The 117612-nt window shown below is 53.0% G+C and overlaps 3 protein-coding genes across 8 annotated transcripts; 1 reads left to right on the forward strand and 2 right to left on the reverse strand.

Moving 5' to 3' along the window:
- The first annotated feature begins 22481 nt into the window (after positions 1-22481).
- LOC137143724 (CYFIP-related Rac1 interactor A-like) lies at positions 22482-59187 on the forward strand. 3 transcript variants are annotated; one of them, XM_067533668.1, is made up of 13 exons: positions 22482-22705; positions 44899-44971; positions 46352-46587; positions 49563-49642; positions 50916-51037; positions 51132-51237; positions 52076-52212; positions 52733-52810; positions 53436-53552; positions 54001-54080; positions 54600-54726; positions 55976-56046; positions 59099-59187. In XM_067533668.1, exons 4-13 carry the CDS (start codon positions 49570-49572, stop codon positions 59160-59162), a joined length of 975 nt encoding a protein of 324 aa, XP_067389769.1. In that variant the 5' UTR covers positions 22482-22705; positions 44899-44971; positions 46352-46587; positions 49563-49569; the 3' UTR covers positions 59163-59187. The 3 variants fall into 3 exon arrangements, with proteins under 3 accessions (XP_067389769.1, XP_067389771.1, XP_067389770.1); XM_067533670.1 differs by lacking the exons at positions 22482-22705; positions 44899-44971; positions 49563-49642 and adding an exon at positions 46805-46885 and having other exon boundaries at positions 46363-46587; XM_067533669.1 differs by lacking the exons at positions 22482-22705; positions 44899-44971; positions 46352-46587 and adding an exon at positions 46806-46833.
- Positions 59188-77624: 18437 nt separating this feature from the next.
- On the reverse strand, positions 77625-99818 carry TRIT1 (tRNA isopentenyltransferase 1). 3 transcript variants are annotated; one of them, XM_067533704.1, is made up of 11 exons: positions 99587-99818; positions 87698-87861; positions 86808-86904; positions 86045-86193; positions 84160-84302; positions 83116-83227; positions 82588-82700; positions 81885-81962; positions 79487-79596; positions 78815-78932; positions 77625-78229 (listed from the first exon to the last, which is right to left on the reverse strand). In XM_067533704.1, exons 1-11 carry the CDS (start codon positions 99746-99748, stop codon positions 78081-78083), a joined length of 1395 nt encoding a protein of 464 aa, XP_067389805.1. In that variant the 5' UTR covers positions 99749-99818; the 3' UTR covers positions 77625-78080. The 3 variants fall into 3 exon arrangements, with proteins under 3 accessions (XP_067389805.1, XP_067389806.1, XP_067389807.1); XM_067533705.1 differs by having other exon boundaries at positions 87698-87840; positions 99587-99816; XM_067533706.1 differs by lacking the exon at positions 99587-99818 and adding an exon at positions 99202-99343 and having other exon boundaries at positions 87698-87840.
- Positions 99819-100287: 469 nt separating this feature from the next.
- Positions 100288-111049, reverse strand: MYCL (MYCL proto-oncogene, bHLH transcription factor). Of its 2 annotated transcripts, none has more exons than XM_067533736.1 (3): positions 110933-111049; positions 109526-110052; positions 100288-106168 (listed from the first exon to the last, which is right to left on the reverse strand). In XM_067533736.1, the coding sequence occupies exons 2-3, from the start codon at positions 110031-110033 to the stop codon at positions 105606-105608; spliced, it is 1071 nt and encodes a 356-aa protein (XP_067389837.1). In that variant the 5' UTR covers positions 110034-110052; positions 110933-111049; the 3' UTR covers positions 100288-105605. The 2 variants fall into 2 exon arrangements, with proteins under 2 accessions (XP_067389837.1, XP_067389836.1); XM_067533735.1 differs by lacking the exon at positions 110933-111049 and adding an exon at positions 110376-110462.
- Positions 111050-117612: the final 6563 nt, after the last annotated feature.

A 117612-nucleotide genomic window follows, 5' to 3' on the forward strand; every position in this document is an offset into this window, starting at 1 on the left:
CGCAGTGGGTCGGCTGGGTGGCTTGGCCTGGCGGGGTGCTGGGAAGGGGGGTAGATTGATCCCGGGTGGCAAAGGTTAAGATGTGGTCTCCTGTGCTCTGCCCTCTCCCACCTAAGATGGGAGGTGTGTGGGTGCCAGGGTATTAGCGACCAGGTGGGTGGGGGACTTGGACCAGCTTCTGTGGGTGAGAGAGACAAGGGCTGGAGCTCACACAGGGCTCGTCTGCAGGAGCCGTTCCTGCCAGCTGCACCACAGCTGGTTGTCACTGCAGCCTCCATGTGCCACTGAGAGCTGCCCCAAAGCGCTGCAGGGGGGGCGGAGCAGAAATCTCCAGAGCGACGCCCTAGCTCTGCCGAAAGCAGCCCCCGGGGGTCCCCGACACTCTGTCCATCCTGCTGTCCCTCTCCCTCTCCAGGCCTCGTTGGGGCTGCACACCATCTCTCATCCCCTCCTGGCCCCGCATGCCAGGCAGCCTCCTGCTCTCTGCTTGGGCCTGCGCTGACCATCCCTCCCCCTGCCTTGCAGATACACGACATTGCAGAATGCAAGGAGGGGCTAACACGGATCCACCTGGGGCCCTAGTTAGGGGGAGTTCCTTATATCAAGTCACTGAGCCTTCCTAGTAGCAAGTCCAATGACTATGAACTCCATTGATCAGTCCTGGGCGTGGCCCTCCCTACACGCCCAAAAGCCTGTCCCATCATGCACTGGGCTGGATTCTCTGTGGTGTTGCCCCAGAGTCCTGGCCAGGGGTGTAGTGGGGAAGGCATAACTCCCGCTCCTTTGCTGTTGCAGCCCTCATCCACCCTGCCCGTCTCCTTTCACCCTTTCTCTATTGCAGAGCCAGCGCTAGGCATAAGAAGACCAAGCAATTGCTTAGGGCCCGAGCAGCTTAAGGGGACCCCCTATTCGCTTTTTATTCTAAGAACTTGCCTGTTTTAGTGGGGGGGGAACAAAAATATTCTGGCTTCAGATCCCCAGTGAGCTAGCACCAGCTCTGCCCTATTGCTGGCCTTTAGTGAGTTAGGGCAGATTTAGCATGTGATCCTGACAAGCACCCAGCATCCTGGAGGTCAGAGAGAGTTGTGGGTGCTCAGTGCTTATGAGTCACGTTGGAGCTGTTCAGAGCTGGGGCCCTGTCATATTTCACTGACCTGTAAAGCATCACCCATAAATCTGGGTAGATAGTAATAAATACAGCATCCTTTGGATGCAGAGAGATGAATCCTGAGCCACCCTGATGTCTCATGGAACAAGGAGGGGCAGTGCAGGGACATTCACGCTGTCCCAGGGGAGTGAGGTTTGGATAAGATCATTGGGGCTTGCGCCAGGGACCCTTTCTGCTTGGGGTGTGATGGAGACAGCAGGGAAGTCTGGGCGTATTGGATCTCAGTCACCGGGGAAGTCTAAGCTGCATGTTACAGTCTCCTTAAAGCCGGGCTGGGGAGAAGGCTGGGATTCCAGTTCTGAAGGCGACAGCTCCGGGCCATGACGTATTCTCACGGCGGCTTCTCGCTGCAGCCCTACCAGCCCCGCATTCAGCCGAGGTGGGAATTTCTGCCTGGCCAGGGCTGCTCTTTAACATTTCAAGGTGGATTGGCCAAGATCTCCTTGTTTGGAGCCCATTCCAGCAGAGTCCAGGCAGGGGTCTAGGAGTTCAAGGTCGACAGTGATGAGCAGGACGGGGAGTGAGGGGGAACCAACCCTGAACTGAGATGCTGCTGCTGGAAGTGGAGGCTAATAGGGCAGGAGGTAGCCCAGCATTTCCTCAGCAGGGTGAGGCTCATGGCCAGGTCTTGACGGACACACCTGCCACATGCCCTGCCCCTTTCATGCCCCGCAGGCTTGCGGCGAAGGGAGTGGGCCGGAGGCTGCCAACCACCCGCTTGGTGCAGCAGGTTCCGCTTGGGCCTTCCCAACACGTCCTGGGATACAGCAGCTTCCCACTCGCAGGCCGGGCCCGGCACTCGAAGGGTTAAGGGGAGCGCGGCGGCTTTGTGGGGAAGATCAGGGCTGCAGCTTAAAAAAAAATAATAACAGAGCGAGAGACAAACTGATTTCGGAAACAAATGTGAAGGGTTGCCATGGCAACTGCCAGCAACAGGAGGATCCGTCTCCCGGTCTTCTTCCTTCTCCGCTGCGGCTGTGCGTTCCCACGGCTGCCGAGCCATAGCAGGGCCCTTCGGCAGCTGTCAAGGGAGATCAGCCCCACCTGCCAGGAGAGAAGAAAGGCTCCAGCCAGCTGGGGGTCGGTGGTCCAAGCCCATGGAGATCATTCCTCTCTGCTTGGCCCGTCACGCAGAAATGGGCCCTCCACGGCTAGGGTGGCCACCTCCAAAGTACAAAAAAACGGGGCATCCGGGATGATCCTGGCCCCATAAAACAGGCCAGCTGGCAGCGTGCACTGAGCGCCCTTGCAGATCTCCCAGGACAGCTACCTTAAAAAACGGACGCGCCTGGGGGAACCTGAACTGGCAGCAGCCCAGGACACCGATACATGGGGAGAGAACACTGCAGGCCTCTGGCTGGAGAAGACAGCTGGGAGGATTCATGATCGGGGGAGGCTTCTTCCCCCAGAAATGAGGCAGACAGTGTCTCGGGCTAGGGACTAGAGAGGTATCCAGAGGCTGAAAAAAAATGGGGGAGCTGGCTGGCGTTGTTCAGTGCTCCTGAGAGCAATGAGAGCACTCACTGTTTGGATGGGGCCTCACTGCCATCTGGAGAAATCAGGGCTATACCCACTGCTCTGGACAAATGGGGTCCTGGGACCCTGGAGGACTCAGTCACGGAGGTCTCTGCATTATAGAGAATTGAGGATGTGACGCATACTTTGAGCAGTTTCCTGTGAGTGTACAGAGCTGAGTTGCTGTGGGCCACATGCTAAGGGGAGGGGGTGTAATACACGCCCCCGAGGTTGCTCTTCATCTAAGAAGCCAAGATCCCAGCAAGAAATGCCAGCAAGCATGGTCAGCATGGCTGAATTCAGGCCATCATACATGATGCAACGCAACTTTATTTTGCACGACATTTTTCCTAGGGCGTCCCATGATGCTTTGCAGCAGGAGGTCACACGAGACACTGGGTGGGTGCCACTTTCTCTTGGGACATTGCTTAGTCTCCCACACTAGTCACCAACGCTGCTCTGAAGGGGCCTTGGAATCCTTAAGAAAAGGGTTTAAAGTACTTAGGTCTTTAATGTGTTCATCCTCCCAGCACCCTCGTGAGGCAGGTGCTGTTATCACCATTTACAGAGGGGAAACCAAGGCACAGAGCAACTAAGTAACTTGCCCAAGGGCACACAGGAAATCTGTGGCAGAGCAGAGAATTGAGCGCAGGTCTCCAACTAGTGCCCTCACCACTGGGACATCCTGCCTCTGTCTCCATTTAATCCTGAGGGAGGAGATGTCCTGAAGAGGAGAGTGGGTAAAGACTTTTTTGTATGCAAGCCTCCCACTGAAAAATGGCAATCAGCTCTGAACGCTCCAATTGCAGAGTTGGAGACCTGCCCCCGCCCCACCAGGGAACGGCCCCTGCCAGAGGCTTGGGGCACAGGACTGGTTAATGCAGGTGGGATGCCTGGAGCCTTTTAAATGCCTTCTGTTTAACCACCTTTAGAATTCAGACTAGTCCCGGCTGCTGCTCTGGAGAGGTGACACTTCTGGGGCAAGAGGTCCGTTAGCTGCAGTCTTTCCCTGTGCATTTCATCTGGGTATTTAAGGAAGGAAGCGATTTTAATTGAAGAGAATATAAAGACCCTACAGAGGCTTGTCCACACCCAGCCAAGGAAGTAAAATGGTTTACAACGGAGGATACAGCTACTGAAAGCAGTTTATTCTGGGCCTGTCACAGCAATGCAGCATCCCAGCTGTCTCACACAAGGGCTGGAAAAACCAGAAGCCAAAACCCAACAGGAAAAGATCTGTCTTCTTCTCCAGAAACACATCACGCAGGAACTGCTGTCTGGCCTGAGGTCAGACAGCCCTGCCTCATCTCTCCCTGCTGCCCACCAGCTAGTGGCTCATCTACCCTAGGGCCCTCCCCCCCCACCAGCTACAGGCTCATGTACCCCCCAGGATTTCCCCCCTGCCCTCTAGAAGGTCGTGTCCCCCAGGATCGCCCCTGCCAGCTAGAGACTCACATCCCAAAAGGAATCCACATCTTCATCCCTTCAGTACAGTGTATCCTGTCCACATGGCCCCCGCTGCCCTGGTGAGACATCTCCCTGGAGACCAGGTGGGAGTTCAGGCCCCAGGGTCAGTGGGGTCCTACCCAAAGCCCCCTCCCCCGGCTCTGCACGACTGCGCCCTCGTTCCAGGCAGAGGGGAGAAAGATCAGGCTCCATGTTCAGGCTTGGACGTGTCCCTGCCATTCTCCCACAGAGCTGCTCAGCCTTCCCACTGTGAGCTCTCCCCAAAGGAAAGGGAGACGCGGGCACTCTGCCGCTCTGCCATTTACAGCCCACTTAAAAAGTGAGGGTACGTCAATTAAAAAGACAGCAAATTTTTTTTCCCTCTTCCTCTAAGGATTCTTCAAGGGCTTGAAAAATTAATGAGAGATTAATTGAAACCTTGTAACAGCTGAACCCTGGGGAGAATGGGAACCCCCTCCCACGACAGCCAAGGCAGGCTCCTCCTCCAACAGCTCTGGCAATTAGCTGCACAGCCTGGGCCAGCACTGGGGGCTTCATGTGTCTGGGGTGGCAGCCGCCTGGGCATCAGTCCTTCCCCAGTGGGATTGGGTAGGGATCCAGGAGCAGAGAAAACACAGCAGGGCCTCCCCCCCACTACCCGAAAGCGGTGCTTCGGCCACAGTCTTTGCTTCCCAGCAAGTACTGTAGCTTCTGGGTGCTCAGGTCCTGCCAGGGCTGGAAACCAAAGAGCCAGAGACTCTGGCTAACCCTTCCACTGTCTGTGCAGCAGCCCCTGGAAAGCAGGTGATTAAGGTGATATAGAACTCACTTCTTTTAGCCTAGGTGGGACTCGAATAAAGGTCAGTCCCATCTGCTAGCTGTTTGGCTGCTTTTGTGAGAATTGCTGACAAGCTCTGCCCAGTGTCTGCATAGCAAAACCCATTGCAGCTGGCACTGCCTGCCTCTGTGGAGAAGCCAAGGGCCATAGAGACCGAATTCTCTTACGCCCTGAGAGTGGATTGGTGCAGGTCAGGGGAAATCACGACAGGACAGCGCAGGGATGCCTGCCCAGAGTGTAACGTGCCTGTTGCGTAATTAGTGTAAACAGAGACATCCAGTTCCTCTGTGCCTCAGTTTCCTCATCTGTGTGTATTGTAGCAATGCGGCATGGATCCAGCTGAACAAAACATTTGTTCGACCCAGCGTGAGATATTTCATTTTGGTTTCGAGGGGGTTGGGTTTTTTTTGTTTTGTTTTTAAAACCTTTTTAAAAAGAACAAAACTGATCTAAAATTGAAACCAAAAAGTCATTTTGAGTCAAAATGTTTCATTTTGAAAAATGTCAAAACAAATCATTGGGATTATGTGGGACTTTTTTGTTTTGTTTTTGACAGAAAACAAATTTGGTGAATTCAGCACTGATTTGTGAACTGTTTTGGTCAACCTGATGTTGCTAGTATAAACACAGGTTACACCAGCAAAGAAATGCTTTTGTGGATATAGCTTATACTGACCGGTTCAGTGAGCAAAAGAAGTTATAGTAGCAAGAGCATTTTCATGTCAGTATAACTGCATCTATACTAGAGCTTTTGGCAGTACAGATATATTGTAAAAAAACCCCACATCCCTAACCACATTGCTAGACCAGCAAAAATGTGCCGTGTAGACCTGGTCTTGGTACTACTGAAAAATCGATTATATTAATAAAAGTATAAATTGCCTTCTATTTGAATTTTTCTAAAAAATGGAAATATTTCTGTTTACCTTAGGGTTACTAATTCATAAATTGGTAAAGCTGTATTTTGAGCCAGAATTCAACTGCCTCTACAGATCACTGCATTACTCCAGTTTTACACCAAGGCAACTCGATTGACTTCTGGGGCACCGACCTGGGTTAAAGCTGGAGTGACACAGTAGTGAATCAAGCTCTAATTTTTTTTCCAGATGTCAGTTTTAATAATCTCTGATGATATTTGCAACACAAAGGAATTATATATATATATATATGGGTCCAGATCTTTTGCTGGTCCAAATATGTTCAGCTCCAATGGCTTAAATGGAGCTCAGTTCACTTACAGCAGGTGAGGATCGGGCCCACGATTTCTAATCCAGAGTCCCTTTAAGTCTCTGCAGTTGTGAAAACATCCTATGAATTCCTCTTTTTTTTTTTTTCCACTCAGACTGGTGCCTAACTTGTCTGTTTATGACAGGCCAGCCATCTCCATAACAACCGATTCCTCAGACCCAAAAGGCTCACTAACTTTTAACCAGGAATGAAGCCCTGACAAGGTGAGATTTGTTTTTTAAAAAAGAGTTTCGAAAACAGGTGGGTCTCCTGCGTTTTGTTTTCGAACATTAAGCTAGGTAGTTGTATCTAGGGGTGTAATGCACTGTACATTACCAGCAGAGGGCACAGTAGGGCATATTTCATATTTAAATACTCAAGAGACACATTCCAGAGGGGTAGCCGTGTTAGTCTGTATATAACAAAAACAACGAGAGTTCTGTTGCACTTTAAAGACTAACAAATGTCATTTCTGCAGGCATAAGCTTTCGTGGGGTGCAGCCCACTTCGTCAGATGCAAGAAATAGAAATCAGATCGGAGGTATATATACACATCCAAGGGTAAGGAACGACAATGGGGCGGGTAGGTGTTAGCAAAGTCCATTCAGTTAGAGTAGATGAGGCCTATTCACAACCATTGATTAGGAGGTGAGAATGTGTGAACAGTGCAATTACTTCTTGTAATGAGAGAACCATTCCAAGTCCCTGTTCAGACCCAGTCTGATTGTGTCAAGTTTGCAGATCAGTTCCAGCTTTGCAGTTTCTAGCTGAAGTCTGTTTTTGAAGTTTTTTTGTAGAACTATGGCAACTTTCAAGTCAGCTACAGAGTGTCCTGGGAGATTGAAGTGCTCTCCGACTGGTTTATGGATGTTACCATTTTTTATGGCTGATTTGTGTCCATTTATTCTTTTGCGCAGTGACAGTCCGGTTTGGCCAATGTACGTGGCAGAGGGGCATTGCTGGCACATGATGGCATATATTACATTAGTAGATGTGCAGTGAATAAGCTCCTTATGGTGTGGCTGATGTGGTTAGGACCAGTGATGGTGTCACTAGAGTCGATGTGTGGGCAGAGTTGGCAACGGGGTTTGTTGCAGGGACAGGTTCCTGGGTTATAGTGTTCTTGTTGTATGGTGTACGGTTGCTGGTGAGTATTTGCTTCAGGTTGGGGGGCTGTCTGTAAGCAAGGGCAGGCCTGCCTCCCACGGCTTGAGAAAGTGAGGGATCATCTGGTAGGATAGGTTGTAGATCCTTAATGATGTGTTGGAGAGATTTTAGCTGAGGGCTGTAGGTGATGGCCAGTTGTGTTCTGTTGTTTTCTTTGTTGAGTCTGTCCTGTAGTAGGTGACTTCTGGGTACCCGTCTGGCTCTGTCAATTTGTTTCTTCACCTCTCCAGGTGGGTATTGTAGTTTTAAGAATGTTTTATGGAGATCCTGTAGGTGTTTATCTCTGTCTGAGGGATTGGAGCAAATTCGGTTGTATCTTAGGGTTTGGCTGTAGACAATGGATCGTATAATATGTCCAGGGTGGAAGCTGGAGGCATGAAGGTATGTATTGCGGTCAGTTGGTTTTCGGTATAGGGTGGTATTAATGTGACCATCCTTTATTTGTATTGAAGTATCCAGGAAGTGGATTTCTTGTGTGGACTGGTCCAGGCTGAGGTTGATGGTGGGGTGGAAATTATTGAAATCCTGGTGGAATTCTTCGAGGGATTCTTTCCCATGTGTCCAGATGATGAAAATGTCATCAATGTAGCGTAGGTAAAGGAGAGGTGCTTGGGGACGAGTTTTAAGGAAGCGGTGTTTTAGGTCAGCCATAAAAATGTTGGCATACTGTGGGGCCACACAGGTGCCCATAGCTGTGCCACTGATTTTAAGGTATAGATTGCCTCCAAATCTGAAGTAGTTGTGGGTCAGGACAAAGTCACAAAATTCAGCTACCAGGTGTGCCATATCATCATCAGGGAAAATGTTCCTGCTGGCTTGTAGTCCATCTTTGTGTGAAATGTTGGTGTAGAGCTTCTACATCCACAGTGGCTAGGATGGTGTTTTCTGGGAGATCACCGATGGATTGTAGATTTCTCAGGAAGTCAGTGGTATCATGAAGATAGCTAGGAGTGCTGGTGGCATAGGGCCTGAGGAGAGAGTCTGACATAGCCTGATAATCCTGCTGTGAGAGTGCCAATGCCTGAGATGATGGGGCGTCCAGGATTCCCAGGTTTGTGGATCTTGAGTAGCAGATAGAATAACCCTGGTCGAGGCTCAGGGGGTGCCCCACCATCCCCACACACATGATACAATTCTGCAGTGACCTGGAATCCTACTTTCACCATCTCCGACTCAAGAAATATTTCCACCACACCACTGAACAACACACTAACCCACAGATACATTCCTACCAACGCTACAAGAAGAAGAATTCTGCATGGACTCCTCCTGACGGTCGAAACAACAGACTAGACTTTTACACAGAGTGTTTCTGCTGACGTGCACAAGCTGAGATTGTAGACAAGCAACATCGCTTGCCCCATAACCTCAGCCGTGCAGAACGCAAGGCCATCCGCAGCCTCAATAACAATTCTGACGTTATAATCAAAGAGGCAGACAAAGGAGGTGCCATAGTCATCATGAATAGGTCGGATTACGAACAGGAGGCTGCCAGACAACTCTCCAACACCACGTTCTACAAGCCGCTACCGTCCGATCCCAACAGTTACTGCAGGAGTGCCTGTTGCATTTTTTAATGTGAAGTCACTGCTACTGAAAGGTGCTAGACTGACAGCCCTGGACACTGAAGTCCTCAAGTTTATCCACAGAACAAGCACGGCAGTGTAAGCTTCTCCTTTCATCCTGGCCTTGTACCTCTGTCCCGACCTGCTGGGACCACCCTCTCCTCTCTAGGTCTGAGAGTTTCCATCAGAATCCACGTCCCATTTTTCTGTGGGCTCTTTGATGACAAAGGGGCCAGCTGTGGTTAGGGATGCGGGCAGAAAGGCCCTGATTTTCAAAAGTGCTGCGTTCCCACAGCCCAACTAGAAGTCAATGGGAGCTGCAGGTGCCTAGCCCCTCTGATATTCAGGCTTCCAGTCACTGGCAACTGGGCTTGCACCCACCAAGCTCATTGCACAGAACCTACATCCGTGCAACACTGGTGAACCGTGCAATACCTTGCTGGAGCACAAAAAAGCCGCAGGATGTTATGTGGGAGTGGCACCGTCAACAAGCCTCACGCAGCCCCAAGGGAATCAATCAATATTCAAAACCAGCAGGGCGGGGGGAGTTCTCAGCTCAGCAGCAGCTGTGGAACCAAGAGGCTGCAAGGAACAAGGAGCGTGGACGTTTCAAGGCCCGCAGCATTAGATCAGATTGGAGGATACCAAGGCCCCAGCATCTGTGTGGCACAGGAAGGGGAATTGTCCACGTGTTTGTACCGCCCCGGGAGGTGGCGTCCATCGTCTGGGGGTGCTGCCATTCCCGTGTCAGACAGCTTTGTGACAGCCGCGCTGGAGAAGCAGGGGCCATGCCTCAGGGTAGCAGGGGACGCACAGTCTGTCGCAGCGGAGTCCAAGCCGCGCTAAAGTGGCATGGTTTAGAAAGGCTCGGGACAGCAGGGCTGGGCCAGCGTTAAAGCTGCTGGACTGAGCGGCGCAACGGCAGGGCCCAGGCAGCCCCAGTGCAGCCCCAGCAGCAGCGAAGGCTCAGCAGCAGGATCGCGCAGCATCTCAGAGCAGCGTCTGCGGAGAGTCAGAGCAGCCGCAGAGGCCAGCAGGCTTTGTGCAGTGCTGGAGCAGCCCGGGAAGCGCGGCGGGGGCAGAAGCCAGCCAGCACTAGCCGAACCTCCAGGCCTGAATTATGCAGAATCCCTTCCTGACACGTCAGGGGTTTGTCGCCAGGGCAGTTTGCAGCGGGGAGCTGCTGGCTCGGCTCAGTTTCTCTGGCAGTCCAGGTGCCGGCTGTAGCTGGGCCCTTCGGCTCTCTGAACTGGCTGTCCTCCTGAGGGAGTCCCACAGCAGCAGTCCGTCCTCGTTCCCCTATAGAAATGGTTTCAGAGGCAGACGAGACCCTGTGGCCTCGGATTTATATCTGCTTGTTTGGCCAAACTGCCAAATGCAAAGGCGGCAGCTGCCCCTGGTGGCCACCTGCGGCGTAGCCGAGATCCCTGTCGCACTGTGGCAGCAGAAGGGGACGGAGGGACAGACAGCTCCGGATGTCACAGGCCCCGGCAGATCAAGACCGAGGGGCCCTGGGGTAACTGAGAAGATCCTGCCCATCATGACTAGAGATCAGCTCTCCGTGCAGGAGGCCAAAGGTTGGTTCAGATATCTCCCTCCGCATCTCATTCTCCGCTACACACCGGATCCCTGCACCCAACGTGCACGCCCTTTCCTTTAGATGTCTCTATGGGAGCAGAAATCCTTTGAAAATCTGGCCCTAAAGGCAGCACCAGAGGCTCCCAGCTCTGCCAAGCCCTCGTCAGCTTTTCGGTCCCTGTTCCATCCTGCAGCTGGACACCGCAGATCCAGTTCCTTTCTGAGAAGCAGAGGATGGAAACCCACAGAGGGAGAGCACCAAAGCCTATATCCAGGCATAATGAGCCTGACCAAGGCTGCCTATGGGCCAGTGTCTTTAGGGTTCCCATTCAGTGAATTCTCTGATTAGGGAGTGAGACCAGCTGGGCTCTCACCTGGGTCTGAAATACAGTGACTGCAAGGCCTGGTCGCAGAAGGGAACCTCGGTCCTCAGTGCAGCTGGACATGAGGAAATCATTGTACAGGAAGCCCTGAGACAGAAAGAAGCCAGAGAGAGGATCTGATTTACTGCATGGCCCAGCATCCTTGGCATCAGAGAAGCCTCTGCTGTCCAGGAGACACTCAAACATGGGGAAATTGAGAGACCGGAGAAAGGGCAGTAGAGAAGAGGGAGCGAAAAGAGAGAGTCTAGGGTACCGGGATCAGAAGGCAAAAAGATCAGGTAAAAGCGGATGAAGCTGGGGAGCTGTGTGTGTCTTGATTCTGAACAGCATATATATGCCCATGTTCATAGCTATACATAGGTTGTGTGGGTACATGTGTGAACTCACATCTGGTATGTGCCATATGGATTTGGTGTGTGGGAACCAATAGATCCTGATGGGACGTAGCCCTGAGTACATCGCCGCAGAGGGTGTGTAAGCAGCTCCGAGGGAAAACGCTCTTTATCCCCGTCCCTGGCCTCTCTGGTTGGGCCTCTCTGAGCCCTGATCGCACATCATGCCCCAGTTCTTAGAATGACCCCAGCCTCCGGCCTGCCATGGGGCCAGGAGAGGGTTAATAAGCTATTGTAGAAGGCCCACACTCTCTGTTTGCTTGAGGCAGGTACCGGAGAGGAGAAATCTGCGCCTGCTGGTGGAAGCAGAACAGGTGAGAACTGGGTCTTGTGGGCGGGGAGCAGCAGGATGACTGGCCCCGAGTTGGGGTGAGTGAAATCCAGACCTACTGCATTACCTCTAAGTGACTCGCCAAACACAGAGAAGCTGTGCGGAGAGTAAAAGACATGTACATTCATAGAGTCCTGGGGTACGTCTACACGGCGGAAAAGCCCTGCAGGAGCGAGTCTCAGAGTCCAAGTCAATTGACACACTGACAAAATGTTGAATAGCATCGGGCTTAGTTACTAGTAACAATCCCTGCAAAAGCCCACCCAAAACACCCTCATTCAATGATGATTCCTCATTTCAACTATGTTTTGAGATCTGTCAATGACCCAGTTCTTTATCCGTTTAATGTGTGCTCTCTTGATAGTGTGTAGTGCTAATCTTAACATCGGACTGTCCTGAGGCACGACGTCAAACACCTTACAGACGGCTGTGTATGTGACACCTGCACAGTTACCTTTATCAACTGAATCTGTAATCACATCAAGTCACAGGACTGGCCCGTCACTAGTACTGAGAGATCAGGGGCCTGAGCCAGCTCCTCCCCTACGATCCAACACCCCCACTCCAAACTGTTCAGGCCCAGCTCTGGAGATTGGGGATCAAGCCCTTTTATTCCTACAAGGTGTCCTTCACCCTAGTATCTAGTCACACACTTTGCTACAGGGTGTCCGCTTAATTCCACGCATTGCTCCGCTCTCTTTTTTTAAGAGCTTCCCCCAAGGTTCGGCGGCATGGCCACTCAGTCCTGGGCACTGATTCAGGTTCCCCAGGGAGCTGAATCTCACAATCATAGCATCCTCCTTTGGTTTTGCATTCGGTGCCTCACGAAGCCATTTACGGGGCTGGAAAAATAGAAGGCCTGGTCGTTCCACTCACCGGGGAAAGATTTCACAGTAATTGGATCCTATAAATAGCTCCCTGAGGCACTGAAAAAAAACACCATGAAATATTTAAACTCCAGTTCTGACAAACACAAGGTGCGCCGTACACAGCCCTATTGACAATTTTCTCCCTCTCATTACATCACCCTAACATCATGGGGCGTCTTTCATTCCCAAAGGCTTTCAGAGCATTTCTGGAGGAACCACTTTTATCCACCGTGGAAAGCAGCCACTTCTGGGGTGGAACATGGTGCCGTTTCGCAGCAGCAGCACATGGCAGTCAAGGACAAGAAAGTAACAAAAGGGTGCCCCTGTTTTTAAATGCGTGTGAGTTTAGCACTGGTGAAAACAAGGGGATAATGGCGCTGGGTAGAGACAGACACAAATCAGGCAGGTATTGTGTAAGCTTTTGCCCCTCAATCCTGATCTGCAACACCCCTGCTGCTGTGGTCCTAGGTCCCTGCCAAGCAAAGGCTGGGTCCAGTTCTGTGACTAACACAATTCCCCTGAAAGTTTGTCCTTGAGGCTAGATGCCTGTCCCTGGGGGGCGCCAGGATAAGCCCCTCTCTTGGCAAAGATTCAGCAAGATGCAGCGTAACCTAACCTGACTCCAAGGAAGTCCCAGCCTCCTCGCAACGCTTCCTCTGAGCTGCTCTTTAGATCTCATTTGTGCCGAATCATGGCCCCGGGGAAATGTGCTGTTTCAGCAGCTTCGCAGCCATCTGGGCGTCCCCTGACTGCGGCGCTGGAAGGGACACTGGCGGCTCCAGTCTGCTTTTTGGAAAGGTGTATTGGGAGGACCTCATCCAGCACCTGTGTGAGAGGGTCTCTGCTTGGCCCTGTCCCATCTGCAAGCTGTTCCCTCCCATCTCAGGGGAGGGGCGGACGGGAGGGGCAGGAGCTTGAGCATTTTCCCATGTGCAGGTTGGCAACATGACTATTCACACACACCACCGACAATGTGTTGTCTCAGGCTATTGGACCACTTAGCATTACTTCTGCATCCCTGCCTGCCTCGGCCTGGCTCTGTCTGTACCGCCGCCTTCCCCTCGCCCTGCACCCCTGCCCTCACCCCCCTTCCTTTCCACTCACCTTCTGTTCCACTTCTCCATCAGCCCTATCGCTTCTTCCCTGCAATCCCTTTGCATCCCCCTTCTGCAGTCGCTCTCTGTCGGCTACTCCTCTGCAGCTTCTGTTTGACGCAGCTGGGGGAGCGGGATGTGCTGAGAGGACAGCTATTGTCACAGGAGGCATTGAGCACCAGTCCCCTGGGAAGTTACCTGGGACAGTCCTCGTTGCTGGGGCGGGGTAGAGAATAAACAGATGCAGAGTGAATGCCTGCTAGGCAGCGGAGCTTTGGCACCAACGCCCATGTAGGTACACTCCTACACACAAACACCCAAGTATGTGCAATGCCATGCACACACAAACGCATGCGTGCACATCTAAGCACACACACCACCATGCATACACACATTGCAGCCAGGCACACACCCGACCCCACAAACAGCACACAACCTCACCCCTCCACACGCACATATTTTGGCGCATTCTCAAACATCTGCAACTAGTGCATTCCTATTTGGCATCTCAGAAACCCACCCTGCATGTCCACACACACTCAGGCGTGTGTACAAGATACTCTTTGCAAGCACACAAACTCATGCTCATCCGAGCCGGTACACAGAGCTTCCTGGACACCTCCAGCTTCCCACCAGCCACTCCCCAAGACTGGCTTTTTGACTGACTGTTTCAAAGGAATGCAGCTGTCAGGAACAAAACTGTTTCTTGAAAAGAAAATCAAGCTGAGAATGGGGGACAGAGACACACTCAGTGGATGAAACAACGAGAATCTTAACTCCCCTGTAATCCAAAAGGCAGAGCAGCGAGGGAGACAAGACAGGCAGCTTCATAACTGACTCCTAGGGGCCCCAACTCAAGGTGGTGGTGGGGTGCTATCAAGGGATAAAGCACAAGGGAGAAAATTGATACAGGGAAGAAAAATCCAAATCACTTTGGTGCATCAAATTGGGATTCTTGGAGGATGTTGAGGGGCCAATTCTCCACGGGCACAAATCAGCACAGCTCCATTGAAGTTGATTTCCAGCAGCTGAGACGCTGGCCCTGTTCCTCTCACACATGCAATCTAAAGGGTCAGGTGGCTGGCGGCAAACCTTTATTTGTGTGTATCATTAATGTGGGGAGGCTTCGTCATCAGAACATTGATGTCTTGTTCCCCCCTTGATGCACTCGATGCCCTGAAAGTTTATTCCTTTTCATTGCTCTATCCCCTGGATCACAGTTTCCTTTTCAATGGTCTCACTGTATTCCCATCTGGTCCAGCCAATGTATTCCTTTAACAGGTTTTTTTTCCCTCTTCCAAGTATTTGTTTTAAGTGAGCACCCCTGCACCTCTGTCCCAGAACAAAGGCCAGTGGTAAGGCAAGTGTTGCTATCCCAGGATGCCGCCCAGGTTAGACAGGAGTGCTGATACCCCAGCATGGGGTCGTTCACTGGGTAAATGCCCTGCCAGGATCTGACCTGATTTCTTTGGAGCCGGATTCCTGACAGGCTGCATACATAGCACACAAACACAGCTTTTACACTGCTTCGCTCAGTGCAGTTATGACCATATATGGGAGAGACAGTGAGAGATGAGCTGTTCTCAGCTGCAACATCAGAGGTGGGGGGTGGTCCCTGGTGGACAGTTTTCTGTGTCACTGTGCAGTTTTGCTATGCACAAGCAGCTAGTTCACACGCAAGAGGCAATCTCCTTCCGTGTGTCCTCCCGGGGCCTGGCTTAGCACCCTGTGTAACCTGGGTCTATCCCACCACAGAGCCACTTTGCATTAGATGGGGAGTTAATACCACACAATTAGTAATGACCGGGGACTCTGCTATAGCAGGTTTGTAAGTTGACTATTTAACCCTCCTCCCCTCTGGCGGGTGCCGACCCTTTGGGGCAGCTGTACAAGGGTAAAGTGCCGGGGAGGAGACACCAGGGCAGGGTTACTCCCTGCACAATGGAATTCCGAGCTCTTCCTTGGCAAAGCACAGTGGATTCTACACATCTAACAGCCCCAGATGTTTTGTTAGAAAACGTGCACAGACAAACACTGGACCGAGAAGGCAGTCAGCACCGGGTGGCTAGGAAAACTGCAGCCGAGTTGATCAGATGCAGCAAGAACAAGACGAGTAGAAGAATCAGCCAAGCCCCGATCTATTCCAAACAACCACACTGGATCAAATGTAAATGTTCTTCTCCCCTCAGGTTCTCCTCCAAGCCCAGTGACATGGACCACCGGCAGAACGGGACTGGGTCTGATTTGCACGGGTGTCACGATGAGCCAGTCAGTCTCAAAGGAAGCTAGAGGTTAAGCTTGGAAGCAAGTTGCCCAGGGTAGACATGATGGGCCAAATTCACTCCTGACACAACAAGGATTTATTATTTATATTACGGTACCGTGTAGGGGCCACAACCAAGACTGGGGCCCTTTTGTTGCCCAGACACATGGTGAGAGCTGGTCTCAGACAGCAAAGCTTACATGTCTTAACAGACAAGACAAAGGGGCACAGGGAGGGGACGTGACTAGCCCAAGAGCAGGCTAGGGGCAAAACCAGGAATAGGACCCAGGTCACAGGAGTCCTAATACAGCGAGCTAACCATTGGAGAACGCTGCCAGTAGGCTCAGTACCACTGATGTGAATTGGAGCTGGAGTTTTGGAGCTAAGCAAGGCACTGACAGTCAGGGAAGGGTGGCGCATTAAATACCAGTGACGCTACAGACTTTCACCACACCTTCCACGGGCCTCCACTCAAGATCAGGCACCGCATGCTCGGTCCTGAACTCTCCGATGAGTTCAGGACCCAGCCGCTCTAACAAAGACAGGGATGATAGCAGTATGTCTTGTGGGTCACTCCTCGGGGACCGCTTGGTCTGTGGGCTGCACTGGGACTCCTGGCAGAGAGTGAACAAACCTTATTCTCGTTCAGAAACCAAGAGCACGGAGACCTTGAAGGGTATGTCTACACTGCAAAGAAAAACCCAAACCAAACCTGCAGCGACGGGGCTCTGAGCCCAAGTCAGCTGACTCGCACTACGGGGCTAAAAATAGCCATGTAGGCGTTCCTCCTTGGACTCGGAAACCTGGAGGCAGGGAGGGGGATAGGGGGTCGGTGAGTCAGAACCCAAGCTCCAGCCCAAGCGGGGACATCTACACGGCTATTTTCAGCCCTGTACCGCGAGCCCTGCAAGCCCGAGTCAGTCAACCCAGGCTCTGAGACTCTCTGCTGCGGGTTATGAGGGTTGTTTTTCTGCAGTGTAGATGTAACCTAAGACTCTACGTGAGAGTGAGTCTAAGACGTAGAGAGTGACTCCAGAGACTCTTAGAGACTCTAAGACTAAGTGATTTTCGGTGCACATGTTCAAATGAAACATCTGGGACTATTGGATGCACCACGAATGTAGGATCTGCTGCTGCTTGCTAAGAGAGAGACCTACATTCTGTTGGCCAAGGAGTAACTCTTCCCTAATGACTCTTTCCCAGGGTCAGCACTCTCCAGAGGGGATGAAAGTCATGCAATGAACCTCCAAGCCTGGTCTCGCTGAGTTCCTCTTCATTAATGACCACGTTCTGAGAATAACCCAGCCGTCTCTACCCGAGGAGACATTGCCATCTCCCTAGTCTTAAATCCACCATATGGAATAAAAACCCGCCTGGGAAATCAAGGCAGCCTGCCCCCAAAAGTCACAGCTGGAGGGGTCGGATCTCAGTCAGTAATAAGGTGAGAGTTTCACTTCAAACTCTTCAGTCAGAAGAGGCAATTCTGCCAGGCCCAAGGAGAGGATAAACACAGCCATTGTCTGGGCAAGACTGGCCAAAACTCTGACCTACAGGCTTGGACAATGGTCCAAGTTCAATGGCCTACTCTACTGTTTTGTCCATTTCCCCTGCTGTTCCATGAGCCATTCATTTCCCCATGTAACGGCCTGACCCCTGGGAGCCTGAGAAGCTTGCATGTCCTCACATCAGGGATTGGCCAAGTCTGAGTTCATGGATGAATATGGTTTTGCTTTTCCTGTGCTCAGATGCTCTACCTGTGTGATTTTTATGATAAGAGTCATGGTGTTGGCTGGGAGGGTGAGGGCTTGTCTTCTTCTCAAGGACACGAACTCGGTCCTGAGCCCAGGCAGGAAAGCACATCTTCACGTGCACTCTGAGGCCACCTAGGGAAAGGAGGAGATGGAAAGGAAAAGAGGTGAAAGAGTATTACTGAGAGGAGGAAGGGAGGGACTGAATTAGATGAGCGAACCTCAATCATTTCAGAGTTCAGTTCACCGCCCAGAAGTTTGGATGATCACTGAACCTTAGCCCAGTATCTGAACCGCCTGGCTGGGCTGGAAACCTTATGAGAAAAAGGCAGATTTTCAGCATCTCTTCTCCCAGTTGCAAAGGCTCTGGTGTCCAAGTACTATGAGAACATGAGTTCCTCCTGGGTTCTAGAAATGGGGGAGGCTCTTTTTCCTTTAAAGCCCAGGGCTTCTCTTGAACCAGTTTCTGAATCTGAATCCTTCCCTGTGCCATCAGGAAGGGCATCACTTAGGGCACGAACAAGGCTCCACCATCCTTGTCTATCCTGGGCAGCTCTTTGCACATCCTCTACGTTAAGTCCCATAAATCTGCCCTCTTTGAGTACCGTTGAACAGAGGGATTGTTTTGGTCAGCCCCTTGTGCTTGTTCCTGCAGCTGTCCACGGCACGCCTGACAGGGCAGATGCTCTTAGCTTCATTCTTAGCACTTCTCTTCTGAACCAGTTTGCTGATCAGTACAATGAATGACAGATGGGGCAACTTCGGAGAGAGATTTTACAGCAACGAAGCCCTGCTGGCGAGTCCTTAGTCTCCTGGGCCTCAGCACTGAGCACCTCAATCACTGATGGATTTTATCCTCACGACGCCCCTATGAGCGGGGGAAGTGCTGCCCCCACTTTACAAGGGGAACTGCAAGCAGCAAGAGATCGGCTCACCTCGAGAGTCTATGGCTGTGCAGAAGAATTGAACCCATGTCTCCCATAGCCCCGCCATGGGGGTCTCATCACCACGCCACTCCCAGCAGAAGAGTGGGAGGTTTCACCATCCCTGTGGTCTCTGTCAGCTTCCAGCAGTGTTTAGTCTTCTCCTGATACAGGGCTCCTGGGTGGAATATTTTGCACAAAATAAATAAAATCAAACCCACAACTTGGTTCATTCTATTAAAATTTGTGACAAACATATGGGGCAGGGCGGGGCTGGGGCCTCTTTGCCATCAGACCTCACAACCAACTCAGCTAATTGGCCACCTCGGAGGGTGTTTGTTTCCACAGCGTGGGCCGTAGCTGGTGAGAAGCATTCTTGGGGTGGAAGGGAATGCAGCCCCTTCCCATGGGCTCATGGCTAACCCGGGCCTAGGAAACGCTCCCCCCCAAGAAACAGCTCCGCTTGGGTTCGGCTCAGAAGGATGTCGGTCACCTTTGGTTCCCAGACACGGCTGAACTCATCGTCCCTGAACCTTGGCGGGTGGGAGCCAATCCCTTATTGTTCAGACACCCTCAACCATATTCTCGGTAGCCTTAAGGAGACTCACCTAGTAACGTGTACAGCTCTGCTTCTCCCACCCCTCCATAGCAGCTCGTGTCATTTCACATAAGACTTACGCGACACAACCAGGCTGTAACACACCTTCTGATAAAAGCACAGGAGCTCTTTCCAGCATGAGCCAGGCGCAGACGGAATTGTTAGGTCAGAAGGCCATTAATTAACCACCTGCCCATGTCCACCGGCCCGCTGCTGATCCCAGGCAAGTCAGAGGCAAAACTTCGCCGAGGTCAGCGGAAGTTGGAACAGGCCCCACGTCTTTATAGCAAAGTGAAGCCCATCAGAACGTATGCTATTCCTCTGGCTAGCACCTGAGCCTCCACCTCCCTGCTTATATGAACCGTACAGCTGTACAGATTCCCCCAGCTGCACACTTATTACAATACATTCTGCATAGCCACACATCCCCTCCTTACACTGTGCATACATCACAAACTCCAGCTCTCCATATAGTCCGTCCAGCTAAATATAGTGCTAAGATAGCCTTATGTTCTCTTAGCCAAATGCCATGTGCTGTGTAGTCACACATCCCCAGTTACCCCTTTCCCTCTATGCTGTGTAGCGATGCAAAGCACCCCTGCTCCTAACCACATCTACCACATCCTTATAACAGTCTTTTCGAGGCTCTAGGAAGCTGAATGGCCCCTGGTCAGACCCTCCTGAAGCAGTGTCCTGTGAGGTACATTCCCCCTGGTTTGTCCCGGTCTCATGGGACTCTCCCACTCCCCCTAGTTATGATGAACAGCAATTTGTTTTGTGTCTCCAACCACCCTGATGGCTGGCACAGCGATGAATGAGGGGCCTGTCCAGAATGAGGAGACGATCTCCCTGTGATTGGCTGTCTCCATGGAAATACAAGGAGGTTTGAGCTGCCACTGGTGAATCTGTGAGCACCGCATAGGCCGGCCGGCCCCTCTCAGCAAATCTGGTGTCATTGGAAGAGGCTGGGCTGCGAGTGCTGACACATTTCCCCAGTGCCATGTGAGCACGATGTGGGGTGCACATGGCCCGTGCCTTGGGCACTCCTGTCCCTCACCCTGGCTCTCCTGCCCAGCATGGCCATCGTCTCATGCTCCCTGCCTAGGGAGAGCCTGGCTGGAAAAGCCTTGTTGCTTCTTTACAGAAGTAGATTTGTCAATTTGTCAGAAATCTGTCGTCCTGGCTTTTGCCCAGGAGCTGCCGTCTTGGATTCAGTCAGCCGCCCCGTCCCCTGATGTGAACCCCTCAGGGTGAAGCAGGGCCCAGGGTGTATTTCCTGACTCCTTTTGCCATCAGGGCTGGCGTGCTGCATGCATCGCCGGCTGGGTTCAGAGGAATGATCCTGACTTGTCAAAGCTGATCAATTCACCTGGGCCACATTCCAGAGCGGAGGAATCTGGAGCAAGGGATGGGCGCAGCTGAATCAGGCCCTGCAGCAGACAGGACATGCCCCTCCCCGCCCCCCACTTCCCTTTTTGGACAGTCCTGCCATAAGAGGGCATCATGAGGTCTGCAGATACTAGCCCATCTGAGTGAGGATGTGAGGGCTCAAACCCAGCCACTTTGCCAGGTCTCAGTGGCAGCCGTTGTGATCACAGCACGAACCTGGTGGCTGAGAGAGGAGTTGGTCTCTCTCAAGACGGTGGCGATGCGCAGCATTTAGCCGCAAGGACGTGCGGAAAGGAGGTGCGCTCAGGTAAGCCCCTTAAATGGCAAACATGCCACTTTTCTGGTGCTCTCACTGTCCTGGGGTCTTAGGTTTGCAAAATGACTGAGCCAAGCTGAACATCTGGGAACTTGGAACCCTTAGACTGCGTTAGGTCCATGGTATCACAGCACAACATCTGGAAACCCACGGAGCTGAGAAATGTCTGCATTACAGCCACTGAATTACAGCAAAGCATTTAAGAAGGGTGGGGGCTGCTGACACATGGCTGGGCTGTCTCCCTTAAAACAGCTGAACATACAAGATCCTTCACTGTGATCCGACAGCATCACCTTTGCTACATCACTGTGAGACCCCTAAGAACCGACAGCAACCAAACCCAATGCCGAGAAAGACAAAGAAGAGCAGTGGGGGAAGATGGATAGGGACTAGCTGATGGAGACAGAGAAGGGTGGAAATGGAGCGAAGGCAATTTTCTGGAGGATGAGTAGCAAGAAGCAGGCGTGTGGGTAGAAGAATGGTGCAGAGTCTGCAGGAGGTGGGTTTGTGTCTTATGAGCCAGGCTCGCGGCTGGGAGTCAAGATGCAGGTGTCAGATTGCTAGGAAAGGAACAGATTTCACAGAGCTTTGGGAAACCTGGGGAGATATTAGGACCTGATAGCAAGGGGGAAAGAAAGGGAGGTGCCTTCAAACCCAACTCGGAGACATCTGCCAGAGTGGACAAGTCCATAGCTGCAGCAGTGCAATAAGTCCAAAAAGAGACCACCTGCTTCAGCCATTAAGCCAGGCCACCCCCGTCAGTCCTTCTAACGACTTATCTAGGCCACTCCAGAATCCATGGGGACAATGCCTCGGCCACCTCCCTTGGGAATCAATGCGAGTGCCCGGCAGATCCCATCATTCAAACTTTTCCCTAACCATTGCTTCCTGCCCTCCCATCTTCCGAACGGAGCCTCCCTGTCCACACAGTCCAGTTTCTCAACCTGTTTCTTGGCCCACCTTGCCGGATGGAGAAAGCCGGCTGGTGCCAGTGTGACAGCCAGCTCTGCACCATTTCACAGCCAGCCACTGGGATGTGGAACAAACAGCAGCAGAGCAGCGTGGCTAAGAGGGAGCATGGGGACCAAGCGGCAGATCACCCACGCACAGCAGGGGCTAGCCGGGTAGTCTAGTGGAGAGAGGGATTAACATCTATATTACAACAGAGCCAAGAGGCGCCGGTGGAGATGAGAACCCCTTGGCACCAGGCACACACAGAGAGAGACAGTCCCTGCCCCGGTGTGCTTACAATCGAACTGAACAGAGCGGGCCGATGGCAAGAGGGGAAACAGGGCCATGGCGCTGACCCGCCTTTCCTAGCATTGCCCAGCGGGTCAGTGGCAGCACTGGGAGTAGAATGCCTGGTTCCCAGGCTAGTGCTCCGGCCACTGGAGCCACGGCCAGGCCAATGGACACCTGGGGCTGCCCAGAAAGAACTGGCCCCCTGCCAGGGTAGGAAAGAGCCTGCTTGGCAGCCCCCCCACAAGCAGGGTCAGCCGAGCGTTTAGAAACGGGTCTCCTGGCTCAGGCTGTCTCCTGGTCGGGGAGCAGGCAGCCCCACACCCCGCTCCTCCAGCGGGCGGACTAGAGAGCGGCGAGCAGAGGGTTAAACGGCCCTGGCTTCCCTGCACTTTCGACGTCACGGCTGCCTGGGGGGGTGGGGGGGGAGCAGCGGTCTATGGTGGTCTTTGTGATGCATTTGGTCCTGCTCGCGGCAGCTGCTGCACCGAGCCCGCCTGCATCCGCGAGACGCTCGCTCGCTGGCTCGCGCACACACCCAAGGGCTGGGGCGGCGCGGCGGAGCCTCTCACCGGCAGCGCCTCCGTGCTGCAAGCTCCGCACCGAGACCGGGAGCCAGGCTCGCCTCCTCGCGGCTGCCTTTCCCGGGGCGAGCGGTGAGTGGGCGCCCCGCGGGCGAGGGCAGGAGACAGGAGACCGGTGCAGCGGGGGAAGGAGGGAGGGAGGGGACCGGCTGGGTGCAGAGCCCGGGAGCAGCCGGCGCTGGCGGAGCCCGGGGATCCAGGCTCGGCCGGGGAGGGAGCTGGAGAAGCAGGACCGCTCCCCGCGCTCTGCGCCCGATCGGATCGGAGCCGGGACCGAGCCTCCCCACTTACTTTCCCCCCATCCTCGGGGGGGCTCTGCCCCTGCGCCCCCGAGCCAGGCTCGCTGCGCCCCAGCCCGGCCCCGGCTGCGGAGTTCGCGCTGCCCTGCGCCGGGGGGGAGCTGAAGGTGACTCCCTGCCAGGCGCGGAGGGGCTGGGGGGGCTTTGCAGGCAAGCTGCCCCCCCCCCTTCCCTGCATCTCCGAGCATCCCTCGCGGCCGGCACCTGGGCGCTGCGTCTCCCTCCTCGGCGCCCCTGCGGTGAATTCTCCCGCAGCAGCCGGCACTGAGCGGCTGACCGCCCTGGTGGGGGCCGCTTTCTCCCCCTGGCTCTGCCTGGGCCGGGCTCCGAGGCGGCCTTTGCCGCGGCGGCATGTCCCCAGCAGGGCCGGGCAGGAGGCTGCGGGAAGGTACCAGCCGCCCGGCTGCTAGGAGAGAGGTCCAGGCAGGGGAAGCCAGACCCAAGCGGGTGCTGCCGGCTGGGGGATGTGAGAGACCAGGCTGCAACATGCTCATCCCTGTTACCTGCCCTCCTGCAGGGGTAGCTGCTTCTGGCCTGGCTCAGAGGTCATAGCTCCCAGCATCCAGGGGCACGGCCCCCCCCACTAGAGTCCAGCATCCTTCTCCCCCAGGGGATGCAGAGGTTTGATGTGTAGCTTCCTCCACTTGATCAAAAGGGTTGCTTGCTGGTGAGGGTGACTTCCAGCTGTTGTCGTGATGCCAGTGCCTGGGCTCCTGCCCTGCCTGGGTAGCTGGGCAGTGGAGGCAGCTTCTGGGAGGGGTGCGAGAATTGCAGGTCAGGCCGTGAAATTAATTCCCGGGTCACCTTCCAGGGAGTGGTTATTAAACTCCTGCAACACAAGAGCTGGGAAGGAGGAGGCCTGCCTGGGGTCAGTCTAGGTCTGCCGTTGACAGGCTGTGCGGGGAGGGGGGACATAGGGGGGAAACTTCCACCTCTCCCCTGGGCTTGTAGATCCTCCTCTGCTCCTGTGCTGGGTCTGGTGGGAATGTACCTAGCTCTCCGCCTTGGCTGGCTTGGCTTGCTGGCATGACACAGAGGAGTCGGATTCAAATTCAATGATGTAGGCTTTCAGGCTCAATGCACCACAGCCCCTGATCAGCAGCAGCTGCAGAGCCACACAGACCAAAACTACATGCAAATAAGGCAGGCTCCCTAAAGGGCGAGAACCTCGCTGCATTTCAGTCCCAGCCCAGCGGAGAGGGGTTTCTCCAGGCAGAGGTGGCCCAGTGAGGGAGCAGAGCTGACTGCAGTGGGCAGCCGCCTCGGGACAGGGGCGGAGGATGTGCAGCCCAGCAATGAATGAACATGAAGATTGCCAGAAAAGGAGGGTCCCTCCACATCAGGGTCCTTGGGGGGAATGCAGGCTAAGCCCTGGACTCTTGCCCCCCCTCACCTGGGCAGAGGCTGGTCCTTCTAGGCGAGGCAGTGTCGGATGTAGCAGGGGGTGGTAGGGTAAAGGGGTCCCTGGAGAAGAAAATAGCAGCAGCAGCTCCTGGAACTCCAGTGAGTGTCAGCAACGGCTGCAGCTCGGCTCTGGAGACGTGGGGTGAACCCAATAGACTCCAGGCCCCTGTTGCTGGCAGGGATCCACTTGATTGCCTCCATTTCCTCTGGTAGATCTGGAGGGAGTGGGGCTGACCGGGGGCGGCCTGGCATGTTGCGATGTAGAGGGAAGGGGGTCATCTGAGTTCCAAGTGGCATATCTAGGAATTGCTTTCCAAGCTGATGGTCACCGGTTTACTCCCTCTCTGCAGGGGCATGCTGGCATGCGGCTCTGCTCGGGCTCGTCTGCTGAGCTTGCTCCTTTGCCCTCACAGAGTCACTCACGCGTCACTTGTACAGCTGGATTGCCCTGCCCCACCCCCTGGAGCTCACAGATGCACGGGTGGGGGGAGGGACTCGGGGAGGGTGGGGGGGCACCGCCAGCAGCTCCCAGGGTGCTCTTGTAAAACTGAAATACTTTACAGCACCTGCTCTGCTGTCACCTCTGCGCTCCCTCGGTCCTGGAGCATCGCTGGGGGGAAGGGATAGAACATCTCCAAACTCAGCTGGCTCCCCACTGCTTCACTCTGAAGGGGAATTATACTCCAAATGCCCCCAGCATCGGGATCTGACTCAGAACAGCGCCTTGGGGAACAGGAGCTAGGTCTCCTCCACTCGCCCCCACAGCTATAGCCTTCCCCAAGCTGGGCCGTTCCCCTCCTCCATGTTTTTATGCAGTTTCCATCAGACACATTCAGTGCACCGAAGGGAGCAGAATGAGAACGCGTCTCTCTGCCAAGCAGGTCTCTATGGGGCAGCATCTGTGCTGACTGCATCTAGCCTTGACTCCACTTGATGGAGCTAGCTCGGTCATGGACGCCTCCTGTCCCGGGCACACATTGGTTTTCAGGTAGGCCCATTAGGATACTGCCCTTGACCTGACCCCCCGTGCAGTCCATCCTTGGTCCTGGTCCATTCCAGGTTCAGTGGTTTGCGTCCCATCCTTGCATTGATCCGCCTCCTCACGGGAGACCCAACCGGGAGAACAAGGCCTGAGTGAACGTGGAGCCGACGCTCTGCCTTTCACGCTGGGGCGGCTCAGCTCCCAGTTAGGCATGGAAAGGCAGTGACCTGCAGTGCCCATTGCCACCCTTCACGTCCAGATGTCCAAAAGCAGCCGGCACCCACTGTGCCGCCAGCACGCTAAGCTCGTTTGAAAAGCTGGCCCTTGGAAGCTAACCATCCTGGCCAGGGAGGAGACACGTTAGCAGGCCAGCGCGGTGACGCTTCCCCTGGAAATTGCCATGCTGCAGCCTGGGCCTGGCAGCCTGGCGCCTTTCCCCCAGCACTCCGTTCACATGCACGAAGGACAGGATCTTCCTCTGCGCATGGGCGGGGCCCCTCAAGTCGATATGGCCTTTTGGAGGGTCCTGGTGAGTCCATACACTGCGATAGCAGAGTTCATCTAATTTATGCCGTTCTTGGACTGGGACATGCACTGGCCACTGCTTTGCATTGTAAGCTGCACCCAGACACCTTTGCGGTGCTGGGAACCTGCGAGCCAGTCTGCTTTATGCCCTATAACTGAGTCCACCTGCTCGGGCCTCCATTGATTGGCTCTCCACAAAGCCCTGTGAAGACAAGCAACCACATGGTTAGCGAAGTGCCTCTCCTCCCGCTCAACCGCCTCGGCTTCCCTTCAGGCACAAATTGGCATGAAATATTCATGTGTTTATTTAAAACGTTTCACCTCCGAGACAAAACACTCGCTTCCAGGGGCTTCCGCGGGAGGCTGGAGCATCGCAGGATGGACCCGTCGCACCATGTGAGCTTCAACCCTGCAAAACGAGCAGCGCCTCTTTCTTGCCGCAGGATCCAAGGGGGGATCGGGGGGAAGGGGGGGGGGACGACAGCTGCTGGTCAGAAACAGCTGGGGGGAGCTGTTCATGGTGCATTTGGAAACTCAGCCAGAACAGGAGACCATTCTCCCAGCAGCCCGTGGGGATCACTCGCCCCTTCGAGAACAACCCCACCTCCCACTGGGGAAGTGTGCTGTGATCTGCACGGAGTCATGCTGCTCTTTCTTCCCCCGCCCCTGGTTCTGTGACTTTCACAGCCCCACTGGCTCCCTCCCTCTTCCTTTCCCTCTGCCACTGTCCTTCTCTCGCACCACACCCTCCTCCTCCCAACCCCCCACTTGTTCTCCCCTCCCTGTCCCCCCCTTCAGTTCTCTCTCTTCCGCTGGGGAATCTGCAGTGAGCCCTCCCGAAGGAATACTCCTGGGTGCTTTCCTCCTACCAGCCCCGTACTGCGGCATCTCTGCAGTGCTCCTTCTTCACTCACACGGCACCCGAGAGGCGTCCGGTAGACCCATGTGCTCAGTGCCAAGGGGAACGAGGAGCCATGTGACCCGGCACAGGTAGCGCCTTCCTGCGGAGAGAAGGCCCATCGGAGGCTCTCCCTGCAGAGAGAGCAGAGCCGGGCCCTGGGTGGCACAGCCGGTCTCCCCAGCACCCCAGTCGGTAGGTTTTCAGTTCATCACGCTGGTGACCGGCCAGCAGGACAAACCGTGGCACACTTGTGAGATGCAGCTCGTCGACGATGAGAATCAGTTACAAAATAACGCGGTTCTGTAGCTGATTACGAATGCCCGGCGCTTGCGTTACTTACCTGTCACCTGAGGGCAAGGAAGGATGAATTACACCTTACAGCTGACTTGCGAGATGCACCCAGTAAATATCATCATCCCCATTTTACAGCTGAGGAAATGGAGATACAGAGAAATTAAGTGACTGGGCTGAGATCACCCAGCAAGACAGTGGCAGAGACAGGAAGACAGCCCAGGAGTCACGGCTCCCAACTCTGATGCCTAGAACAAGCGTTCCCCACACGTGACGAAACCTCAGCTGCATATATTTAAGCTTCTGCATCTCCCCGAAAGCAAATTCTGATTGGCCAAGCGAGGACTGTGAGTAACAGGCCATTGGTGGGAACCACTGAAATAAGATAAGTGGCGATTTGTGAGGCAGGGACGTGTGGAAAGATTTAGCCCAATGCACTTTTCCTTCTACAGTGTCCTCCACACACTGCGTACCTGGCTGAGCGAGTCCCTGCCATCCCTGTGTTAGATCCCTGAGCAGGGAGCGGCACCTAGTGGGTAGAGCACAGCAGACCTGTTCAGATGACAGCCACGTGCCACGGAGCCTGAGAACTCGCAATCATCAGGGTCTGCCCCGCCCTTCCCCCAGCAAGGGCAGTGTCTGCCTTACCTGGCACCCAGGCCAAAGAGAGGGCTGGCACCTCCTGCCCCTCCGTTGCTCAGGGCTCCCTCCCACACACCCAGCTTTGTGAACGCCCCGTCCCCTCCCTTAGTCGCTCCTTCTGCCTTGTTTCTGCTTAATAGTCTGCAGCTGGAGCCGCGACTCCCCTGCTATGCCCAGGACCTACCAAGCTGGCTGCTGCAGGGCTTCACGAGAAGGCAGCCAGCCAGGAGGAGACGGGGATGTATCAGAGACCCAAAGGCAGACAGCAGAAGAGAAGCAGACGGGACACACCCTTTGAAGGGAACAGGGGAAGGATGGAGGGAGAGCAAAGAGCCGCTTCAGACAGCCCTCTCAAGGCGCTTCCACCTGCTTAGCCTGTGCTATGGCGTCCCTGGGCCCTTGGCATCCGGAGCGGAAGCTGGAGCTCCAGTTCGGCTGATCTTTCCCCACGAACTTCACTCAAATCTGCAGATACTCGCGCCCGCGGCTGCGGCTGTATTGGTCACCATGGCTGCGGATCCGAATCTTGGATCCACACAGGGCTGTACAGCTCACAGCTTCTGAGGTCGGTCGTCTGAGCTTGCAACACGCCGCTGGAAAAGACACGGGTTTTTTTGGTTGCTTGAGGACCAAACATTGCAGTGAATCTCCCCTGCTCCCTCCCCATACCTCAGCTCCCTGCCTTCCTGGCTTTCATTCCTTCAGTTCCCACCTCAGACATTTTGGAGGTGACCTGAGAGAAGTCTCAGGAGAGACAATGAATCCACTAAATTAAAACCGCTCTGGTTGCAACAGATCCACCACTGCAGACCCCAGCAGAGCCAGGGGAGATTTTAAACAGGCTCTGGAGAGCGATTTCCCCTTTCGTTCCACAGCCCTGCAGGAATCGGGAGAGACGGAATGGGCCTAAATCATTCAAGGGAGAGTAATTGCTCCGTGGTCCAGAAGGGCCATTAGAGAGGAGATCATCCTTCTCCCTCACCGTCTCCTTCTCAAATGTTACTTATTCGTTGCGGATCATGCTGGTATTGCTGGAGCCTGGATTCCTGCAGCACCCTAGGCATAAGTAAGAACCCGTGAGAGGGACACAGCCAGCCAGAGACACATGGGCGCAGATCCTCAGCAGTATTTAGGATCCTACCTTCCGGCAGTTCGGAGCCTAAATCCCTTTGAGTCTAGGCCCCGGTTTCTGGTGGCCTTAGATCAAAGAACTGCAACCAAGAGCAAAGTGCAGAGCCCTCTGGAAGCTGAGGAGACGTTGTGGCTGCTTCTTCATCTCTTTGCACTGCCCAAGACTGCAAGAATCGCCCGCAGCACAGCCACAGAAACGAACCTGGTGAGAGAAATTTGAGGCCCCAGCCCTGGGGCCCAACCCCCTCCCATTTCACCTCAGTTACAGACGTTTGGGGGGGACCACTGAGCTTGAGGTCTCAGTCCAATTGTCCGCCCGTTCCTGTCCCTCTCATTGGCCCGGCACAGAATCAGAACCACCAGAGTGTTATCAAGCTGTTCCTGTTCGGGCTTCTTAGCACCCTTCAAATTATCGGCACCTGGACACACTCAAGCCCCTGGAGTGACAGGTGGGAAACCAGCGGAAAAAAGCAAGACTATGGAGGCCAGAGGACTAGAAAAACGTGCTGAAAAGAATTCAGAGATTTTAGCTTTTAAGGCCTCAAGGGACCACACTGGGCATCTAGTCTGAGCACCACTAAACACGAGACGTCAGCAGCCCAATGCAACGCAAACCAATAAATGCGTTCGTTTCAAGAACTCTCCTTGCTTCTCTTACAGGGAGATGTGTTCTGCAGACAGTTGTTTCCACGGCTGCTTGTTTGAACCTTTCACGGGCTTTGCTTCAGCCGTGTTGGCTCCTCTTTCTCAGGCAAACATCTGAGCACTTTTACTGGCAAAAAATGGTTCATGGGAAGTGCATTTCAAAGCCGCAGCACGTGCCCGAGTACCTGCAGATAGCACTTTTAAAGTTGTGCACGCACATATATGCTGCAGAACCAGTCACATGCTGATCCAATCAGAGGAAAGAGACCATCCCACGTGTCTTTTCTTACCCATCCCAGCGGAGCTGGAATTTGAACTGTTTTATGTTTGGTCCAGAAAGCAAACCCATTGGAAGAGGCGTTGCTGGAGTCAGCAGGAGGGAATCACCATCTGATGATGGAGAAAAGAGGCTAAATATGACTAATCAATTATTCCTTGCTAGTTATTTATTTTGCTCTGGTTTCTGTCCCATTGAAAGTGGGACCCGTTGGGGCTGGAAGAAGTAGAAACAGGCTGCTCTCAAAGTACCAGGCGTAGACGAGGCAAAATCTTGGTGGGCTCAGTTGCTCTCACAGTGACACGTAAAAACGGCCATGCTGGGTCTGACCAACGGTTCACCTAGCCCAGTGGCCAATGCCAGGTGCTTCAGAGGGAATGAACAGAACAGGTCATCACCAAGTGATCGAGTGGCAGCAGAACAAAGGCAGAGAATGAGGTGGCTTTGTAAGAACAGAGGTACCTCTGCCCCTTCCGACAGTCACGCAGGCACCGAACAACACCCCAGGCCCCAGAGCCCTGCAGAGAGATCCCAGATGGGGAATTCACTTTGGTGTCAGCAGGGCACTGAAATCTCCTGGCGAAGGTGGAGATGTGTTCTGGGCTTCTGGCTCATTTAATGAAGAGGTTTGGGGTTTGTACTTTTTTGGGGGGGCGTGGGAGGAAGAAATAATTCATATATATAAAAAGAAAACCCACTGCACCTCCAAAGCCATCCAGCAGGCTGTGTGCACACACCACGCACCCACTTGGCACCAAGCTGTTCAGCTCTCTGGTTTCGCTAATCCTGGATTTACCCTCAGGGCTTCTTCTATCACTTTATGGGATAAAATGTGCTTACTGTGCAGGAGCTGAGTCCTTGTCAGTTGCAGAGGGATTGAAGAAAAGAGCGGGCAATCGCCTCTCCCTCCATAGCTTGAAACGGAGAGCGTAGGGCCTGGCCCTGGGCTGGGACAGAAAGCACTGCATCAGCTGTTGCATTCCGGTTTAATGGGTGGCTGGTAGTTTACAGGCCCCGTGGAGGTATTGATTTATCCACACACAAAAACCGGGCCTCTTGGAGATTTAAGGTTCCCATTCATTTAGAACTTCTGGGTATCAGTCCCAGCTTCTAATCTGACAAAGTGACGGCTGTTCTTTTCCAGGTTGTTCTAACTGCTTGGCGAGCCACAGGCTGAAAAATACCCTGTCTGGGGTGAGGAGTTAGTTTGGCATGTTAACCTCAGGCAGAGGATCATGGAACTTAATTGCTGTGCAGGGATGGACCAAAAGCATCCTAAATGGAGGAACAGGCGGGGGCCTGGAGACTTTCCCTCTATGCTGCTAGTTCCAATCCAACCCAGCGCCACAGGAGTGAAAGTTAGCATCACCTGTTATTATTTGTACTTAGGGTGAGCAGCTGTCCTGATTTTATAGGGACAGTCCCGCTCTTCGGGAGCTTTTCCTTACATGGGTGTCTATTACCCCCCACCCTGTCCTGATTGTTCACACTGGTCACTATTTGCAATGTGGTGGGCCATCCCATGCTAGGTGCTCCACATGCAGATAACAGACTGTCAGTGCTCTGGGGTAAGGGCTGTCTTTAAGATGAGAGACAACAGGCGGATCCAACAAGCAGACAAAGGGTAGCACACCAGCCATTTGGTGACATCTGTCTCCCCCACTGATACCGTGTTCATCCCAGCAGCCTCTGGGCGTGCCGTGCAAACCAGCATTTGCATGCACGAACATCCTCCAGGTGGCCTAAATGCCGCCCTGCTCTAGGGGTAGTTGGAAATGGTATTTAGCGCATCTCTTGCGAAGGCTCAGTCGCAACAGCCAGGCTTGCACCGTCCCTGTGAGGGTGGAGAGAGCTGTGGCCATTGCTCACCACCGCCCAGGGAGTGCCGCAGCCTCAGACCCGCTCCACAAGGCCCCACCCCTCACTCTCGGGCCTAGGATCTGCAGCTTTAGCATGGTGTGAAATGAAACTGTCGAGGGAGGATGTGGTCTCGGCCTGAAAGATGTTACATTACATCGGGAGGGCCGATGATGTCACAGAGTGCCTTGGTGATGAAAGCCGGGATCTTGAATGTGACCCTCTGCATGAGGAGACAGCAACGGGAGCACGGGAACAATGAGCTCTTGGGTCCAGATTGTCAAAGGTATTTAGGTGCCTCACGCCCAGGAGAATTGGGCACCTAAATGCCTTTGAGGACCTGGGCCTCGGTGACCAGCAGGGCTGAGCGCTGGACCAGCTGGCGTTGTTTTAAGGTCACTGTGGCCAGCTCATCATCTGACAGTCAGCGTCGCTGCTTTCCCATTAACCCGGGCTACATCCCGGAGGCAGGAGGCTGGTCACATCTTTTGAGGCGTGATGGTCGATGCTATCAAATGCCACAGAGGGATCTGGTAACAGAAGAACAGCTACCCTCTGCACATCTGCTCTTCCATCCACCCACCCACCTCACCCACCTCTTTGCTCCACAATCACACCCCAAAACACCCTGAAAGTCAGGGACACACTGGCCATGGAGCCCTGGGTTTAGCCCAGTTTGAAGTTTTACAGTGGATGCCTGGCACTCACCCTGCAGCATGCAAGCTCAAAACACGGTACAGACATCAACTACTTAATCCTCACAGCACCTTGCGGGAGGGGTGTTACCTGCCCTCCCTGCAGATGGGGAAACTGAGGTTAAACGACTGACTTGTGGCAGGGCTGGGATTAGAATTCAGGGCTGCCAGCCTTTTTGTGCATAACCCACTCGAAGACACTGCTTTCGCTACGCCACTCACCCCTGTTGGCTTGGCAAGCTGCTAGGATCCATGGTAATAACTACAACAGGCTTTGGATCAGGTCTGACAGGAAGCTTCTCGGGTGAATTTGCTCATCCTCGCGTGGGCTGGCCAGAAGTCAGCTGCAGCCGGCGCTCTTCTGTCGGATGAGAGCACAGCAAACACTCACAGAGTGCTCCCAGGACATGGCATTACCATCACATGGCTGGGACGCAGGGTGGGAAGAATCAACCGACAAACCAGCAGAAAAAATGACCCGTTCAGCTGAAGATGTAAAATAATGGGAAGTCAGTGCTTGAACTGGGAGAAAACCAAAAGTCCTGCACACCCAGAGCTAACCCAGCAACCCCTGGGGCTACCGAGCCACCACTTGAGTTTGAAGTCTCATAAATCCCTGCTTGGAAAAGACTGGCCCTATCTCCGGGCTGCTATAGCTCTGTACTGGGGGGGTTGAAGAGCCAGAGCACCACGCCAAGTTGTGGGGGATGACCATAGATTGAGAGGCTGCTGCAGGGGTGTCATGAGTACGCACAACTGGGGGAATCTGCACATAGGAAAAATGGAGTTCCTGCATGTATTGCTTGGCAGAGAGATTCACAAACCCAAACCAGCCATGAGGACACGCTGCCTTGGTATTTGGGGATAGTCGGGTGTGTGGCAGGAGCTGGAGGGAGGTAGCTAGTTGGTTGGCATTTCAGAGCTCAGTAATTAAAGCAACTTCCTCGCTCACTCCCCGTCCCGCCCCGCTGATTTTTAAGTGCCCCAGAATTGGCAACTCAAGGAAATGCGAGGAAGGGAGAGAAGGGAAAAGAAAGGGGAAGAAAGGGTGGCTAGGCTGGAAGGAGCGACGGAGAACCCCCACCCACTCATCAGATAGTCACGTTTGTCTAACGCGCCCATCGCCCTGGTATCTGGTCTGCAGTCTCAAAGCTGAAGCGTGAATGCTGTGCTTGCAGGTGTAACTGGCACGACTGGCATGGTCTGGACGTATCTGGGCAGTTACCAGGGTTAGAAATGGTTAGTCGGTGGGGAGCGCGAAGTGCATCGTTTGTTTCCAACCAGCCGGTACATCCTGTGGACGGCAGGAAAGAGCGGCGTTCTTTTTCTAGCTTCCACTTGCAGCCCTGTTGAAATGGAGACCTCACAGTCACCTTCTCTTGCTCTTGTGGTTTGTTTACATGGTGTCCGCCATTCAGAAAGCAAAAGCAACAGGTCAGTCAAAGCCTTTCCCAAGATGAGACTACTGGCTGGTTTGAGGTTGAGTCATTAAGCACTTTTCTCAGCAAGTGACCTGATCAGAATCAGACAGGACAGGCCGTGACGGCTGCAAGCCAGTTTTTAGTCCTAACGGAGCAGGGTGTGGGGAGCAATTGGAGCCAAGCACCGTGGAGGGTTGCAAAGAAATTAAGTGCTCTGCAAGGGCTAAAAGTCTCCCATCAAAGTGTCTCTCTTCACATATTCCTCCTGGCAAGAAAAGACAGGGACAGAGAGCACCAGCCTTCTCAAACTCGGGTGCCATTTAGTTCCACATGGCCCCCTTTGCATGGAACGCATCCACAGACCTCCTGCCCTGGCCCCATTTAAATCCCTCTTAAAGACCCACTTCTGCTGTACTGCTTATGGTGAACCAAACTGACCTGTGTATAAATTGCCTGGCGTTGTTCCCCTTCCTCTACCCATGGTCTAACTTGTCTGTCCTCAGCTTGGGAGCGCCTCAAAGCAGGCACTGCCCCTCCTTTAATGTTTGAAAAGCACAAGCCATAGTGTGGACACCACCATAAACAACCAACGAGAGGCACCTAAATCTACATCCAAGGGCCTAAACCAATGGCCTTTTTTTCAGCCGCACAGGATATCTATCGGCAGTGCCCGGTGGAGGTGTTCCACACCTCTGGAAATCAAATTATCTAGGTGTCTAAACGCCGATGGAGGTGTCTCACTTAAGGGACCCAACTGTGAAAATGTTGGCCTGGATTTTTACTTCCCATCAGCTCTGCTTCTCCATTTAGTGAATTCATTTCTCCGGTTGTGTGTCTGTGTCCAGGCTATTGGGCTGCCTTCACATGTGGAAGAGGTCCCGGCCCGTTTGGGGAAAGGCAGTTTGTTTGGGTAACCGACTGTGGTTAAGTATTGGTGATACTAACTAACCCTAGAGTTGCTGGTCACGGTGATGGAAGCGTTGGCTGTAATGGTGGCAGTAGCTGGGCAGCGCTAGTGTCTCTGACGCAGGCAGTGTTAGCAAGGAGGATGCTAGTGGTTCGGATGCCAGGGAGGAAAGTTATGCTGGTTTCGGAGCAGTGGCAATCCTGCCCTTGGGGCAGCTGATGCCCTGGCCCCATTTCACAAACACCAAGAAGCAAAAATCAGAGTCAATTAGCTTTAACGTCATCCCGTGTAACGCTCACAGCTGTTCGTTTAACAGAATCGCTCTCCCAGATGGAGGAGGGCAGCTGGGCCAGACTGCCTACGGCCCAGTGCCCTCAATTGGGAATGCGGCCCCGATTAAGCCCAAAGCCCCGGCGGGTACAGTGCAGATGCCTGTGTCCCATTTAGGGGGCTCTGAAGCAGCAGGGATTCCTTCGGCCGGCCTGGCAGCCACAACAATGCACACAAGGGCACTTTCAGAACGGCTCTTCATTAACAAGTGTCCATGCAGAGCTGCCACTGTGCCGGCAATTATCCATTGATTTCATAGAATCATAGAATACAATATTAGAGTTGGAAGGGACCTCAGGAGGTCATCTAGTCCAACCCCCTGCTCAAAGCAGGACTAACTTCAGCTATATCATCCCAGCCTGTCACCATGGCCGCTGGTTAGGGCAGTCAAAAGCGCGTTGTGCAGTGAAACCGCCCACCCCGGGGAGCTGGTATGGGCAGAGATAGTAATGGGGTCGGTGGAACTTACGAGGCTGGAAGTGGTTGCAGTGATGCCGGCATTGCTGAGTTTTTGGCAGGCCCGTGCGAAGGCTGATGGCGCTGGTAGCACTGGTAACAGGAGTTTTGCAATAGAGATGGTGGCAATGGACATGGAGCTGGACTCCATGGGGCTCCTGGAAACCTGTTAATGACAGAACAGGAAAGAAGCCGTAAGCTGCTGAGAACAAAAACAAGACTAGAGTGATGACCTGGGCACACGCGGCTCCATTCACACGCAGCATCTCTACGCTAACCCCTCCCTGTGTAAGGCCATTCAGAGGGCAAATGACTAAGTGAAGTCAGCCTGCCTAAGATAACTGGGCATGGAGAGGGGCCAGACAAATGGATGGAAGGGCATTTCCTAGTCAGTTCTGGGCTCTCTCGTGCTTTGGAGCGGGATGCTACCAGGATGCTATCCTTCTGCCTGGGATGACAAGTGAAGATTGGTCCCAGAGGGGATTATTCTATGCTTTGCATTAGAGACGAGCACTGAGATGTAGCAGAGGTGACACCCTTGAATTACAGAATGGTACCCATGACCCTCTGGCACTGGGAAACATCCGTGTCACCTCGGATCTATTATAGCATAGTGTAACATGTGGGACCAGAGCCTCAGCTAGTGTAAACTGGTTTCTTGCCCGTGCAGCTACACTGATTTACACCAGTTGAGGATCTGGCCCTGGAAAGTTACTATGTCCCCATTACAACAGCATCTGGGAATATGCAAAGATGAGGGATGGCTGCATCAGATTTGTTATCTTACCACAGAGAGAGACAAGAACCTCCTGTACATGGCAGTGTCTAGGAGAATGAATAATTTGCCTCTTCTTAAAGATTTTGTCAAGACCTCATTTAATTCTCCAGTAACACAAAAATTCCCGGAAGGCACAAAAGTAATTTAGTCCAAATGAAACCAGGTTTTATTTTGCAAGGGCTGTTTGAAGAGGGAGTCAGACCCTGGTAGCCTTTCTTGTAAATAAGGCCAAACTCCTTTGCACGGTGTTCTATTACAATTACGGCATGGCCTCTCTCTCAGCAGAACATAATGTCACCTCTTATCCAGGAGGTTGGGAGGAAGAGGAGGGGTCAGGGCCCGGGGGTGAAGAAGGATCCACAGTAATAGCTTTTTTCAAGGAATAGCTTTTTAATGGAGCCTTTCTTGTCCCGGAAAACACTGCAGCCATCTGAGAGTTTTAATGAGGGTGGCTCTGGGTAGCAGCGGCCTTGCTTTCCATCAGAGGCTGGCATGATCCCTTCCCAGAATGTGTTTCTCTAACATGCAAGAGGGATAATTTGCCATGGCGAGCTAGGTACAAATTGCATAATCAACCCTAAGACCCTTTCCCTTTTGGATCTTCTGCTGCATTAATTAAACCAGGGCAGGAAGCCCATTAAATACAAAATCTAGCGTTAGATAACGGGAAAGTTGTGGCACAAACAGACAAACGCTAGAAATCCCTACCTCCTCCTCTGGCCCAGAGTGAAAGAATGAACGAGAAAGCAGAGCTGGGGAAGGTATGAGGGCGGGGAGTGGCTTGTCCTACCCTCAGCTACACCCATCGGAAGTAACACCGCTGACGGCAATGGATTCACCCCAGAGCCATTGAGAGCAGGATTTGTCTCAGAGGGCCAGGCGTCACTTTGGGCACACCTGGGGTCTTTTGCTGAACAACCCAGGTGCTGGCTTCCAAAGCAGTGCCTCCTGCCCCCAGCCTGGGGGTGATTTTTTGTCTTTACCTGCTGAGCGGTGCAATCTGCTCTGCTCCATGTATTGGCAGTGTGGCCCCACGTGATAAGCCTGGCCTGCAGGGGTGACGTATCAAGATCAGGGGTGGAAGCTAGGGGTGGCGGTAGGGGGCATGTGTTCCACCCAAGCAGGAAAACCACACAAACCCCGTGGTGGAACTTTAACAAAAGCCCCCACCAGCACATCACTGATCCATCCCCATCTGCATTAAGCCACTGGCAGGCTGGTGGTTCGGCAGAAGTATCGCCACTGACAAAGGACCCATGCTGCTCCTGTTAAAGTCAACGGTAGCTGCTGTGGGAGACACCTAGGAGAAGCTAGGGTTTCCTTGTGCTCCCTGTCTGTCTCCATCCGTTGTCTCTTGCCTTATACGTGAGCTGTAAGTTCTTGGGGGGCAGGGAATGTCTTTGTGTTCCATGTCTGTACAGCGCCTAGCACAAGGGGTCTTAATTCAAGACGAAGGCTCCTGAGTGCTACCGCAATATAAATTAATAACAATAATAATAATATGGTGACCTTACGCTGGTTGTTGCTTAGGCCGTATTCTGAAGCCAATTCCTATGTCAGATTCCTCGTTGGTTTCCTCATTACCCATTGCTATTTTTCAGGGGCCACGCTGGTACTAAGTGGTGGCCCCGCTTCTGGAAACATCTTTAAAACAGAAAAAAAAAAAACCAAAACAATTCCATTTACCAGCTGTGGCTTGAGCATCCGTCATAAATCCCTGGATGACAAGAGATTCCTGCATCTGGGCCTGGTGGGAACGGCGGGTGATGAAAAACTCACCTACAGGCTCATAAATCACGGAAAACTAATGACGGGAGAAGTGTTTGGGAACTTAGTTCCATGTCATTGAAAATAAACAATCTCACACAGTCAAGTTACAGAAGGTTTCCTAACAAATGATAAACCGAGGGGAAGGACGGTCCAGTGGTTAGGGCACTAGCTTAGGATCTGGGCTTAGGTCCTTGCTTTGCCACAGACTTCCTGCGTGACCTTGGCAAGTCACTTAGCCTCTCGAGGCCTCAGTTCCCCATTTATACAACGGAATACTGGTACTTCCTTACTTCACAGGGGAAGAGCTCAGATAATGTGGCATGGGGGAACATATAAGAACCTAAGGCTATGTCTACACTGCACACCGCCTGCAACAGCATGTAGCTACATGCCGCAGTGAAAATCAGGCTGCGTCACATGGCAGCGGGTAGCTACAGGAGTCAGTGAAAGACTGTGGCAGTGGGGAAACCCTCAGCAGTGGGGAGCTACCGGATCCTTTCCGCACTGCCGGAGTCCGTCCCTGTGGTGGGGAAAGGCTCTGGCAGCAGTGTAGATGGGGGGGGAGGCACTGTTTGGGTGTGTAGACAGCTGTGTAGTGTACACACGCCCAGGGGTAGGGTACTCACCTAAGCAGGGCCACGCACTGCTATTTATACCCATGCTGGGAGTGGGTAGTGCACGCAGTCGACACGCCACCGACCGCAATGCGCAGCGTCGCTGTACCTTAAGAAGGCTGTATCAATATCAGGGGAGTTACGCCAGCAACAAATGTGGCCCATTGCATTGATTAACGATTTCTTTGAATTGTTGTTTTGTAAAGAAATGAAAAAACCCCATAAAAATAAAACGCACCGGTCACGGATTGGTTTTTGGGTGGGGAGAGGAGATTTTGCACCTGGGTCAGTGGCACATTGCCGCACGCGGGAGAGGGAGTTTTGTGAAAGACTCGTGGCCTGTGACAGCGTGCTGGGGAATTCAGGCTTTCCTGGGACATAGAGCTGAGGAAATGAGCAAGCAAATATTAACTGCTGGGGGATCCTGGGAGCTAGTGGTGGACAAAGCTGTAGCTTGGGTCAAAGCTGATTGACCAGAGCCAGGGGAGCTTCTTGTGATGCGTGGAAAATAGCAAACAAACCCCAGTAGAATAACAGGTGAAATTCATCCCTGGCGTCCCGCCACTGGTTTCATCTCACCAAGCGGTCCAACTCACTGGGCAGGCCGAAAGGAGAGTGTCCTGCCTGGAAAAGCTTTTGAGTAGACACCTACACAATGCTTTGCGGGAAAGCAGCGTGGTCTGAGGGGCACAAGCACCTGGGTGGGAAGCAGGTGGTCCTGAGTGCGAATCCTAGCTCCGCAACTTATGTGCTGGATGTCCTTGGGCAAGTCACTTCATCTTCCAAGGTCAGTGCGGCCACCTGTAAAAGGTGGATCGGCCACCTGTCTCACAGAGGTGTTGTGAGGATTAGCAATGGAAAGGCTCAGTATTATGACACAACGCAGGGCTCCTTCCTTCCTTCCTTCCTGGGGAGGCTTCTGCTCAGATGTCAGCTGGAAGAGCTGAAGGAGAGGACTGTAAAAAGTATGGAATCCCTCCACGAAAGGCTGGCTGGCTTCCAAAAGCCACTGACTGCTGGTGATAAAAAAATATAATGATAGAGGCAAATAAGGTGAGCATTCAAGAAGCAGAGCATAGAGGCACATGCTACCCTCATCCACAGCAGGAAGGGCTCGACTGCCCTTAGGGATAACATCAGACAAATTGGAAAGCTGAGAGCAGGCAGTATGGTAGGATGTAGGGCCCAAGGGTGCTTAACTCCCATTGAAATCAATCAGAGCTAGGCACCTCAATCCCTTTGGCCTAGCACCCAGCCTCCGTGCTCAGCAGCTCTGGAGTGAGCCCTGGTTGTCTTTATTTTGGTATTAATGTGTCGTTGCAGCACTGTGTAGTCACAGACAAGGTGACTGGGTAAAAACGGTACCTTTCACAGCTGGGTGTCCTGCCAGTCAGATCTGCTGATTCCAATGACAAAAATATGCTTTTAGTGGTTTTTATTCCCCGTTAGGCCTGCAGAGCTGGCATAGCTAGAGGAGAGCGAGCTGGATGCTATTCTGGTTCATGCATCATCAAGAGAATTGTTAAAATAATCCCAGTGGCAGGATTAATATTACTGGTGATGATACACAAAACCGAAAGAACCCAGTTTGGCTTTCAGACGCCAGGGGAAGTTGGCAGGACTTGTGGCAGCTAAAAAAAGAAATGTCTTTTGCTGAGACAAACCCAGACTCCAAGATGCTTCTCTCACTGAGTCATTTTCAAAGTAGAACTGAATTCCTAGAGCACCCCATGGGCGGCAGTGACATTTGTAAAAGAGGAGTGAAGGTCAGGAAGCAATGGGATCAAATGCAGTGGAAGATGTGGATGACTGGTCTGAATCTGTGTGTACTGTTCACCTAACATTACTGAGCATTTATCTGATGCCTGCATTTTGAGATTTGCACCTGCAAGGTCCGGTCCTGAAAGATGCTAATGACGCGCAGCTCCACTGATGTCAACAGGCGTTACAACATGCCATAGCGGTTACGATCAGGACCTATATCAGAACTAGAGCAGGAAACATTTTTTATTGAAACATTTTTGGGGACAAAAAAATAGTTTTTCAACTCAAACATTTTTGCAGAAAATTTCATTTTGATGAAAGTTGTTCAGTTTTTCAAAAGAAAATCAGAAACTGAATGCTTTTTTTTTTTTTTAAATATATATAAACATGTTCAGTTTTCAAGAAAAAAATTGGTTTTCAGCAAAACGGTTTGGTTTCAGAAATTGAACATTTCTACTGAGAACTGATTTTTAAACATTAAAACAAAAACAGTTTTCAAGAGCTAACATTTTTCAATTCAAAATTTTGGAGTTTTATTTTAAAATTTTAAACATTTAAAATTAAAAATTTAAAAATTTAGAATTTAAAAAAAAAACTTTTAAAAAATGATTCCCACCAAAAAAAAGGCATTTTTTTTTAACCAGCTCTAAGGAAAAATGTCGCACTGAAGAACAGTAAGAGTGTGTACTGCAGTAACACAAAGGCTCCGCAGTCACGGACCGAGATGCTGTTGGGCTAGGCCGTATCTACACGTAGAACTTTTTCTTAAAATCGATTTGATAAGAAATAAAACAATTTGTTAGAAAGATAAATCTAGTTATTACATTCTGGTGGCGTCTAGCCCCATCCCTTTCTGTTAGGAAAGAAACCTCGGTTACTTCCATACGTGCCGTATTCTCCATCCTAATATTAACTCTGACATTTGAAAACTTTGCAAAAGGACAATTAACAGAGAGAGAAAAAGATAAAGTAAAAGCGGGAGGAAAGACGGGCGCGGCTGCCAGCTGCAGTTCAACATGCCATAAAGTCACACGGTTCATAATGGAGTTAGTGAATGTAAGTGTCTTGGACTTCTCCACAATGAAGAGACATAGGAATTACTAATGTTATTCGCCTTGTAGTAGCAACTAGAGGTTGTACACAAGCTGGAGATGCAGTCATGGGAGGTGCTGCACAAACATACTATGAGATGGGCCCTGCCCCCCCAAAATTTACAATCCAGGGAGACAAAGGGTGGGAGAAAGGAAATAATTCATCCCTCATTTTACAGCTGGGGAACTAAGACATCAAGAGGTAAAGAGAGGCTGTGGCAGGGCCAGGAACTGAGACCAGCGTATTCACCACAAGTCTGTCCCGCCATCCTTCTGCAAGTGGCGTCTGCCCTTCACTTCTTGATTGTGGGAGGAGATTTTTTTTCCCCACATGCCCAGGAGAGGGAATATGGTTACATTTTGAAGGGACGCTGCTGAAATCGATTGTCTCGGCTTTCAGGCTCACTTCGGTTTCTTCCTATGTGACACATAGTTCCTTAAACCAAAGGACCTGAACAGAGCCGGTTTGCTCAGTGTCACACTACGCGGTGGTTTGTGGCAAGTGGCAGACCAGACCTCTGGAGAGAGCTGATGGGTTTACTACAGCTGTTTCTTTATGCCTTAGCATCTCACTGACACTGTGCAATGAGTACTTCTGCCTCAAATTAGACAGTGTTGTTGAGGATCAGAGGCGTCTAAGCATCACTACCCAGCTTTGCTCAGTACCATGGGATGGCTATGCTGAGTATCTCTAGCTTAGTTCTGCTTTCTCTTTGTACTTTTTCCTCTGCGCCATCCAGCGTTTCTAAAGAATCTCCAAGACTTTGCTTCCTTGTGTGCTGTGCAAGAGGAATAGATAGCCCTATGGCAGAGTGGCTTCCCAGGACTGGAAAGTGTCCTTTAAGAAAAGAGCAGGGAGCATGCCTCATTTTCGAGGGGCAAACATAGTGAAATTCATACCCATATTGTGTAGAAACTTCCCTGGCAACTTGAAACAGCGCTGAAAATAAACACAAGAGAAAACAGAAATAAAAAGGTCTTTTAAATCCTTTACCCAAATTGAGTCGCGCTCTGCAATACAGTCATAGTTAGGTTTCAAACCTAAAAGTCTGTTCAGTTTGCCAAGGTTCATATGATCCTGGGCTGAGTTATGGTTTCAGGAGGGATTCATGCGAGAAGAATCAGAGTAGGAAAAAAAGTCAAGTCCTGCCCACAGTCTCCACTCTTGCCCAGTAGCGATGTAGCTGGAGGTTTCTGCCAAATGATCAGTGGTAAATAGGTCCATGTTGACATTCCAGTGTCAGGCTTCAGCATTCATCACCCATGGAGATGAACGGAGCCACTTCACACCTCTTCAAACTAGTGACTCACTCTGGCTGCAGACTCAGGAAGACAGCACTACATCGGGTCACATTCAGAAAAGGGTGTTTTTTTCTTTTTTTAAGTAACCATCCTGCCTTGCTGGTATGGTCATACCACCATATACCTGCTCTGTTCAAAACTCAGCCCTGCTATATGGTTTCTGTTTAAAGGGCTGGCTGTGACTGCATTTCACACTGAGTTTTTGGACAGATTCAAACGTAAAATACACAACTGTACTCCAGAGCTTTGAGCCCATGTGAACCAAAACCAAAGAAAGCTTTGCACCTCTCCTAGCTCACTGGCCCAAGCTTCAGGCTGCTTTCCCAGTGCACAGTTAGTTTGGGATGCCTGCTATTTAGACTGGAGACCGGAATGGTTTAGATGGGTGAAAGAGCATGCATGGTCCATTACTGACAACTGGCCCAGTACCAGGTACCAGCCACTTCCATTTGTCTATGTAGCCATTCTTAATGATAATTTATTAATTGCCTAAATACTGTGCTGAACTCCTGATGGTCTGTTAACAATACTTTAGAGAAATTAGCCAGATCCTCTGGAAGTAACTTTCCTCTTTGCGTGTAGAGTTAAAACCCTTCCTGATCACGGCTCCATTCTAGCATTTAGATAAGGGTGAGAGGCAAAAATATCCTTTGTCCTAGCTTACATGTAAGGCCATGTGTACACTAGCACTTTTGTCAGTCAGGGGTGTGAAAAAACACACCCTCGACCGAGGTAAGTTTCACCGACAAAAGCACCGGTGTGAATAGTGCTGTGTCAGCCGGGGACACACCATAGCTATCGCTGCTCGTTGGGGTTGGTTTAATGACGTCAACGGGCGAGAGCTTTCCCACTGGCGTAGTGGCTCCACGTGAGACCTTACAGCAGAACGGCTCTGCCACTGTAAGGTCTGTAGTGCCGACACAGCCTTTGTGCCGGACGGACACAGCAACGCCGCAAACTTTCAGAGGCGTCCAATGTTACGAGATGTCTAGCGCTCGCTGCGGTTCTCATTGACATACGGGCTTTAGCCAGTTTGCAGAAGGCAGTTCTCCCCCAATACCGAAGTCATAACTCATCTCTGCAGCACGACAGCGATGATAATCTGTGCCTGTAGCTCGACGGCTCACTAGGGTGGCGGTAACTGATGCCTTTTAATGTGCATCTGGCAATCGACCCGGCTGATAGGAAACCGCATCGTGCAGGGCGTTCAAATCCCATGCAGCCCTGTGTGAGAACAGGGCAAGTTTGGATCGCAGTGACGCATGTCACAGGGTGATTAGAAACTCCCTGTTGTCATCTTAAAATGCCACAAGCCTGGGCATTTACCCCTTGTTGGTCTTGACAGACAGAGGAGCACTAGATACGGGGTTGGGGGAGGATGTCTTAAAGAGAGATTGTAGCTGTTGCCATAGTGATCTGGAGAGCTTAGCACCAAGCGGGAAACCAGGCAGAGACGCAGAGTCTTTACTGCAACTTGAGCTGGCGCTGGCGCTCCGAATTCTGTTTCTCTACTGCCCGTCCCTCCCTGCCACAGAGATTGGCCAGCCTGCCTTGTGGGCTGGGAAGGCAGAGGGTACAAGGCAGCCGTTAATTAATGGAGGGTGTGATGGGGGTCGTCCCGAGGTGAGGCGGATGAATCTCGTCTCTGAGCTAGGCTGTGAAAGAGACAGACTCAGTCACTGATGCGCTGTCTTCAGATATAGATCCCGGGTTTAATTCCTGAGAAAACACTTGCCCTGGCCCAGAGGAGTTAACCTCTTAGCCGGAGGGTGACCTCTGAGTCACGTGGTTCTGATAGGAACGTCCTCCTCGGATAGGACCAGCGTGTTTGGAGATACATCCAGGAAGATGATCTGCACTGGAGGAGCCAGAGTACAAATGAATGAAGTGTCCAATGAGGCCATGATGTAGCTTGTAGGGAGGGATTTTAACTGGTGTTACCCTAATATCTTCCGCCCTGTGACTGGTGTCCCGGGGGCTTTGTGCTGGCCTTGTCTGAGCTCCCTGGGAGCTCTCCCTGGATGACTGGGCAAGGCCTGGGCTCAGGTAGTCAGGCCCTGGGTTCCAACACGGACACCTGGCCCCCCACTGTCAGCAGGTTTATAGGGGACCGCTTCGCTCATGAAGCGGGCCTACGTTTGGAAGCCTCCAGTGACGTTCTGTCCCTCTCCTTCACACTGCAGATTCCTGCCAGCTGATGAAGTGATTGATGAGCGTTACACAGCCGTAGCGGTCACTGAAGCATCCGAAACCAAGGTAAAGACCATCATCTCTTGTTGTTCAGAGCAAACCCGGCTGGGAGGCCAGGAATGGAGGTGGCCACGGCCTTAGACGGGAGGTTGAGACGTTTACTAACGGGAGCTCACGGGGAGTCTAGGCCCAGCCTCGCTCATGATGTAAAAGCACCAGTTTAAACCTAATTCCCCTAGCAGGCACTGGAGGGGCATGGGAACAGCATAAACCACTTCAGTGTCACTGTACTGAATGGGTGAAAAGGGGAAGCAGCCAGCTGCTCTAGCTCCTGGTAGCAGGAGTCACTGCGGGAAGTTACATCGGAGCACGACTTCCAGTCCTGACTCCTGCCAGAATCAGCCAGCAAGTTGATGGCATAGGAGCTCTGCTCCCCAGGGGAGTCATTCATACAGGCACCGAGGATAGCAACCCAGGTTCACGATCTGGTACCCGTTGATGCCGCTACTACCAATAGACTAGAGGGAGAGATTGCAAGGGCGCTAGTGTATCTTTCATTGCAATTGAGAGAGGATGAGGGATCCCGGCCAGTGGCTGCAGCAAATGGAGAACACGTTAGGAGAGCAGCAGAGAGAGTTTTCAGGGCACTGAGTTCCACGCAACACGAGGGATCTCCTGCTGTGTTTCTGAGCGGCCAAGTGAAACAGAGCTGGACCTATAACCGCGACCCCCAGCAGGGAGCGCTGGTGCCCCTTGACGGCAGGTCAGGCTGAGTGGAAACAACGTGGTCGTTCGTGAAAGTGGCGGTGACTCGTGGTGGGACAGACGAGGAACAAGACTGCCCAGTGGGTAGGGGCACTGGACCATTCTCGCTCTGCCATGATTTGCTGTGCCATGCTGGGCAAGTCACTTCCCCGCTCTGGTTCCCCGTCTGCCTCATGGGGACGATGAGACTTCGTGATGAGTGTGAACTGCCCAGAGCTTGCTAGGCGTTAGCACAGGCCTCTCGCGTAGCAGCACGGAAACCTAAGGGGCGCAGGACACGGATGCTCCTGGAGACCTGTTCCCATTTGTTTGTGGAGCTGTCACATGCAGCACCAGAGGGACCGGTTTGCCTGCAGCTTGATTTAAAGAAGTGCGAAGCCCTTGGTGCTACAAGGACAGGTGTTTTCCCATCCCAATGCCCCCAGTGGCAGACGGATGCTAGCTGGGCCCTAGAATTGCTCCTGCTCATGACCCCCGCCGGTCAGGGAGCAGATTCTCAGAGCAGCCAAGGGGGCGCCAAGAGAGCTCAGAAGCAAGAGGCAGAGAAGCCAGGGGGCCTCAGCCATTCTGCGGGGCTAGGAGGAAGTCCTGAGAGGCAGAATAGCTGGGGTGGAGGGGAAGGCGCGAGAGGCTGACACAGGAAATTCGAGGCACGGAACAAGCTCTCCGCTTCCCCTCCAGCCTCAAAAATAGAAAAAGAGAAGTGGTGAGGAGAGCAGTAGCGTTTCCGCGTCCTCAGACCCACGGCGGGAGAGGGACGGAGGCGGAGTGGACAGCTGCGCTGGGGACAGTAGCATGCCCAGCTTTCACCGTCTCTTCCCTGCTCTCGCATGCCAACGTCCATAGCCAGCTGGGGAGGCAGAGGGAGACTCACCTGCACTTGCAGAGCAGATACCAGCTGTATCTGGTGCAAGCAGGTAAGTCGGCGGAGGCTTTCTAGCGTCACTCTTTGGTAACAGGAGATGACTGGGCTGGGTGGGGGAGGCTCTCCAAGGGGCTTGCGCAGCCCGAGAAGTGCAGGAGGGGAAGGCGGGTGGCTGGCTCGGGGGCAGGCGGGAAGATGAGTGCCGTGCGCCTGGCGGGGCCGCTCTCCGTGCTTGTGCTGTTCCATTCTGTTCTGTTTCTCTCGCTCAGGTCTGCTGGCCATGGGCAACCTGATAAAGGTATTGGGCAAAGATTTAGAAAACTGTCCTCATTTTTTCCTGGATTTTGAAAGTAAGTCCCGCGCTCAGGGCAGGGGGATTTTCTGCGCCTGCTGGGAGGAGGAGCCGCTGCTCTCTAAAGACCAGAACAAATTCACACACGGCAACGGGTCTGACTGACAGGCCTCATTATGCTCCCTAGAGACCTCTCCACACGAGGGCAGCTGCAGTCCCCTGGCGCGGGACACGCTGGCATTGGCAGCTCCCATTGGTTAGGCTGGACAGATGGACACGGAGCAGGGGGGGCAGAGGGGAGACGGAGAGAGCATTAAAGAGACTCTCTCACGTGTGAAACAACCCCTGGATTTCCCGGCCGCCTGTCACATACCATCTCCATTGCCAGCAGGGCCCGTGGAGGGAAATCTTACGATCTCCCATTGACCCAACAGCTTCCGGCTCACCCTGCAGATGCCCATGGTGAGCTCGGGGGCTTGGCTGCTTTTAGCCTTAATGGGGGAGTTTCTTCCACCCTGGAGCTTTCCGCAGCACCCATCTCTCCCCCGCCGCGGCCTCAGCAGAGAGGCCCCAGCCCATTGGCTCGCCGGATTTATACAGCACCCAGGGCGGTTGGATCCAGGGGCTGATACAGATTTGCTGTGGAGCGAGGATTCCCAGCTACTTGGGCGATCCATTTATGGCAGCAATGGAGGGGAAGGGATGTCCCCCGGAGGCTATCTGGGGGAGAGAGGCCATTGCCATTACGCTAGACAGCAGGATCTCAGCCCCGAAAACGCTCTCCCCAGGCTGCTGCCTGGTCTGCTCATTGCACCCGTAACTCCATTTCTCTCCCCACGAGCCTGTAGGACTTAGGCTCCTAAGCCCCCTTTCTGCAGGCCGCTAAGCCCCCAGAGAGGCCGTCTGCCTGTGAAGGCCAGTCACGTGCTGCCGTGGAAGGAGGAAGGAAGGGTTTGTGCTGCCTCGCTGCACTGCGGGGAACATCCCACTGATTCAGGGAGCCAGGCCCCAGCCCCTGGAGCATGAGGATGGGCCAGAGAGCGGGAGAGTGAGAACTGAAACGGAGACTTGTCCATGCTGGGAAAGCCACCCCCAGGGCCAGCCGTGGGGCTAGAGGGCCCCGTGGTCAAAACGCCCACACCAGGGCTAGCTCCGCTGCGTTCGAAGGGGGCAGGGAAGGGAATCAGGGGCAGCGAGATGAGCTGGGGGGGAGCAGGGAAGAAGGACCCCAAAGGGGAGCAAGCGGAGAGACAAAGCAGAGAGCAAGCTTGAAGGGGGGGGCGGTGAGGGAAAGGCCTGAGGGAGCCAGGATGGGAGAGGGGGAGACGTGAGCCAGCAGCAGGCACAGGGCCCGTGGGGAGGACCGAAGTCTGGGGTCGTTCCCACGATAACCTGCCGGCCTTTGACTAACCCCGGCTGAGAGGCCGCACAGCAGCCTGCCCTGCGCTGAGCCCTCAATCAGCTTTCATGGCCTGAGTCAGCGAGGCACGAACCTCCCCCCTCCCCGCCCGACCCCCACTTGTCCCTCCTCAACCCCCCAGAGAAGCAGCTCCGAGCCAGCCCTGAGTAAAACCCCCGGGCTGTAAAAATAGGGCCAGAGCAGCACAGCTCACAGGCTACCTCCCAGCGTGGGCTGAGCTGCAAGCACTCTGCTCACCACACAGCCCCGCTCGGGCGAGGCCGGCGGAGATCAAAATAGCCCTCTGGCTGTGCAGCGCTGGGGAGGCTCTTGCAGTGCGGGGGCCGGAGCTGGGGCCAGGAGGGGCTGCAGGCAGAGAAGTTGACCCTTCTGCGAAGGTACCAAGGGGCCCATTTAATGACCTTTCCTGGCTGTCAGAAGAGCAATTCCCCCAGCAGGGCCCCAGGTATCTCCTGATTGCCAGGAAGACAGGAGGCTCCTTTACAAACAGGCTGTCAGTCTGTAGCAGAGCCTGGCCCTGACCCATGTTCTGTAACCAGGGCCGGACGTGACCAAAGCATCAGCCTGGGTAGGGACCAGGGTTAAGGTCTCATCAGATCCATGTTACATCTGGGGCCCCAGGGCCAGCTGTAATTGTGGTGTAGACAGACATTCCCCACTCCTGTGTGATTACCGCCCTGAGACTCACGGGGCAGGTGTTGGCTTTGGAGATGAAATGAGACACACCCAGCCCATGCTGCAGGACTCCAGGAAGCCCTGGGACCTGCTGAACAATTTGCCCCATTGCCCCCCGCACCCCTTTCCTGGAGAACAGCGGCTCTTCTCCCTCGCTTTGCTCGTTATTGTCGGTCACCACCCCCATCAGCCAACGCTCATCTTCATCCGGGGGCAGGAAGAGGCTGCAGCTCACGGGGCTGGGAGCAGCGGCCGTGCAGCCCTCGCGTGAGCCACGGTTGGATGCAGTCGCCATCAAGATCCGGGAAGAGTCTCTCATGAACCTCAGCTAGCTCCAGTTGAGCCGCGCTGCTCATTAACGTAGAATCACTACGTGCTACAAAGCTGGGGGCCATAATAGCCTTTTCCCCGCCTTGGGCCCTTGATTATGAAGAGCCAACCACTGGCACATCTTCCATATGGCCACAAAGATTCGGGAATCAAAGGGTTACGCAGCCGGCCCACACCCTTGGCGCTCCGCTGCCCGAGGCCCTCTTCCTGCTGCCCAGATGTTGCCCACAGTCTAGTTCTTCCACTGCTTCCTCCACGAACGCCACCTCACTACCCATCATACTTTTTCCTGTTGTCTCTTCTCTTGCAGGTGTCACATGGGGAACCTTCTTAAAGTGTTGACTTATAACGAGCTTGAACAAGGCCCTAATTTTTTCCTTGACTTTGAACGTGAGATGGGATTTTTCTTTTCTTTTCTTTTTTTTTTTTTTCCCTCCCACATTCATGTCATATTACGTTGTTGTCGTCTCAGTTAATCTCCCATGGCATCGTCCCCATTCCAGAAAGTGTAGCGATTGCCTCTCCACGCACCAGCCCCCTTGGGCTCCCGGAGGGTAATTCCCTCTAACGAAGCTGATCTTGTGAGAGGTTGAGGTGGGGGGAAGTTAAGAGACTGGTTTCCAAAGGGGTGGCAGAAAGGGCGGTCAGGTCATTCAGGGTGTTGGCCGAGGCATTTCAGAGCTGAGGGTGGATTTAGTTTCCCATGCCTCGTGCCGGTCCCACCCCTGCAAGGATATCCTTCACCTTCTAGTCATTGCCCTGTTGATTAGACCCCAAAGCCACCCACAGAAGCACAACCAGGGAATCAGGTCCCAGCCAGAAGCTTGAATTCTTAACGTTTAGTTGCTGCCTAAAACCCCTCGAGCCCATCCACTCTTCCAGAGAGACAATGTGCATTAGCAGGGAGCTGTTCTCCACTGCCAGCAAGGAAAGGGGAGAGCTCTGCGGGGGAAATGGGGCAGGAAGGGACCTGAAGGATCCATTCTGGAGCAGCGAGGTTGAGAGCAGAGCCAGGAGTCTGGCGCAGTCAGGAAAGAAAGGGTCCGATCTGCCCTCCTCATCCCAGTATTAGGCTGCTGTAGGCCCCTTGACTCCTGATTTGACATGGGCTCAGACCCAAGTCCACGGAGGGACCCGATCTGAGGAGAGGGGACTGAGCTGCAGGGCGGGGAAGGGAGGCTGAACAGTTCATTCCAAGCCAAGGCATCTCATTCCAGTTGGGTTGGTCTCTCCGCAGGAGACGTTTCTTCCCTTTGGTTTTTGGTTCTTTTGTTTTTATTTCTCGTGTTGTTTACTTTGCACACGTTTCTTTTCCGTTGGGAGCCTGCGTGTGTGACTAGGCTCAGAGGGAAGAGGGCGGACGGGCCTCCAGGAGGTTCAGATCTGGCTAGCGGACAGATGAGGCCCAGCAGTAGCCGGGGCCTGGCCCTGCTGGTGGGCCGGGCCCTCCAGCCCCGCCGTCTGGAAGATTTTCTAATTCCCTTTAGCACATCTTTTGTCGGCACACTTCTTCCACAGACTTGCGCCCCAGACAAGCCAGCACATTCCCCACCCACCCCACCCCCTGAACCCTAACACTGCTCAGGGACCGGCCGCCAAAGCTCCCTCGCTCTAGCTGGACGGCGCACGCTCTGACATGTTGCTTTTTTGGGGGTTTTTGCAGATGCGCAGCCCACAGAAGCCGAGACAGCCGTGTGGAACCAGGTCAACGCAGTGCTGGAGGAGGCCCAGACAATCCTGGTTGAACTGCAGTCCTACACGGGGGCTGGCCAGGAGATTAGAGAGGTACCGCTCTTCGGCTACTCCAGCCCTCAGCTTGCTGACGCAGGCAGGGGTTCAGGCACCGATGGTGAGCTTTTTCCATCTCGGTCCCTTGTAGGCCATCCAAAATCCCAACGACCTCCAGCTGCAGGAGAAGGCTTGGAACGCAGTGTGCCCGCTCGTGGCGAAGCTGAAGCGCTTCTATGAGTTCTCTCTTCGGCTGGGTGAGCCCACGCTCCACGCCCACCCCACTCTCCCTTCCCATCCCCCGCCCGCCCAGGTGACGGCCCACAACCGCGGCCTTCAGCCCACATCCAGCTCCTCCCAGCACCCAATTCTGTCACTGGGCCGCCCCCTCCTGCCCTTTATTCAGCACAACCAGAGCACTACCTCCGCAAGGTCTGCAGGACGGGGCCGCGGGCGTCAGAGGGGAAGATGATCGGGTGGTTTGAGGCGCCGGAGTAGGACTCAGCCTGGGGTTCAAGTCCTGATTCTGCCACGGACGTGTGTGTCCAAAGCAAGTCACCGTGCCGCTCTGTGCCTCAGTTTCCCCATCTGTAAAAATTGTTCTCATTCACAGGAGGTGGAGAGGCTAGATTCACCCATATTTGAAGAGCCTATTGGCTAAAAGGGGCTGGAAAGGTCACAACAGATCAGATTATCAGCTCCATTCCAGTGACACGAAGTGACTGGGTGGCTCTAACAGGCAGGCTCCCTTTCTTCACTTAGCCAGCCGGGGGCTGCTCACCTTTTGAAGGAGATGAAGTGGATTTACCCAGGAAATAACCCCGCCGTTCAACGAGAATGGAGAGATTTGCTTCCAACAGTTTGTGGGGAGGGGAAACACCAGTGATGCGTCTGCCTAGATCAGGAGAGGCAGAAAAACCCCTGCAAGCCTGAGTGTGGGAGATGGGGCGGTTCAGTGCAGTTAAATCTGCTGCAAGCTAAGCCGGACGGGCACCACCCTGGAGAGGGGACAGGAGGCTTTAAGCCTGGAACACTGATCATCGGTTTGTGGTCGCAGTTCTGCAATGCATCACTTTTCTCTCCTCCTCTTCCCAGAGAACGCTCTGCGCAGCTTGCTGGAAGCTCTGACCAGCCCGCCCTACGCCCCGACTCAGCACCTGGAGAGAGAACAAGCCCTAGCCAAGCAGTTTGCAGAAATCCTACACTTCACCCTCAGCTTCGACGAGTTCAAGGTAGGGCGGCTTTTCACAGCTGCCTGGGAGCCAGAACACCAGGGGCTTGGCCCCTCGGCCTTCCCAGCGAGGGCGGGTTGGCTGAGAGAGTCAATGCTGCGTGTCGCAGTAACAGCCCAACGCCGGCTGTGTAGGGAGCCAATAACCCCTGGCATGTTCCTCCTAGTAATGCACAGGTGCGACGTGGTGAATTAGCGCTGCTTTACTTGACATAAACCAAACGAACCGTTCGTTACACAAACCGGCAGTGGAACTAGCCTTCATTCGCTCCTCCGGCCCGTTCCTTGCACTAGATTCCCACCACTAGCCCCTGTGCTAGATGTTTAGATCCGTGCTAGATTTCCTGAACTAGATTTTTAGAGCTTTGTCCACTCCTCTTTTAAACATCTCTTGGGAAGCCAGCACCCAACCTAACAGACCCAGACCTAGGACCCACACCTGCAAAGCATTCTGCCCTATGGGAGAGTTACCAAGAGCTGTTGATTGGATCTCCGGTCTTCTCTCCCCATGTTTGCTGCAGATGACCAACCCTGCCATCCAGAATGATTTTAGCTACTACAGAAGAACCATCAGCCGAAATCGCATTAACAATTTACAGGTAAGAGGTTGGTCCCACGCCCCAAAGGGTTTGAGTTCCACTGACAGAGCTGTGTGGGAATGAAGTCTAGCACAGAAAGAGCATGGAGACCCCAAGTTAACCCTGGGTAAAAAGCTTTGCCGCGGGAGGGAGTGTGGTGGTGGGGGGGGGAACTCTGCATCAACTGCTAGAAAAGTGAGAGGATTGATTCTTGCAGGGCAACGATTGTCACACGATGCTCTACCACCAGATGGCTGGGAGAATTAAAAATCTCGAGACCCAAGCAGTGGAGGACACGGGCAGTAGGTGGGGGCCTCTCACAACAGCTGAGTTAATTCCCCCTCGCCTCCCTGCAGCTGAACAAACCTGAAGCCAATCTGGGTTTGAGACACCAAGTTCAGCCAACCCATCCCCAGAGCAAGGGCAGAAGAGAAGGGCCCATCTGCTTTCCTGGGGTACCACGTGTGCTTCAGAAAAGGGACACTCAGGGCATGGGTTCTGCTGGGCCGGGGGCGTGAGGTTAGTCTGCATCGGTTCAGCGCATTCCCACAGGGCAGATTCGGACGGGTTCAGGCATTTGCAGCATTTGCTCAGTGCTGTTGGGATTAACGTTACCAAGCCGCCGTTCGCATCTCATGTCCTGCAGTTAGATGCCGAGAGTGACGTTAACAACGAAATGGCCAACAGGATGTCTCTCTTCTACGCAGAGGCCACACCTATGCTTAAAACTCTAAGCAACGCCACAACCAAGTTTGTTTCAGAGGTGAGTGAGCCCCAAAGAGAGAGAAAAAGAGAAACCAACTACTGGGAGAAGGGAGGAGGAGGAGAGAAATATAGACAATAGCCTAGATGTACCTATTGCATAAACCAGCCAGGCTCCATTGAAGTTGGTGAAGCTGTGCCCAGCAGTAAATTCGGCCCAAAGATTCATCATGAAAGAAAACAGGAGGTGAGCTTTGGAAGGATTCCTCCATGAATTCAGCATGTTACCAACATCCCTGTTCATGGACGTCCTGCATCATAAGAAGCAAGCCTATATAAGCCCCAGGTACGGAGAGCTGTCAGTAGCAGACTAGGCAGGAGTTTATAGAAGGAGACCAGCTGGACAGGGGTGAGGGAAACAGAGCTACGGTGAAGTTATTCAGTACTCCAGAGAGGAGCACGTGGGATCGGGAGGCAAATCTAGTGTCTGTCTTGTTCTCTCACTCCAGAACAAGACCCTCCCGATTGAGGACACAACTGACTGTCTAAGCACCATGGCTTGTGTCTGCAGGGTGATGCTGGAGACCCCGTGAGTATTTCATCCTGGCCCGTGTGCAGAACCTGGGCTGGCAGATGGCTCCTAAAAATCAAATGCCAGCAGGAAGCCAAGGGATGGAAATTTAATCAGTGTATCCTGGGAAGGCTTGAGTGCCTGAGTCCTCAGGGCACTGCACCCATTGGGGCTGCACTCCCCGATTCTTCCACTTCCCCACCCTAGGATGGATTGGTGGTAACCCCTGGAGCATTCACTCCTGGGTAACGACACCCATGTCCATTAATACACTACGCACACCAGGAAGGAGCTGTATCCCACGCAACCTCCGGCTGCTTGAGAGATCCTTGCAGGTCCCCAAGCCCAGCTTTTAAACACATAGCCCTGGGGGTCCCCCATATAGAAGGGTCATTTACAGGGAGACGTTCTCCCACCTGTGACCTCTCCCCCTCCCCCTCAAGGACGCTCTTTTTCATCTCCCTTCACTCACCAGCAGCAATAAGGACACTAAGTCAGACCCTCTGCTTCTCACTTCGACCCCTCTCTTGACTTCAGGGAATACCGGAGCCGGTTCACCAACACCGAGACCCTTCTCTTCTGTATGAGAGTGATGGTGGGAGTCATTATCCTCTATGACCACGTCCACCCCGTGGGGGCTTTCGCAAAGACCTCCAAAATCGACGTGAGTGACACCTTCATCTCGCTAGAGGGCGCACTGCCCAGCAAAGGGGCGCCGGAAAAAATCACCAGGGGTTGAAGCGGGAAGGCTGAGATTGGGATTGTGGAGAAGCCCTAGTGGTTTAGGTTTGGCAATTAGCCGGAGCTGGCCTGGCTAACTCTTGGATCAGTGCAGACTCAGAAAGAAGACACTTAACCTCCACCGGAGTTCTGCTGCTGCTTCTGGGCTGGGACGAGCCCGTCACAAGGAGCCGAGCAAGAACCGCTCCCGCTGTCATATCTCCGAGCAATGAGGCCTCGGTCAGCGTGAGCGGCGCAAGGGGCGACCTCCTGCAGCGTAAAGCTTAGCACAGCTCACTTTTGGCTCTCCGGGCTGCCCAAAGGCCGTAAGTCCTGTCATAGCTAGATTCCCATCTGCAGCAACGTGCCCGAGACTCACCTCAGGACAGGGGACTCCATGCACCGCACAAGTCCACAGACGCAGCGGTCGTCGGCCTAGAACGCAGTGCTGGCAGGGGACAAATAGGGTAGGAAGGAGGCACTGGAGATAAATAGATGAATGGAGGAAGAAACTAAGGCTGTCTCAAGATTAAATATTTCCCACCTTTGCTACCGCTGGATGCAATGCCAGTGATGAGAGCACCAGTGAGAAATCTAGAGACGGGTAGTGGTTGGTGTTTTAACCCTTCTCCGAGGAGGTGTTAAAAGACCTTGTGGTTAATACACCAGGGGCCTTGTCTACACTGGAGTTTCCACCTTTGGAACCAGTAGCAGCAGCGGTGGGACGTTTTAAAAAGCCGAGGGGATGCCTGCACAGCAAACGACGCTGGGACTTTACCGCTTCAATCTAGCTGGCAGGGGGACCGAGGACGTGGCCGCACAGGCTTTGGCACGGGCTGGCCACCCTAGCCCACGCCTGCTGGGGATCCTGGGTCGGCATTCAGGTTCCTGGCCCAAGCTGGGGTCTGTGCCACCGCGTCTTCTCTGCTGTTGGTAGCTCCACTGAGGCTCGGGTGGTTACGCCTACTAGCGCTGCAGTCACCCCTTCGTCTGCTGTGTAGAGATCCCCAGAACTGGGTGGAGACAAAGCCAAATAGGAGAGGGACAGAGAAGCCAAGATACAGTTGGGAAATGCAAGAAGAGGCTCACATTCCTCCCCAAGGAGGAGTGGCTGCTTTCCCTGCTCCCACTTGTCACATGCTCTCACCATTTGAACTCTAACCAGCATGGCTCTTTCTTTTTAATCGTGGCAGATGAAAGGATGCATCAAAGTCTTGAAAGATCAGCCTTCAAACAGCACAGAGGGGCTCCTCAACGCACTGAGGTACGTACAGTTCTGGCCTCCAACGGCTGCCTTGGCATGTTCCAGCCTGGGAAGGGGAGGGGTTGAAACGAGGGATTTGGTCCCAGGAGCTGCCTTTCCTCCCTTTTACATGAAGCTTCTGCACTGCTGAAAGGTTCTTCTTCCCCCTCATAGCCAGCCCTGATAGCGGTCGAGGGCAGGAACTAGCTGGTCAGATCTGGCGCCAGTTCCCAGTGGAAGCACGTCCACATCACAGAAACTGCACCACTAATCACGAATGCTGAGCAGGTGGAAAAAACACACTGCTGGCCGGGATTTCAGCACCTGTGTCTGTGAGTGAGACACACGGTGAGATTTTCAAAGCCAGCTGGGGAATTTTAATGCGAGTCGTATGTCTCTGGGTACATCTACCCAGCAAACCAAGGTGTGATCGCAGGGCAGGCCGGCAGACCCGGCTAATCTCACTGGGGCAGGTAACAGTGATGAGCGACGACATGGTGCCGTGGGCTAGCTGACCCTAGGACAAGCCTGCTGGGGATGCTGAGTACGTCTTTAGGTTGCTGGCCAGCGCCACACTCTGTGCTGCTATGTCTTCACTGTTATTGTTACCTGCACTAGCTAGGTTAAAACCAGTGCAGATAGGCGACCCACACTGCAACCACACCTTCACTCTCAATCCCCTGGGCAGCTTTGATCAATCGTGAGCATGTGCACATGCGTATAATCTGGCAGAGAAAGGTCTAACACCAACCGAAGGCTGGAAGTTGACGCTAGACAAATTCAGACGGAAAATAAGGCGCACATTTTTCACAGTGAGGGTAATTAACCATTGGCAAAAGTTCCCCAGGGTCGTGGTGGATTCTCCATCATTGACAATTTTTAAATCAAGCTTGGATGTTTTTCTAAAAGATCAGCACTAGGAGTTATTTTGGAGGAGTCCCCTGGCCCGGGCTATACGGAGGTCAGACTACCTGATTACAATGGTCCTTTCTGGCCTTAGAATCTCTCTTTCTTTCTCACACTTTCTCTCTCTCTCACACACACACACAGACAAAATTTGTTCACTTCTTTGTGACTTGGTATAAAGCTCATTCCCTGCAAATGCTTTGGTCTCAGAACTGACCTTCCTGAGGAAGAAAGGCTGCCGAGAACACTCTTCTCTGAAACACTCGTACAGAACAGAGCTCAAAGCCTCCAGGAAATGAGCAGAGATCAGACAATGCATTCAGCAGCCAGACGGGCAATGACTAGAATGGCTTCAGTTCTCCTTTTATTTAATCTTTCTCTGGGCATTTCACTATGCAGGGACGGTGCCAGGCTCACAGACCTGGGGGGCTCAAATCCATTCCACTATGAGACTAGCCCCGTAGCAGACACACCCCTCCCCCCCCACCCCAAAGGGAGGGAGCGCCTCAGTCTTTATGGCTTGTTCATTCCTTGGCTCTTCTCCAGAAAGTGCCAACAGGGAGGCTGATTTTCATCAGCTGTGCTGGGTTTCCCTGTGATGGAGACAGCTGCCCTCTGAGAACTCTCAAACTCATTTCAGACAGGTCACCAAACAGTTGCCAGTTGGTAGCCCCGATTGACTGCTACTGAGCTAGGCTGGGTGTGAGCCAGTGACCTAGGGAGTCAAGGCGCCTCGTCCCTATAGACAGGAGGGTTGGTCTTGGTACTGGACCGGGCCTCATAAGACCCACGTTCAATTCCCCCCTCTATGCTGACAACCCGTGTCACCCCACACTAGTCACTCAGCTGTAAAATGAGGGTAATACTGCCCTCTCCCCCCCCATCTAGTCTATTTAGACTGAGCTCTACGAGGCAAAGACCATCTCTTACTATGTGTATGTGCAGCACCTAGCACAATGGGGCCCTGATCTCAGTTAAGGCCTCCAGGCAATGTAGTAATACACATAGTAAACGTGCTTTCAAGTCCCTGAGTCAGCCAGTGCAAAGACTGGGTTTCTGGTGCAGGCCCATTGCTCTCTCTGAGGCAGTGATCAAAAAAGCATGAGACTAAAACTCTCCATTTCAGATCCATCGGGCTTCCTTTTGAGGGTCAGCCGTAGCACACCCATGTATTCAGAGCCAGCCTCTGACAGAGGTTAAGCTGGTTTCAGCTATGCTTGGGATCCGCTACCAATACATAGATTCTTCGGAGTGCTGGTCTCTGGCGTGTTTGAATCTGTCTGGTAGAGGGAGGCTGCTGGCCTCCTGTCAGGGGAAAGGGTCAGGGTTCAGGCATGCTTGGAAACGAATCTCAGGAGCATCAGGCTTGTGGCTGGACTCTGTGTTATACAGTAAATTTCCCATCCCTTGGAGTAGAGCCCTTGTCACACACCATCTCTCAGTCCAAATTTCACTTCACGAGATAAATGCCTCCTCCGTACCAGGAGTCGGTCCTGCACTGCATGGTAAGTTCCTGCTCCGTCACTTGCCTGGGATTCCCGTCTGTGCCTTGTCGTTCCCGTCTTTGTCCTGAGCGTTCACTGAACAGAGGTTTCCTGGTGGGACAAAATTAAAATCTGGAGTCAGTGTAAATGCTACGCTGGGACAGGGCTTCCGTCACGATGGCTGGCTCTGGGAGACAGGGCATCCCTTGGTAAGGGCAAGAGACTGGGAGCCAGGAGTCTGGGGTTTGACTCCTGACTGACTGGCCATGGGCAAGTCACAGCACTGCCGGGTGCCTCGTTCATCTAGCTGTGAAATGGGGCTGACTACGCCCAGCAGCATTGTTCTTGTCCTCTTCTATACCATGGGGACGCTACACAGGTGGCACAGAGAAGCTAAGGGCTTGATTTCCAGAGGTGCTGAGCACTGACAGCTGCAGCTGAAATCAAATTCAGTGCCCAGCACCTCCAGCAAAAAGACCTTAAGTAACTTGCCCATGGCCACATGGTGAGTTAATGGCAGAGCCAGCATCAGAACGTAGGAATTCCTGCTCCAGTCCTGTGCTCGGACCACTAGATGATTGCGCTGCTTCAAGGAGACCCTTATTTACCTGGGGGAGAGGGGTCATGAGCCTCAATGGCTTGAAAAGCACTCCGTGGCATAAACCCCCCTCCTCCGTTTGCAGGTACACTACCCGGCACCTCAACGACGATACCACGTCCAAGCAGATCCGGGCCCTGCTGCAGTGAGCGCCTCGAGGGGGGTGGGGTGGGGTGGGGTGGGGGGATCTGGCCAGCTGAGCCCTGCAGGGTTAACCTAGAAACCATCAGCAGACACTGTTAAATGTTGCCATGTTGCTATAAATAACCATGATCATATTCCTCATTTTGTACAGAAAGGGAAAAAGTTTTTAAAAAATAAAAATACAGAAATACAAGGGGGGGGGGGGGGGGAAACTTAGCAGCCCACAAACCCGCCCTCTCCAACCCCCCGCCCCTTCCAAAACGATCAGTGTCAAACTCAGACAGGCTGCGTCTCACCGTATACCACTTGCGTCTAGGTTCTGTTTCTCCCCTCTCAGCGGTGACATGACACGGTCAGTTCTCAGCCTGTCTGAGCTTGGGGCGGGGGCTCCGGGATGGAAGCCCAGGAGCGGGGGGCGTCCCATGGTTCCCACAGGGGTACAGTGTAGGGTCTCTTTATCTGGACTACGCCCCCAAGTGCGAAGGGAAGGGTCCAGGGCGGGGACGGCAGGAAGCCGCCCCTCCTGACAGATGTAAATAATGTGTTTGAATCACTTGAAGTGTCCGGCTGTGAAGATGATGAAGAAGAAGAAGAGCATCATCTTTAAAATCTCCTGCACTGATTCCATTGGAAATGGCTCAGTCACACCTTTTAGATTTTAATATAAAACAATTAAAATCCACTCACCTGTTATTTTGTACATTTTTGTGTGAAATAAAATAACATTTAATCTGTTTATTGCCAGACTGGCGCCGTCTCTGTTGTTTAGCCTCGCCGGGGCTTGCTCTGCAGGGGAAGGGATCACGGAGGCTCCCGGCAATCAGCTGCCCATCGATTCCTGGGAAGGCTGGGCCTGGAGAGGCCAGCCCACAGTCCCTGCAGCCCCTGCTAGCTGCAGCTGGGCGAGAGACTAGCAATATGTTCCCATCTCCCCCCTTGAGTGGTTCCAGCCGATGGCTTTAAAAGGCCTCAGAACCACCCATACTTCAGCCCCTTTCGCTGCAATATATTAAAGGCTCCCAACAGCCTCTTCCTCATCCCCCCAGGTTCACGGCCTTCCTCGTGCTAGAGTCCTTGATTTCCCTCCTACGTGTGGCAACCTCACCCCGTCCACCTGCGCCGCTGCCTTCCTGCCGCAGCCGGGACCCCTCTAACATCGGGACGCGGGCCCCGAGGACCCAGCGCTCTGGCCTTAAACTGCTCCTGATTCTGGCGGGCAAAGGCCACCACCAGAGCAGCAACAGGAGCTCCCGTCTAGCCACTGCTGCCAGGCCCCGCAGCCATGGCCAGTCACTCAGGTGACCTGCATTGGGAGCGGTGCCCGGCTCCAGCCCGAGGAAACCAACTGGACCAGTGCCACCCATCCCAGGGACTCACCCCAATTGCCCAGCTAATTTCAGCAGGTCTTTGTGATGCTTCTCTTGTCCGGTAGGTGGCCCCACGGCCCCACAATCGGAAGCAGGCGGGTAAATGCATCTGGGCTCATTGACCCACGAGCTGAGCCCCACAAGCCCAGACCCGATGGGCCTGGCTCAGCAGCGCCAGAGAGATCCAAACCCTGGGAGCACCTGGCACGAAGCAGATGCCAGGGCGGAAGCAGCAATCTCTCTGTGCAGGTTTGATCTGCAAGAGGCGGGAGACGCGCAGGCCGGTCATTTGCTGTGCCTGGGGTGGCCGTGAGCCTAGAGCAGGCCAAGGGCCATGCCAGGCCTAGGAGCTAACCCAGCACTGAGACCGGGTACCATGCTACAGCCCAGCGCCCCTCGGACAGCCCTGCAAAGCCCCCCAGTCGCTCCTCCCCTGGGCTGACTGGTTGAACTGGGACCCAGCCCGTTATTCCTGGATGCACAGAACAGCCCCAAGGGGAGAGATTTGGGGTTTGTATAAACGTCAGCCCCAAACCCATTTATCTTCCCGGTCCCGGCGCCAGCCTCCCAGCCATCAGAGCACCAGGGGGCTCGTCTGCCCCGGCCCGCGGCATCACGTCCCCCACTTTCAGCCCCGGCCTCTCTGCCGCTGACGCCCACCTCCACGTCTTTGGTCTCTTCCTCAGCTGCTTTTCGGGTACCCTGGGCAGGGCATCCCACCACCAGCTTCAATCCAGCGTGGTGAAAACCCAACTAACCCCCCCCACCCACATGCCTCTCCCTGGGGACAACCTGCTAGCCCTATCTCATCACCCGCCTCGGGGCCACGGCCACCCCCCACCGGCTCCTCCTTGCCATATCTCCTCTCTGCTCCGGCAGGGCAGCTAACTCCCCCCAGCCCCAGGGCATCTCCCCTCTCCACCGTGGCAGTCCCTGCTGGTCTTTAGCCGCTTGCCACGCGTCTCTGTCCTCTCCCACCAGCCCAGCCACACGCCCTTGCCCTCCTCAAGTGCTCCTGGCTCCGGCATCACTCTTCCCCCCCCCCGTCCCCCACAACCTGTTTTGGAGACTCTGCTTCAACCTGCATCTCAGCTCGCATTTCCTCCGGCTCCTCGTCTGGTCCAGGGCCCTCTGCTCTGCTCCTCAGGGAGCCACGCTGCTCCACACCTGCAGACTCCCAGTCGCATCCCCCTCCCCGCTGCTCAACCTCAGGAGGAAATGCATGGGTAAAACCACACAGCAAGACAATCCAGCTGAGCGCAACCCCAGAAACCCCCTCTCTGGAGCATTTCCCCCTCGCTCTGCCATTGCCCCCTGCAGTACACAGTGGGGTATCCGCCCTGCCCAGGCCGTGCACTCCTAGGGGCAGCAAACCTGCCTCATGCAGCTAAAGCGTCACCTACCAAGCTAAGCACTTTGCAAAACTGAAAAGAAGGGGATGGGGGGAGGGGGCGTTAAACCTAACGTTGCTTATCAAATAACCAGTCCCTGTGCTCGGGACAGCTTGTAATGTTTTGACCCAAGTAGACGCCCCGTGGCTGCAAGGGGAAACACTGGGGGCAGCAATGCAGGATTGGGCCCAGACTTCACCCTGGCTTGGTTTGTTTACCAGGTGGATCCCCTGCCTCGCGCCTGCTGCTACGAAGGCAGCAAACGGCCCCGTGCTCCAGGAACTAAGCAGCAAGACGCGGGTTGTTTTAAATGCAGAGGAATGTCCCCAATGGAAGGAAAAAACTGAAAGCAAATAACCAACCCACACAGGGCTGGAGGGGGGCAGGTCTAGTGGTTAGAGCAAGGGCCTGGGAATCAGCACCCCTAGGTGCTAGTCCTGACTTCTTCGGACACCTTGGAGATTCAGGATGCTCTGCACTCCAGGGTGGGCGAGCGCTATGACAGACTCCAGGACCGAGTCCCGGGTGCATGGAAACACATCGGCCACTTACCCTGCCACCCCGGCGGCACAGACACACACACACACACACACACACACACCCATCCCCACCCCCCCTCGGGCAGCAGCTGCTGGTTGCTTTGCCGCCAAATCTCCCTCAGTCACCGGGCGGCTCCTCTCCCAACTGCCACTGGCGCGCCGCAGGGCGAGAGTCCAAATTCCAAGAGGTTTTTCATTGTGAAAAAGGCCTTCCCCCAGCAAGTTTTGCCGCTAAGCCTCAGAGCCTTTCCCGCCAGGGCGCGCCGCTCACCTCCCTCCCCCGCCAGCCTGATCACTGCAATCCAAACCAGCGCGAACTGCAGCTCGCCCAGCCTTTGGCAACCTTCGTGGCCCCACGGGCCCCTTAGCTAGTGCCTTTCTGCTCCGACCCGCCACCTTCCTGAGGTGCCTCCCCCCCTAACCCCCTCGGGGGGCTGGAACATGCAGCGCGTCCTCCCATCCCTGAGCCCCGCTGTGCCCCATTCCCTCTGCAGCACTGCATCTAGACCCAAAGAGCTGCAGTGCAGAGACTGTCTAGTGGTTAGAGCACGGGACCGGGAGTCAGGAGTCTCGGACTCCGGGTCTCAGGCAAGTCACACCGTGACTCAGCTTCTCCATCTGCAAAGTGGGGACCCCCGGCGCTCACCTACCTCTGGGAAGTGCTTGGAGCCCTTCAGGCGAAAGAATCCGACTCAGGAGGGGCTCTGAACTGGAAGGCGTCCCAGGAGCCGAGTCAAGGGCTGCAGGTCACGTTCTCAGACCAAACGCAAGGCTTCTGAATCCACAGAGGCCGGATTTCCAACGATGCTAACTTCCTGCTCCCCCACTCCCATCCCGCCAGGGCCTACACTGGGACTTGTGGGCGTTCAGCAGCTCTGCAGGCCACGGATATTTCAATGTCTAAAGGCTAGTCTACACTTAAGACGTACAGTGCCACGGCTGTCGGGACAGCTGGGCCGCTGTAAGAACGCTCGCGTGGCCGCGCTGTGTCGCCGGGAGAGAGCTCTCCCACGGACATCGTCAAACCACCTCAGCAAGCAGCAGTCGCTGTGTCGGCGGCAGACCCAGCGCTGTCCGCACAAGCGCTCAGGCTGACAAAACTTTGGTCGCTTTCACGCCCCCGAGCGACCAAAGTTTTGCCGGCATGAGTGCTAATGCAGACACGGCCTCAGCAGAAGCTTCCAGGCTTGAAAGTGTTGGTGGCTCATTAAAGAACATCCCAGCCCCCTCCAGGGGCGGATTTTCCCTCTGAACTAGAGCCATGCCTTGGAACGGCTCTGAAACGACCGTCATGGGCTGCAGAATCTCAGCTTGTCCTTTTTAAAAAGAAAACCAGACAGACAGACGGACACGAGTTGTCACAATTGAACAGGAAACCCCAAAACCGGGAATCAAGTGTAACCCAGGCAGACAGCGGCTCAGTAGCTCGGAGAGGTGGGAACTGCCCCAGACATCTCCGGGAAGTTAACACGGACGCCCAGCCATGACGCTTGAAAGCTTGCCACTGTTAGCGGTTTTGTTGCTCACGTGAGGAAGGCGTGGGAGGGTCACAGATTGGCCCAATTCACCCCAACTGACACCTCCTCTGGGTTCTCGTGTTCCGGGAAGCGGGCAGGTGCAAGCCCACCCCCCGCTGAAGGCCCCTCCTCCAGCCTAGAGGGGAGGAGCTACTGAACCCGGGGCGCAGCTAATTACGGGGAGGCATCTAATGAGAAAACAGGAACAAGTGTGGAGGTCAAAGAGGCAAAAGTAGGGAACCTAAAGGGGACACCAAGTGGAGAACCCTGGACAGCACCCGCTGCGCCTCAGAGGTGTCTAGGGAGCCAGCAGAAGTGGCCTGAAGAACTGCCTGGATACGTGAGTGAACGGAGGACCGGACAGAGGCCCCACAGTGGCAGAGCATCCCCGCAGCCAACATCCTCCCCCTGGCGTGGTAGATGGGCACTTTGGCTAGCGCTAGGAGGCGGCTGACGAGGAGGTCCCGTGACTTTGTGGGGCCCCAGAGGGGGTGTGCATAGATCAGGTGTGGGGAGAAGCGCAGCCAGAACCTTAGGAGAAGGTTCTGGAGGAGCCGGAACGGGGGCTGCAACGTGGCGCACCCCAAAGAGACGTGGGCCAGGGTCTCCCTCGCGCACAGAAGGGGCGGGTGTCAGGGCGAGGGGTACACAGCCGTGCTCACGGCTCCACAAAGGAACCGCCAGCTGATCTCCCCGGTGGGCCATGGGTGGAACAGAGGCTGGCCCACCAGGGTTCCTCACCCTTAGGAAGGGCAGTTACAGCTGGGCAGGATGCCCACAAATCCCAAAACGCAGAGCAAATCTCTGCCCAGCCCGGCTTCCTGCAGACTCCCGCGTGTTCCAGCGGGGCCAGGGGAAATCCCACGTCAACTGGGCACAGCTGGTGGAGTTCAGAGTTTGCATCTATGCCCCAAGCACAGAGAGGGCTGCGGGGGCCCCACCCAGCCACGCCGCGACATCTGCTGTGCCCTGCGGCACGATGGCCTTTTATCAGGCCGCGGGCTAGCGAATCTGCCGTGGCTTTGGACCAGAGAAGGGGATCCGGCGGGAAGGGGAGGGGCCCCGCCGTTCCCTGGCGGAGAGGTGGGAGGGTGGGGCCTGCGATGGAGTCTGGGGGCCAACGTTTGCAAACAGCTGCCTAGGAAAGTAACAGCACCGGGAGGGGAAGGAGCGGAGAGTGGCGGGTGGGGGAAGAGAATAATTCCTTTGTTACTTGCCTTCCCTGAACTGCGGCTCACTGGGCCCGCAGCCAGGATCCAGGGAGTGCCTCTAAATTCCCTCCACACTCAAAAAAAAAAACCCCGGGGCTTTGCCGCCAAACCCTCTCTGTGCGACCCAGGGGCAGGTTCCTGCTCCATTAGGGACTCCATAAATCTGTCCCACCCAGAGTAATATAACAAGGCTATAAATGGCCGGGAGCCCTTGGGGAAGCAGGGGCCGCGCAGGCCGCTCCCCAGCTCTTATCGCTGCAGTGGGGAAAACAAGTTGGCTTCAAATGCTTTACAGCGACCCAACCACGCGCTTATCTAATGGCCTGAAAGAGCTGGATGACGTCCTCTGCGCCGGCCACAGCCTGCAGGAGGGGAACTGGGGCGCAGCCCTCCCTAGCTACGCAGGCCTCCCCCTCGGTAGCCTGGCCCAGCGGATGTTGCAGAGAGCATCTGACCCGTTTTATGCCACTATTCCTGTCAGGGCTTCGGGTTCCTTCTGTGAACGGGGCAATGGGCAGAGCACTGTAGTGGGCAGAGCACTGGAATGGGCATCAGAAGTCCTGGGTTCTGATCCTGGTTCTGCTGCTGGGTGACTTGGCCAAGTCACTTCCCCTCTCCGAGGCTCCATGTCCCCATCTGTGAAATGGGGATAATGCCAGTGACCTCCCTTGCTGAGATCCAGGGGTGAGAAGTGCGAGATAACAGCTAGGTGGTAATTATTATTGAGGGGGCACTTCCCAGATGTAGGGTGGGAGCACGATACCTGCACAGATGCACCCACACGATGGAAGGAGACCATCCCGGGCACATTAGTTACACAACACGCTGCCTCCTTCCCTTTGCCCTTCCAGCGGCAGCACCGCCATTTGTGCCAGGACCACTTCCACACCTCCATGGCTGTCCCAGTACATTCTGGGGCATCTGGTGCCCAGACGCGGTGCTGGGATCCAGGGTAATTTCCAACTATGAACCAACGCATCGTGGGATGGCAATAGAAAGACCCAGTGCAGCAACATAGCTTGTGGAGAAAGCACTGTAGACACCACACGTGGGGCTGACAACGCCTCGTTCTGAGCATTGTAATCAAACCGTACAGCAAACACTTGGAGAACTGCTGCTGGGTGTGGCTAGGTAAGTCCAAGGAGAGCCATCGCCTTGTTGTGTTGGATGCCGACCATACTAGATACCCTCAGACCTACGTCTGTGGGGGAGCTGTGTTGGCGCTCCTGAAGGCTGTGGATTTCTGTCCAGCACGATTTGTGCTTGCGACTGGAAGCCCTGTATCTGAATGCAATTTCATCATCCTCAGGTGTGTGGTGAACATACCAGCCTCTGGCGCTGGGCACGTCGCAACGTTAACGATCAGCAGCTGTTGGCAAACATTGCGCGGAGGAGGAAAAGCTGTTCTCAGAGCCCTCGTGCAACTCGAAGGAACATTTCTAACAGGGAAGTTGCCGCCCGAGTGGAAAACTCCCAGGCATCCTGTAAATAGCCTGTTTGTTTCCTCTATTTCAGCCAGTTTTTGGGAAGGCACCTGCTCTACCCGTCAGTCCTAGCCCCTGGCACAGACAAGGCCAGTCAGGAGCATGTCTGAGCAGACACAGGCCCGGCTCTCTGCCCACTGGAGACAGTCTTAGCGCAATCATAAGAACCACACCCAGCGTCCATGTTCAGCAGATCGCACTGGCACTGCTCACCAGCCGTGTTGAGCTCGCTCAGCACCCGGAGCAGGTGCTAAAGGAAGCACCCGACCCCCACCACCTGGAGGAAGCTGATCCCCACCCGTGTGGAAGGCAAGAAAAGTCCCGGCAAAGATTACCAGCCCCCACTTGTGTGTGCAGGGAACCCACGTCTGCTGGATCAGGGATCTGGTCTCCCGTGAAAACCCAACACGTCGTAAAATCTCTCCCTAGAGTCAGGCAAGGAGTCAGGGCTGAGCAGGAGGAGAAAGGGTTAAAAGGTGTCCTGGGAAGAGCAGGCTGGGAAGAGCTGCCTTGCAGCTGACAGGGAGGGCTGAGAGTTGCTCAGCTGTCACTAGGGCTCAGGCTCAGATCCCACAGAGCCCAGCGCCAGCGAAGAGCGGAGATGATTCGCTAACTAGCAGCCCAGCAGGGACCACCCACGCCAGCCTCAGCCGCAGCGTCCTTAGCCTTCTCCTTGGCGGCACGAACTCCTGTCTGGCCCAGGGCAGGAGCCGCCCATGCCATCTGGGAGCCGCTTGGTGGCATGGCCTTTGGGAAATGGATTTGCTGGGACTCAGGCTGGTTGCTCACAGACAGGCCTCCACGCCTGGCCCTAGCCGGGCGGCAGAGCTCCGCTAGCCCCTGCGGCCCATTGGCAGGAGTGAAGCTTCCCTTGCTCCATCTAAGGTACTGGCTCTGACCGTATTCCCATCGTATAGCAGCACCCCCCAGGCCTTACCGTATTTATCCTCACCCGCTCCTAGGAGGCTTGGAAGTGATGCTATCCCCATTGTACAAAGAGAAAACTGAGGGCCAGAGACCGGGGGCCTGTCTACACGGTGAGTTATTGCACGGCAAGCTGGAGTCACTCCCGGACTTGCTGTGCAGTAATTCGCTGTGTAGACACGCCCTAAATGACTCACGCAAGATCACACCGGGCACCTGTAGGGCAGCAGAGACTTGAACCTGGGTCTCCTGAGCGCCAGGCTAGCGCCCTAACCACTAGACTGTCCTTCCTCTCCCTGCACCAGCTTCAGTTTGCCAAGAATTTATGATCCTTACGTGCATTTGGAATTGCATTGCAACGTGCATTGTCCGAAGCGTCCCACCTGAGATGTGCTTCCCACGGTCTGGTGTGTCCCTCGGCAGCCAGCCCAGGCTTCCAGCCCGAACGGTGCCTGCAGGGAACTCACTGATAAGGGACAAGATGTGGCAGGAGAGAGCAAGTGGGGCATTTCCCAAAGCAACCCTAGGGCTGGCACCTGCAGCTGGAGCTGCAGAAAGCAGGGAGTGCTTCCGCCGCACCTTTGTTTGCTCTGCGTCGTGGCGGGAGAACCGGCTGCTGGCTCCCAGCGAGCCACTGAGCTCTCTATAATTCACCCCTTGTTCCACCCTCACATGGTGGGGCTTGTGTCAGCCGCGAATCCTAGCAACCGAGTCAAAGCCCCGGCTCTGGTACAATCGGTGCAAGGCAAGGAGCGCAGGGCTGGCGTTCCAGCCCTGAGCGGAGCTGGCAGCTCCGGCTGGGCAAGGGACAAGGAGGTGTGATGGGAACAGACAACCACGAGACAGTGCTGCATTGAGACTTGCCCAGAGTTTGGGACGCTCAGACCTGAGAGATCTGCTGGGCCCAGGAAAGAGAGAAGATCCCAATTTCCTGACTTCGATCCAGAGCTTCCCTGAAGTTTGAGGGAGTTTGGATCCCAAGTGGCAGGTTGGCCCCACCTCTAACCCACACAGATGTGTTTTTAGGCACATGATGTCTATATGGCAGGCAGTCCAAGTACTGCCCCAGGAGCCAGCTGCACCTGCGATCTAATCCTAGCTCTGCCGATGACACACTCTGGCCTTGGACGAGTCATGTCATCGCTGAGCCTCAGTTTCCCCATCTGGTTCATGGCGATATACCTAACCCCCGCAAAGCCCCTGTGAGCAACAAACTAGCCCAATAAAAGCACTGACGGAGTGCTTGGAAGATGTATCAGCAATAGCACCACTAGTCTATCAAAGAGCTGCACGTGAGTCCGTGACTCCCAGTCTAGGTTGCGGGGCAGGCATTAGAAGGGAACACACACCTCCCCCGTGGCCGCAGGGCCTCAGACTGGTGGATGCTGGAGCCCTAGCTCAGAGGCACTGATACACGCACTGTCGACGTACATGTGTCTCTGTACATTACCCAGCTCCAGCCGCTCTGTCAGGCAGCCAGAATCCTCCCCACACCAGGAGTCCAGGAGCAGCAGTTGTAAGTCACAGGGCTTGGATCTCCAGTGTCGCATTTCCCCCATTCTATCCTTACGTCCATGCAAAGCCAGGGCTTCCCTCCCGCTCACTGTGCACACACAATAACTCATATAGGAGCTGGATCTTCAGCTCCAGCCAACCCCTGGGGTGACGGTCTAGCATGGAGGTACCCAGTGGGGTTTCCATTGCCAAAACACAAGAGGAGGAGCCGGCACCTTGACTCAATTCACACCCTGGCTAGGCAGTTAGATGGAATTGCAATGCAGCCACGTGGTCTCCTTCCCCAAGGGCCTTTCACCTGGCCTCTCCCCTGATGCTCACTGAACCAGTTCTGCTTCAGAGAGGTTGTTTGTTCTACCCTCCGGGCCCCCAGTCGGCCCCTCCAGCCACACCAGGGAAGTACATCAGCCAGACACCCCCTCTCGGCTGCTTTGCTAAGCTGGGGGAGTCGCCAGGGCTAGGAGGGGGAGTGGCACATTTCACAGAGACTGGCCCAAAGCAAACTGTAGGTTCAGCTTCCAAACTTTGAACTCCCCCAGATGCAGCATTGGACTTCAGGGCTCAGGCCCAGCTCCGCTACTCAGCCCCCAAAGCTCTTGCATAGCCATCGCACAGTCACATTATGGCCCACAGTCCCTCTGACATTTAGGCTTACAGCACAATTTTGTTGGCCATCCTTCCTGCAACGAATAACCCAGTAGGTTGCATTAGAGACACTAAGGCTTGGAGGTGAATTTCCCTGTTACTTAGAAACACTGAGATGGCAGCATAACTAGTGGTTAGCAAAGGGCTCTGGTCTGTCCCCTGTTCTGCCACTGACCTGCTGCATGACCTTACTCGCGTCACTTACACGCTCCGTGCCTGTTTCCCCATCAGTCTAACGGGGATAATACCCACCTTGGCAAAACTGGAGCCCAAAACACTGCACAGAATTAGCGCCATCCCTGCAGAGAGCGAGAGAAATGAAGAGGCCTGGGCGGAGGAGAAAGTCATGCTCTCAAGTGAGATTTGAGATGAGATGAAGATTTTTGGTGAGGCTTTAGAGACACAAGGCGGGAGTTGCAGATGAAAAGGCTCTTTCCCAGCGACACTGAGTGGAGGGACAGCAAGGAGGCTAGTGACTGAGGAGCAGGAGCAGGAGCAGGGAGGGGAGAAGACACACAACGATGCAGCCTCTTTGGCTCCAGCCTTTCCCCAGCCCAGAAATGCAACAGCAGTGAGTGCTACTGCTCCTTGCTCACTGGCGCCGCGGCATCAACATTGTCAGCTCACGAGTCAGGAGCAGAGTGGAAAAGGAGATCCAGGGTCAGGAAACAGCAGCGGGAAATCCTCCAGGCTGGTGCAATATGGTTTGCGAGGAACGGATCTAACTGGAGAGCAGAGGCAGTTATTAATTACAAGGACCATTCATTCATGGGTGTCTGGTGTCTAAACGCCTTGTCACCCACAGCGGCTGTTTCCTACGATCCACGGGTGCTCCAGTCTCAACCCGCCTGGAAAACTTGCGCAGGACGGGCCTGGACTTGGATTCCATCCACCAGAAACCCCAACCCCGCAGGAGCTCCTGCAGAGAAGCAGCAGGCAGGGTTCAGAACAGGAGTCTGGGTTCAGGGCTGATTCCCTCCCTCCCACACACACTAATTTAGAAGGACAGAACCTAGAGTGGCCCAGGCAGACAGGACGTCTCCTTCTGCCCCCTCCCCACATTGGCATAAGAAGGGTTATCATTTTCTTGGTGCACACATTAGAGACGCAGGCACAGACAGACACCAGCCTGCATGGTGGGGTGGGGTAAGGGGAGTAGAAATAGAGGCACTTCATTTCATTTGGACACCCCAATAGCTTTCCCGCTCTCCGAGATGGGCGGGGGCGGCGCCAAGTGTACGGATGACGCTGGAGCGATACCTCCCACTGCCGCCTCCTCCTCCCAGCCCCCGGCTGCACTAAAATCCAATTTGGGAACTAAAGACCAAGCAAGCGGCGCTGCTAATCCGCAGCTGGTTTCAGTTTGTATCTCGCAGCTGCCGGGTGTCTGCACAAACGTCCATCCCCATGTGACACCGTCACCCAGACAGCCTCCTATCCTGTCACAGCCTGTCTGGGCCAGGGACTCTCACGCAGTCTGCCTCTCTCAGCCTGGGAACTCACCAGGAGAGGGGCTTGTCGGGCACATTGTACCACCAGGCAGCTGCCAAGCGGGAATGTAAGGGTCAGGAAGCCTGAGGTCCCATAAACAAATGTGCATCTGATCCTCTTCTGACTACTCTCCACTGACTCTAGTGAGCTTCCTCGATTGGCACCAGAGAGATATAGATTGGGCCCCGTCTCTGAAACCTCCACCACTTTTCTCTCCCACAGGTAACCACCAGATGATTACACCACAGGAGAAAGAAACCTGTTGTGTATTTTGTGTCCTGCAAAGACTGTCCGTGGGTTTACATCTGTGTGTTCCGTGCTGATTTCTCTCTGAATACAAGTCATTTCCAAGGATTTAACATAAGTATTTCCTCTCAAACTCAAGGCAGACTGGACAGCACCCTGAAGACAAAATACACAGCCCTCCTGCCAGCCAGGACTTATCGCCACACCCTCTGACCCAGGCTGAGAGGCGTTCCCCAGTCAGCAGAGAGAGATCAAGGCTTCCAGTCGCAAGGAAGAATTATCCCCTGGCTGCTAATCCCCTTGCTCACATGACCGGAGACAGCGCTAAAAGACAACACAATGGATGTGCCAATCCCCCTTCCCGTGTGCTCACGCAAATACCGGGCTCACCACATTTTCCCTTTGAAATCGGCAGCACAACACTACTGGGAAATAAGCAAAGGCCGCCAGCGCTTGCTTCAAACAGCTCGGAGGCTTCACTCCGCGGAGCACACAGTGTGCGGAACTGTCCACCGGGGTGAGTGCCTTTCTGCAGACATTCCCCCGCACATCTCAGGAGGAACAAACTGCAGAACATACTGGCCCGAAGAATGAGACAGGCCTGAGGTGAGCGGTAGAAGGAACACGGCAGCTCGAGACCCTGCAGAATGTCTTCTCAAAACAGGAGCTGATGCATTTTAATAAAACTAGTCACATAGGTAGCGTCACTTTCCCAGCTTCTTCCAACCGACGATCTCAAAAGTACTTTGCAAAAACACTAAAGGCAAACACTAAAGGCTCCCATGGTCTGTGTTGTGCAGGTCAGACTAGATGCTCATAAACAATCCCTTCTGGCCTTAAAAATCCCCAGCGTCCTGTATGCTTCACCACTTCCTGACCCGGTGGGTATTAGCCCCATTTTACAGATGGGAAAACAGAGGCACAGAGAGGTTAAGTGACTTGACCAAGGCCACCCAGCAAATCAGTGGCAGAGAAGGGGAGCGAAGCTATGAATCCTGACTGCTAGAACCCTGCTGTAGCCACGACACTAGTGCCACCTTTAAACAAAAACCAGCAAAGGCTCAATTACAAAGACGGATGCAGAAAGTTCCCCTCCCCTCTGCACAGGAATTGCCAGGAAGTGGGTATTTCCCTATAATCAACAAGGGGGCTCTTTTGGCAGCACCTGCCTCACCTCGGTGCATGTTACATGGGGCAAGGGCCATCCGGTAACCCAGCCGCGGCTGGGCTTGGAGTGGAGCTGTGGTCCCCCTCCATTGTTCCAGGTTTCTGATGTCCTCTTCACATCGGCTATTTACCGGAGCAGCGTTTTCGCTGGGTTTATGTAACACAAACTCTGGAGCTCTTTTCCCCAGCACCTGTTGCCACAATGTTACCTAATGTCTTTTCCTTAGGACAGCTTGGAGTAGTAACAGGAGGGAGTCTCTGCTGGCCATGTGTCCTCAGCTAGACTGAATGACGATTGTACAGAAACACGAGGGGTTGAGTTCTCCACTAGCCTCTAGCCCTGGCGCGATCAGATTGGTACAGACAATTGGGCGGTTGGTATCCAAGGTCTCGCCCAATTTCCCTGCTTGGGGTTCGATTCCCGCCGTGGTTTCCGTAACTGCCTCTCGTACAGGCTTGTGCTCCGGTCCACAGCTTGGGTTTGTAACACCAGGAGCTGAAAAATAATCCATGCTCACAAGAGGTGGGAAGGCTGTGCTAAACGGCAACCAGCTGTAAACAAGGCTGGAGCCGGCGCTGTTCTGAACCCACTACCGATGGGGCAGGGATGGAACGGACTGCTTCACTGAAGACAAGCGGTTTGGGGGACCATCGGGACTACACGCTGCTGTCTTTGCCTGGTGTGAGGCCAGGACTATAAATTCCACAAAGGCTCAGCTCATTCCCTTCAGTGAAACCTGCAGGATGGGACTCTGGGGTAGGAAGCATCCATGGCAAACTCCTCACAGGGAGAGAGGGCAGGAGCAGACGTGGGATTTCCCAATGGAATAGGCCTGCCCCAAACCTGGCAGATCCCAGCCAGGTGCCCTCCCCCCCGCCAGCCGCACAGCTCCATTAGAAGCTGGGGAGTCCAACATTAGGGCTCCCCAGACACCGTTTTCGCAGCACAGCTGGGCCCTCTCTGGACGCTTCATTCACACGCTGGCAAGTACCAGCTGCATTTCTGTCAAGTCACTTTCACGTACAATATCAAACATGGTTCCTCAGAGTTTGCTAACTAAGCAATAAGGCAAAGAACGAGCAATCGAGTAACTAAGGTGTCTAGGGATCTGGTTCTTGCAGGTGACCAGGTATTACTATTACTAATTTTAAAAAAATCTGAAAAAACAGCTGCAATCTAATGGATTGAGCCCAGGGCTGGGAGTCTGGGGAGAACTCCTAACATGGCCACTCACACACGGCGTGGCCTCGGACGAGTCACGCCCTTTCCCCATGCCTCAGTGATCACACCAATGAACTGGAGAATCTCTTCCCACCCTCCCACAGCGATTTTCAGCAATGGACCTCAACGCACAAATGAGGACGCCGACCAAAATAGGGAGCAATTATTAAAAAAGAGCAGGCTGTGATTGAAAATAAATCTTTGGAGGCCTGCGGCTCTCAGCATCGGGCCGCAGGGAAAAGAAGGAAAGCAAGCTTCTGAGGGGAATCCGGAGAGATACAGAGCAAAAGCAAAGTGATTAACTGCACAGACCTCAACTAAATGCCCAGGCTGGCTTCTAGTCGCCGTCACCAGTTCAGTTTCTCAGAGCTGGCTCGGCCATGGCAATCCCTGGGTCATGCAGTGCCAAGAAAGACTGAGCTGGCACACGTGAGGTGACAACGGGAACACCAGCGACAGAGCTTCATACAGGCAAACAAAAAACTCTTGAGAGGGCCCCGGGCTCAATGCTGAGGAAGAGCAACCAAAACCTTCCAGGGTAACTAACCCCTCTAGGGTTGGGGGCTTCACTCTCCAGGGTCATCCTGCTAGCATCTTTCATGAGCTCTAACTGCACCGGTGGGGAAAGGACAACGCTGGGAAGTGGAGCAATGAAGGATCTCCATGCTGATTGGCAGGGTGTGAATACATCCAAGCGGAGGATGATGAACTCCAAGAGAGGATCGCACATAAGGCAAGTTCTCCACCGCCCCCCTACAGGGCAGGGGCACTGCATCTCCTAGAACATCTCTCTTCTGGTGCAGGGTCAGGGCCAGTGCAGCAAGGATTTTAACTGATAAAAAGACACAGGCAAAGCCGGGCCTGTGCTGTTTTCTAATCCCACTGTAATTAATTACCTTATCTTTGGCCAAAGCCATTTAGATAAAGTGCCTGGTGTGATAGACACTAGGACTCGAGCAGCACAGATGGGAAGGCTGCATTTGTCTGGGGATTAGCGGAGGGCAGATGGAGCTAAGTGGCATTCCTCATTGGACAACAGCCTGAAACTCGAGACTGCAACAACTTTCTCAGGCAGGCTGATTTTGAACTGCACTCTGCAGAAAGAGACAGAGAAGGGGCCAGTAGGGCCAGGGGCAACAAGACCAAGAGAGGGAAATCTGAACAAAGGTCCCACCCAGGAGCCTGTTGGGGTCTCTGCCGGAACCCAGCCAGAAGCGCTTTCGCACCAGGCCTGTTTGCTGGCACTTACCTAATGCTGGGAATAAAAATAGCCTGTGTTGATTTTTCAGCTCTAGGGGTCATGTGCACAGTTTGCTGGTTAAGTTCAGCGATGAGGAGCTGCCGGCAGTTTCCCCTCTGGCCTCTCAAGGCAACAGCTAACTAGGATGGTTCAGTCTCGAGACACTGAGACTATCCAAAAACACACGAGCATCCAGAACCAAGACAACCTCAGATCCTTCCGCTATGTACGAAGCATTTCAATTGCCTCAGCTCCTGTAGCATGATTAGGATCCTGAAAATCTGAAGTCCACTAGAGACTTTACTTGGAAGATGCTCAGACCCTACGGTGATGGGTTGCAGCATAGTACCTACAGGAGTGGTGTTTTCTATCTGCTCAAGAGGATAGGATACTCTGGTGATGCCTCTGTCTGCCAAAGAGTGAGGGGAAAATGAAACTTTGCATCTGATGCTTCCAGGTACTGAGCACTTCTACTCCAGGAATCAAGGGTGCATCTCTCATGCTCAGACAATGAACAAAGAGAAGGTTAAAGAGTGACTTGACTATAGTCTGTAGTACGCACAAATATTGACTAATGGACTCTTTGGTCTAGCAGAGAAAGGTCTAACACAATCCAATGGCTGGAAGTTGAAGCTAGACAAACCCAGTCTGGAAAGAAGACACACATTTTTAACGGTAAGAATAACAATCACTGGAACAATTGACCCAGGGCCATGGTGGATTCTTCATCACAGACAATTTGTAAATCCTGATTGTATGTTTTTCTAAGAGCTCTACTCCAGGAATTATTTGGGGGACATTCTCTGGCCAGTGTTATGAGAACACACTAGAGCAGTGGTTCTTAACCTTTCCAAACTACTGTACCCCTGAAGCCTGAGTCCCACCCCCACGGGGCTGAGGCATGTAACTTAGTTTCATGGCGCCTCTGTGGCTCCAGGCAATTGCCTTTCTTGCCACCCCCAATACCAGCTCTGCACTTGCGACCCCTCTAAAACCCCAGGTTAAGAAACACTGCACTAGAGGATTACAACGGTCCCCTCTAGCCTGGCAATCGAGGCACCTGTCACCTTTTGCCCTTCCATCAGTGGATTCATTTCCCTGCTCAGTCACGGGAGGGGTGAGATAGTGAAACAGAACCTACATTCACAAGGGACATATCCTCCTGCCCCTGCCTCCATTGAGCCCCAGAGGAAGTGTGGACACTGAACACACAACATCGAGCAGAAGGGAAAAGCTCTCCTAGCAGCGCGGCCCCCACCAGCAGCTCAGTGTCCATCGCTAATGGGATCATCAATGGAATATGCATAATAGCAACAGCTATTTTGGTCGTGTAACACTGTTTATCTTTGGGGATAGTGGAGTTCATAGTAAACCGATTAGGGACATTAAATCCATTTTTAACAGTATGGTCCCCTGACAGCACATACTCAGTAAGGCAGACTTGGACACCACCCAGTAACCCCTCCCTCATCCACAGAGTTTGCCTTGAAGATCCCCAATCCTATCCTAGTGAGAGGAAGAGGGGAAAACCTACACCACAGAGTCGTTAAAAAATAGCGTTGGAGGTTTCGAAGCCAGCGCTCAGCGCCTGCTAATTCCAGCGCAAAAGAGTGACATTATTTTCAACTTCTCCTTGGATTTATCTTGACTGAGCTAGCCCCGGTGGGTCAAACAAATCAGTGATGCTACTGTTTAGGGCATTACAGAAACAATTAAACATAAGGGATAGAGAGCATGTACCGGCAATTCAACCTAATCCCCAACCAAAGACCTGTCCCCAGAGCCTGTGATAGGGAATCTGTCCACAGATGCCTTTTTTCGTAATTCAATCCATTCCCAAGCGGGCAGAACCCTGGGGCATTCGTCTCATCTTGGTCACGTTAAGTGATTCTGTGGCAGCGGCAGGAACACCTGGAGCTTCGAAGGCTAGAAGCCCCATGGGAGAAACCTCAGCTAAAATATAGTCTTCCTTTGCCGCAAGAATCCGGCAGTCCCAGTAAGAAGCCGGAAAAGTTTATACACAGGGAAATAAGGCAGCTTATCTGGATCTCTCTCTGATCCAACAGAATGAAACTCACATGCATCCACCACCATACAGAAACCCTCAGCATGGAAATCCAACTGGAGGACACCTGCTCCCAATACAGCACTGTTCCATCAATGGATGGCGACCCACAGTATAAACCCCTGGAATTCAGGGGGTAGCTAAAATAGACTTGTCTGTTGTCAACTCTAGGGATCTCAGTTCTAGCCCATTGTCAAGATCATTTCAAAAGGTGCTGTCTAAAGTGCTGGTGCTTTAACCACCCACAATATGCAAAGAGATAAGACTGCCTTCTGCCCACAGCATACAAAGGGCAGGTAACTCAGCTTCCTCAGGCTCTGCAGAACAAGTGCCTAGAAAAAAGGTCTGGACCTGGGGTGACAGGCAGGCCCATGTGCAGCCCTGGGAAGGCTGGAACAGATTGGAGCTACCAAACCAGAAGGCTAATCATTTTAACCAAAAAAAGAGAGACAATATTTCTAATTTATTTATATGTTAAAAATAAAATAGCCTCCATTTAAAAAAACAAAAGGTAGCGAGAATTCACTAATATATGGATCTATGCTTTTGGCCAAGGCTGAAATGAACACAAAAATATTTCTGTCCCTGAGAAGGACTCACTCAAAATCTCAGATGCTGGGACGCTGTGTCACTGCCTAGTATTAAATCACAACTCCGCTCAGTTGCTCCCAATCAGCTGTTTTCAGGCTGGGCTGGAGAAGCTTGGGAATCCTTGCCCCATTCATGCCATGTGAAGAGGATGCACTCTTGGCCTACAGCCTGCTGCTGAAAGGGAGACACCCAGATCATCCCCAGATCCTTCTTGCACGCTGCCCCATTCAGTCTGGATTCCATCGGGGAATGACAGCAGACAGCTGCTGACCTGCTCCCCCCACTGGTTTGCATATGCAGGAGGAAGCCTAGTTTCCGTCCTGTCTCAAGTTCTCTGGCCCGTCACTGTCTCCTTGAGTCCCTGTGAAACTAACTTGGCTCTCAGCTGCACTGAGGCTTGCGTCCAGCTTCCGCCTTTTCTTCAGGTGGTGCAGGTGGGACTTCGACTTTGTGTGATCTGAGGGGCCAAGACAAAACAGAGCATACGAATCAGGAGCATTCTGGGAAAGCAAATGCCCAACACCTCCAATTCTGTGATGTGCTGAGCAATCTCTTCTCCAGTCACCACCAGGGGCTTGGAGGATGCTCATTACTCATAGGACCAGACTCCCAAGCCCCTGTAGCACCTGTTCCTGAATTGCTAATAAGGACCAGCGGCCCAGAACGAACGCAGACAAATTCAGAAGTGATGTGCTAAGAAGAGTGATTTGACTAAACGGGCTCCCACCTCCCAGTACCAGAAGAGATCGTGAGCTTTACTGTTTCCCTCCCCCTCAGCCCGACAGTAAGAGCTGACAGATGGCTGGTGTGGCATGGCTTATATACCCCCTCCAGGCCTGCAAGTGGCTGCTTTTATAAAAGGGCTGTAAACAATCCTTGGAAGCCTGAGGTCATGTGTTGAGGTCATATGGCCAAGAGCAGGTATCTATAGAGGGGGCTGCCTTTTTTTTTGTTTTAAGAATTGGACTCTGTTCCCTTCATACGAACTGCAATCTATATTTAAGTGGTCCCATGTATTTTCCCCCCCCCCTCTGGACCCTACCTGCCCATTCTCTGTCTCCAATGATGACTCTGTTGCAAAGCTCACACATGTGATGACTCCGTTTGTCCTCATTGATATCGCACTCCATCTTTACAGGGTCTGCTGATGGCGGCTGCCCCTGAGGTTTAAAATGTGTCAGGTCAGTTTCTATACAGTGATTTCCCTCATCACTCCCACTGTAATGGGATTTGGAGATACAAGGCTTTCCTACTGAGCTTCAAGGGTCATAGCTATTAAGTCAGTCTCCTCCCAGTACGAGACAAGGGGAGCACTGGGTGCTCGGGGGCACCTCATTAACAGCGGGATACAGTCAGAAATCTGGGTTTAGAGACACGGCAACGACCCTTGGCCAGCCTGAGGGGCAAGTCTGGAGGCTAGAGGAGGAGGGAGGAAGCCCCTGTAGTTGGGACAGAGTGAGCTTTAGGTCAGAGGCATGGAGACCACAATCTCCCAGAGTGGAGCAGAGGGAGCTCTGGGGATAAGATCTCTAATGACGGTGCTCTCCCAGTGCAGGAAAGAGGCAGTGTGTGGAAAGGCCAAGCTGTAGTTCTGGCAACATTCCCCACCCAGTGCAGGACAAAGAGAGAGCAGATGCACCCCAACTCTTATGGGGAAAGTAAGTTTCTCCTAAACAACTGCTCACACAGACCCCTGGTCACAGATGAAGCTCACCTGGATGAAGCTCTCCACGATCTGAAGGGCAGGTTTCAGCACGTTCTCATCCCACTGTGAGAGATCAGACACCTCCAAACCATACACTGGGGGTACATTGGGTCCAGGGCCTAGGGAGAGAGACAGAGCAGAAGCAATTAGCTGCCAGCAGTATCCTAGCCAATCAGTCCCGCTACCCTGAGCGGTGTGGCTGCAAGACACTAACATCCTTGGGAGACTCATCTTTGCAGCAGAGGCCCTACATATCCTCACCAGTTTGTCCTTCAAGGTTCAGAGACAGAATGGTCCTGAGACAGGATAACCGGAGGCCCCGGTTTGCTAGCACTACACATCATAAAATGACCGGGCACCTCAGTCCCAGCATCTACAGGGCAGTTTGTAATCCAGGACAAGGGGTAGGAAAGCAAACCCAACATCTAGAGCCATGCAACATCTAAGCTGATTGGGAACTCACCGTAACTACAAATAGCTTCCCACCTGCAAGGTCCACTGGAAAAGGCCACACTCACTCAGGCAGCAGAAGATTCATACAGACCCAGAGGACTCCAGCACACAGCAATCATGGGAGGCGCTGCTGTTCTTTTAGGGAGGCTCAAGCCTGGTGTGTGGATCAGGCATTTGCTTGTGAGGGTTCTGGCCTGGTCGCTTTATTTACAGCTGTAACGGCTAAGGAGGCTGCAGAGGTGGACGCGTTATGGACACGCCTGCACCAATGGGCATGCTTCATGTTAACGCCCGTATTCGACATAGGACTATTTTAAACCAACCAATCTGCCTCCTTAAGCCAACATGAGGGCACTCAGCGGTTCCAGAGACACGGCCGTGGGACCTGGCTGGCACTGAGAGCACAGAGATGGCCGCAATCAGATAGCACGCACTCCCCAGTGCTGCCAGGACTCACCTGCCAGCCGGCAGAGCAAGCGCATCGCCACTTAGACTAAGCCATCAAAGGCTGCGGCATCCAGCAGGTGCTGCCTTTTATTGCTCCAACCACAAACAAGGCTCTTAAGAGGCCGATCTAAACGACACCTGTCCCCCACCTGCCGCTCGGCAGAAAGGTGAGACGCGGATGCCACGCACCTGGACCCAGGAAAGCTCTGCACCCAGTTCAAAGCCAGTCGTTTGGCTTGGGTTTCTTTTTCTTGCCCTTACCAACCACCTTTCAACAAACACTCAGCTCCCAGCTGCTGATCCTGGCCTTTCTCCAGGGCTGGGGAAGTCCCCCTGGCTTCCTGCCACTGCAGTGTCCATGGCAGGCCCGTAACAGCCAATGGGCTGCAGCTCCTAATCTGGAGGGCAGCTGTCAGTTGGGCTTTTCACTCCAGCCCGGAGTGTGGGCGGGCTCATGGAGAGAGGTAAACATGATGGGCAGATCCCCCATGGCCCCTTTCAGGAGAGGGCTGGACTGCGAACAGCCAGGGATCCAACTGCCAGGGCAGGAAGAAGGGACGTGGGGCATGTGGGGCTTTGTTCTGCTGGGATTTTAGCCAGCAGTGAGGGAGCTTCTCCTGGGAGGTGAGGCAGGGCAAGCAGGCACCCGGGAAGTGAGTGCAATCACAGGGCCTGAAGGGGGCTCAGGAGCATCGACTCCAGGTGGGATGGGGAATGAGCACAGACAAGGCCAGGGCAGCAAGATCTTGGGCAGGCCGGGTCCAGATGGGCTGAGAGCTCAGGAGGAACAGCACGTTCTGATGTGCCACAGCCGGCAGCGGGCACAGAACACGCCCAGAGGTTATTCACAGCAGGGGCTGGCAGACAGATCCCGGGATCTGGGGAGCAGACCCCATTGGAGAAGGTCCGCGTGACTCAGCAGGAGGGAATTCAGGAAGGAATGTCTCCCTTTGCGGCTCTGGGAGATTCACCCCGGCCAGGAGCCTCACGTTGTGTAACTTGATTTTGTAACCGTCCTTGGACATACCCTGTGGCTGGAGACGCTGTTATTTACCCAGCCGCCCCACCGAGTATGGCCCCCTCCCTCCAGAGAGCTGCCTGGACCATACAGCCACAATGGCAGAGCAGAGCTCGTCACAGGGAGGGGGGACTGCGGGAGTAGGGTCAGTGAGCGCCCTGGACACAACTCACACCCCTTGGGAGAACTCGGGGCCCCCCCACTGGCCGGAAAGCAACTGACAAACCAGAGTTCACTTGGCCACCAAAGCAGGAATGGCAGCCAGGCTCCCTTCTCCAGCCATGAGAGCAGAGGACGCTCCGCAGAGGGCTGGGACACTCCTCAGAGCGGACAGGGCAGTGATGGGGGCACTGGGATGAGAGGGTAGGTAGGGGGCACTCCACAGAGCAGATGTGGGAGTGAATGGGGCAGTGCGATAGAGTGGACAGGAAACTCCCAGGGCAGCTGAGGGTAGGGCAAAGAAGGGATTTAAACACACACAAGGCTTACGTCTCAAGAAGCGGTTTCGCACCCACTTGTTCTGCTTCCGGGCATATCTCTTCGTCACGAGTTTCATGGCTTGAATCCCTTTCAAAGGAAGGAAACGCAGCAGGTGTGAAATAGACTCCATGGATGCTAAAGAATCCAGTGGGAGCTAAGGGTGGGGAGGTCTACAGATGGGAAAAAGGGAGATGGGGGGATCGCCAGACTAATGGGGGGGTGACCGCTAGGCTGATGATCAGGGAGGTCTCTCAGCAGGTGGAGGACTTTCCCCAAGAGAAGCGATGGAAACGGTTCAAACTGGACTGGGCAAAGCCCTGAGGAACATACTCTAGGGCTCCAAGGGGATGGACCAGAGGCCTCAGCAGATCTTCTCCTTCTCTGGATCCAGCCAGCAAACCCCTGGCTCACCAAGCAATGGGCAAAGGAGTCTCCATCTCTAAGCACGGGAGACAACCCCCCAAAGGCTGCAGCCCACTCCAGGGAGCCCTTCCCCAGGGATACAGCCTGGATCAGCTGGCAAAGGGGCGCCAGACCCTGCTCCCGACTCTGCCAAGTGGCACTAGCGCCGCCTGCACTGCAGGGTTTGTCAGGCATGGGTAGCTGGAACCTCCTGGGCCACTGCATGGCGCTGCTAGGGGCAGACACGAGACCCCCTCATGGGCTACCAGGTGTGAGCAGGCAACAGCCTCCCGGGGCACGTAGTCCCCACCTTTCTCCAGCAGCTGGGCGCTGGTCTCCTGCGAGCACTTCCCCTCCGTGATCAGGTACTCATGGAACTCCTTGAAGCCAATCGACTGGAAAATGCCGTGCTCATAATCCTGGCTGGAGAATAAGGTCACAGGCAGCAGATCAACCCCTCTCCCCTCCCCATGCTGTGTCCCCAGAACAGCAGCTCCTGTGGGTTTAGAACAGCACAGCCATCGCCAACCACATGGCAGCAGCCCCAGCAATGGCCCAGGTAGAGGTGCGGGGCGGGGATGTCCAGGTGCCCAAGCGAGGAGCTGCCTGGCATCAGAGTTTACGGCCAGGTCCCTTCGGCCCAGTCCAATCCTGGATATCACAGGCCACTAAACACCATCTAGCCAAGCCCTTGAACCACAATCAGCCGGCACACGCGGCTCTGCAGGAGACAACGCTGGGGGCCAGGCAGCGAACGGGAGGACTGACATGCACCAATGCCCGAGGCCCCTGCAACAACAGGGGACAGATTTAACGTGAAGCAGCCAGATGAACTCACCAGTTCTCAGCCACCTTCTCCCGGTTGTAGCGCCTGTGGAAGTCCCGCATCTCCTCCAGCAGCCCCGCGGCGAGCATGTCATCCACCCGCTTGTCCAGCCGTTCATTGAGAGCTGGCCGAGATCACAACAGCAGTTCAAACCCCCTGAGCTGCGTTCTCGGGACATGCAGCGCACTGCTCCCCAGCCGCACACACACAGCAGGCTGCATCCCAGACCTCCTGAGGACCATGCACGTTCCTCCACCACTGGGTCCCCTGCCATCCTTGCAGGGGAGCACTGGCAGCCTTACACTCCACCCAAACATCCCTATACTCACAAACCTGCCACCCGCTCCCCGTTGGAGCCAGGGGCACCATCTCCAAGGAAGAGCAAGGGACTGAGCACTGAACTCCCGCTCTGATCCCTGGGTGGCAGCACTGAACCATTCCATGCTTCCCCAGGGACAGGCCACGAGGACAGGGGCTGGGGACCGGACTCCTGGGATCTATTCCCAGCGCGGTCACTGGCTCGCTGTATGATCGCGTCTCCCTGTCTCAGGTCCTGTCTCTAAAACTGGAATAATCCTACTGACCGGGGATTGTGAGAATCCCGGTGCTGGAATGGGCCGGATCCTGCTCTCATTAAAGTCAATGGCAAAACTCTGCTAACGTTCGGCAGGACAGACTCAAGTCTCTTGCTGGGTGACGCACTAAGAACTGTTCCGAGCCCTGGGCTGTCAGAACCCCATTCTGCAGGGAGTGAGGGGGTGAGCCCCAGGGAAGGAGGATGGTTTTGGAGGACATGAGGGGGAATCGCCTGGGCTAAAAGGAGGGTAACACGTAAGCTGACGATCAGGGAGGTCTCACATTAATGCCACGCTGCTCAGCCGGGGTCTCTCCTTGTGGAGGACCTCTTCCCGGCTCGGACCAGGCACCGGATGAGGTTGCTACACAGCTCAGCGAGGAGTCTGCGCTTGGAACGGGAGAGGCGCTGCCTGCATTTCAGGTGCAGAAGGAAGCCATCCACAGCCCCAGGACGGCAGCTGGTCAGAACCCTCTCTTTACCTGCCTGGCCTGCATGAAGCCACAGGATACAGGAGTTTGGGTACTTCAGGGGACCTCCCAATGGACCCCCACCTTCCTCCTCTCGCTGCCGATGAAGGAACTCGCTATGGGTGATCCCCGTTTCTTCAAACACTTGCAGGCTCCTGTCCAGCAGACGGACAGAAACAGACAGACAGACAGCTCAGAGGCTGGGGTAGGAGCACATTTTCATCTGCCCAGTGGCCTTGGGGATACAGGGAGAGGGAACCATGAACGCACAGGAAAATCCAACCCTCCCACCCGGGGGAAATGTGTCTGCCCCCTCCTGGAGCTTGATGTACTGAGTATGCCCAGAGTCAACTGCCAGCTCCTTGGGAAAGAGGCTGGGGGGGGGAAAATGCCTGGAACACCCAGCTGGTGCCCATAATAACCACCCCCCTCACACCACCAATGGCGTGGAGACAAACCCTCCAGGGGTAGGGGTGAGGCGCTGACTCCCACCCTGCACTTTCCCATCCAGGGCCCTGCAGGGAAGGGGCAGGTACCACAGATCCCACGAGGGGTCACAGAGCAACAGAGAAGGCTGCGGCTCAGCCAGCCGAACAATGACTGCGTCTCTCCGTCCCGTGCGAACGGGGTGGGCGTCGCGCCGCTTCACCTGCGGGCAGGGCTGGGTTGGGAGAGTCTGTTCCAGGCAACAAGCCCGGTCTCGCCGCGGCCCCGTTCCCACAGCTGCGTGGTATGTCACTCAGCCAGCACGGCAGCTTTCTCTTTAAATAGCTGCCGCTGCTCTGCCTGCCTGCATGGGCTCCCCAGGGAGAGCCGGCGCACCATGGGCCCGCGGGCCGCCCTATTCATATCAGGGCAATTTGCAGGATGGCCACCGATCAGCCCAGCCTTCTGGGCTGGGTCCCGTCCACCCTGGCTGATGCCTCCCAGTGTAGCAAGGATGCTCCTGCTAACGGGCCCTGGGCTGGGCCTTCACCGCAGAGGGCCCCAGGCTTTGGCTCCCATATCGGTCCCTTCAGAGCCTGAGCTGGGTGACTTCCCAGGCCCAGTGCGAGGCTGATCCAGTCACTTGGGGGCGGGGAACGGGCTGAGCCGGAACCTGCCCCCTTGGCTTTGGGCCGAAAGGCGCCTCCCACTGCCTGTATCTGCAGGTGTCTCCCTGCAGCCTGAGCCACACGTTTCATAGACCCCCAAATAAATGCAAACCACCCCAAGGAACTGCGCCCACTGGCTGGATGCCCTGGTGTCCCAGGCAGCAGCTGGGAAAGCACAGGGTGGAGTCACTTACTCTGTCAGAGCACTTCCACGCGTCCATGCCAGGGAGCTCACGCCTTCCCAAAGGCTCTGCCCTGTCTCTCTGGCTAATGGTACTAGACACTCAGGGACCACCCCCCCCTCCTTCTGATCCACCACTCAGCAGAGGCCAAGAACCAGAGATTACTCTGCATCCTCCTGAGCGGCCCAGTGCCAGAGAGCTGAGAACCACCCCAAAATCTCTCTGCAAGAGCTAGAGCCAAGAGGTCAGATCCAATTCCTCCCTCTCTGGGATGTCACTGCATGCAATCCCCCGTCACACACCTCTCCCTTCACTGTCCAGCCTCTGCATGTGACCTGGTGCTAGCCTAGTCCAACGGACCGCGGAACGAGCGGCGATGGAAACCCATGAGAGGCCAGCAACATCAGCAATCACCAATGAACGTCCATGAGGACAGACAGGACAGCGAACAAGAGGCGTGTGCACCCCCTTGCCCCCAAGGGGCATTGAGAGGCCATGGCAGATCTGCAGAGGCACCAACCTCAGCTGGACTCTCGCGGCAACAGCCAGGGGGACCCCAGTAGCATGGGCAAGAGTCTACGGCACCCCCCAGCTCAGCTCTCTCCAGCCAGCCCAGCTTACCTGGCCACCTTGCGCTTATCGTGGGGATGCAGCTTCACAGCCATTTCCGGGTCCACTTGGCTGAGCCGGCAATAGAGCGAGTGACTGTCCAGCTGCTCCAGTTCTTCCTTGTGGTCGCCTGCTCTCCCAGGAGAAGGGCTGGTCTTCGCCTGTGGGGCACAGATCGGCCCGCCCAAGTCAAGCCTCTGTGAATGTCACCGCAGGTCAAAGCGAGCAAGACCCAGCTCCAACCTGGCCTGCCTGAGCCCCCCTGCTTCCTAAGGGGCCTGCTGGAGATGGTGGGACAGATCAGAAAGGGGCCCAAATCAACAGCGGGGAGCCAAACCCCCACGAGCTCTCGGGCAGTGCAGAGCTGGACCCAGACACCAGGGCTCAGGCCCAGCTCCAAGCAACATCGCTGCCTACAGGCATAGCAAAGACCTTGTGAGCCGGCCACCTCGCACAGGGCCTGGCTAGGGACTGACCCAAGAGCCTTCTGCAATAGGGTGGCCCCCACAGCACGGGTCATCTGCCTCCAGGCACTGGCTGGCTGCTGACTCAGCTAACAAGATGCTAATGAATGCAAGGAAAAGCCTGTCTTCACCCTGGAGACTGCCTTGACCTGCTCCTGAGGGAAGGCATCACCTGGCTGTACTTGGGGGATGCTGTTGTGCATAAAGGGGTTAAACATGCACACACTGAAGCTTTTAAATGGAATCTGCTTCCGATCCCAGCAGGAGGGGACCTGCCTCGCCCAGGAACTGCTGCTCAACAGAGATCGTACCTTGGTGTCGACAAGGACCTTCCAGAGCAGGGACTCGATGTAATAGTTGGTGCCTCCCACGACAATTGGGATCTTCTCTCGAGCAAATATATCTTCAATGTGCACAGTTAAGGAACGTGAGACCGGGGCGGGGGGCGGGGGGAGCCTATAAAACTCTGCGAAACCTCAGCATTTGATGGCGGGAAAGAGGGCTTGGTACAGCCGACCGACGCCACAAAAAGAACTGTGTCAGCGGGCCCGGGCTGCTACACACGGCTCTTGTAGACCAGGACTAACCACGTGCCCAGACGAAGCTGGAGCCCTGCTACGGCCAGGTCACAGCACGGCTCAGGGACACAGATTCATTTGTTCAGTCCTCTGCAGTGCACACTAAACTCGGCTTTAATGTGCCAATGGGCAAGTGCGCCGTAAGCGGGTCTCTCGACGCAGCTGTGTATAAATCCTGGGCTCCCTGCGTGATTCCACTGAGCTATTTCAAACCTGACCAACTTGGCTTTGGGATGAGATTCGAATCCCCCTCTCAACTCCACTTTTCCCCACGATCCACTTCCACCACGGGCACTAAACCTGCAGGTAGCGAGCGGCGAGGGACAGGGCTGTACCCGACAGCTGCCTGGGTAGCCCGAAATCCAAGCGCCTCCGCTCACACCGGCAGCGCTGCTTTTATAAAAAGTTTCTTGCCAAGCGGCTCCTCGTACTGGCTATGGAATCTGACCTGACATGAGACCAGATATCCACGCACAGAACCTTCCCCAGGACAGAGAGGGGTTTGGACAAGCGCGTGCTTCTGAGCAGCTGATCCAGGCAATCGCCTGGGCCTAGGTGCAGGGAGAGAAGGGAGGAGGAAGGTGTGCATTTGTCTGGCCGGTCAGACTGCTTTGTGAAAGGATATCACACCCACTGCTTTGTCCCGGAAGTCCACCACGGTGTAGTTAGAGACCAAGGGATCCACCAAGTTGATCATGTGGTGTTTGCACAAAGCCTGCTGCTTGGGAGAGATCTTGTTTGTGGTGATATCCAGTCCTTTGTACACCTGGGACACAGTGAGCAGGAGCTAAGGGGGGATTCAGACTCTTCACTCCCACAATCATCCTCGCCGAGCCCCCCACACACCCTGGGAAAGGGGAGGGACTTGCACGCCTTCCCCAGCCCCGTGCACACAGGCCACTTCAGCCAATCCTTCATGCTCTCAAGACCCTCCCCTTCCTCCCTCTCACATCATCCTCCGACCCAGGCTGAGATGAGGACACAGGCCATGCAAAGGAAGACCAGATTCAGCCTTGGCGTCAGCCGACTCGCCAATCAGAATAGCATCTGTTTGCGGATGTGTGACTGACACAAGCGCATTTCAACGATGCAGCGAATAGAAAGCAAGGGCAGAGCCCTGGTCAGCGTAACCTCGCCCGGCCCAGCTCCGAAGTTCAGCCAACGGGCGACAGCCTGTATTCATGCCCCTCGTCAGCCAGTTTTGCTGGTAAAAGTTCAGGTGCTGCTCTTTGCGAACACAGGGTGCCTAGCTGGGCACAAAGTCTGGTTTGGGGCCGAGGATCCAAGCTTCCCGAGTTACACAAAGATCCCTCTGCAAACAGACTGCCTGACTCCATGGAGCCACGTGAATGAGCAAACACAGTCAGGAGCTCACACCCCCGTTAAAAGCTGAGCTTATCACCCATTTCCCCTGCTCAGGGACATGTCCGGCCAGGTATACAAAGGAAAAAAAGTTCTACATCAGTTCAGGTCAACAACCCCCAAAGAAAGGGAGCGGCCCCGCTCTGGAGTTGCATTAGTTCTGCCACAGGATTAAAGGCCCTTATAATAGAATCAAAGTCTCCAGGTTTAGAGGTAAGCTGATATTTACCAACCCGCAGCACACAGAAGCCAATGGGAATTCTGTGCTTCAAAGGGTCGTGGGTCCAAGCCCCGAGAATCAGTGAGAGGGCAACCATGGAGAGGAGGCAATACAGGAGCTGCACAGAGGAATTGCCTGGAAAGCTGGACACTGAGATTTTGCTTAAAATGCGTTTGGAGATCTTAGTGTGACACAATTGTAAACGGTGAAGTAGACCAGACCCCCTACGATTATGTTATCCCAGGGGGAAAGCACAGTGCAAGAAAGCCCTGAAGATTACATTTATACCACCACCAGTTCTCTCTTATCTAGCACTTTTCATCAGCCAGTTTCAAAGTATTTTACAGAGGAAGGTCAGTATCCTCTCCACTTCACGGATGGGGAAACTGAGGCACAAAGCGGTGACATGACTTGCCCGAGGTCAGCCAGCCGGCCAGTGACAGAGCCAGAACAGAACCCAGGTCTCCTTTGTCCCAGTCTAGTGCTCGGTCAGCGAGGCTACGCTTCTAAAAAGATACTCAATTCCCTTTGGAGGAGAGGCCGGGAGCCAGGAACTCGCAGGTCTCCGACCCTGTGTGTGGCCTTGGACAAGTCCCTTCACCTCTCCACCTCAGCTTCCACATCTGTAAAATTGGGGATAATACTCCCCTACCTCCAGGGACCTGATGAGTGAGGCCCAATTGGTGTTTGGGAAATGCAGTGCTACTTGCCCAGGCCCCACCAGGCTAAGTCAGAGAGATTTGGTGGCACCTGGGGAAGACAGAGTCCTGCCTGCATCCCGGAAGGGCAAAGGACTAGCACTGGATTGTTGTTCTGGGAAGGTCAAAGACACACTAGATTCCCCACTTATAACTGGGGCCCTTCCACTTTCCATGTTTGCTGAAAATTCAAGAGGTCTTTGGCAGAAATAAACATTTGACCTGAAAGCCCAACTCAGGGAACTGTGGGGCATGTTTGCACATTGCTCGCTCCTGTCAGCTTTGTAACCTTTCCTATCATGGGACTGGGGGTCAGGACTCCTGGGTCCAATTCCTAGCTGTGCCACTGACTCGCCTGGCGACCTGTGGACAAGTTACTTTGCGTCTCCATGCCTATTTCCCTGTAAAAGGCAGACAACCCTTCCCAACCTTTGTGAAGCACACCGTCTTTTCCGACAGAAGGCACTGGAAGGGTGGGCAAATTACTCTATTCGGTCTAATGCAAAGGAAACATGAGATTATCCAGACCCAACTGCTCTGCCTGCTGTCTTCTCTTTGGAGTGATCTCATATCAGAGTTTATCTCCCTGGTCTGAAAGGGCTGCAGGCTACAGTGGAAATCTGATCAAAAAAGCTGGCAAGGTAGAGAAATAGACAGAAGACAATCAGGAGTAAGACATTTTCCATTGTGGCTGCAGCTGCTCTTTTCCACCCTGAGTAAGCATCAGCCCGCCCCCACCCCGGCTCAGAGTCCCAGCTGACAACACTTCACATGGCAGAAACATACAGAGCGGCAGCAATTCAGCTCCATGGATGCTTAAGAGACCAAATCTACCAATGCCCTGGATCATCAGCGCAGAAAAGAACATCCCAATCATTTCAAGCCTACTGGACTAGGGCTGATCTGGTGACACCACACTGATCTCTATGGATGTGTCTTTAACACACAAACCTACTTGTATGCTACGCCCCAGCTGGAGATGACACACTCATCTCTGCCCATACCATCTGCAGCTGCTCCTACAATTGAGTGGACGTACAGACTTACCTGTACCATTTCTTGCAATGCTGTTCTTGCAGGTTTAGTACGTGGTGCACTCTGGAAGATCTGTGTTTTGGGTAGTTACCCGAAACACCGAAAGAAAACACACAATCACAGATCACTCTAAATGCACCACATCCGTACAGGAGCAGCAAAGGACTCGCTACCACATTCATCAAACTGACTGTGCATTTAGCACTATTGGATCTGATTAGTTTCTCTGCCCTTGACTAAGAGCATCCCTCAGCTAGGTAGTCGAGTATGGCTGGGCTATTTAATCCCTCCTTGCGGAACAGGAAACACAGCCTTCAGAACACTTTTCACGTGAAGATCTCAAAGCACCTGGCATAAATCCATCCCCTCTGAGGTAGAGGAGTTATCCCTGTTTTACAGAGTGTGAAATGGAGCCACTCAACGTGGACCTGCCCATCACACAGCAAGTCAGCGGCACCATCGGGACTCAAACCAGATCTCCTGACTCCCAGGCTGATGACTAGCCACTGGATCACGTGCCTTGATTTAGACAATACATTTAAAAAAAAAAAAAACCAGGCCACCCCTTCCGAAGGACTCTTTGTAAGTAGCCAATGCCTGGATCCAGGCAGCACAAACATCAAGGTCATGCCCAGGATCTGGGGTGTGTAAATACCCGGGTATGGCCACGAGGAAGGAATACACTGTGTGAATATCAGAGCTTACAAGCTTCGGAAGGAACGACGAGGGTCCCGTGAGGGGAGCTCTTTCAGAAGAGCATGTTGGTGGGTGTGTCCCTAGCATGCTTCATGGCCCTGTGCAAACACAAGTCTCTCCGGTGATGTATGCCCACGGACCCTGGCACTGGCCTGGCACGACACAAAGAGTCCCGGATGCTGTTGGCAGCCCGTGCTGAGAAGCAGCTGCACCCTTGCTCTAAAGAGCCTGCAAACAAACCCAGAGCAGAGCCAGGCTCGATAGCCCAGCGCTCCCCAAGGACACTCAGCGCTGTGTGCGCGGACGGAGACGTTGCTCACAAAGCAGCCTCTCTGTTCGGAAATCAGATTTCAGCCCTTTAAAAAGCACTGTGCCGTCTTTGTGTGAGACACCCACTGAGGCCCTGCTTTGTAACCACAGGGTTCGGGGCTCCCGAGGAGGATGCATTCAGCACAGCGCATCTCACAGGCTGGAGTTTTCTACATTCGCTGGGCCTCAGATAAGGGCCTGCGCTGGAATATGAACCTGGCAGCCTGGCTTGGTGGGGTGAGAGCAGCCTGTAGCACCGGAGAGCCAGACTTACAGAGCCAAATTCATCCCCGCTGCACGTCTGCTAGCAGCCAACCCTTCAGCCCACTGTCTCCGGCAAGTGGTGCTCCATGGATCACATCGGTGACTTGCTAAAGGCGGAGGGCCATGGAGAAGAACAATGTGAAGTTACTGGAGCAAAACAGCTCCTTCCCTGGCTTGGAGCAGGCCACCCTGCACACCTTCATCCTGGGGCCTCCTTCTAGTTTGCGGAAGTGCTGCTTCCCTGCAGACAGGGCCCCTTGGGCAACTGCACACACAAGCCACGTCTACACTGGAAAGCTCGGCCCGTACAGGGAGGGCAGTTAGGGGTGACTTTTTTGCCATGTGTCTGTACAGCAAAAGCCTTAGTCGAAGTGTCACTGCACCAGTACCAGAGTCCTTTGGCTGGTATAGCGCATTTCGCTCGCTGAACTAGTCTGAGCTATACGGGACCCTGGCAAAAGCCATTTTTTGCCGGTATAAGCCGGGTCTCCACTCGGAGAGTTTGCCAGCATGGTTATCCCAGCAAACTTTTTCTTGCGCACTCCTAGCCTCAGCCGGCAGGAGCACAGACAAGCAGCAGCAGCAGGGACCCGAGGACGCTGGCATCTGTGCCTGATTGCTTTTTCCCCTCGTTCTGACTCTGGCCACTCTGCCCTGGAGCTGATGGGCCGTTTGCTCCAACACCCTCCACAGTTTCTTTGGCTCAGGCTTACTCCATCCGTCCTGTGCGCACCCCTTCTTTTCCTTTCCCCTATTCTTAGCCCCCTTAGCCTCTGATTAGCTAACTCCCCTCCCAGTGCACCCACCCCCAACCAACTAAAAAAAGCCACCAAATCCTGGCACTAGCTTGACGTGTACCATCCATCACTCTTATTCTTGTGGTACAGCCCTTCTCCCCCAACCTTTTGTTGGCCTTCAGATCATTAGCTCGTCAGGGCAGGGATCATCTCTGTTTGTACAGTGAGGACCTGATCTCAGCTGAGGTCCTGAGGCGCTCTCATAATAGTTATCCCCTGGAAAGACGTGGAACGTGCAGGAGACCAAGGTCAGGGAGGAAGAAGGAACTTATTTTGGTCAGCAGATTGGGAAGGACCATTGCCAATATCTGCCAAACGCTTTGGGCCTGGTTCCTCCAGGGAGCCCACGGTGGGAGAGGTGGGATTCTGGTCCTTCTACTTTCAAATCACACTTCAAGGAAGCTACAGAGAGAAACGAGATTCGTTTGCTTGTTTAACTTGCCCCTTGGGCATCATGTCTGAACACAGCAGGCCCCTCTACTCGCCACCCATTGGTGCCCACTGAACAGCATCCGGAAGAGAAGCGGCTGTCCGTCGGCAGGATCTGTAGGAGACGACGGAGCAGGAGGCTGACCAAATGCGCCCGCCCTCTGGAAATGCAGCCAGTTCTGAGCACAAACACAAACAGGACCCAGAGCAGACAGACAGAGATGCCCGGGAGCCAACTCCCTGCCAGCAAACCCCATTGGCTGGCTGACCCTATTGATTACCTTCCATTATCTAATGTGCAAGTACAGTCAGACCTAGAGGAGGTACTTGCTTGGGGCAATTCAGGTCTGCAATGGCTTGATACAAAGCAGGCGGAAGTCGATGGGAAAACGCCCCTGTCCAAGCAAAGCCCATCAGCCTTTCAGCTCCCCCGGTTCACACCTGTTTGCCCGAAATCATAGCAAATATACACAAATCTCTTGCTAACGGCAGGACTTGAATAGTTGCAGGGGAGGTGGGGTGAGAAGCAGGGAGTAAACTGCTCCAGCACCTTAGATGGGCAGAGCTCGGATTTACAGGGCATGCTCAATCCATCAAGGTTCTCCCGGGAATAAACACGGAGAGGCTCCCTCGATATCTGGAAACAAGAGGAGGAGGAATGTGGTGTCAGTGTGTGGGCTGGGAGCAGAACAAAGGGTGCTCTTTACACACACAGAGCAAAGAGAAAAGAAAGATTCCACCAGCTGGCTGTCTTCAGGGCCCTGCAGCTGAGACATCCTTGCGAGGTACACTCATTTCTATTTTCAGCAAGCGTTTCAGATAAGCCTTTGTTGCCGTCTAAAGGCCCCAAACCAGATTAGCAGCAGCCTGGAGCACCACTTCCCTGAGGCACAAAACGCAACACTGGGCGTCATGATACTTCGCACTGCTAGAGCGCTCCGATGTGGGCCATATAAATACCTAGAGAGATTCAGCCAGAGATCTTAAAGCATTTCACAGAGGTGGGACCGTATCAGTGTTTCCATTTTACAGGTGGGGAAACTGAGGCACAGAGTACTGCCGTGAAAGTCATTGTGCCAATCACTATTAAAAACACACACTAAAGAACAACCCCCATTCCAAAGGGCTTCCCAGTCCAGAAGCCAAGACGTAACAGGTGGATGAGAAACGGGCACGTCCGGGTGGTGGAGATGGAGTAATAAAATAACAGGATGTGTGCAATTTGTAGCCTATCAGGAGTGGTAGGCACAACCCAACAGCTGCCTGGCCCCTATGAGATTGCAGATTGTCGTCTGCATTGTGATGGGAAGGATGGTTCAGTGGTTAGCGCCGCAGCCTGGCATTCATGAATTCTGCGTTCAAACCCATGATCCACCATAGACTTCATATGTGACCTTGGACCAGTCACTTAGGGCCCAGATCCTCACAGGTATTTAGATGCGTAACTTCCACTGATTTCAGTGGAATCTGGGTCCCAGCTTCTGTGTTTCCCATCTGCACAATGGAGATAAGAGCACTTCCCTACCCCATCAGGGTGTGTGAGGGAGAAACATGTTACAGATGGTGAGTGAGGCGCTTGCTCAGAGACCATGGTAATGGGGCCACATAAATACCTAAGACAGAGACAGTTCTGAAGAAGGGCGTGAAGTTTTTGGCTGGGAATTTTTCCCCACACGGGGTATGGGGAGAAAGGTTACTCAGCAGTCTAATGTGAAAGGAAGGAAAGGCCTGCTTGCTTCTTCAGTTTTCTCCTGTTAGCTGGCCCCGCAAACAGGGTTACACGAGAGCACATCTTTCGCAAAGCACCTGGTAGGTTTCTGTCTCTCTTCTCAGGGGCAGTGTGCAGAGGCCCAGCCCTGGAGAGTTGCCGTTACTCCTAACGGAGGTTCATTAGGATAGAAAACAAGTAAAATGACAACACAAAATGAAAAGAGAAAAAGCCCTAACTGATGATCCCGATATCCTGAGCCGCGCAAAGAGGGAGCAGCGAATCCAGACTGGACAGAGCTGTCTCCGAACGATGTGTTAGCTGGTGACTGTCAATTAGGACTGAGGGATGGGATTTTTAAAAAAGGGGCCAGAGAAACCCAAACCTGGCCCTAAGCAGTAATTCTCCAGGCTCCTCGGCCTGGATGCCACGGCCAGCTCTGGGATACGCAGCGGGGAGGCACATTCCACAGGAACAATACCAAAAAGAAGGGAGACGCATTCTTCCAATGGCTAATGCCTAAGACAGCCAGCTCGTTTTGTGGAACACAAAGTGGGGGGATGCACTGACTCGCTCTGATCTACACTATGCCTTCAGGCTGCCCAGTGCCTCTGAGACGCACACTTCACTCTGTTGTCTCGCAGCCTCAAGAGGCCATACGGCGAGCACGCCGCATTACAGGATAAAAGCAGCCGAACCGCTCAGTTCTCCCTCCACAGTCACGTTAGGAGGAGATTAAAAGGAAAGTAGGACAACAACTACAGAGCCTGGATTCCATTGGATGCCTGGAGTCAGAATGTTCCAAGTGGATACATTCCCACAGTGGAAACGGCGATAACCAGAGCACAAAATATAGTTCAGGTCCCAGAACATCAATAAGCATCTACTCGTATCAGCCAGCCCCAGCCAATTCCGCAGAGAAACAGAGAACTCAAGCCGAAGCAAGAATCTCTTGTTTTTCCATTGACTTCCAGGAGATAAAGATTTGATCCTCACTGCAGCAGAAACATCTCTACTTGGCCATAAAAAACCTGCCATGTTTCTAAGACAGGGGTTGCCAGTGTTCTTCCCCATCACAGCACCCCTCCAATCACACTCATTTTTTTCTTCCGTGACTCCCATGACCCAGACTCATTTCCATCAAACCACGTCACAAGACCCAATAACTTGTTTGAGTTCACTGGGTCCTAAATCAGCATTCACATCCAAAGCACATTCATCCGCTCATTGCACATTACCCTTGTAAAGCTCACTCCAGCACGAGAGGGGCTTACATCATTCCAGGGAAAGCTCAGGGCTTAGACAGACTATGAACATTTGTACCATTGTAACCACATCAATATGCACTGCGTCTACACATACTTGCACTCCTCCAGCTAGCGCAAGTACAAATAGCAGTGTAACCACAGGAGCACAAGTCACTGCCAAACAGGCACGGCGTAGCCACAGTGGGCATGTACTTGGCACAGCAGAGCTGTGCCTCCAATGCCATTACCAGAGCCACCCGCGCTACCGCAGCTATGCTGCTATTGTACTCCCACTAGCTCAATGAGAGCTAGCACCAATAGGTGTACGCAAGGAGAGGAATCACACCCCTTGCTCAGAGTGTAGACGTAGCTTTGTGACACTCATGGAAACCCCTCCTTCATGAAGACACTGTACCAGAGAGACTTACCCCCAATAACTTAACTTACACTGAAATGCCCTAGCCAGGGCCTTAGATTCTGGAGAAAAATGTGTTACCGCCCCCTCTATGACAACCCCTCTGAAATCTACCAAGGAGTCAGAATCCCAAATGGGAGAACAATTGTGCTAAAGGACTAGCAGCCCCTGAACTAGGAATATGCTTGGCCTCCTGAAACCTGTTCTAAGTGCGCGCCAGCATAAAGGGCTCCTCACACTGGGAATCCAGCGGGTATTCTCAGACCCACATGGCTTTCTAACACAGACAGGTCAAGCGCTTGAATTGATGGTAGCTCAAAGACACCATGACAGTGCTGTGCAAAGCTTCACAGTGAGATGTTCACTTTGTCACGCCAACTTAGTCCAGGCCTAAGACTCCCCACCCCCACATTTTAAAAAAGCCCACATAAGCACAAGCATTTTCATTACTTATTTTAAATAGAGTAGAAAGCGTTTCCAGTCTAACACCACCACCACCACTCCTGTGTTCAGAATCCAAACAGCAGTGGTGGGCTAATACACAAGAACCAGAAAGTAAAAGCAACCACTCTAGTTTCACTGTCTAAACTAAGTGAGGTGCAAAAAAGACAACAGCACAAATGGGGGAAATATATTCAGCTTAAAAAAATTATTTTGGGTTTCAAAGGCAAAAACTAACACTTTACGTTTGACACCAAATTAAACTATTGTAAGAAAAAACAAAAAAAACCAAACCTTATAGGAATATTGCCACCATTTAATAAAAAAGCATGATTTTTTTTAAAGTAATAACAATCCCTCTGTAGTGTTTGAAATCCAAATATCTCAAGACTAAGAACCTAAGTGAAAGAGACTATACACAAAAGCAAAACTTACTTCATTGATTTTCATTGTCCAAGCTAACAGAAATGCAAAAAGTAAATGAAACCTAGGGACAGGTACAAGGGAGGCATTAAAATCTTTCACTTGTAATAATAAACTGAGATGCTATTAATAAGATATGTAAATAATTAAAAATCACAGGTAAAGAAACGTAAGATGATATTGTCCCTTTCATGATCTAAGGTTCACTAGTAACTAGTAAGGAATTGTTTTTTATATTATTTCTCTTTAGGATTAGAAGGATTAGACTTTTGTCAATCAACACTGATTCCACCAGTCACAAACAAACAGATGAAAAAATATTTCTACTGATAGCAGAAATTTACAGATGGGCAAAATTAGAAAAATACTGCTTGAAGACTTATAAAAGAGTTTGATTTAAGGATATTTACATTGTATATTTCGACATGTGATACTGACAATTTGTGTTTAAAGTTATAAGCTCTCACTTTTTAAATGTCAACATCTACTATGGTCGTCTGACCCCCACCAAAGAAAATTTCTCACAAGGGTGAAAGTTTAAATTGATAAAAATTGAAAAAAAATTGCTTAAAATCCATAATTTTGCACAATGTGAAAATTTAAATAGATGAAAATAAAAAACTGCTTACAATAAATAAGCATATCATCTGTCAAAATTATAAAAAAATAAAATTAGAATTTTGCCAAACCTATTTATCCAGACAGTGTCCCTTTAATACGTGGAAAGAGCTTGGAAGCAGGGCTACAAGCACACAGACTGAGCATCCAAACTGGATCAGTGTCTTCATTTGGGCCCCATTCCTACAATGACCTCTCCAAAGGCACCCCCCCACCCAGAGTAACAGGGCTCCTTGCAATTGCAGGAGACCACCTACACAGAGCTATGGGCAGGAACAGGACCTTGATCTACTGTCTTGTTTTATACAACATTGTAAGACGCTGACCTTGCATTGAGATTCATTTACGGAGCTCTCACATGCGCTACAGAGTCTTACTGACTTCAGTGAGACACAACACAAGCACAAGAGTCCATGCTAGTGGATCCTGATTGAAAGCTGTGTTTATAAGAGCAAGCATGGGTAGTGCCTATTGAAGCTGAGCTCCAACTTCTGCATTCCCTGAGCTCACTACTTCTCAAACTGATTGTTTTAGGGTTTAAATTGTCCATGTCCAGTCTCATTCCAGAGTTGAAATTATTTTTGGCCAGGTGGAAGTTTGAACAAAAGCAGTCCCACCATTTTTGAGTCATGCGTCTATTAAAAAAAACAAGCAAACAGATTGCATTTTTATGCATGCATCACTCAAAAAATTGCAGCGGGAAGAAATGTCAAACTTGGCTTGTTTTTAGAGATCTCACCAAGATCTGATAACAAACCAAGTATGAACAAAGACATCCCAAACAGTTTTAAAGTTGTGTGTTGACTCTTATACACCATCCTACGCGCTCCTCTAGCCAGGCTCTGTTTTGTGCTAGGGGTAATTCTCAAAAACCCATCAGGGCAGCAACTGGAGGCTGAGGCTCTCCCACACTTTAAAAATTAACACAGAGACTCTGTCCAGAAGGCAAGTTACTTTTTTGAAACACCACTTGTATATTTCACAGATAGCTGAAAAATGTATATCTTTCAGTTCAGTCAAATAACATTTCCCGATCACATCTTAAGTAATCAGCGTCGGTGCGTAGAAAAAAATCTGCTGCAATTATTCTGAGTCCTCAGTCTGCTGCAATTATTTCCCCCTGGTGTATGTGTATTGGGGGGAGGAGGGAATGTTGCACACGCCTCGGGGCATGAGAGAGGAAGCCATACAAGGATCTCCATGTTGCCAGCCAGAGTGAAGAGTGGCATGTAGTTGATCAAACAATAACAGGCACACCCACGGCTTGGCAATTTAAGGGGCGCCGGCCACAGGGAGAATTGTGCCAGCCTAGGAACTGAGGACTCAGAGCAGGCCCCCACCTGAATGGTGATCGTTTGGGTCCCTTGTGCTTGAGTTCGCCCCACAAAGCCGAGAACCATAACCAGGGTAGCTAGGAGTACAGGGGGACTGGGGTCTCCTTGGCATAGGGTCAGGGCCGGATTACCTCTCCTGTAGATTCTGTGGGGACCCATCCGGGCCAGTGCAGCGGTGCTCCGGGGGCTGGGAGCACTCAAGCCGGCCTGGGGCAGACCAGCCAGCCTGGGGCCAGGTTGGGTCCGCGCCTGGTGGCGGGGAGGGAGGCCGCTGGGGCACAGGCGGGCCAGGGTAGGCTGGGGCGGGGCAGCGCTGGGGCACTGGGACCACTCAGCCAGCTCTGCTGGGAGGGGTGGACGGGGCGGGGCCGGGGGACTAGCCTCCCCAAAGGGCCCGGATTTATGTCTGCCACCCCCTAGGCCCCGATCCCCTCCCCCGGAAGGCCCGGGCCCGGCCCCCACGGCCTCCATCCTCCCCAGCACGGCCGGCAGCCAGGCCTCAGGCCCGGCCGCTACCTGCATGGAGTCGGCGCCGACGATCTCGCCGCCCAGCCGCAGGCCCAGCTGCAGCGCCAGGGCGGATTTGCCGGTGCCCGTGGCTCCCACGATCACCACCAGCGGCGGCCGCGGCCAGCGGCCCGGCCCGGAGAGCGAGCGCGCGGCGGCCGCCATCATCATGGCCGGGGCGCGCGGAGGGGGAGGAGAGGAGGGGCTGGAGGGGAGCGACGGTTGCTATGGGAACGAAGTGGGGCGGGGGGGGAATCGGAGGGCGGGCTGGGGAGGGGCGGAGAAGGCTGCAGGCAGAGCGCCTCGGGCAGGGGGAAGGGCTGGGGCCGTGGAGGCGGAGGCTCGCCCGGAGGCCCCGCCAAGCCCGGCCCTTTCCTCCCCCTCCCCCCCCCAACCCCCGGGGAGCCCCGCTCGCTGACCCCGCTCCACCGCCGGCCTCTTTAAGCCAGCGCTGGAAGGGAGCAGCCTTGGGAAGGAGGAGGTTGGTCCTCGCCCCTGCTCTGCAGGATGGGGATGGGTTAGTGCAGCGCCGAGCACTCCAGTGCTGGAACGAGGGGTGCTAGTACACCCCCCCTCCCCCGCTTGAAGTGGTTTCCATCAAATGCAGGGTTCACACTTTGGGTCTCAGCACCCCCTGCATCCTCACCCACACCATTCCAGGCCAGAATGGGTACAACCCTACCCCCCCCAAATGAGCACCCAGCCCTGGCACAGCTGTAGAAACCAGTCCCCCTGCCAGAGCACATGCCCCCCAGTGGAGAGCCCCTGGCCCTGAGAGCTAGGCCTCTATAGAGCTGACTAAGGATCTTCCTTCAGGAGAAGTTATAGGGGGGCACTGTCACCATAGCAACAGAGAAGTGGCAGGGTAGAAGGGAAGATGAGAAGTGGAGTGGGAAGGGGGAGAGGGAGGATGTTACCATAGCAACAGAGGAAAGAGGGAGAATGTTACCATGGTGACTGGGCACATGTGCCCTGCATAGGGATAAAGAGAACTCTGCAACATGGGCAACAGGGAGAGATGGGGAGCAGGCAACTGTTACTGTAGCAACAGAGAGAAAAGGGAAGAAAAAGATGGGGAAACTGTTACCAGGGAGACAGTAGGAGGAGACTAATACCAAGGTAACAGAGAGGGTCCTGTGACTTCTATAGATATGAAAGAGGAGGAGAAAATGGCTCTTATCCTAGCAACATACATCTTTTGCCATAGCAACAGCAAAAGCAAGGATCCCTCGTAAAAGCAAGACACACCAAGGAGACGAGATTATAGCAGGCTTGCAAAACGGTCACAAACTTTACCAACCCAAGCGCAAATCCCCAAGTCCCACACTTCAGCATGATAAGAATGGGGGGGCAATGATTCTTTACTCACCCAGAAAAAAATTCTTCACACTGCACAAGAATTTTGCAAGAGTGTAATAAAACAGCCACAGTAGCAGAGCAGAGCATGATCCATGGAATGGATTAATACATGCAGTATGATATGGGATGATCCCCTATAAGGCCCGCTGTTAACAAAACAATGTGAACTTAAAAATTTGGCTTTTGTCTGAAACTGTTTACCTATCATTATCACAGCTAACATCTGAGAGTCTGATCACTGAAGGAGATTATAGGGGAGAAATACTCTCTTCCTTTGTTTATGTGGGTTTGACAGCACTTTGTGATACTCAGTTTCAATGTTTTCCCTTGTACTGTTAGTTTCCATGGGTTCTTCACCTAGTAATGGGGGGTAGGGAGAGAAGCATTTTTAAGGCTAGGAAGCTGTGCCTGAAAACTGACAAAAATGGCCTGAAGACTCAGGGACAGGTATAATATTTGAAGCAGCTTTTAACTTCATTTTGAAATTGACTAGATTTCAAATTGACTTTGATCCCAACTTGGGTCATACAAAAGAACTTGTGACTTCCAAACAGAAACAGCTCTGTTTGTTTCATTTAAATACCTTTCATGCCTTCTCTGTCATTATGCTGCACTCCCCCCTTTAAAAATTTTCTCTGTAGGTAATTTTAACAGAGCAAAACACCATCCTTACAACAATACATTGGCATCTATACTGTGTACACAGATCAAACATGAAGGTTTCCTTCAAGAGATCCACCACCCATGCACATTTGATTTGGTTTGTCTGCATTGGGGAGATGTCAGGTTTTGTTAATCCTGATGTATTTTTAACCTGTGCTACCCATGAGTCTATTCCAGACATGAAGCTCATTCTAACAACTCTCCTCTTCAACAGTGGGTTTTGATTTGATATCTGAGTATTTTATACAAACTCAATTTAAAAAAAAATAAAATAAAACACAAAACATGCTCAGATTTATCCCTAGCCAGATCTAACTCAGTTATTCTCTTTCTAAACCAGCATATAATGAAACCAAGTCTCCTACATCTCTAAAGGTTTTCGCACTTTGGTTTAAAAGTTATCCTGACCACCAGTTCTCTTGTCTTACACTGCTCTCTGATTTAATTATACTCAAGTACTTTTGCAGCCTTCTGAGCCAACTCAGGACACAACTTTACAGAGATGCTCTCTCCACAAATTGTATTTTATCTGTGTATTATTGAACCGCTACATTGAACTCAAGAGTTTGCACAGGCGGGGGCAGAGGATTTTCAAAGGCCATTAAGGCCCAAATCCTCAAAAGCATTTAGGCTCCTAACCAACTGAAATCAATAGGAGTTAGGTGCCTAAATCCTCTGAGGATCTGGTCCTACCTCTCTGCCGGTTTTTAATCCTGAATACTTTCCTACCTCACAGCAGGGTATTGAAAGCTTAACTCTGATGTCTGTACAATGCTTTGACATCTGATGCAACACGCCATATGAGGGTAAAACACTACAGATATTTCAGGAACCAAAAGAAACTGAGTATTTTAAGATCTTCATGGATTAATCATTTTTAAGACACTTCATACCAACAACTAAACCTCTCTTCAAAGGGCATTTTAGCCCCATTCTAGACCCTGCCTTCGCAGTAACATAATGCCTTCACTCCATTGCATATAGTGCAGGATTTTGCCTCCAGGAGGAGTTAAAACCAATAACCTGGGATTGTTAATGTGCAGTAAACATGCTTCAAATTAAGGTAAAAAGATTTCAATCTCTCTGCATATGGTGGTGTAAGGAATTCTCTAGTACCCCTAAAGGCAAGTATCCCTCCTCCCCAGCAAGCAATTTCATTCCCCCATATTAGCTTTCCTCTAGAGTTACTCACTGACAATTCATCATCATATTCATCTTGATGACCTTCAGGGGCAGTGAATTCCACATGCTGACTGTTCTGTAGTGCCATTAGAAGAGTTTAAAATTACATCAAGTCCCCATTAGAGGGACTCAGCTCTCAGACCCTCTTCCTCAATAAAACCACTTAAAGAGAAATGAATCCAGGTGATGTGTTTCCCAGGATCCACTGCTGTAGCCATTCCCCATTTTAATCATGAGAAAGTCTACACAAAAAAAACGATGAGTCATGTTTTCAGGAGACTAGGTGCTGCCTAAAGGAATACAGCCCATTGTTGGGTTCTAAATACCTTGTGCTCTAATTTCTGCAAACTTCCTGCCCCTGTTCCCCTCCCCAGTCGTCATCCACACCTTCCCCAGAGGTTTTATAACTGGGCTCATTGACTGCTGCCTGCCTGGGATGGCTTAGGAATAGTAACATGGCCTATGCTGACATTTTGATCCTGCTATTCAAAAATACAATACCTCTGAATAGGTGGAAGATGACATATGCCTCTTCCGCTAAAGGCAAAGCTTTAAGAGTGGGATCTGATGGCCCCTCTCCACTAGAACAGGGAAGAGCTGTAGGTAAAAGTTTTGCCCACCCTGCAGAAGGGCCATGGCCAAACAGTCTTCGCTTTGTTCATTGCTTATGGCTCAACCTCTCCTGCAACAACAATCCCACAGTTCCCTTGTGCAGGACTCCGTGAAGACTCAAAACTGGACAAGTTGGTTAGGGCAGCCGAGCTGAACAGGCAGTCACACGCCTGGAGCCGGGCACCAGCATAACAACTACACGGAAACAGCCAGTCTGTCTTTGTAACTTATTTATTTATGAAGTGTGAGGTAATGAAGAAAGTGCTAAATCCGACCACAGTGTTAACTCTAAAGTTTCTCAGGAGGTCAGTGAGGAGCCCGACAGCTCAAGGATGGCTGCATGTGTTTCTGCTGCACAGTGGAGGGTCAGCCCCACCACCACCTCAGGAGATGAAGGCCATGGGTCCTATTCCCCTCCTCCCAACCACTGAGAAGGTGCCAACGAAGGCAGCTGGTTAGTATTCACGTTACAGGTAGATCTGTGGGGAGGTGAGAGAAGACGCTTGGACAGATGAACAAATGAATATTTGGGGGGGAGCTGCAGGTCAGCCAACAGAGGCTTCTGCTCAGATCCCTCCCATGAGGCAGCTTCAACCCACCTAGTAAAGCCAAAATAACTCCAGGCAACAATTAAATCAGCCCTTTCTATTAGGGCTGCATGTGGGTTCTCAACCAGCACCGCTCCTCAGAGCCTGCTTTCGGGGGAAAGCCAGGCAAGGCAGGGTAATTTCACCAAGCTTCCAAGAAAGAGGAAAACCCCATTGGTTATTGCCAGTTGTACAACTTGAACTGGGACACAGGTAACATCTTCCAATGAGGAATCGCTCACTGAATAAATCAGAACACAGGACCCTTCTTGGATTCTCCTAGAAAGGCATCAGGAACATCTCCCCGTCCACTCCATGCTGCAGCAGGCACAATGCACGCCCCCCGAAAAGGTTTACAAAAAAAAGACAAATCTTTAACAATACTCTTCAAAAAAGTTGTACAAAAATACAGTATAAAAAAAAATGTCCTCCAGTGTAAGACTCAGGCAGGTACAGCAGCAGTTTCTAGAACACAAACCGCAAGACAAGCTACTGTGTAAAGTGGTAAGAAAGTGAGGTATAGTCCATTTCATGTTGGTCTCAGTTCTCCTCCAGGGAAAGGAGCTTAGCTACCACCACTACCCACCCTGGGGAGAAACAGGCTCTTTAATAAGAACAGCCCTGGTCCCTAGAGGAAAGCCTTCCCAAACCACCTACAGGCATTCCCCAGCTATCACTGCTTGTGGAGAGACAGACCCCACACTGGAACACATTGCCCTTGTATTCCGGATCTGAACACCCTGGCCTAGATTCTCTCTACTCAGCTGCAGTGAAGCATGATCCAATTAGGGATTTATAGCCTTCTTCTGGAAGGGATGGGTTGTATGGGGTCTCCATCCCCACTGATGCAGAATAGGATGTGGGACTTGCGAAGGGTGGTGCCTGGGGAGGCAGGCCACTACAGACCCTGAGGACGGGTCAGGGAGGGAATGGTGGGAAAGCACCACAGTGGGGAACCAGTGCTGGAGTTGGTTCATCTTCTGCCATTCAACCCAACCAACAGGTCCATGGCAGCAGCTGCCATGTTAACCATCCACTACCTGACCCTGCCCATCAAAAATCAGGTGCGTATGAAAGCGAATCCACTGAACTGGATTCAGATATGGGCCCTACCTGACGCAGGAACCTGCCATTTCTAGGTTTGGGCTTGTCCACGCAGGCCCGTGTTTTACGGAGCGGCCTCAATTTTTGAGTGCCCAACTTCAGGCACCTGAGGCAGCTCCCCCTGGCCTTCGCTGGAGTTGTTCCGCATCTCTGTTCAGATGCTTGGGAAGTCAGGACGTAGGTGCTTTAAGTTGGACACCCTCCGAATGAGGCCCTCAGAACTCAGAGGTCACTTCTGAAAATTTCAGCCCCAGGGTCTTGCAAAAATCCAGCGTCCCCACAGGCTAAGAGTTAGCTCAGCCCACAGTTGGCAATGCCCTGCTCTGTAAAAGGAGCCCGAGACCAGACCTGGATAAGGGAGACAAGAACCCCCTTCTTCCCCACCAGTTTAAAAACTTCCTAGAATGCAAGCCATATTCGTGTGCGCTGGCTGCAGTGCATTCTGGGATCTGTAGTTTGAAGGGTTCACAATAACCAAAAATGTGCAAATCAATATTGGAAAGGTGTCGAGTTTTTGGCAGCTAACGTCCCTTGAGATGGGCGATTCGTTTCAACAGCTGATGCTGTCTCAACTTCAGCTGCCTTTTCTCTGAAGCCATCCTCCTCTCTGCACTCACTAGGGACTGCAGGTATTCCGAAGCTTTGCTCAGGATCACCACTTTGGGGGTTTTGGGACAGTTCGCCAGACCGGGGACCTGGTCCCTCAGTGCCAGAAAGCGTGAGCGGAGATCATTTCGCCGCTTGCGTTCTAAGTAGTTGTGGTTTTTCCTCTTGGCCATGTCCTCGCTATCTGAGCTCGGCGGGCTCCCAGTTTTCAGCAGGCAAGGCTCAGGTGAGGAGCTCTCTGCAGCTTGCTCAGGGCTGCTCACGGGTTCCTCCTTGATCTCCTTGTCCGAGGTCTCTTCCTGGGAGCAGGTGTCCGGTGGAGAGCGGGCAGCGTAGTTGTGCTGTTGCTGATGGATGGAGATGTGGAAGTGTTTCATGCAGGGATCCAGGGGGTCTGCTCGCACAGTGATGGTGACGGGCTTCCTCATGCTGAGCGATTGTCTCTTCTCCACCGTCACCACGTCAATCTCTTCACCCTCTGTTCAAAACAGACGCAAGCAAAACAACCCATCACTTAGACTAGTCGAGCGATTCCCTTCAGCAACCCCTTACCCAGCCCTCTTAGAATGGCACATCAAAATGCCCAAACAAGAAGAGACCAGACTGCCTGGTGCATGGATCTCCAGTGCCTCTGTATGTCATGGCCAATCACCCTGCTGGTCTCTTAGCAGGAAGAGGATCATATTGCTTTAAGTGACATTCAACTCCTGCATTTACAATTCCACCCCAGCAAGGCTGATTTAATGGGTCTCTCTCACATCCACTAATCCCAGTCATAGGAATGAGATTTCTCTCCTTAGCTTCTTGCTCTTGTGTCCCAGGAAATGGGATGGGGATTTCTCACTGTTTCCCTTGCACACCAGGGGCAACACTCATTAAGAACAAAGAGCCAACAGGCAAGAAATTCCTGCACCCCTACCTCCCACCGCTGCACCAGTCCTCTCCTCCCCCAGTAGAAAAACGGGGAGCAAAAGCCTTCTCAGCTGGGGACAGAGTTTAACGATAAAGATCTTGTCAGGCTCTTTCATGGCCCATTGGAATTGTAAATGAGGGATCTGGGGGCTGAGTTGGCCTTTGTTCCTGTTCACTGCAGCTTCGCACTTTAGTGACTTGTTACTTTTCACAAGTTATAAATCCTATTCATCCCCCCACCCTCGTATTCTCCTCTCCCCATTCAGCTAAAGATTTCTGGAAGGGGAGGGGGGGAAAAACAATCCTCCCATCTCACACAGTGGGGGAGGGAGGACATTTTGCCATCAGGTTCAATGAACCGCTTAGACATTCACCATTTAACATTCCTCCCCTCACCACCTCCAAAACATGCTCGGCCTTAAAAGAAAGTCTGAGGGGAAAGGTTATCAAAGCTGTAAACAAAGAGGAACAGATTTAACTCTTTAAAACTCCATTTTAACCATCCCCAAATTATAGTGGCTACTATAAATTCACTACCTGCCACTTTCCAACGTCACTTGGGCTTTCCCCCAATAGACTGTAAAGCTCAGAAGAAAGCACATATCCCTCACTCATGGCATGCAAACGGTTTTAGTAATACTTTATATTAACCATGCCTTTCACTCAAATCAAAGCACTTCACTAAGATGGGTCTCCATTTTTACAGTTGGGGAAACGGAGGCACAGAGCCATTTAATATACTTGCCCAATGTCACGCAGCAAGTCAGCGCATAAGACCCTCAACACACAGGTGAAGCTCTATCCTGGCAGATAGTTGAGGTTCTGTCTCTTTTTGCACTTCGGCCATACTCATTATGCCAAAAAATTGTTAAAAATCAGACGGTGGCAGAGGAGAGATTAGGACCCAATCAGTCTTAATCTCCAAGAGTTAGGCTCTTGACTCACAATCTGCTCCCATATTAGACCACGCAGTCTCCTGTGCCCCAACTGCTAGAGAGATTATCATTCACAGTTCATGCACCATTTGGTGATTAGCACGGAACTGATGTACAAGTTGAGAATTTGCTACTGTGGCTTTATTGTGTTAGGTCCCATCACATTTTACACTCACACACACACACACACACACTTCCTGGTTGCTTTGTATTGTGCACTTTTTAGGCCCTTCTTTTGTCACAAACTTCCATTGTGCAGACATTAGTATCATTTCCCCATTAATAAAAATCTGACTGGTTGGGCCCCTCCTCCCTGCCAGGTGGCCATTGGCTGCCTCAGCAGGCACTTGGAATGTTGCTGCTGCTAAGCTACCCATCCCCATCCCTCATTGGCCAAAGCCGGAGTCACTCACTGAGGCCCCCCTCTCATTGTTTGCTGCAATCTGTTGCTTTTGTTCTGGGGCCATGTGGCCTGGCCAGCCAGTGCATCAGCATGGGCACAGGGCCCTGGATTCAGATCAGGAAAAGTGCAGGTCAGCGAAGTAGCAAGATTGAAGTAGATGTAATCAATACAGTTCCCACCCCACACACTAATTGAGATTAAACCTTTTAGTGCCTGCAGCCTCCTTACTGTCTCATCAGCCTAATGTAATTAAATCTTAGTCCTAAAGGTGCTTCTTGGCCCAGCGATGCTCATCCCTGCAGTGAGTCACAAGTACTCATCAGTGAATCATCTCAGTCAGACTTTTGTATTCAGGCAGAGATAATGGGGTGTCTACACCCTCCACCCCCAAGGGTGCCTTAGCTAGTCCTGTCAGAGAGCAGGGGTTATGGTGGAAGTAATTGAAATCCTGCCTGGAGTTTAGCTGTATTGAAATCACACTTCCTTCAGCTGGGCACGACTGGGGGGGGGGGGGGAAGAGAGAGAAGAAAAGTGTAGCGGTTTGGGATGTTTTGTCTGCCATTAAGTGACACCTTTAAGACCAGGCTTGTTTGTTTTTGTTTTAAATTGCATACATTAAAGCTTCCACCCCTACAGATCAAGGCTCAGACTTTGTTTTGGTGGGGTTTCCCTTTAAGTCACTTGTCACTTTCAAGCCTCCGTCTAGCATTTGCACCAGAGCTTTCTAGTATTGTAAAAACAGGAAAGGGAGGAGGCAGGACCCTTTTGCAGAGGCAGCCTTAGTGTGCGACAGAGAGTTTGCAGATGCATCGGGTTGCTTTGTAGCTTTCGGCCACATCCCGAGGAGAGCTGTCCCCAGACACAACAACTGTTTTGTGACAGTCGAAGCCCACAGAGAGATTTTGCCTTTTGTTCTAGCGAGGGGGCCATCGGAGACATGCTTCCTCGGGGAAACTCTCCCACTACCTCCCCCCCCCCCCCCGGCCAGGCGGCAAAGGGGAGCCGTCTTGGTCCGCTGAAATCTAGCAGTGGGGGGAGCAACTCGGGCTGGGGGTGTAAATCACGCAGGAAGAAGAGCAACATGGCTGCGTTTGAAAGCTGTACAGGAGGCTCTAAGGCGAGCTGCAAACTTCCCCATGCAGCTGGGCTTCCCTCCGAGAGCGTTTCACCAGCGCGGTCTCCGAGCGGGGGGGGGGGGGAATGAGAAGCTGGAGAACAGTGGAATGAGGGGGGGCCCTCCAGGGACACACGCTCCCTGCAATCGGCAGGGATTTCCCCAAGCAAAAAAAACACAAAAAAAACAAAAAAAGCCCTAGCTGGGAAGAAGTCAGTCAGCTTCCCTTTGTTCTTGGGCGTGGGCTTTACAAACTAGCTTGGAGTCACAACAAAAGGAGGCTGGGCTTGGAGAGAGCCATTCCCAGACTGTTTACCAACACCGCCACACATGTGTAAACGGGCGTCCCAGGAGCAGCGCGGGCTCGCCACGCTGGAGACAAAGTTCACGGCATCGCGGCTGGGACCAGCCCACGCCTTGATTCAAAGCAAGGGAATGGGACCCCCCCCACACACACTTCAGATCCCTTACCAGAATCACATTCCCGCTCGGAGCCCGAGGAGACCGGGGCGAGTTTAGTCTCCGCCAAGGGGCAGGTGAAGACAGCGGCGGGATCCACGCACTCGCTCACCGAGCTGTTGAACCCGAAGTCCTGGGCGAAGGCAGGCTTGGGGGGGTTAACCCTTTGCGTGCCCGTGGAAAGTTTCTCGGTCATCGCTTTCTCCAGCCTCCCCCGGGCGGAGAAGCCGCTCCACATGCAGTCCTTGAGGACGAAGGCGCTCAGGTTCCCAAAGATCTCCCCGGGGTCGAGCAGATACTCCGGCTCCTCTCCGGCCAGGCAACAGCCCGAGAGCCACTCGGACCGCTCCCCTGCCCCGGAGCAACAGGCTTTTTCCCCCGCCGTGCACAGAGGGGACATGGGGGGGGTGGGCACCAGCTCGAATTTCTTCCAGATGTCTTCGCTGGGGGCGGTGGAGCGGTAGAAATCCTCCTCGGAGTCATGGTCGTAGAAGTAATGCTGGTAAGAGTCGAACTCCATCTCCGGAGGGGAGGGAAGCCTGGGGATCCCAAAGCGCAGGGTCAGCAGCTGGTAGGCAAGGGTCCAGGCCTACCAGGGACGGGCGGGCAAGCCCCCCTCTAGCCAGGAAGGGGGACACCCCTGAGAGCCGGGCAGCCCCTGTATTGGGGCCACCCCACGCCCCCAAAACTCTGATTAGTATCACGTCCCGTCCCCCCGTGAGGGGTGCAGGTTACAAAGGGGTGCCCGGCTCCCGGGCTCGGAGCAGAGGCTCTGGGAACCGCGCTGCCTCCAACTTTCCCAGGGGCGCACAGCTACAGCCCTTGGAGGTTCAGCCCCAAGGGACCCACCCCCTAGAGTCACCTGTCTCCAGCGTCCTGCTGTTGCTCCAGGCGGCTGGTTCGGTCTGACTGTAGCCTGCACCCCCCGCGGAGCATCCCGCGACCCCAGCGACCGCTGACTGGGAATCACTCGAGTGCATTGTTCCCCCGCTGCCTTATATATCCCGTCTGGAGCCGCTGGCCCCTCCCCGCCCCCATCTAGCGGGCCCCCAATCAGGGGGCCTCAATTTGCATAATGGGCGGGGCGATACTTTGTACGTCACCTCAGTGCTCCGCCCCGCTCAGCTGCTCCTGCTGGCCCTCGCCGGTCGTAGAGTCCGAGCCGTGACTGCAGGAGCGTGCACACGGCCGCGGGGCTCCGAGCGCAGCCCAGTTACAAAGGAAAGGAGCCAACAGCAGCACCAGGGAGTGTTTGCTCGCGGTAGCTTCAAGGGCAGCCTTCCCTGCCCTGCAAACACACCCAAGGGGCCCCTCCCCCGGCCAGCCACGCATTAACAGTGTCTTAACCCCACCCGCTAATCTCTTAGCCCTAGCAGATCCGGGACAGCTGTGGACAGGAGAGGAGCCCTGAGTCCTCACCCCAGCTCTGCTGCTGACTCCCTGTTGACCTGTCTGTGACTCCAGTTCCCCTCTGGACAGACCAGGCCGGAACATTGCTCTTCTCTGTAAAGCACTGGGCTGTCTGGAGGGTGCTGCCCAACTGCAAAATAAAATCCCTATTTCACGCACCATGTTTGTCCTCACCCGAGGCTGCTGCAGTGGAAGTGTTAGATTCTATCTTTTAGCTGGGTGACTTCAGGGTATACTCATTTTGCTGCGAAGTTATTTGACTGACCTATTCATTAATTGGTTATTTATATTATACTTGGACGCCCCAGCCAAAATCTGGGCCCTGCTGTGCTAGGCGCTGTACATGCCCATATCCTATGTCAGTCTGGGACATAAAAACAAAACACCCCTGACCAATACAACTAGGCTGACAAAACCCCCCATGGAGATGCAGCTCTGCAGACAGAAGCTAACTTTGTTCCAGGAGGTGGCATTCCAACACTGGCAGAAAAACTCCTAGGACAGGCTCTGTAGTGTAGACGTAAGCCTACTAAGCATCCCTGTCCTTAAGGGTTTACAGATTTTGCAAACTACACTATTTTAATATTTTTATTACTTCTGTTTATTATATATTAATTCTTAACAACATATGTAATTTCAAAGCCTGAATTTGTATAAAAAAGATATTCAGGTACTACAGGGATTAGGCAGGCAGGAAGATATATCTGTATTAGCCTGCCTTTTTTGACTGTTTATGTCATGTGAGTTTGTTATAGGAAAAACACGGAAAAGGTTTAAAAATACATGGTATGCTGCTGGTTGTTTTAATATCAGAGCCCGTTAGATGTAGCATGTAATTTAAGAAACAAATACATAGGATGATAGTAGTTAGAGAGGAAACGCCTATTCAGTCATTAAGTTTCTCCCATTAATACAAAGATGGGGTTTGCAAATTCCCAAGCAAATCTCATGATAAAATGCAGAGAAAGAAGAATATATTGATTTGTTCTTTAAGTACTAATGAGAAATAGTCAAGCCTTGTTTTAAGCTCCGTCAGCAAGCCCAAGCTGTCTTTTGCATCCTCTTCCCTAGTCAGTTTTGCATTGAAATATGCTTGGAAGCCGTCTCCTTTATTTCCATTCATCCTTCGAGAGAATAATCTGGTTCCATTAAAGAACTAAATTTCTTCTCAATTGCAGCTAAAGTCCTATCATAAAAATGAACTAGTGCCCAAGAACTCTCAATGCTTCAGGCCTGTGAGGTAAAAGGAGGATGGTGCAGTGGTCAGAGCACTAGCCAAGGCTTTGGGATACCTGGGTTCATGTGCTTGCTCTGCCACAGAACACCAGTGTGACCTTGGGCATGTCACTTAGGCCCAGATCTTCAAAGGTATGTAGGCATATAACTCTGATTTCTAACTGAGCCTCTTGGGGTAGGTCTAAATGGGGATAAAAATCCTGCAGTTGGTCCAGATCAGCTGACTCAGCCTCCACGGCTTTTATCTCTGTGTGGACATAACTTCTGTGTCTCCATTCTTTATCTGCAAATTGGCAATAATCCCTACCTCTCAGGGGTGCCAGGGGGATAAAAAATACTTTAAAAGATTGTAAGGTGCTCAGATACTATGATGAGAGGGGCCATATAAATCTGTACCTAAACCAGGCAGAAAATAATCACCTACTCAAGGGAATGCAGAGGGTGGGTGCCACACACAGCTGATCTCAGCTACTTTATACCCAACAATGCACAGAACCCTTCACGCTAATCCCACTTCCATTACTTCTCACAGAGCAACAGGCTTGTACTCACTGGCCCATACCAGATCAAGTCCCCACACTGAATCCAGAACCGATTTACAATAGAAACGACGTGAAATACAACTGAATGAATAACCTCCCAGAACTTACTAGAGCAGAATCTCTAACGTATTCCAGACAGGACTATTGAGCTGCGCCACCATCTGGCGACTAGCTGCAATTGCACCCCAGGGTCCTCTTTTGTAACTGGAGTTACATAAAGTTAATTAAAAAGTTGGTTACACAAAAAAAAAAAAAAAAAAAAAAAGGAAATGGATGTTACCAAAGATCTATTTTCAGTTAATTCGAAATGCCAGGTTGAGATGGGATGGAAACTACCTGCCATCAGTTTAAGGAATAACATTGACAAGAGGAAAAAGGGAAAAGAAAAAAGAAACAGAGGTAAGTAAGATTTTTGGTTTAAAAAAAAAACCAACATAGTCGCTGTCTTGCTTCTGGACCCCCCCAGGTGTACACAGACTTGATGAAACCATCCCTAACGGCTGCCCACTTCTGGAGTGCAACAGCCCGGTGATCAACTGACACAAACACCCTCCAGGACTGGAGTAGGAGGGAAACCCCTACAAATATGAAAACTTCCAAGAGATCTTTAAACATCCAGGCAGAGCAGACAGATTGTGGAATGTTAAAAGTCTCACACTGGCAGGATCTCAAATGACATGTTCTTGTAAGATGAAGGCTGAAATATAACAGAAAGATCTTAATTTAAATTGGCATATTAGGCCAAATTCATTCAAGGGCTTTATATATATATATTGCTTACATGGGCATATTTCTTCGGCTTTCCCATGGTGCAGTAAGTGATGGTGGGAGTGCTGTTACATACAGGACACCAGTATATTAATCACTATGGGTGAGATCCTCACAGTTCCACTGAATTCAATAAAGCTACGTCCATTTACAACAGCCGAGGTCTGGCCCTCTGCTCATCTAGACTGCAGAGAGAGGACACCGATGGGCAGTCTGACTAGCACTAGTGCTGAGATTGCAGAGTGCTCCTGCAGACCAAACCTACCTTCCGCCTGCCTTCTCCAGAAGGATTTTGCCTGGAAGCAGGATTTTTGTTGCTTGACCTGCTCCCGTTTGGCTGTGCTAACTTCACAACCCACAGCTTGAAGTCATAGAGGCTCTGACCCAGCTGAGAAAGGAGCAGGGGAGCTCAAGAAACAGGTTCTGTTGCATGCCGATGCCCTTGAATAGCAAGAGATGCAGGAGACAAGAATGTGAAGCTGTTCGTACAAAGGAGTGCAGGACCTGACTTCCCTGCAGCATCTCCTCTGATACCAAGGGGCCTGGCCTAGCTGCAGCACTCCCCTTACCACACAGGCTCTGGACAGGAGGGCTCTGCTCGGCTGTAGATTAATGAGCATACTAACCTTATGCTGTTTGTTTATTTTATTAAATTCTGTATGATAGGAAATGGAGCAGCACCCTGTGTGAATCTGATAGGGGAGCCCCGGCACGTTAGTTGTCAGCTCCTTACAGCTGCCTTTTAGTTTTTTCCCTTTCCATCAATAAAATTCTACTTTTGGGGGGGGGAAAAAAATCCAGGGCAGACTCATCCCATCTCTTTCAAATCTTTCCAATCATTTGCTCCACCGTTTCCTCTTTATTCATTAACAGGAGGGGGCCCTGAGTGTAAAGAGTTAATTTTCCTCCAGGACAAAAGCCTGTGATAACAGATTTAAGGGGAGGCAATTAGCCAACCCCTCTGACTGCAGCACAAATATTTGCATCATTGCTTCTTAATTGCTTCCTCAAGGTCTGGAATGGGGAGGCTTCATTTGAATGGATTCACCTTTTAAGAAGAACAGTTTAGCAGGAGAAGACAGGCCTCCAGGCAATATCCCCCGACAGGAGCATCAGGGTGATTTATAATTTATGAACTGCCGGTGGTGTTCCTGGGGAGGCACATATGACAGAGCAGTTGGTAGAGATTCACTCACCAGCATCATCTGGTAGATTTCACACCATCAAAGGCTGCTCTGAAGCTTGGGAATGCACAAGTCTAAAATCAAGGGTGGGGGAATAATGTGGAGATAGTTGGATATGAAAACAGGATCTTGTAATGGAAAGCAGCAGGCATCCTTAACTCTAGGCGTCATTAACTGCTCTGGTTATAATGAGCGGTCTGCTTCATCGGAACCGGGCTGTTCTGGGGCTTTGGATGACCTCAGCTCCCATCAGCATCTGCAGAATTGATTTAATTTTAAAAGTTGCTGTTCTGGCTGTGAAAATAAACCCTGCCAGCCAGCTGTGCCCAGATGTGGTGCCGCCGGCTGGAGACGCCCTGACACACCAGTTCCTGGAAGTGTGAAGTGCACCCAGTCATCTCAGTAAGGTCTGAGGTGACAGCTTGAAGGCAGATGTTAACTTTCTTGCTACTGATCATTTTAGCAAAAGCCCCCAAAAGAACGTGACTTGCTGTTATTGTCGGGAGCAGTGGCAGTTATTGGGGGACGCAGGGAGAAAGCTTGGAGGCCAAGAGGGAGGCAAGGAATGGCACTGATCATAGGCTTGGGAAGGGAAAATAAGATCCAGTAGCACATAGAGACCTTGATTGAAAGCCCTGTTCAGTCAACAGAAATCTTACCACTGACTTCAATGGCTTTGGATCAGGCCCCAAATCTTAAGGCCCAGGGACAGGAGGAGAGAAGGATCTGTTGACTGAGATCCCTACAGAAGAACCTTCTTTGGAGCCTGATTCGCTCGGAGAGAGGAGACACTGAAGCCCTCCATTGCTAGCCGCAGTCCAGCTGCGCCTGTCCAAACGATGCTGGGGTCCCTAGGCTTGACAGTCAGCTTGCCCTGAACACCACCTCACATAGCCCTGCTCAGAGCCGCTCACACAGGCCTGTCCCAGAGGAAGCCGGCGGCCCCTCCTCAGCCAGGGTCTTACTACTGCTCATCACAGCAGAGCTGAGTGGTGGGGAGGTTTATCCAGAATTCCCCTCAAGCTGACACGGCCTTACAGAGTCACACACACAAGAGCTATTTCGAGGAACACCTGCACGGAGCGGAGCAGGGCTAAGAACGCCTCAGGACATGAGTTGGGAATTCGCACCACCTTCCCCATCTACAGCCCTACACAACAGGTCAAGTGCAGGTTGACACGCTGCAGGTTGGCGGTTGCGGCAGTCAGGATCAGGACTGGATGAACTGTTCCTCTGTTCCCATGACAGTTCCCAGGAGCTGGCCAATTAGCCCTGCATTGCATCAGGAATAGCCAGCTTCCGTGCAACGACCGAGGGGAGCTGCCACGCCGCCACGACTTGGTCCATTCTGCCGAGGTAGCGGTGCCAGGGCTCTGCATTCTGAAGGCTGCGTCTCTGGGGTCCAGCCGGGTTGTGCTGTGCCAGGGGTTGGGCAGTCAGACCTCATGGTCTCAGCTCTCGGTGTGGGGAGGACAGATCGAGACTAGAGGAGAGCATGTGCCTCCAGGCATTGCCGCTGTCTCGGGGCCTGCATGGTGTTCCAAGTATCCCAGGCTCGCTGGGGCTAACAGAACCACAACAGCCGAGCTCACAGTTCAGAGAGGAGCACTACCATCATGTTGCTCTTTAGTTATCCCTTTTAGCCCAGATGCAGTTGCCTTGATGGGCTCTGGTTTAACCACTAGCAGCTCCTCATGGGGAAATTGACTAGCTATACTAGTATAATTATACCAGAATGGCTCTGCTGGTGACACCCACTGATGGAGGACACACTTGTTCTGGAATAAGAGGGCCTTTTTCTGATGTAGCTTAGATCACTTTCAAAGTGACAAACAACTGGAATAAAGCACTCTTATTCTGTTACAAGCGTCCACAGGTGGTGGGGTGACGATTCTTAACTGTATCCCCAGGTGTCAGGTAGGGCCGAGAGAAGGATCTGTGGCCAGGTGTATAATTACTGGTCTAGCCATGTGGGTACATTTCCGCACGGGGACAAGCCTTTGCCATGTGAGGGGTTGCTGTGATGAGAGACATTTGAGGGCAGCAGAGAGATCCTTGTGGAATGCCGTTGTGTTTCCCCTTCTTCCCCCAGAAAAGAGGCCTCATCTGTAAGTGATAATGCACCAACTCGCCCTCTGAAACATGAATCAGATGCACATTTGGGAATCTTGTAAGAGCTGCCAGGAGGGAGGCAGCTGCTGGAAATACCCAGGCAGACGTGGAAAAAGCGATAACAGAACGACCAGAGCCAGGAGCTCAATGGAATCTATTGAGATACAGAACAGGAGACGAACTGGGTCCAGAGAGCCACAGAAGCTCAGCCTGTGAGCGCAGCGTCCTGCATTTAAGGGCTGCACATGACTTCAACTAGGTAGGGCCGAAGCCCTGAGAGCCCTTGGACCACCCACCCACACAGGCCAGCTGCACCACCTCATCCTCCTGTCAAACACCAGCCCAGTGCAGTGACCCACAAATCCTCTTGGGCCGGGAAATCGGATACGGGCACATCTGAGGCAGTTTCCCCTTCTTGGCTTGCAGGAGGCTGGGAGCAATCTGCACTGCAATTCACGCTTGCTGGTAGCGATGGGGGACGTGATAGCGGAACTAGGATCATCTGCGGGAACAGCCAGAGCTCTGCCTATACTCCACTTCTCCTGGTGGTGAATTAAAGGTCCAGTTTTTGCCAGTGACACAGCAAGAGACCAAGCTGGGGGGACTGAACAGTAAGTAAGACATGGTGCATGAAGACCCCATGGCACATGCTCTATCGACATAGTCCCGTGTGGCCCATTAGGTGCGTGGGTGGCAGCAGGAGATTTGGTACCAAGGAGAGACGACACATGTCATTGTGTAAATAAGCTCACAGACACAACGACTGGAACATTTCAGGCCCTTATCAGTCCAGCTGGGGTGGGGCGAGAGGAATTAAATGCAAACCCCTCCTGCATCCAACACTGGG

Source organism: Emydura macquarii, unplaced genomic scaffold (assembly GCF_026122565.2).
Source record: "Emydura macquarii macquarii isolate MOO-44397 ecotype Brisbane River unplaced genomic scaffold, CSIRO-AGI_Emac_v2 contig_3348, whole genome shotgun sequence".
In the NCBI taxonomy this organism is placed as follows: Eukaryota; Metazoa; Chordata; order Testudines; family Chelidae; genus Emydura; species Emydura macquarii.

Excerpts from the sequence above, each read along its gene's own strand:
- LOC137143724 (XM_067533668.1), top strand. The coding sequence starts at position 49,570 with ATGGGGAACCTTCTTAAAGTGTTGACTTATAACGAGCTTGAACAAGGC. Across the intron at positions 54,081-54,599 it reads AGGGTGATGCTGGAGACCCC|GGAATACCGGAGCCGGTTCA; the intron begins GTGAGTATTTCA and ends TCTTGACTTCAG. Across the intron at positions 54,727-55,975 it reads CAAAGACCTCCAAAATCGAC|ATGAAAGGATGCATCAAAGT; the intron begins GTGAGTGACACC and ends TAATCGTGGCAG.
- TRIT1 (XM_067533704.1), bottom strand. The coding sequence starts at position 99,748 with ATGATGATGGCGGCCGCCGCGCGCTCGCTCTCCGGGCCGGGCCGCTGG. Across the intron at positions 87,862-99,586 it reads TCGGCGCCGACTCCATGCAG|CTCCTGCTCACTGTGTCCCA; the intron begins GTAGCGGCCGGG and ends ATCCCCCCTTAG. Across the intron at positions 84,303-86,044 it reads GATAAGCGCAAGGTGGCCAG|GAGCCTGCAAGTGTTTGAAG; the intron begins GTAAGCTGGGCT and ends TCTGCTGGACAG.
- MYCL (XM_067533735.1), bottom strand. The coding sequence starts at position 110,449 with ATGCTCCGCGGGGGGTGCAGGCTACAGTCAGACCGAACCAGCCGCCTG. Across the intron at positions 110,053-110,375 it reads CAGCAGGACGCTGGAGACAG|GCTTCCCTCCCCTCCGGAGA; the intron begins GTGACTCTAGGG and ends TGGGATCCCCAG. Across the intron at positions 106,169-109,525 it reads CGAGCGGGAATGTGATTCTG|AGGGTGAAGAGATTGACGTG; the intron begins GTAAGGGATCTG and ends TGTTTTGAACAG.